The following is a 113,284-nucleotide window of genomic DNA, read 5'->3' on the forward strand; positions in this document are numbered from 1 at the left end:
CCTCTGAATGCATATTACATTGAACAAAGTGGATGGGGTACTGTAGAAAAAGACCACAAGCATACACTCAGTGGCCAGAATATTAGGTATGGGAGGTACTTAATAAAGTGGCCATGGTGTATGTTAACCTGTACTGTCCTGAGATTTGTTTTGTCACAGGCATTTACAGAAAAAGGGAAATACAATAGAACTACATGAAAAACTATACAGAAACAAAAACTGATTGACAACCAACGTGCAAAAGGAGGCAAACTGTATAGATAAAAATAATGCTGTGAGTGCGAGTTGAGAATGAGTCTGTAGGGCATAGAAGCAGATCAGAGAGGTGGTGAATGAAGTTATCAACGCTGGTTCAGGAGCCTCACTGGTTGTAGAGTAATAACTGATTGTGAACCTGGTGGTGTAGGACCTAAGGCTTCAGTATCTCCTGCCTGATGGTACTAAGCAAGAAGAGGGCATGGTCTGGATGGTGGAGGTCTTTGATGATGGGTGCTGCTTTCTTGTGGCGATGCTGCACGTTAATATAATCAATAGTGGGGAGGGTTTTGCCTGTGATGGACTGGGCCATATCAACAACTTTCTGTAGAGTTTTCATTCCTGGGCATTGGTGGTTCCATTCCAAGCCATGATGCAACCAGTTAGTACTGTCTCCACTGTACACCTATAGACGTTCGTTTTGGTGACATGCAGAATCTGTGCAAACTTCTATAATGGTTTTGCTGACGTTGATTGAGAGGCTGCTGTCGTGGCATCAGTCTTCCTCCTACATGCTGATTCATCACAACCTTTGATTTGGCCAACGACAGTGGTGTCATCAGCAAACTTAAATACGGCACTGGAGCTGTGCTTAGTTATACCTAGTCATATGTATAAGTAGCGCAGGGGGCAAAGTGCACAGCCTGTAGTCCACTTGTGCCAATGGTGAGTGTGGAGGAGAAGTTGTTGTCAACCTGTACTAACCAGGATCTGCTATTGAGGAAATCAAAAATTTAATTGCACAGGAAGGCACTGAAGACCAGGTCTTGGAGCTTAGTCGTGAGTTGTGAGGGGATGACAGTGTTGAATGCTGAACTGTAGTCAATGAAGAGCATCCTAATCTATGCATCTTCACTGTCCAGATGTTGCAGAGCTGTGGATGAGGCAATGAAATCACATCTGCTGTTGACCTCTTGTGATGGAAGGAAAATTGGAGAGGATCCAATTCACTCCTCGGGCAGGAGTCAATATGCTTCATGACCAACTCCTTGAAGCTCTTCATCACAGTGGATGTAAGTGCTACTGAATGATAGTCGTTGAGGCAGGTCACCACATTCTTCTTGGGCACCAGTAAGACTGATGCCTGCTTGGAGCAGGTGGGCACCTCAGAAGCTAGAGGTTAAAGATATCCACAAACGCTCCGGCCGGTTGATTAGGACAGGTCTTTAGTAGTCATACGGGTACATTGTCGAGGTCAGATGGTTTTGGAGGATTCACTCTCCTGAACGATGTTCTCACATTGGCCTCAGAAACTGAGATCACAAGGACTTAGAGGGATGTGGGGGTTCATGAAGGCACCTCCCTGCTTTGTCAGTTAAAGTGAGCATAAAAGCTCATCTGGGAGTAAAACCTCGTTGTCGTTTATGTTGCTTGTTTTTACTTTGTAGGAGGTGAGGATGCTTAGGACCTGTCACAGTTGTTGAGCATCTCTCTGTGATTTGAGTTCAGCCTAGAATTGCCGCTTTGCGTGTGAGATTGCCTTCTGGAGATTATACCTAGATCTCTTGTACTTTCCTTGATAATAATTAACAGTAAAACTAGGCTTTTATTACAGAATAAAACAATTATCCTTAAGTCTAATTTAATTAACAGCAAACCCAAGTTTTGCCCACAACAACAGGGGCATGCTATAATGATATAATCAAGCCTCTGTATCTCGGTGCCATTCATTATAGCTGCATCCTATATCCCTATTGTTGAGTCTTATCAGTGATTCTCTGTTACCACATCAGAACAGGCTACACCCTCTATTACTAGATTTTAACCCTCTCTACATCAGCTGCAGATTGGGGTGGAGAAATGGCAGATGAATTTTAACCCAGCTAAATGTTGCACTTTGGAAGATCAAATATAAAGAGGTAGTACTGTGTAAATGGCAAGACCCTTGAAACAGTGTCAATGTACAGGTGGATGTTGAGGTCCAAGCCCATAGCTCCTTGAAAGAGATAAAGAAGGCAAATGGCATGCCTAGTCAAAGCAGTGAGTTGTAGAGTTGGGAAGTTCTGTTGCAGCTTTATAAAACTCCAGTGAAGTTGCTTCTGGCAATTTCATCCCATTAGAGAAAGGCTTTGGAAAGGGTGCAGAATAGGTTTACCAGGATGCTGCCTGGATTATTAGGCGTGAGCTATAAGGAGCGATTAGACAAATAAGTTTTTTTCTTCCAGTGCAGCAGAAGCTGAGGGGAGATCTGACAGACGTTTGTAAGCTTATGAGAAGCATGGAAAAGGTGGACACCCAGCATCTATTTCTAATAGCATAGGATATGCACTTAAGAGGAGAGGAGCTAAGGTCAAAGAAGATGTGTTGGGCAAGTTTTTTGGGCAAAGGGAATGGTGTTTTGCTTGGAATGCGCTGCAGGGTTGGTGGTGGAGGCAAATGTGACAGGGGCAGTCGAGAGGTTCTTACGCGGGCACGTGAACATGCAGGGAATGGAGAGGTGTGGACATTGTACAGGCAGATACAATACTCCTCCGGTGTGATATCACAGAAACACAGGGCAGACCAAGACTTAAAAACTAACAAAAACCACATAATTATAACATATAGTTACAACAGTGAAACAATACCATAACTTGATGAAGAACAGTCCATGGCACAGTAAAAAAGTCCAAAGTCTCTCGAAAGTCCCACATCTCACGCAGATGGGAGAAGGAAGAAAACGCTCCCTGTCATGCCCGACCACAGTCCGACTCTGAGTCGTCCGAAAACTTCGAGCTCTGATCAGCCCTCCAACACTGAGTACCGAGCACTACCTCTGCCGAATGCTTCGACCCCAGCCTCGGTTGCCAGCAGCAGGCAAAGCTGGGGATTTTGGAGCCTTCCCTCCAGAGATTCTTGATCGCACAGTAACAGCGGCAGCGAACCGGGCATTTCAGAAATTTCTCCAGATGTTCCTCTGTGCTTTCTCACATCTGTCTCCATCAAATCAGAATTGTGCATGGCATCCTACTTACAAATACAATATCATTTCACCGGAGAGTCTATGGTCATATTCAAGAGCAAAATAGGTCTCCAATTCTTGATGACATCCCTTTTCCCCTTCTGCTGTAGACGAGGGTAGTTATGCCCTTCCTCATGGAATTTAAAACGCTGCCAGCTGGAAGCATCGCATTGAAAACTTCCAACAGGTCTGGGCCCATCCTGTCCCACAGAGCTGAGTACAATTCAGCAAATAAGCTGATGCATCCAGGAGTTTTATTTCAGTCAAAGGAGTGGATGGAACCTGTCAGTTCCTCCAGGGCCAGTGGCTGGTCCAAACTCTCCCAGTTTTGCTGTTGTCTAACACCTGCGACGACCGGATGTTCTGGGAGGCTGTGTTGTCTGTGTCCTTTCTGTCATCAGATAAACATTGAAGGACTTGAAGGTCCTCAAGTGTCTGTCTGTGTGGATACTACTGAGCCATCCTCTTCCTTAAGACTGTGGATCACAGAGCTCCCCTTGTGAACCTTTTGGAAGAAGAAACATGAGCATGCAACATCCTGTTCCATGGCATGGACCGTGAATCAGAAGATCCTGGAGGATTCCACAGTGGAGTACTGGGTCTGCCTGCTTTTCACCTCTCCTAATTCCTCTGATGTGGTGGGGGGGGGGCAGTGTTTCAAGTTCTTGGATCATTGAAAGCTCTTCTGAATCAGAATCAGGTTTAATATCACCGCATATGTTGTGAAATTTGTTCTCTTTTGTGGTGGCAGTACAATGTAATACATAGTAATAGATAAAATGTGAACTACAGTTATATATATATAATAGTTCAAATACTTCAATTAAATAAGTAGTGCAAAAATAGAAATAAAAAAGTTGTGAGGTAGTGTTCATGGGTTCAATGCCAACAGGTTGCGGAGGGGAAGAAGCTGTTCCTGAATTGTTGATTGTGTGACTTTGGGTTTCTATACCTCTTTGCTAATGGTAGCAATGACCACAAAGCATGATGGGGGTCCTTAATGATGGATGCTGTCTTTTTGAGGCATTGCTCCTTGAAGATGTTCTGGATACTACGGAGGCTAGTGCCCATGATGGAGCTGACTAAGTTTACAACTCTCTGAAGCTCACTTTGATGCTGTGCAGTAGCCCCTCTCCCCCCCCCCCATATCAGACTATGATGCAGCCAGTCAGAACGCTCACCGCGGCAGGAGTGACTTGTATAAGAGAGACGGGATGCACCTTTACTTGAGGGGAACTTGGCTGGGAGGCTCATTTGTGCTTTGCTCAGGAAGGTTTGAATTAGTTTGGTAAGGGGATGGGAATCACAGCACGAAGTCAGAAAGTTGGGGGACTGAGGGGATGGTGAACGTCATGACAAAAAATATCATACAGGAGCAATAGAATGAATAGATTGAAGTGTCTGTATTTTAATGTTAGGAGTATTATGGGTAAGGGCGATCAGTACATTGAACTATGATGTTGTGGTCATAAATTGTTTTAGAGAGGGACAGAAATGGATGCTTAATGTTCCAGGGTTCCAATATTTTAGGAGAGATAGAGAAGGATGTAAAGTGGGGAGTGGGGAGTTGTACTGTTAATCAGTGGCAATATAACTGCACTCAGTGAGGATATAATGGAGGGTTCATCCACTGAACCTTTAAGGGTAGAACTCAAAAATTAGAAATGTGCATTTCGTCTAATGGGATTATAGCATGTACCTGCCAATAGCCAGCGGGGATTGAGGAACAGATATGCAGGCAGTTAGGAAAAGGTGTTAAACAAAAGGTCGTAGTAACGGTGACTTCAATTTCCCTAATATGGACTGACACCTCCTGAGTGCAAGAATTTTAATGGGGCAGAATTTGTCAGGAGCATCCGGGAAGCATTTTTAAATCAATATATAGACAGTCAGAAAAGAGGAACGGCAGACTTGATCTGGTGTTGGGTAATGAGCTTGACCTTTCAGTGAGAGAACAGTCAGGGAATAGTGATTATAGCTGCTTATTTTTTAAGACGGCCATAGATAAGGATAAGTACAGACCTTGTGGTAGGGTATGAAACTGGAATAAGACAAATTACGAGAGTACTAAGCAAGAACTAGGGAGAGTTAACTGGGAGCAGCTGTGTTTGGGCAAGTCCACATCTGGCACTTGGAGGGTGGTAAAACACAAAACACACAGAATACAGAATGGGTACGTTCCAGTGAGAAAGAATAATGAGAATGGCAAGGTTCGGGAACCTTGGATGTTTGGAAAGAAAAAGAATTTCATGATGTATATTCTATACATTGCCCTGACATTAAATGTACCTATTGAAACCTATTGAGAGATGTGAATTTCATCAAGAAGAAAAAGAAAGCATATGTAAGGTTGAGGAAGCTTGAGGATTATAAAGTAGCTAGAAAAGAACTTAAGAAAGGAATTAGGAAAGCCAGTAAGGGCCATGAAAAGTGGTAAGTAGGAATCCCAGGCATTATATACATACATTAAGAGCAAGAGGATAAATAGGACAAGGGTAGGAGTAGTTAAAGATAAAGAGTGAACATGTGCTTGGAGGTGGAGGATGTAGATGAGGTCCTACATAAGTACTTCACTTCAGTTTTTCTCAAGAAGGACATGGAAGTTAGGAAAATCAGTGTGGAGCATACTAATATGCTAGGATATTTTAGATAAAAGAGGTAGTGTTGGGTCTCTTAAAAAATCTTTAAGGTAGATAAGTCCCCAGAGCTTAGTGGGACATTGGGAGAGGCAAGAAATGAAACTGATCTGGGAACATCTAAGTACAAACTCCAGACACCCAAATTTTACCTCTTTTGTTATTGTGTTGAGGGATAGTTTCCTGAATATACATGTGGCCATAATGTAAACATGTCCTGATCTGTGCTGTAATGATGTGCTAATTAAAGAGTATGTCCACTGAGCTCCCTCTGAAAGTTTCAATGATCACCAGTTAGCATGAAGGTCCTCCATTGTCTTCCCCAACAGTACAGAATCAGAATAACCCACACCAAATAATTGGTTTCAATAGCCTTAAACATCTGTTGAAGTTAAATTGTGAGCAGGTTTTATTTCCTAAAGACTGGTTCTCGTTTAATTAATATCCATTATCCATAACTTGTAATGCCAGAACAATCCAGAATCTTGGTGGGCATCATGGTAGCATAGTGGTTAGTCCGACGCTATTGCAGCTTGGGTTATAGTTCAGAGTTCAAATCTGATGTCCTCTGTAAGGAGTTTGTATGTCTTCCCCATGAAATGTGTAGATTTTCTCCAAGTGCTCTGGTTTCCTCCCACAGTTCAAAAATGTACTGGTTAGTAGGTTCATTGGTCCCATGTTTAGGCTAGAGTTGAATTGGGGTTGCTGAATCGGCGCAACTCAAAGAGCTGCAAGGACGTTTCCACGCTGTATCTCAATAAATACCTGCATAGTCAACAGACACTCAGTTAAATACTTTGTTTAGTTGGCAAATAGATTAACAATAGAGTCATAATCTGATAATATTTGTGGAACAGTTTTAGAGAGTAGCTTTAGCAAATAAATCAAGATAAGATGCTATCCTACAAGAGGGAGAGCTAGAACCATTTAAATGGCTTTAATGTCAAAGCCAGTCAATGTAGGGTCAAGGAATCAATATGTCATAGAACATAGAACAGTATAGCACAGTACAGGGCCTTCCGCTCACAGTGTCGTGCCAACCTTTTAACCTTCTCCAGAATCAATTTAACCCTACCCTCCCAAAGACCAAACTCACTCCCAAGGCTAACAAAAACAATACCAAAGGAAAGCAAGTGGGGTGGCTCTACATTTTTTTAAAGTAGGACATTTGCACAAGGCCAGATGTTGTTGCAGTAGTTAAGTTATTAGATTAAGATGGAGTTCTGGACCATGAATCCATAATAATTCTGCTTTGATGGAGACAGACGTGAAAGCACAGAGGAACATCTGGAGAAATTTCTGAAACGCCAGTTCGCTGCTGTTGTTACTGTGCAGTCCAGAATCTTCCAGAGGAAAGGTCTCAAAATCCCTGGCTTTGCCTGCTGTTGGCGACCAAGATGGAGGTCGAATCGCTTAGACAGAGATGGTGCTCAGTACTCAGTGTCGGAGAGCTGATCAGAGCTCAAAGTTTTTGGATGACTCAGAGTCGGACTCTGGTCGGGCATGGCAGGGAGAGTTTTTCTTCCTTCTCCCGTCTGCGTGAGATGTGGGACATTTGAGAGACTTTGAACTTTTTACTGTGCTCATGGACTATTCTTCATCAAGTTATGGTATTGTTGCACTGTTGTAACTATATGTTATAATTATGTGGTTTTGTTAGTTTTTTTTCAGTCTTGGTCTGTCCTGTGTTTTGTGATATCACACTGGAGGAAATATTGTATCATTTCTTAATGCATGCATTACTAAATGACAATAAAAGAGGACTGCGTGTCTTCATTATCTAATGATTCAAATCCTATCATTCAATTGAGGGCAATGAAAGGGAAAACAAATTTCAAACTTTTCTAAGTAAAAGTAGCCTTCTCCTCTAACAATAACTGTAAGATTACTGGATTATTGTAAGAGGCCACAGTTCACTATTGTCCTTCAGGCACGAAGGTAGGCCATTGTTCCTTGCTGTGACCGGAGGGTGACTCCAGTCCCATCACAATGGTTGAGTCTGGTTAAATCTTTTCAGGGCCAGTTTAAGGAGAGAGACTAAAGGCCAACATTCTGAGCGACAGTCAGTTGAACTAAGTGAAAGGAAAACCATTTGGATTTTTCTTTCATTTGGTGGTAGGAACAGGACTAGATATTTAGCTCCCCCCCCCACCACTTTTCTGTCGTTCAATGAGTTCATGACAGATCTGTAATCTAAGTCCATCCCCAACTCACACTTTCATAGCTAACAGTTTGTTTCTGATGGGGCAGGGGGATCTGGGTTGGGGCAGGGGGATCTGGGTTGGGGCAATATGGAAGCGGTATTGGTAACCACTTTATAGTCATATCACGCCAGGCTCAAGTGCAGTTATGACAGGGGTAGCATGGGAAAGGAAAGAGTTCGTTGCTGAATTTACCCCGTCAACAGGTTGATGCACATTTTCCATTGGAGACAGAGGAGAGGCAAGCAGTGGAAAAGAAGACAGGACTACAGTAAGGCATTAAAAAAAAATCTCCACTACTAACTCCTATTTTGCTTTGCCAGTGCGCCTCAGGTTGCAGAACAATCACTAGCCAACAGAGTACACTACACTATCAGAATATGCCACCTTTTGGACGAAGTGATAAACTAAAGTCTCCATCTGCTCGCTAAGGTCAGAGCGCCTTCTAAACGAAGAGCAGGCGAGCTGACTGAGAGCCCTGATTAATATCAGTCCTTCAGTCCACTTCCCTCAGAGCGCGCCTTGCGTTAACACCAATCGAATTCATTGCCTGCCCTAAGGCAAGGAATTCAACATTACAATTTTCGTTTTTCAAATTAAAATGCTTTAAAGCTCGCAAAAGAAGATCGAAGGATATGTGGAAATGGAGCCGGTTTACATCAATCCGGTGACAAGTTCCTCAGTGGTACCGGGGCAGAAAGTTGTTGCTTCCATCCTACAGTGATCCCGCTCGACAAGCGGGCCTTGTGGTCAGAAGATAGAAAGCCTCTGATTCATTGAGTTTACTCCCGTGCCTTGACCAAAAGATGTCACTGACGCCCCCATTAATCCCACTTCACTTGCCAACCAACCCCCTTACACATTGCTCCCTTCAAATTCTCAGCCACGTTCAACACTCTCTCCCCAACCCAGTGTTCTGCGCCCTTCTCTCGCTTCCCCTCGCTCCGTTTCATCCAACATCAGCAATACAGCCAGCGTGGGCGATAGACAGTTACCGCAGCCAATGGCAGAGGCCAGACTTTCGGCGGGTGCCAATGGTTGGTGGGAGCCGGCGAAGGGCGGTTCCACTCGTATCGATTTAAAAGACTGAAGCAGAGACTGGTGTGTGGAGGAAGTGTTTGGTTGTGAAGGGAAGGGGAGGCAGTCCGGGTTGGGAAGAAGCAAGCGGGCGGAGGAGAGGCGGGACTCCGGCGTGGGGAGGGTTCTGCCGCATTTACAGCTGTGACACAGAGGCCAGGCAGGGTTCAGAGCGCTTGTAGCGGCTCGCGGTGTGCTGATGGTCTTGATCTGCAGCCAAGACGCGGCTGAGACATGAGCGAGAGTCAGGAGTCAGGGTCTGGGGTTCAGGGACAAGAGAAAGAGGAGGCGGGGGACGGTGAATCGGCCCGTCAGCCTCTGACAGAGAGCAAGGAGCCGCTGAATGGCGAGGTGGGAGCGAACTCGGAGACCCAGCTGCGTCTGGCGGGGGGAGAGTCCACACATAACCATGATCCCGGCGGCGGGCCTCCTTCTACCCCCAAACCGGGGTCGGTGCCCGGACAGGTAGACCCTCCCGAGGGGGGCTGGGGCTGGGTGGTGATGCTGGCTTCAATGTGGTGTAACGGCTCGGTCTTCGGCATCCAGAACTCTTTCGGTCTACTGTATCTGTCCCTGCTGGAAAATTTCGGGGGCACAGAGGACAAACATCTGCAGTTTAAGACAGGTAAGAGACAAGAGCTGCTCTTGTATACTATACCCCAGTCCGCTCCCGTGCGGCGAACGTACATTTCAGACCTAGACTTAGGTTTAATATCACAGGCATATGCCGTGAAACTTCCTAGGGGGTTCGCTGTTCCTGTAATGTGAATCACACTGTCATACCTGTTGGCCTGTCCGATGTGCTGATGCCTTTTGCGGAGTTCTTGACTCGCTCATGATCGTCCTCGCTGTCAGGGTTTTCGTTGCTTGTGGAGTGGACGGGGAGTGTGTCCGCTTGAGGGGCGAGCGAATGTCATGGGAGTTCGCGTGCCGGGGGAGTGTGCCACCTCTCCTAAATTCCCTATGGTTGCCGTTACATTCAAAGTTAATGAGTTCAGTTCTTGCCCAAGACAATTCTGTTATTTCAGGACTGTTGCTTTCATACTTGAGAGTATCAACCAATGATTCACATTGCCAGCATTACATTATCGGTGAAAATATTGATATTAGTCCGTATATTTCAATATGCTAATGGTTTGGAACTTCACGGACACTAGTAGAACACATAACTAATCAGTAGGATTGTAGTTTGCATTGTGAGTATTGACTGATTTGGGAATTGTACTTCAGGCTGGTATAATTGCAGCATCTAAGAAATAAACCGCTGGGATGGGTTCCTTTGTCACCTGTATTGAACAGAATTGAAGAGGAAGACACTAATTCTTCTTTGAAACGAAACGTGCAAGAAAACAGATTGTGGCCATTGTGGTGTTGATGAATGATTCAAATGTGTGATCTAGCGTTGGCAGTCACACAGTGAACACCTTGGGGCTATTTAATAGATGTGACTATAGCCTTGCTAATAATCGAAACGTTATGATTCTGAGTACCTTTGGCCACCTCATTTGCACTCTCTAGTGCCTGTACTGAAGCGAGAATCTGGATCCAAAACAGAGTGGTGCAGGAATTCATGGGGTCAGGCGACATCAACGGCAGCAGAAGGGACGGTCGGTTGACTGATGCAGGGTCTTGACCCAAAATGGTCATCATCCCTTTGCCTTGAAAGTAGTTCTGTAGTTTGCCTGGAATCCTGAGGTGTAAATTGCATCATATCCCAAATGGGTGGCGCATGAGCGTGACAGTGGTGAACACTTGTGGAAGCAAAGCAGGCGCCTTGTAATTGAGTACAGTATCCACCATGATCCCACTGTTGCCATTTTGGAGTTTGGGTTTACAGATAATGCTGGTTTAATTTCATGTGTTCAGCAGCACCCTTTCTGTCGTAAAGTGTCACCATTTACTTGCCTGATAGTTACTGATCTTACAAGTCTTACTGATCTCACTGATCTCATCTTACTGATCTTACTGATCTCACTGTCTTACAAGTGTCTCGAGCTTTCTGTAGCAGTTTCAAGTTAGAGGTGGTGAAATCAGAATCAGGTTTATTATCATCAGCATGTGTCGTGAAATTAGTTAACTTAGCAGCAGCAGTTCAATGCAATACGTAATATAGAAGAGAAAACAAAATTAATGAATTACAGTACATGTATATTGAATAGATTAAAATTGTGCAAAATACAGAAATAATATATATTTAAAAAAAAGTGAGGTAGTGTTCAAGGGTTCAATTTAGGAATCAGATGGCAGAGGAGAGGAAGCTGTTCCTGAATCACTGAGTGTGTGACTTCAGGCTTCTGTACCTCCTACCTGATGGTAATAGTGAGAAAAGGGCATGCCCTGGGTACTGGGGGCCCTTAATAATGGATCTGCCTTTCTGAGACACCTGGCTTCTCGATGAAATGCTGGGTGCACTTAGAGACCAAAACGTAAATGGGAGTCTGGACATAGGCTGCTTGACGTAGGACAAGTTACTGAAAAAGAAAGGAATTCAGTTGGCCTTATTTACCCAGGTATTCTAATACACTCAGCTGACCCTTGGCAAGGAACAATCTGTGAGCTGTCGATGCTTTCCCCAGCTGCAACTGCCACCGTATGGGACTGCACAAAGAGTTAACATTTCTGATGAAAGAAGGGCTCTGACAAAGTGTCTACAGATGCTGTCTGACCTGCCGAGGGTTATCAGCATTTTCTTTTTTGTATCCAAGATTTTCAGCATTTGTATTTTGATTGTCCCAACAAGGGACTGCAGTGCCAGGAGCTGTCAAGCCCACTACTGCAGTGGACTTCCCCTTTGCCCAATCATGATTCCCCTCTCCCAGTCCCCTTCCCACTCTCAGTCTGAAATAGAGTCCCATATCAGAATCAGGTTTATCATCACTAACATAGGTCATGATTTTTTTTTGTAACAAAAGTACAGTTGTGATATAATATGTAAAATTACTGCAGTACTATGCAGAAGGCTCGGGCAACCTAACTGTATATATAGTTTAAGACTTGCACAGAACTGTAGGCTGGTCCATCATGCACAATGCCATTAAGTGACACAACTCTACCCATCTGGTATGTGGCCATAAGCAAGGCATCAGCAGAGTAACTATCATGTTGTCATAATTCCTTGGCTGTCTCCTGTGCCAACTGCCGAAAGTACTGCTTCAACATGGGTATTGGCTGGATGGCTGTAATAGCAAGGGCATTGGTGGGAGAAAATGAGACATGATTAAGTTCAGTGCTGATCCTTTACCTCAACACTTTCCTGCACTAGCCCCACTTCCTTTGATTCCCTTAATATTAGTGACTTTTTCATGAATATTCTCAGTAATTGAACATCCACTCCCACTTGGTTGAAGAATTTCAGTAGTTTACTGTCTTCTGAAATAGTTTCTCATTTGTCCTGAACAGTTGACCCTTTAGTGAAGTTGTGACCACTGGTTTTCTGTAGTCCCTATCAGTTCAAAGTAAAATTTATCATCAGAGTGCATCCATGTCACCACATACAACCCTGAGATTCTTTTTCTGTGGGTATACTTAGCAAATCTATAGAATGGTAACTGTAAACAGGATCTGTAAACTGTAAGCAAACTATACAAATGCAGATACAAATAAATAACAAGAATGAAATAACAATATGACATCTGTCATATAACAATGTAAGAGTCCTTAAGTGAGTGTAGCTATCCCCTTTTGTTCAAGAGCCTGATGGTTGAGGGGTAGTAACTGTTTTTGAACCTGGTGATGTGAGTCCTGAGGCTCTTGTACCTTCTACCTGATGGCAGCAGTGAGAAAAGAGCACGACCTGGGTGGTGAGGATCTCTGATGATGGATGCTGCTTTTCTATGACAATATTTCATGTAGATGTGCTCAATGGTTGGGAGGGTTTTACCCATGATGCAGCTGGCTGAATCCACTGCCTTTTGTAGGATTTTCCACTCAAAGACATTGGTGTTGTTGTACCAGGCCGTAATGCAACCAGTCAGCACACTTTCCACCACACAACTATAGAAGTTTGCTAAGGTTTTTGATGACATGCTGAACCTTCACAGCCTCCTGAGGAAGTAGAGGCATTGTTGTGCTTTCTTCGTGATAATATTTATTTAGTCAGGTCCCACTGGACATGAGGACAAAGGGTGAATTTATGAGAAATTGTACGGGTTCGTCCTGAGCGGAACTGCTGCCATTAAACAGCACACAACATTTGTGCTGATCATGTCAACTTTGACTAATTCCATCTACTTGCACATGGATGCCCTACCTGCACGTTCACATGACTCCTTAAACTTGGCCATTGTGTCTACCATCATTTCTATAGGTAACCCATAGCCATGATGGCAGACCTTTTGCATGGCCTGACTGGTCTGAGCTTCCAGTGCAGCATCTGGATATCTGGGTGGTGGGTGCAGTAGAAACTGCAATATTAAATGCATTAGTAATCCACTCAATCAACCTTGCAGCCTGAAACCCATGCTGTCTCCTGAACATTATGATCTCCGTGTTTGCTCGTACCAGCTCCAAGCTTTACAGTTGAATTGCCTGCCACCTATGCCTGCTGGTCCAGATTTTCCAGTACTGCCAGAGAAACAATGCACTGAAATTCTCACCTTTGTTTTCCAGTCCATCTAGAGCAGCTTCCTAACCCTTTCTATGCCAATACTATTAAATGAGGGGGTCCATGGACCCTCGCCCCCCCCCCCGAGATTGAGAACCCCTGATCTATGTTCCTATCCTTTCTATCTCTGATTTGCATTCCAAGTCCAGCTTCTAAGTCATTCCGGGATTTGATCATTTTGACATTGATTATTTTCATCTGAAGGAGACTTTAACTGGAGTTTCTGTTCTAAACTCTAAGCTTCATTTTTTCCCCTTTAAAACCTGCCTCATTGTCTAGGCTATTGTTCCAGTACCCGTTCACCTTCTGTAGGTGGATGTCAGTTTTTGGTTTAAATCTCACATTCTCGTGTAGAACAGCGTGTTGCCTAGAATGAGAGTTGAATAAGAAGGTGTTTTGACTGGTACAGGTACTGACGACAATCTTTGTCCATGAGCTGCAAATACACAGGCAATACCTGCCTATGCCCACACTGAGAGGTAGAATCATTGGCAATAGTTATGGTTCGTATGTCAATTGGCACTGTAGTTTGGTGGCAGGATGTTTTACTGCTCTGCCTGCTGGATGCTTAGGAATGATTCCTTGGAACTGTGTAGTGTTTTTGCAACTGGCCCTCAGAAGTGATTTGAGTTGTGAATCTGTCTCTCCCACAACAGAATTTTTTTTTTGATATGGGAACCTGTCACTTTGTCGATCACTGACATTTTTAGACGGGCAGCCCCTGTGTTACGAGGAGCAGGGTTTGCATTCCTGAAAACCGTCTGAAGAATAATATTCTGCAGTGCGAAGCTGCTTTAGCTATGAGATTCAAGAGATGAGAGTTAGGAACAAAACACTATTTACTGTTTTCCACATAGATCTTGTGAGAGAAAATTTTATTAAGTATACCAGATGTTTGGGTCTTGATTTGTGAATTCCATGAGGACAAATTTCTGTTACCCAAGTGGTCTTAACACAGGGATTGACTGTAATGCACTCTGAAACATTGCAAACATTTCAACAGTAGATAGTCAAGTGTAATTAATGTGGATCTGTATGTTTCGCTGCACTTTGCACTTCTTGTGAGGATTTTAAATGTGAAATTTCAGGTAAGCATTTCATAACGGAGAGAACAGAAGATTTAATCAAGATTGTCATTTATTTCCCCCCCTCAAACTGAAATTTCTAAAGTCTTAAATTATAATAAATTCTCCAGTGAACCGGAAGTTTTGGGAGAGCATGGAAACTGGAGCCCCGGTGAGTAATGGGTAAGCATCGGCCAGTGAGTCCCGATGGAGCAGAGGCACTGCTGAGTCGCAGGGACTGTGGTGGAACAGTATCGTAGTGGTAGTGGTTAGTGCATCTATTTACGGCTCCAGTGACCTGCGTTCAGTTCCTGCTGCCGTCTGTAAGGAGTTTGTATGTTCCCTCAGTGACTGCGTGGGAGGTGTACGGGTTAGTAGTTTAATTGGTCATATGGGTGTAATTGGGCTGGAAAAGTCTGTGTCTGTAGTATCCCTAAATAAAATAACGTACAATTACTTGGTGAGACAGATGCTGAACAGTAAACTAGCAGGTTGCTGGAATTTTACAGTAATATCTTTTAATGTCAATGCCAATCAGCCTCTGCCAAGCCTTCTGGGTTCTGACAACATGTGATTCCTTCTCCATTGGTGAATCCTCTACCAGAGTTATGAGTATCAAAGTTTGTTGCTGTTGGAGCCGTTCCAGCGACCTTCTCCTACTGACAGTGAATTCCCAGCCACCCTCCGCCCCTTGCCAGCCACCTTATGTTCCTGTGGTGCTGCGATTTGTCTCCCACCACATATGGTATGGCAGGAGACAATACACTGATGCAGAATATCTAATTTACACACACCAGTGTGGAAAGTTGTGTGTTCAGTCTCTGGATCAGACGTAATTTTCACCTGCCATGTGTAAACCTATAGGGACCTGCTTGTGATTATTTTGCCTTGAAATGTGGGCTTGAGATAATCAAATTAACTACACATCTTCCTTAAACAGGTCATGTGTAAATATTTTGGTTACGTCACCGCAATAGTTTAACTGTTGTCATCAAAGGTTGTATTTCAGTAATTCTGTTTACCATTAGTTTTGAGGGTCTGGATATCAAAGTTCCTGAAAGCCACTGACATTTAAATGCATGCATGAAGCTTCTATAATTTTGATGTCTCTTTCGGTATTGTGGCGATGGTTATTCTAACAATGACTTGAGGTGGGGGGGCGGGGTGGAATCTAATTTAATTAGATGGGTGTTACTATGTGTAAATTGGCTAGGATCTTTTGCCATTTATAGACTTTGCTGGCATAGATCTCAACCAAAAGGGAAGATGGCAACTTAACTTGGAATGGTATTGGGGGAGGGGGCGGATCTGAGGTTTGGGGGAATGGGTAAGGGTGGTCCAATGATTGCACAACTTAGATGTCTCCTTTATCGGCCAACATGAAGCTGGGCACAGATTTCATTCTGCCTTGCCACTCTCCAATATGATGGCATTAACACTGATTTCTCCAAATTCCAATAATCATTTCCCTCTTTCCCCTGTTTCCTCTTATTCCACTGTCTCCTGTCCTTTCCCTCCCTGCACTCTCGATCTGGTCATCACCTGAATGTATTCTCCCTTTGATTTGCCTCATCATCTTTTCTTTATTCCATAGGTTCCCAAACCTGAGGTCCATGGACCCCTTGGTTAATGGTTGGGGTCTATGATATAAATAATTGGGAACCCCTACTGTTTCCATGGTACACTGTGCTCTCCAATCAGAATCTATCATCTTCGGTCCTTTATTATTTCCACTCATCACCTCCTAGTTTCTTGCATCATTCCCACTCACCCCTCACTTGCTGGCTCCTTCCCCACCTTTAGACTAGCTGTCTCCCCTCTTTCAATCTTGATAATGGACCTCGACCCAAAATGATGACTTTTCTCCAGCATTTTGTGTTGATTCTCCTCAATGTCTTGTTTTTACTTCCTGTCACCATCTACATTCTCATTTTCCTGCCCCACGTCCTGACATATTGTGTGGATGCTGACTTCCTTTTGTTATTTATCTACGAATCTAGATGATTACAAAGCCTGTCATTTGATTGGACAGGGGATCCCAAAGTGAACGGAGCGTTTCCACCTGCTGTCCTGGTAAATATTTACTTACGGCTGCTCCTGTGACAACGTTCATTAAGGACACTGCTTTGCCTGAGTGGGAGACTGCTTTGCTGAGCAGCTATGCCAGGAAAAACTGCGATTTCCTCCAGTGGCCACCTATTTCAATTCCACATCCCATTCCCATTCCGACATGTCAGTCCATGGTCTCCTCTACTGCCGCGATGAGGCCACACTCAGGTTGGAGTAGAAACACCTTGTATTCCATCTGGGTAGGGTCCCACCTGATGGCACGAACGTTGATTTCTTGAATTTCTGGTAATTCCTCCATCACCATTCCCCATTCCCATTTCTCTTTCTCACCTTGTCTCCCTACTTCTCTCCGGTGGTCCTCCCCTTTCCCTTTTTCCCATGGTCTTTTACACCCTCCTATCAGAATCCCTCATCTCCAGCCCTTTATCTTCCCAGTTCTTTACTTCAGCCCTGCCCCTCTCCCAGTTTCGCCTAACATCTTGTACTTCTTCCTCTCCTCCCCTCCCCCTACCTCCCTCCTCCGACTTCTCTTCTTTTTTTTTCCCCAGTCCTAACGGAGGGTCTTGGTCCGAAACATTTTGGCTACTTATTCTTTTCCATAGATGCTGCTTGGCCTCCAGCATTTTTCTGTGTGTTACTTTGTCTGTAAGGTGCTTCCTCTTGAGCTGTGAGAGGTGTTATCTAAATGTGCATCTTGTAAGCTTGTTGCTTAGCTCCGTGAAGTTACTTCAGCAATGGAACACTGCAGACCACGTCCTGTGCAACCATGGACTTGTTTCTAGTTTTGGTTTTATATTTCTTTCTAACTGTCTTGTATAAGTTATTCTGTGTTTGGACCCACGAGCCTGTGACGCTGTTGCAAACAGAAGTTTTTTTTAGTTGTACCCATACTTGAGCACAGGTTAATGAAATTGACTATCTTTTGTGTTCTGCACCACCTTCCTCTGTCCTCTGCAACAGGCCCCTTTGTAAGTTTGCCTTGTAGACACCAAGACCCAGCCCACTGTCATTATTGTCCAGGTATATTGCAAGAACCATCCCTCGCCCAAAGTTGGGGACTGGATGGTGGTGTACTTCCACTATGACCGATGATGCTTCAGAATGCCGAGGCTCTGCACACAAGGGCAGTCAATAATAACAAACAAGGGGCTGTGAACGCAGAAGATAAAACACTCGGTTTTTCAGGGGTATTGTAGATGCAGACAGGGAGCCTGTTGCCTCTGAATCTAAAGCAATCTTTCCATTTTTTTTTAACAATGTACCTACCAGTGTATGTGATGGGATGCTTAATGCAAAATATTGATGGGTTCTCATGTTTTATTTGTTTAAACATTAGCTTTTTGTGTGTCTCATTACTTCATGACGGCACTTAATGTGGGACCATATAAGCAAGTGTTACTGTGTAGTGAACATTTTAAATTCTTTTCCAGTGGAAGATGAGAACTGAGTCAAAATACTAATGTCAACTTGAGCTTGGCTGGAATTTGTCAATTTTGCCGTGTGATTTTTGAGCTAACTGCTCAGATCTGTTGGTTAACTGTGTTGACTCAGTTGTGTTATGTTAAACCCATGCTGTGCTGTAGAAATCCATGCTTGAGTTGTTTGGAGAAGAGCAAAGAGTACAACTGGGTGGAAATGGTAATATGAGATAACTGCAATCACGAGGAATTCTGCAGATGCTGGAAGTTCAAGCAACACACATCAAAGTTGCTGGTGAACGCAGCAGGCCAGGCAGCATCTCTAGGAAGAGGTACAGTTGACGTTTCAGGCCGAGACTGTTCGTCAGATCTAGATCAATGAGGAAGATGTCTGCGAACTGAGCAGCGGCTGAATGAACTGGCTGTGGGAGTAAGTGTATTCATGAAAATGCCAGCTTGTTCTCACAGATGGCAAGCGTTAGATGAATAGAAGGCTTGTTATGCCAGCTGTGTGTGCACCACAATGAAGATAGATTTATTGGAAATAACAGGCCAGATAGACAAAGGGGAAGCAGTGGAAGTTACAAACGAGAAAATCTGCAGATGCTGGAAATCCGAGCAACGCGCACACAATGCTGGTCAGGCAGCATTCTTGTGTGTTTGTCAGTGGCACTTATTTACTTGAGATTGCTGAACTGGTTTCCAAGCTTTGTATCTTCTGCTGGGAGAGGGAGAAGAGAGAATAGCTGGGGTGGGAGTGGCCCATGATTACGTTGGTTGCTTTCACAAGGCAGAGGGAAGTGTTGACTGTCAGCGGAGGAGAGACTGTTTCATAATGGATTAAGCTGCGTCCACAACGCGCCACAGTTTCTCGTACTTCATCAAGAGCAACTAAACTCCAGTGAGTAGAGGCCCAAGCTGCTTTATCATTCCTTGTTCCTTCATTGCAGGAATTGGCCTTCTGAATCTTCTCTGAACTGACTCCAGTTCCATATATCCTTGGATAAGGAGATCAACTCGAGTTCCACACATGGTCTCACTAACACAAGCTGAGCATTTGCACTAAGCTCTCAACCCTCCACCAAGGTGTTGCCTGCACAACGTCAGCAGTCCTCCCTGTTCCAGCACTACAACAAGAAAATGACCTTGACACTTCACTCCTTTGGGTGATGTTATCAGCTTGCTGGTCTTATCATTGTGCTGAATTTGCTTGTTGCTTGAGCAATAGACTTTCAATTGCTTTATTTCTAATTCTGCCTATCTGAGGGTTACAGGAAGTGAATTTTAGCTGTCGCTGGAATGGTTCTGTCCCTTGTGGCACACTGTGAAATTAGCTGGATGAACATAATGGATTGAATTGTCCTTGTACTTTACAGGAATTCAGTGTTTCTTGTTAGTTGAATAGAATTGGAGCAATCATATCTGCTGTGTTTGAAGAGTTGTGTTGGTTTTTAGCAGGCTTTCACTGATGGTGATGAGGCTGAGGCTTGTGCAGTGTCGCAGTATTGAACTTCAAAGAAAATAAATTATCAAAGTACAAATGACATCCAGAGATTTGTTTTCTTGCGGGCATACTCCTTAAATCCAAGAAACATAATAGAATCAGCAAAAGTTCACACCCAACAAGACAGGCATGTAATCAATGTGCAAAAGACTACAAATTGTGCAAATACAAAAGAAGAAGAAGAAAATAATAAATAAGCATGAATGTTGAGATCATGAGAAGAAGCATCCTTTTGAAAGTGAGTCCAAAGGTTGAGGGAACAGTTGAGTGATTGGATGAGTGAAGTTATTCCCACTGGTTCAAGAGCCTGATGGTTGAGAGTTACAACTGTTCCTGACCCTGGTGCTGTGGGTTCTGGGACTCCTGTACCACCTTACTGAAGGCAGCAGCAAGAGAGCATGGTCTGGATGGTGGGGGTCCTTGATGACAGATGTTGCTTCCCCGCAACGTTTCATATAGATGTGCTCAACTCTCAATAATAATGAGATTAAGAATAATTCAAATGGATTTGCATTGCCTTTCCATAGTTTTTTTTTGATGGTGATTGGGGTTATGCTAGATTCTCTTTTGCTGTATATTTCACGTATTGGGTCAAATAAAGCTGTAAACATGTTCTGTGCAATCCTTTGACATTCCTAACTCTGTATTCATTGGTACGTGCAAAGGGATGAGCATTCTTCATTGTCGCACACATTGTTTTAACCATATAACCATATAACAATTACAGCATGGAAGCAGGCCATCTCAGCCCTTCTAGGCACTCAGGAATTTATATTTTGTATGATGCCCCTTCTGAGGTTATATTGTTTTGAAATTGTGATTCACTGCTTCATCTTTATCTCAATTCTGTTTTGTTAAATTAGTTATCAAATCAATGTTTAAAAATTGATCCATTTTGTGATCGAGTTGAATTGTGCATTGGTTGATGAATTGATTGCAATGAAGATTAAATTTAATTTAATAGATTAATGCAGTGAATGTTGTTTAAATTAATACTAATTACCATAGCAACCATCAAAGTATCCATCTGTACTAACCTCCTGTGCCTTCGCATTTCCTGCTCGTGATAAATCCAATGTCTGGAAATGAAAACAAAGCACTAGAAATGTTTAAGGAACACAAAAATGTTTAACTAGAAATGTTTAACAGGTCAGAGAAAAGTAGTGTTTCTTCAGTCAATGACCTTTTATCAAGTTTAGAAAAAGTCAGGTAAAAATCATGTTTTAAACAATGGAAAGGAAAAAGAATGCTTGGTTATATTATTAAATTTGCATGGTTAAGCAAAAAATTTTTACACTTTGTTAATATCTTATTAATTAGTGTGTTTTCCCTTTCATGGAAGACTTGCATTTCCATTTGCCACCATTCAGTGATTGAAGTTATAGGTTACCATTGTTACCTTAAATTATCATGTCAGTAACTGTGTAAATTAGAAACAAGAGAAAATCTGCAGATGTTGGACATCCAAGCAACATACACAATACTGGAGGAACTTGGTGGTGGGGGTGGGAGGAAGTATAGTCAACGTTTTGGGCCGAGGCCCTTCAGCAGGACTGGAGAAAAGAAGGTGAGTAGATTTAAAAGATGGGAGAGGGGAGAGAGCAACTTTCTCAGCTGATGCATGAACAACACCTTGTATTCTGTCTGAGTAACTGCCCCACATTTCTGGAAAATGCAACCATTAAATTCAATTTGTATTAATTAAAAGCAGTCACGAGATGCTATGATTGATGACTCTTAGTTCTCACATAAAACAGTTCTCAAAAGTGTTTTACATTCAATGAAGTAGTTATATAGCAGAGGGAAATGCATCTTCAGCTTCCTCTTCCCCAGCATGTCCATACCAACCAAGTACTCATCAGTACTAGTCCCATTTATCGAAAATTAATTTGCAGCCAACTCTGCCTTAACAATTCAAGTGCCAAGATACTTAATTTTGGTAGCACCTGCATCTGTGAACAGTACCTAAATTCTTCCCTGAATCTTCAAAATTTCCTAACCCATGCTCTCTGGTGATAGACGTGTCTACCATGGGGTTGGGGGAGGTGGGGAGAAGTGAAGTTTCTCACTATCAACCTTAATTATGTCCCTCAAATTTAGTACACCGTGCTCCAAAATTTTAAAGGACTACGCACTGACTTGTGAGGTGATTTACCACATGACCTGGAGGGTAGTGTGCACCCACAGCCTCCTGACCTGCACCAATGTCCATGGGAGCCGAGGCCGAAAAATTCTCACCGTTTGTGCCAGCATGTTGGATTATGTTCAGATGGAACCTGGATACTGACCAGGGTCAATCAGCTCCTGAACGTGTCAGCTTTACTTTCCACTGGAGCAGTCAGCCAATCCAGTAACTTGCCTAGTCAGGATAATTCACTTTGTAATGCTGTATGTCTCCTCCGAACCCTCATTGTCACTGCAGGCACTCTTATTTCCCCTGCTTCTCTGCAACTGCAGCCAGGTTGTGGTTGCAGAAAATACCGTTTTCTCACAGATTGGCAGTTCCCTTGCTTGAGCAGGTTTCTGATTTGCATTATGACACTTTACCTTTGTAGTTAATTCTGTCCTAACCTTCTGAGTAGCAGAGTCACTGAAAATCAGACTTCAGCAATTACTTTTTTGAGATCTATGTTTCTAAGCTGAGGTGTGGTTTCACATTGCCACGCAGCCTTTTATTTTGAAACTGCTTCGACGTTGGATTGGTCACACAGCTGTGAAGTCTCAAAGCACTCACGCCCAACAACCAGGCTACAAATATTATATTGAAAAATAAACCTGAAGCAGTTTTCTGCATTAAACATGCGGTCAAATCCTTAGGGCTATAGGGTATAGATTGGGACTTGTGTCAGGGTTTAACACAGGGCTTTCCAGCCTGGGATCCCTTGTTTAATGGTATTGGTCCATGGCAAAAAAAAGATCAGGAACCCCTGGTTTAGCATCTATTCAAATTCTGGCTATAAAAGAACAACTCCTGACATTCACTAGAGGAGAAATTTCACCTGAAGCTCACCAACTCTTCTGTCCTGATTTGGTGTCCCAACTTGGAGATATTGGCCTTTAGCCAAACAGATGTATCAGGAGACAGAACTTGGAAAGCAGGACTGTGGGACTCCTGTGGAGGGGGTGAGAGTTCAACATGGTAGTCTTGGCAGAGGAGATGTGGGGGAGTTGTAACTGTATTGGAGCTTTGAATAGAATTTATTGGCTGCAACTCGATGAGATTATTACAGACCAGCACAAGCCCTATGGTCCACAATATTCTGCTGACCTTTTAAGTCAATCTAACCTTTCCATCTACATACCCCCCCCCCTCCATTTCCTACCAAATGCGGTAAGTATATACATACAACAGTTCATCTCTGTGCGACACACATCATAGTACAATAGTCTCTGTTTTATTATTTTATACATTATTATTGCACATTATTGTGTGTATTATTATTCTGTATTTTATTAGTTAAATCTGCACACTGCTAAGTGTGTTTTTAAGTGTTGCTGCTGTAACAAAAGAATTTCCCACTTGGAATCAATAAAGTACTTATTATTTTCCTATCATTCAAGCACCTACCCAAGAGTTTCTTCAATGTCCCTAATGTGTCTGCCTCTACCACCACCCCAGCAGTGCATTCCATGTACCCATGACTCACTGTAAAATTATAACAGCAAATAAATGAGTATTTGGACACACTGACCATCATGCACCAATTTACAATAACTCCATTTTATTCTCCCCACCTCCAACTCCTCCCAGGTTCCACCAATCACCCACACTCAAAGGGTAAGTTACAGTGGCCCCTTAACCTACCAGCATCACACCTGGGGGATACAGGAGGAAATCGGAATACTTTGGTAGGGTACTCGTGCTGTCACAGGGAGAACTCCACACGAATAGCACTAGCAATTGTAATCGAACTCTGCTCGCTGGAGCTGAGCGGTAGAAGCTCCACTAGCTATGCCACAGAGCTGCCTCCCTTTTTATTGCCCAGTTTCACAAAAACACTTTTGCAGTTAAATGTCATTTGGACATACATTGGGACTATGAAAATGGTGTGCCAAGCCCATGTGTGCCTGAGGATTACATTCAAGGTCTTAGCTACTCGTTTAAAGTAGATTCCATTTTGCAATGGAAAACTGCTGTCAGGAACAAACAGGTAGTCTCATTGTCCAAGAGCAAGTTCCTCCTAAAAATGGTGTCAGCTGGAATCTTGACAATATTGGGGTAGTTATTTCCAACCTCCTTTTTTTTTTTTGCCACATTAGCCATGTGGTAGCCTTGCATGGTCTGAGCCAGAACCCAGAATCTATATACTGGCAAAAGAATTGCCACATCACTGAGATGGAACTGAATAAACTCTCAACTTGGGAAATTGTGCAGAAAAGCTGATCAATTAATGCTCACTGAAGATCCAATTCTGCAAAAGCCCATCTCATGAAACCCACTGCTACCTCAAGTTCAATGCTTTGCTGAGGGACTATCCCAATTATGGAACAAACAGTGAAACTTACATCCAGGGTGTTTCCTGCAGCACTTACTAGGGACCATTGAAGGCAAGAACCTTTATACTTGAATTTTTAAGCAGTAATATGTCCTGCATTTGCAGCTTTTAGACTTCGAAGTGAGCTTGCCTGTGCTGCAGCAATTTGCTAAGCCTGTTAAAATCCTCTCTCAATGATAAGAAAGCAGCTAAGAGAACAGTTTCTCAACTTTTGTATCTACCACATGCAGATCTGGCCTACAGAAGCAAAGGTCAGTCAATGTGCTCAATCCATCACGTCTGCAAACTTGCCATTTATATAGCAGTTGATACAAACGTTGGTGGTGTTGTAGATAGTGTAGAGGATTGTCAAAGATTGCAGAGAGACATTGATAGGTTGCAGAAGTGGGCTGAGAAGTGGCAGGTGGAGTTCAATCCGGAGAAGTGTGAGGTGGTACACTTTGGAAGGGCAAACTCCAAGGCAGAGTACAAAGTAAATGGCAGGATACTTGGTGGTGTGGAGGAGCAGGGGGATCTGGGTGTACATGCCCACAGATCCCTGAAAGTTGCCTCACAGGTAGATAGGGTAGTTAAGAAAGCTTATGGGGTGTTAGCTTTCATAAGTCGAGGGATAGAGTTTAAGAGTCGCGGGGTAATGATGCAGCTCTATAAAACTCTGGTTAGGCCACACTTGAAGTACTGTGTCCAGTTCTGGTCGCCTCACTATAGGAAGGATGGGGAAGCATTGGAAAGGGTACAGAGGAGATTTACCAGGATGCTGCCTGGTTTAGAGAGTATGCATTCTGATCAGAGATTAAGGGAGCTAGGGCTTTACTCTTTGGAGAGAAGGAGGATGAGAGGAGACATGATAGAGGTATACAAGATATTAAGAGGAATAGAGGTATACAAGATATTAAGAGGAATAGATAGAGTGGATAGCCAGTGCCTCTTCCCCAGGGCACCACTGCTCAATGCAAGGGGACATGGCTTTAAGGTAAAGTGTGGGAAGTTCAAGGGGGATATTAGAGGAAGGTTTTTTACTCAGTGGTTGGTGCGTGGAATACACTGCCTGAGTCAGTGGTGGAGGCAGATACACTAGTGAAATTTAAGAGACTACTAGACAGGTATATGGAGGAATTTAAGGTTATATGGGAGGCAGGGTTTAGGGGTCAGCACAACAATGTGGGCCAAAGGGCCTGTACTGTGCTGTACTATTCTATGTTCTATCAATAGTATTTTCCTCCATGAGCCTGTGATCATTGATTTCATATTTTTGCAGTCCCTACATAATTATTCAAAGGAACTTGCTGATTAATATAGCAAGACAAATTTATTAGTTGTATTGAACTTTTTATTAGTTTACTGCTTGTTTTTCATCTAGATGCAAATCTGCTTGCTCTGCATTTCAGTCTGGATTCCAGCCTTGTTGATGATAATGTGGAGAGCAATGTCAGAGTAATAAAGATAAAATAATGCTGTAGATGTTCAGTTGGTGAGGCAGCTTATTGTATTGAGTAAGAAACACAGTTAACTTATCAGGTTAAAGGCTATCGGAGCTGGAAAAGTGAAAGGAAATCTGTGCTGAGTAGTGCAAGTTCTGATGATGTGTCGTTGACCTAAGATATTAAATCTGTTTCTGATGCTTCACAGCTGCTCCCTGACCCCCTGAGTATTTCTAACCTTCTCCAGTATTGTAGAAAATTGTGCTTTAAAGATAACTAAATTGCACTTGGCTTCAAAATAAACCCGTCTGGCAAGATGTTAATCCTTTTATTCTAAGTAATTTGTAAGCTGCTAATGTAACAAACTACTCCACAGAGAGGTCTACAGTCCAGTCCATCGCAAGCAAAGCTTCCCCACCACTGAGCAGCACAAAGCAACGTTCATCATGAAGGAACCCAGGCGTCCAGACCATGCTGTCTTCTTGCTGCTACAATTAGGTAGAAGATACAGGGGTCTTGGGTCCCACACCACCAGGTTCCGAAACTGGTATTACCCTTCAAACATCAGGCTCCTGAACCAGGTTGGATAACTTCACACCCTAACTCTGAATGTTTCCACAACCTACAGAAACACCTTCTAGGACTCCACAGTTCTCAGTATAATTTATTTTTTATTTGCACAGTTTGGCGGCTTTTCCACGTTGGTTGTTTGTCAATCTTTTACGTCTAGCTTTTCATAAATTCTATTGTATTTGTTTATATTCCTGTATATGCCTGCAAGAAAATACATTTCAAGGTAGTATATAATGACACGTACGGTATGCCGTTCGATAACAAAATGACTTTGACAAGGCAGACCTTTAGCTTGGGTAACAACGAAAAGCTCAAATTAATATGTGCTGTCTAACCCGTCCACTATGGATTTGCTGATGTTGTAATTGTAACTTTTATTACAGTTGCTGTTTGAACCACCTACCCCCGTGAGATAATGCTGGCTTAGCAAAAAGTGAATTAATTACATGTGTCTAGTGCCCTTTTAAAGTGGCAAACTGCCATCAGGCTTACCTGGAGTATTATGAACCGACATGCATTGGTTCAATGGCTGTGTGTGTGTGTGTGTGTGTGTGTGTGTGTGTGTGTGTGTGTGTGTGTATATATGAACGACACTCTGGCTCTTACAGAAGTAGAAGCAGTGAACAGGTCATGTATTCAGTGCCAAGAAACTTGCTTAATGGCTAGAAGCCTTTCTATTATGTATTTGTGGATAAATCACACACCCTGCTGGTGCTTAATTGGAAGCTTCCCTCAAAGTGTAATCCATCACATATTTGATAACGCTTTTGCCTTAGAGTGCTGTGATTTCAGGTCACACTCTGACAACTTGAGTGCAGCATTCTGATGCAACACCAAGTTAGTGTGGCACTATTAGAAAATCATCACTTAGGCCATCCCTCTTAAAAGAATGGACTGGACTAGTTGCTATCTTGCACAATTTTGATTGGAGCAGACTGTCTCTGTGCCTTGTAGTCAACGGATGACACAATGCTAAATTGAGCTGAACTAAACTGAATGTCAACAAATGACACTGTGCTGAACTGAACTGAACTAAACTGAATATTCCTAGGCTGTTTCAAGGACTCTGCGGTTTGATGTTTAATATTCAATAGTTCCATTTAGTATCAGAGATGCATATACAATATACAAACTTAAATACTTGTTCAATAAACTCTTCCTAGGCTTCAAGCTGGGTACAGGTATCGTTTATAACTGACGTTTCGATGACAAACTCTGTCATCTTCAGGGATAACACCTGGGCATGTGCAGAGTTTATCATTGAAACATCAGTTAGAATTGATGCATGTACCCGCTTGAAGCCTGAGAAGAGTTTATTCATCATATTCACTGGGAAAGCACTAGATTCTTTTTCTTGAAATTCTTCACAGGAAAACAAGAGTGCGCTAAGTGACAGTAATGACCTTAGAACCCCAAAGGCCCCCTAATCAGCCCCCACACACACAAGCAGCACCAAATCAATGACCCTCTCCCTCCCCCACTTCAGCAAACAGCATCAGCACCCTTCACCCCCCCAAGCAATCAATGGCAAAGCCCCCAATAAAGACAATGATCTGCAGTACAACAAAAACTAATCGTTCATCCGACAATTCGACATACCACAGGCTTTCTCTCCCTAATAAAGGGAAAGAGAAGTCACTCCCCTGCCTCCTTCCGGCTCTCCCCCCCCGCCCCCAGTTCTCCGACTCGAAATTTGGCAACAAACTTTCCCCCACCAATGGGGGGAGAGAGTGCACATGTGATTCACTGAGTACAGAGCCCCTGATAGCCTAGCCAATATGGGTGAAAATGGAACAACGCTTCATTTGGTGGCTCTGGCAGAGAGGCAGCACATCCACAGGGTCGCAAAGCCTCGGAACTCTGAAGGTGCATTAGTCTTCCAGGCCGCGTCCTTGGGATGCCGAAAAGCAGCCTGTCGTGAGCTCCCAAGAGGGAGTCCCACCACCGCAGGGTCTGTCGGAGACCTTTACCTGGAGTTACTCATACTTCATGAGTGTAGCTTCAGGTCAGGATATCCGACAGACCTGCATCCACCTTGCAAAGGAAAAAGACGGACACTAAAGATAGAAATTAAGCTGTTTCCGCAGATGAGCTCAAAAGAGCCGCTGTTAAGCACCACTGTAGCTCTGCCTCGTATTCTGTGTGTTATTTGCTTCCTTTTTGCCATTTGTGTGATTTGTTACTTTTTTTCGAATAGGTTCCATGTTGTTTTTGTTTCGCGGCTGTCTGCAGGAAGACAAATCTCAGGGTTGAATACTGCATGCACTGATGATAAATGTATGTTGAATCTATAAAGGCTCCATAGGACTATTTTAAAGGTTATATTAATTAATATTTTATTATTTATCACTGTATTGTGCTGTGTGGGCACATGGCCAAGTGGTTAAAGCATTGGACTGGCGACCTGAAGGTCGTGAGTTCGAGCCCCAGCCAAGGCAACGTGTTGTGTCCTTGAGCAAGGCACTTAACCACACATTGCTCTGCGATGACACTGGTGTCAAGCTGTATGGGTCCTAATGCCCTTCCCTTGGACAACATTGGTGTCATGGAGAGGGGAGACTTGCAGCATGGACAACTGCTGGTCTTCCATACAACCTTGCCCAGGACTGCACCCTTGAGAGTGAAGACTTTCCAGGCGCAGATCCATGGTCTCGCAAGACTAACAGATGTCTTTACTGTACTGTCAGTAATTCATTTTTGGTTGTGGGATCTCGTAGTTTGAATACTTGCATTGAGTGAGATCTCCATCAATCATGGTCGACCATGGATGTTGTGTCCTAGGTAACTAGATATGCAAGCCAGGCTGTCCGATTATGGAGAGCAAGCTGTTGCCCATGTAGCAAGCCCCCCCTCTCCACGCATCTGATGAGCCAGAACGGCAGAGACCAGTTGGTAATAGCGGCATCCCAAGAGTTGCCAGTCAGTATTGAGCTCAACGTAGGACTGCCCTAGGGACTCCAGCTCCCGACTTCTCCCTCTGGGTTTACTCCTGAAGCCTTCCCAGTGAGTGGGTTTAGGTGCAAGGCAACAGAGTTTTGAGTTCAGTTTTCCTTCCGCCGACCACTGCAGATTGGTTTTGAAGCAACAGTAACCCACCTTTGCCCCTTCTGCTGTCTTTAGAAATGGTTTGATGGGCTAGTAGCTAAGCCACACATGACGGCCAGGAGCTGGACTTGGTTGTCAGAAGCTACTTGAGGCGCACGTCATTGGGAGCATTTAATAGGTAGTGGGAGCTTATCCCTATTACAGCCCCCAGTTATAACAACCTTAAGGAGCCAATTACTCTGTGACAATGGTTCGGGTGGGGGGCGGCAGGAAGGAAAGATTTATTCACAGTAAGTGGTTTAGGAAGGCAGGAGGGAAATGGTTTCTTTTGTGGTTGGTGTCGGGAAAAGATAGCTCTGTTATTTCCTCTTTTCAATGTTTCATTGCCCTGATCCCTTGAAGATGAAATTGTTTTCAATCCGATTCCACAGATATTCCAGCTATTAAAGTACCATCCTCTCTGTCAATGTTGACAAGTGTATTAACTGTCAGGGCATCACAGTAGGACGTGGTGTGCCTGGCTTTTTTTGCTCCTTCCCATCAACAGCTCAATGGTCCTGCCCGACAGTCCCATATTCTGCCTTGGCTGAAATCAGCTTCCGTGCGCACGATCTGGAACTGAGATCTTTGTGACTCAGTACAGCAGCTTATTCTCACCCACTCACTGGTGAGCTTAATCGTCATATTCTGGGAAGAAGAACCGCAAGCTCGTTCCTGCTCTGTGAAAGAAGCCACGTCTTGGGCTTCTCTGAGCTGTGCTTTGTTTCCTTTTCTGATTATTCCCAGCCGGCATGGAATGATTCCGAGAGTGCTCGTACTCCTGTTCCATCGATTCTGTGATACTAGATTTGTTCTTTGGTTTTGGGGAATTGGCAAGCTATTGCATTGTTGTCAATTAACATAATTTTTAAAAAAAAATATGCATTTTTGCATTGTTGATTGTGGGATCTTGAAGTGCACAAATTGACCAAGTATTCCACATTCACAATGGTGACTTATCTTAAGAATGGCATTGCCCTTGGATTGTCTTGCTGTTATAAAAAGCACCCTGAAGGTGAAGTATGCTACTTTTGAGATGCATGTGTATGATAATTTCAGCTGTTGCTGGAATCCTTGCTGTGTTTTGAATAAGTGGCAGATTGCATTCTTGGTTTGCCAAATTGTAGGTCAGATCACCCTGAACCAAGTCAAAATTAATTGTACAATTGATTTGCACTGTCAGTGTTCTATGTTGGGTGTTATTTTGTATGACCTCCAAGAGTGGAGGGACACCATTTCTGGAACACAATCTATGAACAGGGTCTGTAGTGTGATTAAAATTGATTTTCATTGTGCTGAGAAGTTCTTGAGATTTTGCAGGAAGCTTTAAATGGTCAGCCTTAGTCCTGTAAGTGGTCATCTGGACAGGAGTGCCTTGTGCACCGATCTTGTCCCATCTTGCCCTAGTACGCTCAAGTCTTCTTATTGGCCTGCTATCATGTATGCCTACAAGGGACCTGCAGCGGGCTTGTGGCAGGGACCTTCCACAAGAGCAATGCCCAGAAATTGATGTTTCCATGAGCAGCATATAATATTTTCCCTTCCATCACTGTTGTGGATAAAACATGGCAACCGATAGCTGTAGGATGATCTGTGATGTCATCTTTTGGAGCAAAGACAAGGGTGACATAGAGATGGAAACACCATGACTTCTGAATTTCCCTCTCCAAATCTGGCAGAACTGATGAATGAAGAGACATTCAATTAAGCTTAAAGCCACCAGGGTTTAGAAGAACCATTGGGGATCTCATTAAAGCATCCAAAATTCTAATGGGACCAAAAAGATTACATTGAGAATGGATGTTTAGGCTGAAACAGAGACATTTCCCAAAGACTGCACCTGTATAATTCTCTGCCACAGAATGCAATTGGAGCGGAATCATTAAATATATTCTAGAAAAACTTAGGTATTTTTCTGAGGGCTAGAAACAGTGAGGGATTTGAGGAGAAATTTGGAACACAGTACTGAATTGAGATGGTTACTATGATCACATTAAATGGCAGAGCAGATCTGAAGAGCTAAATGTTTTTTTTTCTATCACGGTCTGAACTAAAAATGTATTGCTAATCCATCATTGTCACCTGGTCTGAATCATAGAGCTTCACGTTCAGTCGCACTGTGGGAGTATCTTCTCCGAGCATTGTAATACTTTAAGAAGGGAGATGACCATCTAGAGGGCATTCAAAAATGATCAGAAACTGCCAGTGACTTCCACATTCCAAAAATGAATTAAAATAAAAAACTTACACCTCTTCTGATAGAGCAGAGCGAGCCATGGGATAGATCAGAACCTAGTCTGAATATCACATATGAGAAGGCTGCATCATTATCAGTGTTGTCTATATTCCATCAGTACCATGGGTTCAATTTCCCATGGAAATCTGAAAACAAATACACAGCGAAACAGTTTAAAATACACACTCACTGTAATTTATATCGAAAGTCATGATTGTAGCTGCTCGAAGGCAGCTGGTGTGTTATGCCACTAGGGCCTGTCAGCACCCAAAGGTGATATAATGACTTGGCGGAACAAGATTTAACCAAGGAATATTGTTTGCACCCGTGGCTGTTGAGTGTGGGAAAGAAATTTAAGATGGTGCATGGTTGTATTTGGAGAAGATAGATGTTGGGCTGAACTCTGCACCAGTTTCAAGCGTATGTTCTTGTGGCACATAGAACTAGAACAACTTTACATTTGGAGGGCACCCAGCTTGGCTTTTCCAATTCCCACATCACCCCTTCTATCCCACTCCCAATGAAATGTTTGCTATGTGATCCAAACTCTCCATTAGACTGAAATGATTACAGGACGAACTCTCAGAAAGCAAGCATGTGAATATTATTTGAACGCTCTGTTGCGTTGTCTTTCCTGTTTTGTTTATTGTTTTAAGCCGGCTAGGTGATTGAAGGGCTGTTCAAAAGGATATTGCATTGCGTGTAAGTGAAGAGATGCACGTCACTGCACAATGGCGCTACATAGTCACACATGACTTTTCAGACTCTGTACTGTAAAGATTTTTTTTTTGTTTATTTGCCTTTGGTGTTTCAAGGGACAGTAGGAATCCAGCAGGCTTTGGCAGTCTGCTAACTGCAAAGAGGAAGCAGTTTGTGCCCCCACCAGTTGCCCCTTTTTTTTGTGTACACCAACACAATGTGAAGCTTGTTCTTTGTCTCTTTCTGGAGGAATGCACAACACTTTGAGGTTAGCCACGGTGGAGCCTGGAGTGGAGTGCTTGTACTGGTATTATGTACTGGTAGGATGATCTGCTGTGCCCGTGGGAATAGACTGAGTATGCTCACAGCCTCAGTACAGGGGGTATTGGTCTGGAAGAGGCTACTATTGGCTTGCCTCTTGCTATTGGATTTAATGGGAACATGTACAGTATTTTACCTACTGACTGTGTATGTTCACATCCCTAAAGCCAGGAAACGCTGCTCAATAGACTGTCTGCTTGCAGGATGACATAACATTATGTGACACCTTTGGGACTGAGCCTTTTGCCCGAGCTGTTGGCTGGGATACTGGTTAGTGTGAACACTTGAGGAGATCCAAGCTTGAGGAGGATTCCCCATGGCCCCTCAGAAAACTAAAGGCTCTTGTGATTTCAATGAAGTTGTCCCTGTAGTTCTCTTGTATCTAGCCCGGTGGCGTTGATAGCCTATTTGGGTTCTTTACTTGGTTGGGTACTGGGGGCTTGGTGGGGCCAGTGCACTGTGGAATGAAGGGAAGGGCATTTGTGTCAAAGAGTGTCTCAGTTGCTCCTTTCGAGTGAGGTACTGACTGTTGAAGCATCAGAGTTTTGCAAGCCCTTCATGCTGCCCTTCCTAAACTAGTTCCATTTGACCCATATCCTAAACCTTGCCTCTGTGTGAACCTGTTCAAGTGCCTCTGACAGCTGTTTCCATGTACCCACATTCATCTCTGGGAAAAGTCTTCCCTCTCCTGTCCTCTTGCCTTCTATTTTTAGACTTCCTTACCCTGGGGAGAAGACTGTATCTATCCACCTTATCAATGCCATTGAGAGTTTTCATAAACCTCCAGTCTCTCCATATAATTCAAACCCTTCAGTCCCAGCAGCATACGAGAAACTTGTCTGTACTCTATGCTTAATATGTTCTCCTGCATTCTTCTCTCTGAGAGCCCTGGTGTGTGTGGTTCACAGGTGGTCTTGACATTGCTGAATATTACCACAAGTGGCTGCGTCACTTTTTCTGCCCAGCTCTGCCATCCTAGTGGATTGTGAATCTGCAAATCATAAACACAAGAAAGTCTGCAGTTGCTGGAAATCCAAAGCAGCACACACAAACTTTGGACTTGCAACACTGCTGAGTTCCTCCGGCATTTTGTGTGTGTTACTTTGGATTGTGGACCTGTTTCTCTTAAGACATGATAGTTATCCCTTCTATGAGTATTTTTTTTTTGCTTTTAATGTTTTCCTGGAGCTTGTCATTCTCAAACCAACTTTACAGTGAAACTTCTGTCAGTTTGGGCAATGTAGGGACTCTGGATATGTGGCTTGGTAGACTGAAGCTGACTTAAGTTGAGCATTCTTTGTAGGTCCCTTGTATGATTTGACATTGGTTTTTCTTCTGACCATGTTGAGGGAGATGACAGATTAGATAATGAAGTCCAATAGTCAACTGCACTTATGGTGCAAGTAAGAGATGTTTCAGCAACTTTTTCTCTGAAGATGACTATCTTGAAGGATCAAAATAATGGCAAAATTCCATAGTTTGCAATGAGGATCCTCTTCACTGTGGAATGCCAGAAATTCGAGACTGTCAGGAGACAAAAGTAAGTGTAGTTGCTATCACTAAGGAGAAGGTGTGGGGAGAGCTGAAAGCTGGACCAGATGGCCTACATCCTAGAGTTCCATAAGAGGTGGCTGAAGAGATTGTAAAGGTATTGGTAATGATTTTTCAATGATCGCTAGATTCTGGCATGATTCTGGAGGGCTTGAATATTGCCAATGTCACTCCACTCTTTAAAAAGGGAGAGAGGCAAAAGAAAGAAAATTATAGGCCATTTCAATGGTTGGGAAGATGTTGGAGTCCATTATTAAGGATGAGGTTTCTGGGTACTTGGAGTCACATCATAAAATGGGCCAAAGTCAGCATGGTGTCCTTAAGGAGAAACCTTGCCTGACATTCTGTTGGCATCCTTTGAGGAAGCAGGATAGGCAAAGGAGTCAGTGGATGTCTTATACTTGGGATTTTTGATAAGGTGCTGCACACAAGGCTGCTTAACAAGATTAGAACCCAGGAAAGATACTAGCATAGACAGATAGACTGGCTGACTGGCAGGAGGCAAAGAATGGGAATAAAGGGGACCTTTTCTGATGGGCTGCAGTGATTAGTGGTGTTCTGAATGCATCAATGTTAGGACCTCTTCACATTTTATGTCAATTATTTGGATGATGGAATTGATGGCTTTGTGGCCAAGTTTGCAGATGATACGAAGATGGGTGGACGAGCAGGCAGTGTTGAGGAAGCAGGGAGTCTACAGAAGGACTTGGACAGATTGGGAGAATGGGCAAAGAAGCAGCAGATGGACTATAGTGTAGGGAATTTTATGGTCATACACTTTGATAGAAGGGATAAAGGTGTAGACTATTTTCTAAATTCAGAAAATCAGAGGTGCAAGGGACTTGGGAGTCCTGGTGTGCAGGATTCCCTAAAGATTAACTTGCAGATTGAGTCGGTAGTAAGCAAGTCGAATACAATGGTAATGTTCATTTCAAGAGCAAGGATGTGATGCTGAGGCTTTATAAGACATTAGTCAGTCCAGACTATTGTGAGCAATTTTGGGTTCCTTATGTAAGAAATGCTGGCATTGGAAAGGTTCCAGAGGAGGTTCAGGAGAATAATTCCAGGAATCGTAGGATTAATGTTTGAGGAGCATTTCATGGCTCTGGGCCTGTACTCACTGGAGTTTAGAAGAATGAGAGGGGTTCTCATTGAAATCTATCGAATATTGAAAGGGCTATATAACTTCTTGAATGTGGAGAGGATGCTTCCTATAGTGGGTGAGTATAAGAGGGGGCAAAGCCTCAGATAGAGGGACATCCATTTAGAACAAAGATGAGAAGAAATTTCTTTAGCCAGAGGGTGGTAAACCTGTGAATTCATTGCCACAAATGGTTGTGGAAGGCAAGTCATTAAGTATTTTTAAAGTGGAAATTGATAGGTTCTTGGTTAGTCAGGGCATCAAAGATTACTAGAAGGTGGGAGAATGGGGGTTAAGGGATACTAAGTCAGCCATGATGGAGTGGCAGATCAGGCTTGATGGGCCAAATGGCCTAATTCTGCTCCTCTGACTTAATTTAAATTCTGCTTTGACTGATTATATCAAATACTCATTAAATTCCCAATCTGCAACTGTCAGAGGGGCTCAGAAGAGAAGAAGACAGAAAATTGTAATTTTTAAAATTTTCTGTGTTGGGCACGCGGCCAAGTGGTTAAGGCATTCATCTAGTGATCTGAAGGTCGCTAATTTGAGCCTCAGCTGTGGCAACATGTTTGTGTCCTTGAGCAAGGCACTTAACCACAAATTGCTCTAGTGTCTGTGCGAGGAGTGGCCCCTCACACAGCCTTCCAATCTGCACCTTGTAAGGCACGGAAATGCCCGACGCAGGCCTCTCATGGTCTGAGTCAACGTTCCCTCCTCCTCCTGTTATTTTCTGTAAATTCTGAATACAAGTTTAAGGGAAAATAAAACTTTTCTGGAGAATCTTGTCTGTCTTGATGGAGTTTGCGGACACATTAAAGTACAATATCTGCCCTATTACAGTTTCTATCTATCCTTCTCTAACCTGATTTTGTGCAATGTTTGCATTTTGTCTGTCAGGCGGTTGCCCAGTTTCTGTTCCCCTGAGGAAATGACACCAGGTCTTGTTTGCACACAGCTGCTGCTGTGGCCAATTGCTGAGTTTGGTGAACAGAAGCCTGATCATATAGGCAGTTCAGTGCTGCTGACTGTTTGAAAAGTATGGTCTTATTTTCCAAAATATATATCTCATCTGTTTTTTGAATTGATGTTTTCTGAAGTATTGCTCATGGTATGATATGCAGGAGACCTTCTCCTGTCAGTGGCCATATGCAAGACTTCGAGTTCAAATGCTAATAGTTACCTGTTTACTTTGGCTTCAAAGTAGCATATTTTCATTGGATTATATAATGTATGTTTGGTTTGCACAATTCCTTTCCATGCTTACAAGTGCAAGGCCAGTCTTTACTGCCCTCAAACTGAATGACTTAGCAGTAAAGAGGCAACCCCTTTGCTGTAACAACTGCAGAAACTAGAATGTGGAGCAGCATCTGTGGGAGGAAAGGAATTGTTGATGCCTTTGGTTTCAACCCAGCATGTCGACAATTTCTTCCACAGATGCTGCTTGACTGAGTTCATCCAGCATGTCATTTGTTGCTCCATTGCTCTGCGCCAAAGGCCAAGACAACTTTATAAAACTCCGTCCGCCAGAGAAAGCAGGATCTCCCAGTGGCCACACATTTTAATTCCACATCCTATTCCCATTCTGATATGTCTATCCATGGCCTCCTCTACTGTCAAGATGAAGCCACACTCAGGATGGAGGAACAACACCTTATATTCCGTCTGGGTAGCCTCCAACCTGATGGTATGAACATTGACTTCTCAAACTTCCGCTAATGCCCCACCTCCCCCTCGTACCCCATCCGTTATTTATTTATATTATTTTTTTTTTCCTCTCTTTTTCTCCCTCTGTCTCTCTGACTATACCCCTTGCCCATCCTCTGGGATTTCCCCCCTCCCCCTTTCCTTTTCCCTAGGCGTCCTATCCCATGATCCTCTCATATCCCTTTTGCCTATCACCTGTCCAGCTCTTGGCTCCATCCCTCCCCCTCCTGTCTTCTCCTATCATTTTGGATCACCCCCCCCCCTTTCAAATCTCTTACTAGCTCTTCTTTCAGTTAGTCCTGACGAAGGGTTTCGGACCGAAACGTTGACTGTACCTTTTCCTAGAGATGCTGCCTGGCCTGCTGCGTTCACCAGCAACTTTGATGTGTGTTGCTTGAATTTCCAGCATCTGCAGATTTCCTCGTGTTTATAAAACTCTGGTTAGGCCACATCTGGAGTATTTCGTATATCTTAGGCTGCCCCTCGATAGGAAAGATGTTGAGGCTGTACAGAGGGTAGCAGACATCCCACCTCTCCCGGAAGTTCCAGGAGTCTCCCGCAAATTAATAGCGGCTCCCTGATGCCCACAAATTATATACAATGTCCCGGAAATTGATTTTTTTGAGAGCGAGTGTGAGAGAGAGCGAGCTCAAAAGCAAGAAAGCGAGAGAGTGAGAGAGCGAGAGCAAGAACGAGAAAGCAAGTGCGCGAGAGAGCGTGAGAGAGCGACCACAAGAGAGAGGGAGAGGGAGATAGAGCGTGCGCCCGCCATGGCAGAGTGTTCCAAAGAAAGAAAATATAAAACGTATGTCACCCCAGACTACACTAAAGTGTACCCCTGCCTAATAGGGGTCAAAATAATGACAGTGTTGCTCGCTGCACTGTTTGCAACAGTGACTTTTCTATTGCCCATGGTGGGTTAAGACTGTAAAAGACATGTTGAGGTGAGCTTAACAGGTGTCATTTGTTCATTAGCATAGCTAACGTTATTTAAACTAGCTGGCTAGCTGCTAAGGATCTACTCCTTTGCAGACATCCCACCTCTCCCGGAAGTTCCGGGAGTCTCCCGCAAATTGATGGTGCTACCTCCCTGAAATGAGTTTTTGCAGGGTGGAATGTCTGGGGTAGAGAAGAGGCTTAGCAGGATGCTGTCTGGTTTAGAGGGCAAGTGCTATCATGAGAGGCTGAATAAACTTGGGTTGTTTCCTTTGGAGTGATGGAGGCTGAGGTTTAAAAGATTGTGAGAACTGTAGATAGACAGCATCTTTTTCCCAGGGTAGAAATGACTTGCATTGAAGGTGGGTGGGGGGGGGGTTGGTTCAAAGGGGATGTGAGGGGGTAGTTTTGTTTTACTTGGGGTTGTGGATACCTGGAATGCACTTTCTAGTACGGTGATGGAGGGTTTTAAGGCACATGAATGTGAGAAAGCTTGAGGTATATGGACATTGTGTAGGTAGGCGGGACTGGTTTCTAGAGGTTTTTGATTTGTTATTTAGCTGGTTCAGCACAATACTGTGTTCCTGTGCTGTACTGTTCGACAGGACATTATCCTCGTGGTCATATTTGCTGAGGCTGTCTTTTATAACAGCTTCAGTTGGTTAACTCAGTTTGCACGTTCCTTGTTCATTTCCCAAGGAGTCTCAGGGCTTCTCGTGTCACAGACGTCACATTCTGTGGTTTAGACATACCATACAAGGAACTACACCAGGCAGTTCCACCCAACGCTATGTTTGGTTGTCTGTCATTGAATAAGTTTTTTTAAAAGGGTATGATTTTCTTTTATTGGCAAACAGCCCATTCTGACTCATTGACCAAGTTAGTTCAAACCTTTTGGTTTATTTCCACTTTCTGTGACGATTTTCATGTTTGCTTTTGAAATGGGTGTAATGTTTGAAAAGCATTTGGCTCAAAGGATAAGGAGGATCTCACTGAAATCTTCTGAATACTGGGAGGCCTGGAGTTGGCATGAAGAGGATGTTTCCATGAGTAGGAGAGTTTGGGATTCAAGGGCAGGCACAGTGTCAGAATCAAAATTCAGATGGGGAGTAATTTCTTTAGACAGAAGGTGGTGAAACTATGGAACTTGTAGCCACAGAGGGTAGTGGAGGGTATATTTAAGGCAGAGATTGATAGATTCTTGATTGATAAAAAGGTTTTAGGGATATGGGGAGAAGGTGGGCAAAAGATGTTTGGGGGAGGGGAATCGCCATAATTGAATGGGGGGTCGGCCTCTGGGCTGAATGGTTTAATTGTACTCCTGTGTCTTATGGTGTAATAGAAAAAAAAGCAGGTTAAAGTTGCATGGAGTCATGCCAAGGTTTTGTGGGGGACTGCAGTGAAGTATTTATGGTTTCCACCTTCATTCAGACTTGCTTTCTTCCACAATTGTTTTTAGTTTTGTAACTGATTTCAAACATGTTACTTTCAAGTATCGCTTTCTAAATTAATATGGTAAATTAAGTAAAGTAAATTATTTGTTCCTCAAAGGCTATGATTTATTTGACATTCAAAGAGCCCAGCATAAACCCCCTTGACAGATGTACAAGTTGAAACAAGGTCTCATCAATGTTAAAACGTTACAGAAATATTTCTGGTGTTTGTCCATTAATTTTCAGATTAATTGAATTATTTTTTGAAATTTACTGGTTTAGAATTGAGCTCTACATCTGGGAGATATTCTTCAGTCAGTGACGTACTCTCCTCAAGTCTACTCCTCAATTGCCATCTATACATTGCAAATGATAAACATAAACACACGAGGTTCTGCAGATACCGGGAATCCTGAGTAACACACACAGTGCTGGAGGAACTCAGCAGCTCGGGTAGCATCTATGGAGATGAATAAACAGTCGATGTTTTGGGCTGTTTGTGTTGCAAATGATGAACTTGTAGCATTGTGCTGTTTCACATCCCTCTGCTGCCTTGCTCCTGCTCGTAAGCATCTTTTCCAGTTCTATAGACTGGTCCTCCAATTTCTGACCTTCCAGACCATCCTATTCCCCCTTCCTCAACCTCCCTCCTCCTCCCCCCCCCACCCCCATTTCACCCTTTCTTCTTGGGTAGTCCTTCAAGGTTGGAGATGACTTGAGAATGTACTTGTTTCTTCAATGCATCTGGTAATTTGCCATTAGTCTCTTGAGAATTCAGGCATACAAATGATTTGTAAAGTCTGCTGAAGTAATTGGGTCCTCATTAATGAGGACATTGTGCTGGGGGAGAGCACTGACATTGCTTTCACGTTTCTGGCCAGTGGAGATTCTACGGATGCAGAATTGCCAGCACCTCTCCAGTGCTTTAAGGCATCTGCTGTGGGGGATCGATGCCTTGGAAGCCTATGGGTGGGAAGGGAAACACCACTGCATGGTAGAACATGTGATTTGATTCGTATGTGGAAAAAACCCAATGTTCTAGAAGGGAAAATACTACAAAAAGTAGGATAGAGCACATTCCATGACAGGTGAAGCCCTCCCTACCACTGAGCACATCTACAAGTGGTGCTGTTGTGAGAAAGCAGCATCCATGACCCAGGACCCTATTCACTGTTGCCATCAGGAAAGTGGAACAGGAGCCTCAGGATTTACACCACCAGGTTCTGGAATAGTTGTTACTCCTTGAACCAGAGTAGATAACTTCACTCACTCCAACTCTGAACTGATTCCACACACAATGACTCCACACTACCAAGGACTCATGTTTTCTGTTTATTATTTATTTGTTGTTGTTATTTTTGGTTTGTTTACTTTTTGCATTTGCACAAATGGTTGAGCAGTTTTTGATCGTCTCTTTTGTGTTTCTTTTTGTATTTACTTGAATGCCCACAAAAAAATTAAACCTTTGGGTTGTATATGGTGACATCTGAATATGTAGTGTATCTATCTGTAAGTGTATGTGGATGCTTAATTGTACCATGTTTGAAATCAGTTGCAAAAGTAACAAAGCTAAAAGCAAGTTCTGGAAGTAGTAAATCTACATTGTACTTTGGCCATTGGTGACGAAAGGACTGGGACCTTTTCAGGAGGTCAATCCTCTTGATGGTTTGTAAACACGGGGAGGAGAAAAACCACAGAGGAATTTGAAAGCAATATAACAAGCAACACAATACTTAACCCAGTGCCACTATAGGCCATCAAGTACATAAAGATGCATTTTTGATATTGTAGTTTGTGATGTCCGCTGTGAGGATATACTTACTATAGGGGGTAAATGTAATTACATCTTTTTTTTTAGTGGTCTCTATGAAGAAGCTAATGTGCTTTTTTTTTGAATCAATACTTTTAATGATCTGAAATGAGAGGAGAATTGTCACTTGGCACATGAGATGGCCTTCTGGAGGTCATATCTGGACCTCTGGTACTTTCCTGGATCGCAGGTCTTGAATGCCACTGACCTGGACCTCAGCAGATTGTGAATCTCTTGTTTCATCCAGAACTTCTGGTTGGGGAAAGACAATGCTTTTGTGTGTTGACACACTTGTCCACAACTGTTTTTATAAAGTCTGTAACAACCGTTACATATTCATTCAGGTCGTCGGAGTCCCTGAATGTGTCTCAGTCTACTGACTCCTAGCAAACCCATAGCTGCTCCTCTGTCTTCCTTGACTTGACCACTTCTTTGATATCCTTGGCTCCAGTGCCCTTCTCTTTTGGTCTGCCTACATGCAGGTAGGAAGAGGCCAACCAAATGATCAGATTTCCCAAAATGCAGTTGAGGAATAGAACAGCAGGTATTCTTTTGATGGTGGCCAAGTGTTCTGGATCCTCTGCAGGGGATGTACTGATGGTAGTTGGGCAGAGTTTTCTTCAAGCTAGCCTGGTTTGAAGTCCCTGGCAAGGATGTGGGAGGTGCCAAGGTGGCCCATTTCTTGTTTAGTCCTGTCACACAATCCATGGCGTGCTCGCTTGATATCTGCTTTGGTGCGATATGTAAACTGCAGCCTGGATCACAGCAGAGAACTCTAAGTGTGGGTTGTTCCCAAGTTCAGAAATACAGCTGGTGCTGTCCTTTCGGTGGGGTTGTCACCTGTTCATTTTCACATTAAACGTAAGCTTGGATCTTTATCAATGACTATTTTTAATGACCATCTGTTTTAATAACCGTAACACCACATAAAATTGCTGAAATTAATCATCACCTGTAGATATTTGGGATGGGACAGGTGCATCTGCTGTAAAGGCATTAACATAGAAACATAGAAAATAGGTGCGGGAGTAGGCCATTCGGCCCTTCGAGCCTGCACCGCCATTTATTATGATCATGGCTGATCATCCAAATCAGAACACCGCCCCAGCCTTCCCTCCATACCCCCTGATCCCCGTAGCCACAAGGGCCATATCTAACTCCCTCTTAAATATAGCCAATGAACCGGCCTCAACTGTTTTCTGTGGCAGAGAATTCCACAGATTCACCACTCTCTGAGTGAAGAAGTTTTTCCTAATCTCGGTCCTAAAAGGCTTCCCCTCTATCCTCAAACTGTGACCCCTCGTTCTGGACTTCCCCAACATCGGGAACAATCTTCCTGCATCTAGCCTGTCCAATGCCTTTAGGATCTTATACGTTTCAATCAGATTCCCCCTCAATCTTCTAAATTCCAACGAGTACAAGCCCAGTTCATCCAGTCTTTCTTCATATGAAAGTCCTGCCATCCCAGGAATCAATCTGGTGAACCTTCTCTGTACTCCCTCTATGGCAAGGATGTCTTTCCTCAGATTAGGGGACCAAAACTGCACACAATACTCCAGGTGTGGTCTCACCAAGGCCTTGTACAACTGCAGTAGTACCTCCCTGCTCCTGTACTCAAATCCTCTCGCTATAAATGCTAGCATACCATTTGCCTTTTTCACCGCCTGCTGTACCTGCATGCCCACTTTCAATGACTGGTGTATAATGACACCCAGGTCTCGTTGCACCTCCCCTTTTCCTAATCGGCCACCATGCAGATAATAATCTGTTTTCCTATTTTTGCCACCAAAGTGGATAACTTCACATTTATCCACATTGAATTGCATCTGCCATGAATTTGCCCACTCAAATAACACAAAAGATGGACGCAAAGTTGTAATTATGATTTTCTTTGAACAACTATCATTTTCCGGGCTAGAGTCTTCGCCTTCAAAAATCTTACTGGCTTTTGCAAGCTTTTAAATAATTTAAATAGAGCCAGTAAAATTTGAATAAGAACCAGGAGTTGGTGTAGCCCGTCTGGGGTGACATGTGCAGCTCAGCTATGTTTGATCCTGACCCTGGGTTCTCTTTGTGGGGTATGCAGGTTCTTCTGTGACCAGCAACACACACAAAAAATGCTGGTGAATGCAGCTGGCCAGGCAGCATCTCTAGGAAGAGGTGCAGTCGACGTTTTGGGCCGAGACCCTTTGTCAGGACTAACTGAAAGAAGAGATAGTAAGAGATTTGAAAGTGGGACCCCTTTCACCTGTGAGTCGGCTATCACCCCAGCAGGCTGACTGGCCTGCTGTGTTCACCAGCATTTTTTGTGTGTGTTGCTTGAAATTCCAGCATCTGCCGATTTCCTTGTGTTTGCGCTTCTGTGACCATATGGGTTTCATCTGAAAAACTTGCTAGTTGGTTAATGACTGCTGTAAATTACTCCTCAGTGTAGGTAAGTGATGAAAGGTACAATGTGGAATAGATGGCCTTGTGAAAGAAAATATGTTGTAAAGAAAAGGCAGCTCTGGTGTGACACTAGATCCCTGAAGCAGGCCTTTGTCAGGGAAGGTACGGCTCACAAAACCGGTGTAGACTGATAATGTTTCATTCATAGCTTGAAAACATCATGAGGACGTGATAAAGGACTATTCACAACAGGTTTCTTATTTTGCAGTAAGTTTGACTGTTTCCATCTCTTGCTCCAGAAGTGGGAGTGGTTCTGGTATACTGGATTCAAACCTACACTTAGAGCATCGTCAGAACTCTTATCTTAGAGGCCCAAGAGCATATCACAGGTTGTCTCTAAAATGCTGTCCTTTCTGCAACAGAATACCTAACTTATCAAGAAGGGCAGAGTTTTAGGTTCTCCTTCCAAATTTGTGTACCTCAGTTAAAAGCCCCACAATTAGCTTAATTAATCACAAGAACAACAGTTTTTCTTGCACCATTCACGTCAATCACCTTGAGGAGAAACTGAAGAAAATTCAGTTGTGTTTCATCAGTGGTCAAAAGAATCTACAGCGGCAGGAAGTCAAGAATAAAACTATTGCGCTGGAAATATTCAGCTGGTGAGGCCACATCGGTGAGAAAAGGAAGAGTTTTAAGGTCTTGGGCGTTGTCTTTTTTTTCTTTTTTTTACGTTTCCAACTTACTGTTCTAATTGTATGTAGCAAAAGCACAAGGTAGCGGTCGCTGGATCTGTGTAAGTTCCAGTTCAGATGGCACTCCACCACCTGTTGCTCGACTACTGTTAGCCACCATACTCTCACTGGCTTACAATGAGGAATGTTGTTAAAATTTTTTTTTAAGCCATTTACTGTAGCTGAAAATGTTTTCCAGAGCTATTTTTGTACCCCTGGTTCCTTCTGCAAGAGCAGTGTTCACAAAGTGAAGTCTTGCTAGATGTATTTGCTGAGACTGCTGTCGGAGAGCTGGGTACGTTGTCAACCCCCTCACTCACCTTAGAGTCGGTGCCGAGAGGATCCACTCGGTTTTTCTCCCCCCCCCCCCCCCCCGTAATTCCTGATCGGAAGGTGTTTTGGCTACTGAGGAAAGGTTCAGTGGATTGTGTCAGTAGAAGAATGAAATGATTTCATTGAAACAGAAGATTTTGTGGGAGCTAGACAAGATGGATGCTGTAAAGTATCTTTTTGTTTTATGGGAAATAAGGTCACTTATTTAAGTGAGAAGGAACATCTCCTCTCCAAGGGTGTATAGTTTCATCCCAGAAAACTGTAGAGGTAGAATGAACCTTCAGTGAAAATACACATTTTTGGACCGTGGAGAAATCATGCAGGAAGGTACTATTGAAGCCAATGACAATGACAGAGGAAAGCAGGCTTGAAGGGCTAATGACATTGGTAATAAGGACTTCATGCCTTCTGGGACATTCCAGTGTGTCACAGCAAATGACACTCTTCAAAAGGTTAAGAAACCTAGCAACCAGTTTGGAGGGGGCAAAATCTCAATGTTTGCAATTAACGTTTAGGATTTGACTGTTTCCATCTCTTGCAATTAACGTTTAGGATTTGACTGTTTAGGATCACAGGCAGAACAGGAATATATTTCTGCAAAATTGCCTCATTCATGACCCAAAAAAAAAATTTCTTTTGTACCTCATCCGAACTACAGTTCGGAGAGCCACGGTAGTGTAGCAGTTAGCGTGGCGCTATTGCAGCTTGGGGTGTTGGAGTTCGGAGTTCAATCCCAGCATCCTCTGCAAGGAGTTTGTGCGTTCTCCCCGTGGAATGCGTGGGTTTCCTCTGGGCTCTCCATTTTCTATTCATAGTCCAAAGATGTACCAGCTCGTAGGTTAACTTTCCTTCCCTACCTGACTCTATCGGCCAATCACCTCCTCACCGGGACCCACTTATTACTTGTCATCAATAGCCCTAAAGCCGCCCTCACCTCTGTATACCAGCACACTCTCCTGTTCTCTCAGACCAAATGAAACGTGTTTTTCATACGAACTGTTCACTTCCCTCCCTAAATGCTGAGTTCCAGCAGTATCTTGTTTTATTCCAGATTCCAGCTCCTGCAGCCTTTAGTCTTTCAGCATTTTAAACAAATCCCTGATTGACCCTTTGCAGGGATATCAGAATATTCTGTCCCACAGAAGCAGCCCAGTGATCACTTATTAATGGGTACAGTCTGAACACTGAACCAGGCCAGGTTTCCAATTTGCTTGTATGTAGATGCACAAATCAGATTGCTCTTTTGTTTGAGCAAGGCTTATTTTTAGCATGATAGTCATGATAATTATTTATGTGATATATTACTTAACTAATTAGTCTTCGAATACTAACCAGTCCACCGATTCAAAGCAGTCACGGAGGACCTCATCCGTTTCCTCCGTCCAATGTGACGCTACTTTTGACACCGTGACCTCCTGCTTGCCGTTAATCAAATATCACTGTGATGATTGTACATTCTGGTATCAATTGTTTGGCGACAATAAAGTATAAAGTAAAGGTGATCAAATTGCCACACTAAATCACAGCATGTTATAAGATTTGGAAACTGGCCCTGTTACCCAACCTGTTCATTCCGACCAAGATGAATTCCTGAGCCAGTACCCTCTAAACCTCTTATTCATATACCTGTCCACATGTTTTAATTGAACTCTGGAAGTTCAGACTTGATAGCAACATTCTGCATGAATTTTTAAAATTTATTTCCTCTCACGTTAAACCTCTTATTCAGACTCCCTTGCCCTGGGGTAACAGACTGTGACCATTCACCTTATCTACACTCCATGATTTTATATACCTCCTTCAAAGTCATCTCTCACCCTCCTGACCCGATAATAGTGTACTGTCTCATTCTGGCGACCCATTTATAAATGGGATATGGAGGCTTTGGAAAGGGTACAGGCTAGGATAACCAGGGTGCTGTGGGGTGAGCTGAGATCTGATAGAACAGGCCATTCAGCCCACAGTGTTGTGCTAAGCCAACTAAAAAACAAATCAAAAACACCCAAACACAACTCCCTTCTATCTGCACAAGGTCCATATTCCTCCACCTTCCTCACATCCATTTGCCCATCTAAATGTGGCTCAAAAGCCTCTAATGTATTTGCCTCTACCACCATACCAGGCAGTGCATTCCAGGTGTCCACCCCTCTCTGAGTATTAAAAAAAACTTGCCCCTCACATCCCCTTTGAACCTACCCCCTCTCATCTTCAATCCTAGGATCAGTTACATCTGTCTATGCCTTGTACACTTCTATCAGATCTCCCCTCAGCCTTTGCTGATCCAAGAAAACAACCCAAGTTTGTCCAGCCTCTCGTGATAACACATGCCCTCCAAGCCAGGCAGCATCCTGGTCAACCTCTTCTGCACCCTCTCCAAAGCCTCAACATCTGCCCTCTAGTAGGGTGGCTAGAACTATGTGCAATACTGCAGATGTGGCCTAACCAGAGTTTTGTAAAGTTGCAACACAACCTCTGACTTTTGAGCTCAATGATCAACTAATAGAAGTAAGCATTCCATAAGCCTTCGTAAGCACCTTATCAACTCGCGTAGCCACTTTCAAAGAGCTGTGATCTTGGACCCCAAGATCTCTCTGCTCAGCAACACTTCTAAGGGCCTTGCCCTTAAAAGAACCAAGATGCAACACCTCACATTTTGATGGTCAACCTTGCAGGCATTGGTCAATCTTTATCCCTGGGTAAAGGAAAGGAAAGGTACATCGCATCCGGAGTTTCTCTGGTTAGCGGATGATTTCCCTCCATGCCTCTCTGACGCAGTCGGGGGGGTGATGGGGAGCTGTGTACGAGGCAAGTTACAGCAGTAGTTTGCCATTGCCTTCTGCCGGGTGAGTTTCCAAAGAGATCACCAGCTCGTAACCCAGCAGGGATGGAAAGCGTGCAAGGGAGCCGGCTGGATTCGAACTCTGGACCTTTCGTCCCGAAGTCCGGCACTGCTGCCACTACGCCACCTGGGTAGAAATATAAAACTCTAGAGGACCTGTATTTCAGATGGGGGATGGGTAGGGGGTGGCAGGAGGCAAATTTGATTCACAGTGATGGGTAGGTGGGTGCCTGAGCCTGACTCAGACTACTGAGTGGATGGTCATTGATGAAACGGGTCCAAAAAACCAAATGGCCAACTCCTGCTTCTACTTTCTTTAAGGTTAACTCTTAGTTAACTATGTCTGGCATTGCGGTAAAGTCCAAGTGGGTTGAAATTGAGGAACTGCTTTAGATATATTGGCAAGGATGTCAATAGTTGAACCAGCACACAGGTAATAACTCTGAGATTGTTGGAAACTTCCACTGATATATTAATAAGTAACAGCAACAGATTTTCAGTTAGTCCTATTAACTGTCTCTGTAATAAGCCATCCTTGCATCGAACATTTCTTTAAGTGCTTTTGTAACATGTGGTGAAGGATACTCTTGAAATGGGAGCTTTAAGCTGGATGGAAACTGAAAAGGATCACTTAAATTTGATGTCTTTTGGTCTGAATGTGGAGCAGTGATACTGGTAAACAGTGTCCCCGGGACTTTGACCAACATGATAACAAGAAGGAAGTCTGTTTATAGATTAAACCAGCCCATGGCTCCAGAATCAAGTTGACATGAGATGTGCATGCCCATCCCTTCCCACGCCCCCTTCTCCTCCGCCCCCCCGCCCCCGCAAGCACTGCAGAGCTGCAAATTATTTGCAGAACTGCCTGTCCTTCAATTGGAAACTGCACTACACCCTGCTTGCCCATGTCAGTCTTCTCATCAGCTATTAGGATGCCACAATCAGTCCTTGGGTTAACATGTCAAGATCACCCATTCTTTGTTTTAAATAGTGGCTTTGGAAAGGTTTTAGCTCTGGAATTCAGAAAAGGTAACAGACAAACCTGGACACTGGAAATAATTTGGAAGATGTGTATCTCAGGTGGTTGTTAGTTGAGTTATTCTCCGATCTTGGCAACTTACTTGCAAACGTTTCATCACCATGCAAGGAGACATCGTCAGTGCGTGTGTCCTCTGAATGTTTGGCCTTTTAGATTAGATTATGAGGACACGCAGTCCTCTTATGCTTATTGGTCTGTTGGTTGGGGCAAACTCAAGAGACCATTGAATCCTGGTCCAGATCACCTTGGCTGGTGTACAGCCCTTGGAGAGTAGGACTCTGCTCTGTAGCTGTTTCAGTGCTATGGATGTCCTTGTGTCTGTTGTCGGACGTCTCCACACATTTACCTCCCATTTAGGGTTGATATGAATGTGCACAGATGTATGAAACTGATACACAGTAATGTGAAGGAATTGTGCATTAATTTCTAAACCGCCACCCCCTGTGCTCTGCCTTAGTTTTATTTCAGGAGAATGTTTCAGCTTTAACAGACTCCACCCTTTTATGCCTTTCAGTCACCCTTTCTCTTCCCTTTTCAGCCCTGTGATTAGCTGAGTTGATGCATCTACTGGTCCCATGAATCTGTGTTGCCCCCAGTTTCAACCGAGAGTCCCAGTCATACAACTCAGAAACAGACCTTCTAGCCCCCTGAGTCTGTACCACCACCCATTACACTCACTGCAATTCGATCCCCTTTATTCTCTGCCCCAGCAACCAACCCAGATTCTAGTGCAAGGGGCAGTTTGCAATGGCTAGTTTATCTACATACCCTCAATGTCTGTGGGAGGTTGGGAGAAACCATGAGGAGCTGATGTGTGTGGTGAGGGGGTGTAGGTTGCAGGAAAACGAGTGAACGACCCTATGAGTCAGCACAGAATTGATGGGCCAAAGTAGCCTCCTTTGTATGGAAATAGCTATATCCAAACTGTTGCTTTGGACTGTCCTTGCTCACTTTCTCCTGAATGCGGTCACTGAGAGATGTCTGTGTTCAGGGTGGAACCATACTTTGCTCAGGAAGCCTCAAGAGGGTCCTGGCTGTCCGATTTGAAGATGCAAATTTCCTAGTATTGATTAAATCGTAGGTCCTGGGAGCCATTCCATTTTCCTCTTAAACCAGGGGTTCCTGAAGTTTTATACATTGACCCCTTCCATTAACTGGGGGGGGGGGGTCTGTGGCCTCCAGGTTGGGGAACCCCTGTCATCTAACTGTGGACAATAGACCCAGTGTATCTTAGTTGGTTAGGACTTGCCATCCCTTGTGTTCTGGGTAGATGTTTGAAATGGTTCAGTTGATGCTGACAGTGGGTGAAAGGAGGTTGATAAAAGGAGGGGACAAGGGTTGCAGCGAGAGGTTATGAGAGGGGAATTGTCAACTCCCTGAGGAACGGAGTGGAAGAGGAGGGGCTGGGATTGGGTGAGGGCTGAGGGAGGTTGGGAATGGAGGGGACAGGGGAGGAAGAAGGGATGTGGTGGAGGAGGGTGATGAGAGTTCAGGGTCAGTTTGAGGAGGGATGTGATGGTGGAGGAGGGTGATGGGAGTGAAGGGTCAGTTTGAGGAGGGGTAGATGTGAAGGGAGGGCTGACATGGGAAGTGATGGGAGCAGAGGGAACGGCGGAGACAAGGAATTGCTCCGTGCACTGGCTGTCTTGGAGGCCACGAAATGAATCTGAGGTGGAGAGTGGTCAAAATGGCTTTTGAAGGCAATAAGGTGGTGAAAGGAGAGGAGGAGTCAAGCAACAGGCGAAGGTGGAACTTTCACACCTTGAGTGTTGTCATTGAGCTAGATGAGGTGGAAACACCCCCCCCACCCCTCCACAGCCATACGTAGATAGCTAACACGGACAGACACTTGCAATTACTGAACAGCGTGGAAGTGTGGCTTTCCTTGAGTTGCCATAGTAACATCAGGAGACTGCAAAACATCAGGCCTGCTGCTGTGTGCCTCGTGCCTCTATTTAAAAATCAGTTTTTAAAAAAAATTGTCCGTGGGCAATAATTTCTTGTTTTCCCCGGCAGCAGCGTATGGGTTTTGTGTGAGTGTTTTATCTGCCAGATCAGCACTCGTGTGCTGTACACTTGGTTCCAGACTCTGATGGTTTAGGAATCTGCGCTGTACTCAGCCCTTGTAACTCAAGTTGCACAAAAGGCATTGTCTACTTGAGTGATGTACTGTCGACCTAATTGCCTTTATTGCTCCGTAGCCTTCTGTGCAAGCCAAAGAAGTTTTGACACTTCCCAAACTATATCATGTTTAAATTTAGAAAAAATTAAGAAGTGTCATTTTTGGTTCTTCGGTTAAATTTGAAGAGACTTGGAAGCCATTTATTCAACATTTCCATATGATGTAACTTGACCTTTTCCTAATCCTTCTTATTAACTTAAAATATATGAATAGAGGAGTGGAGTTGACGACATTATTGAATGTAATCGATTTAAGATATTGGTCCAGCCTTGTTTTGTTCCGTTTCCTTTCCTTTTGTGTTTAGTATTTAGTTTTATTTTTTGTTTTTCTTTGGATTATTCTTCTTTTTATTTCTTTTTTCTTTATGATTAACTATATTAAGAGTTTGGAAGTCTATTACACCTGTATTATTTGAAGTCTTTTTTGTACATGTTTATCAGCAATAAGATAATTCCAAATCTCTTTGTATCAATATTGTTATTCTGTTTATCATTTTGGAAATTAGTAAAAAGATTTAAAAAGAAAAAGGAAGTTTTAGCACGGAGGGAATTCATTAAGCCCATAAGTTTGCACTAGCTTCCCAATACATGTTGCTAATTACCCTTTGACCTCTCTGCTAAGCTTTACAATGCCTCAGGTTGGCATTACTAAGACATAAATGCAAGTCTTCTATCCTAATGCAGGTTTCACACTGGAATGATGCACTTCTCATGCTATTGTCTGTTCTCTCCCTTAATTTCCCCTAATAAAAAGTTCCATTATTTTTCCAACATAAGTCTACTTTCTCTAACTACATTTTATTCTGCGTTCTGTTTGCGCTAACTCAGCCTAACTATGATTTGCAATGATTATGGGTTGCATGATCTGCATGTAAAGCAAAAAATTATCTCTGTGACAATATCAATTGTCCTGGAGGATAGTTTTACAATGGAATGTAAAATATTATGCGGCTCAAACATGTAACTTTTCCAAACGTGCTCTGTTCATGGCTGGTTTTCCAGCCAGCAAATTTCCATTTGCAAAGTTGGTGCACTGTAGGAAAGAGTTATCTGTACAGTAGTTCAAATATCCAGGGCTTGTTGCGATGGGTTTCCTCTGAGCGCGCCGATTTCCTCCCACGATCCAAAGAGCTACCAGTTGGTAGATTATCCCATGATTAGGTGATTTTGTTTTCATTTTTAAGAAGTGCCATTAATGCCCACTGAATGTTCCACAGACAAATACGATGAACTGTTGACACTGTTGCAATGTGCTGGCATCCCCAGAGAGAGGTGCATGACAGTGCTCTTAGCCCTGGAATCTGAAGTAAGTTTGTGCCAGCCGTGTTTTTGAGAGCCACCCCGGCTTGTATCCCCGTCCTCTGCAGATGCAGCTGTATCCCCGTCCTCTGTGGATGCAGCTGTATCTCCTGTGTCGCGAATACTCGCAAGAACTTGCGCTGTGTGGGGCTGAGCGAGTGCTGTGGTCACTCAGTGCTGTGATGTAGCCAACAGGCAGCAAGTGAGAATAAAAGGGGTCTTTTCTGGTTGGGTCCCAGTAACCAGTGGTGTTTCTCAGGGGTCAGTACTTTTCGCATTGTTAGAAAATGGAATTTTCTAACACCACTGGCAGAGTTTGTGGATGATTCGAAGATGGGTAGTGCTGTGGATGCAGTGTGATGGACTTGGACAAATTGGAAGAATGGACAAAATGTGGCAGATGGAATACAGCGTAGGGAAATGTATGATAATGCATTTTGGTAAAAGGAACCATAGTGCAGACTATTATCTAAATGGGGTGAAAATTCAAACATCAAATGTCCTTGTGCAAGACTCCCAGCAGGTTAATTCACAGGTTGAGTCTGTGGTAAAGGAGGCAAATGCAATGTTGGCATTTATTTCAAGGGGAACAGAATATAAATAGCAAAAGATAATGCTGAAGCTTTTTAAGACTAGGCTGCACTTGGACTATTGTCAATAATTTTGGGCCCCTTATCTCAGAAAGGATGTACTGTCGCTGGAGAGAGTCCAGAGGAGGTTCTTGAGGATGATTCTGGGAATGAAGGGGTTAAAGTATGAGGTGCATTTGGCAGCTTTGGGCCTGTATTCACTGGAATTTAAAAGAATGCCAGGGGAATCTCATTGAAACCTACCGAAAGTTGAGAGGTCTAGATAAGGTGGATGTGGAGAGGATGTTTCCTCCAGTGGGGGTATCTGGAACTAGAGGAAACAGCCTCAGAACTGAGGTGCCACCTTTTCGAACAGAAGTAAGGAAGATTTTGTTTTTTAACCAAAGAGTGGTGATCCGTGGAATGCTCTGCCTCAGACTGCAGTTGAGACCAAGTCCATGGTTACATTTAAAGTGGAAGCTGATGAATCCCTGACTGGTCGGGGCATCAAGGGATATGATGAGAGGGCAGGTGTGTGAGGTTGAATGGGATCCGGGATCAGCCATGATGAAATGGCGGAGCAGATTCGATGGGCTGAATGGCCTATTTCTGCTCCTGTGTCTTATGGTCTTAGACCGCATCACAGCCTACAAAAGTGTGTGAGGGGCATTGCTAGGACTAGCAGGGAAAACTTGAGTCTGCACGAATGTCAGTGTCTCACATCATCCCTTGTTGGAAATGAGGGAACCTGCCAGATCTCTCTTTGGGTGCATACACCTTCCCCTGGAGATTTCTCCATGATGTTGGGTGTCGCCAATTTGGACACTTGAAGTATTTGCATTTATTTACTACTAAGGAACGTTTGTTTGGCTGGGACGGGTCACACTGGAAAGCATCACTCTTGTCGGGTGAACAAAGTCATTGGAGAGATGTGGTTGGTAGATATGAAAAGTAATCAATGCACCATGCTGTCAAATAAGCTGAGAACCTTTTGGAGTCCATGAGAAAGACCACGATGTCTGCTTAAACCAACGCTACACAACATTTAAAAACGCAAACACAAGGAAATCTGCAGATGCTGGAATTTCAAGCAACACGCATAAAAGTTGCTGGTGAACGCAACAGGCCAGGCAGCATCTATAGGAAGAGGTACAGTCAACGTTTCGGGTCGGCGCCCTTCGTCAGGAAACAATATCTTATGTGCTGAAGATCAAAGGACAATTCCATATTTACAATGCGTCCACAATGGTCCTTTCAAGTACACACAAACTTCGCACCTACACCGCAGACACCCAAATAACAAATTAAAATCAGCATCGTCGGGTCTTTCAATTAACTGTCGTATCTTCCAATTAACTTGGTTCACGGTTGTATTGAACCCATTGTTCAGAGGTGCATTTTCGAATTAACCCACAGTTGATGGTGGCTGAAGTCAGTTGCTGAAATTATTTGCCATACCTGCTAACCCCTCCCAAAAATTGCTCTAACAATCATGAAGCGTTGTGCAGCATAGCCAGGATTACTGTAAATGTGTTAGAGTAACTGGTGGCAAAGTGAAAGTTATGTCAGCACAATAAACTAATTTGGAGCTCAGTTGTCTTGCCAACAAATGGGTTCTATAATCTCTGGGTAGGATATATGAGCCTTGTTTCGGGTGTAGGCCACGTAATTTGTATCAAATCTCAATAGATGGGCAAAGTCTGTAATGGATTTGATAATGATTTCTGTTCACAGGTAAAAGCAGATAACCAAGTGGCTGACTACTTACTAAGCACTTAAACGTTCGGTAGTTTCAGCCATACTGCTCTGCCCTCAGAGGAGAATTGGGGCCCTCTAGAGAGGAGGGCAGAGCTCGGTCAAATCTAGACCCTCTGATATTAAGGCCTGTTTTCATGAATTGATATCTTTTTTTAAAAATGACCTTCAAATTTAAGAAAAATGATCATATGGCTTTCATTATGCTGCTCAGTCTACACATTTGAATGGACCTTGTACACAGTAAAGACAAACTCGATTTCTCAGTCTACCTGGTACTTTATTTATTTATTTACCTGCATTGCATTTCCATGGTAACTAGCGCTATATTCTGCACTCTGCTACTGCATTTCCCTTTGTGCTGCCACTTGGGCACTTGTGTTAGAAGCGATCGGTCTGGCTGGCACGCAAGCAAATGCTCTTCACTCGGTGTGCGACAACAATAAACCAATTATAAGTTGTCAGTTGCATCAAGTCAGTACATTTTTTGTATAAATTAACAATACCACTTGTAACCTCTTTCCTATTGCATAATTCCATCCCAGAGTAGTTGTGAACCCTGAACAATCTGGAATATATTGTAATATTCTCTTTAGTTCCTCTTCCATATTTTATTTTATTTAGGGTGGAGTGGGCTCTTGGAGCCACGCCCTGATTAACCCTAGCTAACCCAGACAGCCCTGATCAACCCTAGCCAATCACAGGACAGTTTACAGTGACCAGTTAACCTGCCCAGTACGTCTTTGGGCTGTGGGAGGAACCCATGGCGGGGATGAACCCAAGCGTTCCACGGGGTACAGACTCCTTACAGAACGGAGCCGGAATTAAACTCTGAACTCCAGAGTGCCCTGATCTGAAATAAAAGAAGAAGAAAGCCCTTAACTCCGAGTGGCGTCATCGGGACGTCGTCATGACCAGGCTTTCTTATTTTGACAAGGTTGAGTTGCTAGCTTGACGCTCAACCCAGCACGGATGGAAAGCGTGCAAGGGAGCCGGCTGGATTCGAACTCGGGAGCCTTCGCTCCGAAGTCCGGCGCTGATGCCACTACGCCACCAGCCGGCTCTGATCTGAACTAGCACCCTACTAACTGTGACATTTGTACACCTGTAAGTGTCCCCACCTGTCATGCTGCTTTAGTTCAACAAGGAGGGTTTTTTCCAAAAAAAAGTTAACAGTAACACATCTAACTGAGCTCTAGTGACCCAAGTTCAATCCTGGCCTCCAGTGGCATCTGCACGGAATTCGTATGTTCTCCCGGTGACTGTGTGGGTGTCCATGTGTCAGATGTTTGTAACCTGCAAAAGACTAGAATCTGGGAATTTAAACTGGTAGTGTTTTAGTAATATGATAGAAAAGTCTTACCGTGTATATGAAGTAGATTTGCCAGTTTCTGATTGTTGTGACACTGGACCAGTAATCCAGAACTCGGGGTTAAAAATCCAGGGTTAAATGTCCAAATAGTAGCACAAAAAATTTGGATAATTTAAATCCAGCAAATGAGATAATCTGGAGTAATGATGGACATTGAACCCACTTTTGTGCTGATTTAAGAATCTGTCCAGTTCTCATTTCTTGTATGAGCAATGACCGTTGTTGATTTCCATGAAATTCCACAAGTGGAATTATGAATCTGATCCTGTTAACAGACAGAAAAGCAGATAATGGTTCTCTTACACACGGGCACTTGTTTTGGACGGCCATGATTCAGTCCACAACACGTGGCTTTTAAGTTCTGTCTATCCTGTGTTCTGATGTATTTATGAGCAGATTGCAAACTGCTTCCTTGTGTTAATATGTTCTGTAGATGCAAATATTTGTTCCTTTCATCCTCCACCCCTCAAATGGAAGCAATATTCCACCTTTAAATCAGCAGCATTTATGCAAACACTGTCTCTCACCCTTGCACTTGGTAATAGCCTTTAATTGGCTTGAGTTTTACTTGAGGTAGATTAGCACTTTTAAAAAAAATGTGTGGACTCGGAGCCCAAGGTTTTGCAGAAAGCAAGGTTGTTTGGAAAGCTGTGAGAGGCTTTTTTTTACTTGCTTGTGTACCTTGGCACCGACTTCTGAATCTCAGAATCAGGTTTATCAACGGGATGTGACGTGAAATTTGTTAACTTAGCAGCAGCAGTTCAATGCAATACATAATATAGAAGAGAAAAAAATAATAAATAAAAAAATTTAAAAAATAATAAATTAACAAGAAATCAATCACACTACGTATATTGAATAGATTTTAAAAAATGCAAAAAACATAAATGCTGTATATTTTAAAAAGAAATGAGTGAGTGTTCACGGGTTCAATGTCCATTTAGGAATTGGATGACAGAGGGGAAGAAGCTGTTCCTGAATCACTGAGTGTGTCTCTTCAGGCTTCTGTACCTCCTACCTGATGGTAACAGTGAGAAAAGGGCATGTCCTGGGTGCTGGAGGTCCTTAATATGGATGCTGCCTTTCTGAGACACCGCTTCTCGAAGATGTCCTGGGCACTTTGTAGGCTAGTACCCAAGATGGAGCTGACTAAATTTACAAACCTTTGCAGCTTCTTTCAGTCCTGTGCAGTAGCCCCCCACACCAGACAGTGATGCATCCTGTCAGAATGCTCTCCATGGTACATCTGTGGAAGTTTTTGTGTGTATTTGTTGACATACCAAAACTCTTCAAACTCCTAATGAAGTATAGCTGCTGTCTTGCCTTCTTTATAACTACATCACTATGTTGGGACCAGGTTAGAGCCTCAGAGATCTTGACACCCAGGAACTTGAAACTGCTCAGTCTCTCTACTTCTGATCCCTCTATGAGGATTGGTATGTGTTCCTTCGACTTACCCTTCCTGAAGTTGACAACCAACTCTTTCATCTTACTGACATTGAGTGCCGGGTTGTTGCTGTGGCACCATTCCACTAGTTGGCATATCTCACTCCTGTACGCCCTCTTGTCACCACCTGAGATTCCACCAACAATGGTTGCATCATCAGCAAATTTATAGATGGTATTTGAGCTATGCCTAGCCACACAGTCATGTGTATATAGGGAGTAGAGCAGTGGGCTAAGCACACACCCCTGAGGTGCATCAGTGTTAATCTGCTGGTTGCTTAAAAACCTAAACAGTAGTGCATCAGCTGCTCCACTGGCCATCACCCAGACCAATGGCTGAGATTGAACCTGAACCAACCTTGCTCTGCATAAGACATGCAGATCCCGTGGATATCACAGAGATATCACCTTTGATGTCACCTTTGACATCACCCCTCTGCCAAGAGCAATGTCTCTACTTCAATTTCAGACAAGTTAAGATATTGCCAGTTTAAAGTCTCCCTGACATATCCAAGGCACTGTTCCTACCTTAGAAACATCAGCCATGTTGTTGCTGCCTGACCTGCAGAATGTTTAGTTTTTCTTCTCTTTATTTCACAATTCCAGCATTTTTCGTTGGTTTGGGTGGTGCTTCTCCAAGGCAGGATGTCAGGAGATATGTTAGACCATTGACTGGTGGAAGGAAGAACCCAGACCTGAAATCCATCAGCAGATTGGTTGGGGAGGGAGTTGCAGGAATTGTGTCCAGGGTTAGTGACGGAAGAGGGATGCATTTCTGAGTGAGGATAGTGTATGAGGAATCTGCAGGTGGTCGTCTTCTACTATGCACACTTTCCTTGTCCTTCAAAGTGACTGGGGGTGCAGGCTTACTTGGAGCCTGATAACTGAGCCTTGTATTGGATTTTCCCATTATATAGCTCATGAGAACTTATGAGATGAAAGACCCATGATCGCCCAAGTCATATGACATGGCACATGACGATGGTAATATCTGGCGCAGAAGGTCTGAGCTCTGGCAACACTACAGTTGTCAAACTTCGTTTGTAATCTACCTGTATTTCAGGTATTTTATTATGGCATTTCTTTTACAGTTGCATCATTTCCCCCCCCCCCCCTTTAAAAACTATAGCTTTCTAAAATCAGATTGAGCCTCGGTCAACCTCGGTATTAACAAAACCCAGCCAAAGGGGGCGGGGTGTGTGTTTGTGTGTGTGGTGAGTTCTGAACTCAATGTGACACATCAGTGGGTTTTGTCAGGTGCCATTTTGTTTCAGTGTGTCTGTGGGAGGCATTTATTTGGGCTTAATGTTTACTCTGTTTGCACACCCTTGTTTGCATGCTTCCCGGAGTGTTTCTGGATGCAAAACTGAACATTCTGTTCAGGGAGCCTGTTGCCAGATACCGATGGAAACTTGCAGCTGAGCCAAAAGCTGCAACTCGACTCTGGATCAACAAGCTTATCTTGCTCAGCTAGACTAGTGTTCTCCCCCTTCCTTTCCCGTCTTCAGCCCAAGCGTCAACTGGTTATTCTTTTCCATAGACGCCTACTGACATGCTGAGTTTTCTCTGCATTTTGTGTGTTGCTTTGGATTTCCAGCATCTGCAGAATATCTCGTGTTTATGGTCTTGACCCACTCTGTTGCCGATGCTTCTGATGTGGGCCACGCACATGGGGACCAAAATGGGAGGGTAGTGTACAGCACAGCCCAACCAGTTTTATCCATTCTGCCCAGCCCAGAATCCTTCTGAGTGACCTGTGGGGTCGGTGATGGTAATGGCCATTTCAGACTGCTCTCAGGGTGGCCTCCGCTGGTCAGGTACACCTTACTGATGGGGGGAGTGGGACCAGAATTGGGGACACTTCCACCCAGTGGAGGCCTACGATTTCGTTATGGAGCTAGGAGCATTGATTCTGGAAGCCAGCAAAGACAAATTCCACCTGATCACTTTCCTTCTGAGTTGAGTTAGTGTTGCCTTCACCGCAACTCCTTGCCTTTTGACAGAACTACATAACCCTGTTGCACAACCCATCTGTTCTTCAGTAGACCTGGCTATGTACTATACAGAAATTTTCAGAATCTTTTCTCAGGTCCCTTTTTCTCCTATTCAGAGCATACAGTCAATATTTTAACCTTCCCCTCTGCCATCAGATTTCTGAATGAGCAAAGAACCAACCTACAAAACACTGCCTCAATATTTTAGGCTCGCTTTTTGCACTATTCATTAAATTTTTAAAAATATTTATATTTCTTTTTGTAATTTGTAGTATTTTGTGTATTGCACTGTACTACTGCCTCAAAACAGCAGAAGAATTGAAGCTGATGAAGGAGAGGCAGTTCTATGCATTAACTGTTTTTTGTCTTCCTTTTGCACAGCATGGGTAGGCTCGGTGTCCGTGGGAATGATTTTCCTCTGCGCCCCCATTGTGAGTGTTTTTACCGACTTGTTTGGGTGCAGGAAGACTGCAGTTGCTGGAGCTACTGTGGCGTTCATTGGGCTAATTGGAAGCTCATTCGTTACGTGAGTTTTCAATTTCAATCTTACATTTACCAGTGTTTTGTTGTCTCTATTAAAGTAAACATTTCTTTCAAGTCTGTAAGTGGGCCATCAAGCCCCATAGAGTTTTTGCTATCATTCAGTAAGATGGTTGATATTATAGTCCTCAAGACCACTTTTCTGACCACCTCCCTACTTTTGACTTAAATATATACAGGGATTCTGCTCTTCAGTTGCCTAAGAAAACATTACTATGCTGGAAAACCTGTTTCTGTTGTAATGGCTGCTCTCTTGTTTGAGACTCTCTCCTGACTGAATCAGTTATCCTATCCAGCCCCCTAAGAATATGGTGTTCCAATAAGATTCCCTCTCGTGCTTCTGAACTCTTAACGAGCAGAAAGCTGATCTGTTTAATTTTCCCTAGGAAATCTTCTCCATATGCAGGATTGTTCCAGTGAACCTCTTCTGAAATGTCTTCAGTAAATTAATATCTTCCGTGTGTGTCTGCACGTTCTCTCACTGGTGATTTCACCCGGGATCAATAAACATAGAAACATAGAAAATAGGTGCAGGAGTAGGCCATTCGGCCCTTCGAGCCTGCACTGCCATTTATTATGATCATGGCTGATCATCCAACTCAGAACCCTGCCCCAGCCTTCCCTCCATACCCCCTGATCCCCGTAGCCACAAGGGCCATATCTAACTCCCTCTTAAATATAGCCAATGAACTGGCCTCGACTGTTTCCTGTGGCAGAGAATTCCACAGATTCACCACTCTCTGTGTGAAGAAGTTTTTCCTAATCTCAGTCCTAAAAGGCTTCCCCCTTATCCTCAAACTGTGACCCCTTGTTTTGGACTTCCACAACATCGGGAACAACCCCCATGCATCTAGCCTGTCCAATCCCTTTAGGATTTTATACGTTTCAATCAGATCCCCCCTCAATCTTCTAAATTCCAATGAGTACAAGCCTAGTTCATCCAGTCTTTCTTCATATGAAAGTCCTGCCATGTTGATATTATAGTCCTCAAGACCACTTTTCTGACCACCTCCCTACTTTTGACTTAAATATATACAGGGATTCTGCTCTTCAGTTGCCTAAGAAAACATTACTACCCTGGAAAACCTGTTTCTGTTGTAATGGCTGCTCTCTTGTTTGAGACTCTCTCCTGACTGAATCAGTTATCCTATCCAGCCCCCTAAGAATATGGTGTTCCAATAAGATTCCCTCTCGTGCTTCTGAACTTTTAACGAGCAGAAAGCTGATCTGTTTAATTTTCCCTAGGAATCTGGTGAACCTTCTTTGTACTCCCTCTATGGCAAGGATGTCTTTCCTCAGATTAGGGGACCAAAACTTCACACAATACTCCAGGTGTGGTCTCACCAAGGCCTTGTACAACTGCAGTAGTACCTCCCTGCTCCTGTACTGGAATCCTCTCGCTATAAATGCCAGCATACCATTCGCCTTTTTCACCGCCTGCTGTACCTGCATGCCCACTTTCAATGACTGGTGTATAATGACACCCAGGTCTCGTTGCACCTTCCCTTTTCCTAATCGGCCACCATTCAGATAATAATCTGTTTTCCTATTTTTGCCACCAAAGTGGATAACTTCACATTTATCCACATTAAATTGCATCTGCCATGAATTTGCCCACTCACCCAACCTATCCAAGTCACCCTGCATCCTCTTAGTATCCTCCTCACAGCTAACACTGCCGCCCAACTTCGTGTCATCCGCAAACTTGGAGATGCTGCATTTAATTCCCTCATCCAAGTCATTAATATATATTGTAAACAACTGGGGTCCCAACACTGAGCCTTGCAGTACCCCACTAGTCACTGCCTGCCATTCTGAAAAGGTCCCGTTTATTCCCACTCTTTGCTTCCTGTCTGCTAACCAACTCTCCACCCACACTAATACCTTACCCCCAATACCGTGTGCTTTAAGTTTGCACACTAATCTCCTGTGTGGGACCTTGTCAAAAGCCTTTTGGAAATCCAAATATACCACATCCACTGGTTCTCCCCTATCCACTCTACTAGTTACATCCTCAAAAAATTCTATGAGATTCGTCAGACATGATTTTCCTTTCACAAATCCATGCTGACTTTGTCCGATGATTTCACCGCTTTCCAAATGTGCTCTTATCGCATCTTTGATAACTGACTCCAGCAGTTTCCCCAGCACCGACGTTAGGCTAACCGGTCTATAATTCCCCGGTTTCTCTCTCCCTCCTTTTTTAAAAAGTGGAGTTACATTAGCCACCCTCCAATCCTCAGGAACTAGTCCAGAATCTAAAGCGTTTTGAAAAATTATCACCAATGCATCCACTATTTCTTGGGCTACTTCCTTAAGCACTCTGGGATGCAGACCATCTGGCCCTGGGGATTTATCTGCCTTTAATCCCTTCAATTTACCTAACACCACTTCCCTACTAACATGTATTTCGCTCGGTTCCTTCATCTCACTGGACCCTCTGTCCCCTACTATTTCTGGAAAATTATTTATGTCCTCCTTAGTGAAGACAGAACCAAAGTAATTATTCAATTGGTCTGCCATGTCCTTGCTCCCCATAATCAATTCACCTGTTTCTGTCTGTAGGGGACCTACATTTGTCTTTACCAGTCTTTTCCTTTTTACATATCTATAAAAGCTTTTACAGTCAGTTTTTATGTTCCCTGCCAGTTTTCTCTCATAATCTTTTTTCCCCTTCCTAATTAAGCCCTTTGTCCTCCTCTGCTGAACTCTGAATTTCTCCCAGTCCTCAGGTGAGCCACTTTTTCTGGCTAATTTGTATGCTTCTTTGGAATTGATACTATCTCTAATTTCTCGTCAGCCACGGGTGCACTACCTTCCTTGATTTATTCTTTTGCCAAACTGGGATGAACAATTGTTGTAGTTCATCCATGCAATCTTTAAATGCTTGCCATTGCATATCCACCGTCAATCCTTTAAGTGTCATTTGCCAGTCTATCTTAGCTAATTCACGTCTCATACCTTCAAAGTTACCCCTCTTTAAATTCAGAACCTTTGTTTCTGAATTAACTATGTCACTCTCCATCTTAATGAAGAATTCCACCATATTATGGTCACTCTTACCCAAGGGGCCTCTCACGACAAGATTGCTAATTAACCCTTCCTCATTGCTCAGTACCCAGTCTAGAATAGCCTGCTCTCTAGTTGGTTCCTGGACATGTTGGTTCAAAAAACCATCCCGCATACATTCCAAGAAATCCTCTTCCTCAGCACCTTTACCAATTTGGTTCACCCAATCTACATGTAGATTGAAGTCACCCATTATAACTGCTGTTCCTTTATTGCACACATTTCTAATTTCCTGTTTAATACTATCTCCGACCTCACTACTACTGTTAGGTGGCCTGTACACAACTCCCACCAGCGTTTTCTGCCCCTTAGTGTTTTGCAGCTCTACCCATAAAGTATGACTGTGACTATGATGTTGCAGTAAGACTTCCCTGCCTTTCTACTCCATTGCTCTTGACACGAGAGCCAACTATTACCTGCTGCAACTTAAATCTCGATGTGTGTGTGCAAGAGGTCCTAAATTACATTCTGCTGCAGCCCCCAGTTCAATAATACCCTGTATTTTAGACTATCCTGTTCTTGTACCATGAACGTATCTCTGTGATCTATATGTATCCTCCTCGAACTTCCCCCTTTTTGTGTTAACGACAAACTTGGCTACCATATGCTCACTTCCTCCAAGTCATTAATATATATCGTAAGCAGCGGCAGGCTCGGAACTGATCCCTGCGGTACCTCAGTGGTCTTGGGTTGCCATTCTAAAAATGATCGCTTACATCCTTACTTGTTCAATACTTCCGCCCTCTTCTATATTAAGGCACAGGAGGGCAAGTCATCTGGTTTTCTAGGCCCAAGGAGTGTGGGGGATCTGTAGGATCAAGGAACAACTTTATTTGCCATATACTGTATATATTTGCGTGTATTAAGAATTTGCTGTGGTGTGAGGATCAGGGCACAAATTCAATTATATAAAAAAGGATAAAGTTGAAGATTAAAGTATGGATATGGAATAAAATATACATTAATACCAGCACACATTTTTACAGTGATCATTATAAAAAGTGTTTTACCGTACAGTGATTGGAGTAATAGAGGGTGGGGTGAGGACTTGAATGGTTGATCAGGTTTACTGCCTGGGGTCTGAAACTTTTAAGGTGACATTTTAATAAGAGTGTGTGTGTATATTATATGTATGTGTGTGTGTATGTATGTGTGTGTGTATATATATATATATAAAAAATATATGTGTGTGTGTGTATATAATAATTGATAAAGACCAGCCACAGTCATATTGAATAGTTGAGTAGGGTGTGAAACCACAAATGTCCTTTTTCCTGTTTCTAGCTTCTGCGGTTTACTAATCCTATTGAATTTCTTTTCTCTCTGGTTTAACAATGAATGCTGCGATACATGACTTGAATGCAATTTACTGTTGTTGTTCATTCACTGCTCCCTATCTTTAATGCAGATCTCTGGAACCTCTGTATTTTACATATGGAATCGTTTTTGGCACAGGTTGTTCATTTGCCTACCAGCCGTCTCTTGTGATCCTGGGCTATTACTTCAAGCAGCGGCTGGGACTAGTGAGCGGGATTGTCACAGCAGGCAGCAGTGTCTTCACCATCATTCTGCCTTTGCTCTTGAAGCAGTTGCTGCCGAAGATTGGGCTCAGCCATACGCTGCGTGTCATCAGTGCCTTCATGTTTGTGCTGTTTCTGGCCGGATTCACCTACAAACCTCTCCTGCCAGATGAGGCCAAAGGTAAATCCTCAGCGAGAAAACTCAACCTCAAAAAATTGTTCAATATGAAGATATGGAAACTACTTGGGTACCGCATCTGGACTATTGGAATCCCAACTGCTCTCTTCGGTTACTTTGTGCCTTATGTTCATCTTGTAAGTATTTCCGTTTCCATTTTATTTGGACAGGTAAATGGTGGTTATTCTAGTGAAAGGAGTTTTTATTTCAGCAACTTGCAATTAGAGATGATGGTACCATGGAGGGAGATGGTAAAGACCATTTCTGTTTTGGTCTACATCATTTAAGCTATTTGATTGGAGACTTTATGGCTTAAACTTTGATGGGATTTTTGGCACAGCGTCAGATGAAATTATCCTCAATCTTGATGCTTTTTACCCATCCCTGGCCAGATACCTAATCACTCTGACCTAATAAACATCAGACTCCAATACGGCCTTTTTCCTTCCCAAACCTCGCACCTTACACAATGAATGCAGGGCCACGGGGAGTGTTGTGACACAGAGACCCAGGTAAAGTGGACAGGGTGGTGATGTGATGTGTGACTTGCCTTCCTTCATCAACCATGGCACTCTGCAGTAGCTGGGAATGTCACATCACAGTTGTTCAGGCCATGCTTGGAGTACTTGAGTGCAGTTTTGGTTGCTGTGTTATTAGGGAGGATGTAATTGTATCATTATTGTCGGGCATACCAAGACACCATGAAAAGCTTTTGTGTGCCTGCCACCCAGACAGGTCATTCCAAACTCTAGATCATCAAGGTGATAGAGAAGGAAAATATAGTGGGTAGGAAGTGTTATGGTTGTGAGGAAGTGCAGTACAGGCAGGACAAATGGTGCAAAGTCTCTGATGAAGTAAATTGCCAGATCGCGATTCATCTTTGTCATATGGAGGTCTGTTCAGTGGGAAGATGGAGAGGGCAAAGAAAAGATTCACAAGGATGTCACCTGGAATGGAGTTTTTGAGTTAAGCACAAGATTGATGGCTGCTTTTTACCAATCCCTGGCCAGACACCGAACAACTGTGACCAGACCAACACCAGGCTCTGATCTGGGCTTTTATCATTTGGTCAAGCCCCTCATGTCACAGTGGTCAGTGACAGGACTGGGCCCAGGGGCGGAGGTATGGCAGATTCTGTCACGGTGAGCGCTGGCAGAGACTCGACCCACGTGTGGAGGAACGGCAGACTCTCTGGCAGAGATGGGAACCAGAGCTTTGACATAGGCATGCCAACAGTGACCGAGTGACACTGCGGGACGAGTCATTCTCCACAAACACTGTTCCCAAGAAATCTACTCCAGTGCTAAATGAGAGTACAGGTGTCCCCCGCTTTTCAAACGTTTGCTTTACGAAACCTCACTGTTACGAAAGACCTACATTCGTACCCTGTTTTTGCTTTCAGAAGATGTTTTCACTGTTATGAAAAAAATTCAGCGCGCGATAAAAGGCAACGCGTGCCCCGAGCAGCCGCTCTCCCGGGATTCGGAACTGCATTCTCGCCAACATTGCTTAAACACGCGCCTGTGAGCAGCCGTTTGCAAGATGAGTTCTGAGGTGTCGGAAAAGCCTGAAAGAGCTCGTAAGGATATTACACTTAGCATAAAACTAGACATAATTAAGTGTTTCGATCGTGGTGAACGAAGTAAGGACTGAGTGAGTTTGGCTCGTGGAAGCTGACGAAGATGATGTTGAAGAGGTTTTGGCATCCCATGACCAAGAACTGATAGATGAAGAGCTGATGCAATTGGAAGAGGAAAGGATAACAATCGAAACCAAATGCAGTAGCGAAAGTGAAGCAAGTACATGAGATTTTCACTGCAATGATAAAGTACGAATTTAATTTTGAAAGGGTACGTAGGTTTAGGGGATATTTGCAAGATGGGTTTGAGTCCTTACAAAGAACTGTATGATAGAAAAATGCGCGAGGCTCAGCAGTCAAGCAAGCCTTCCACAGCAGACGACGAACCTCAACCTTCGACATTGAGGCCGGCAGTCATAGGAGAAGATGAACTGCCTGCCCTGATGGAAACAGACGACGAGATGACACTCCAGTGTCCCACCACCCCAACACCCAGGCCGTGGACAGATACTGTACCGATTCGCGGAGAATGCAGCAGTTGCCGGGAGGCACACAGCAAGTCTTTAAGAAAAAAGCCGAAATAAGCAAGCTAATTAATTAGGTGCCGCCCGACACGTAATTGTCGTCCCAGATCAGAGACGACGCAATTGGAAATCGGCACTGATCTGGGCTGACAATTACGTGTCGGGCTGTGTGCCTCCCGGCTACCGCTGGACCCCTGCATGCATTGTGGTTCGGTATCTGTCAGCGGCCTGGAGGGTGGGGGCCACTGCGCCAGCCAACCTGCGACGACTCAGCCTGACACACCATCATCAGTGTGCTCTGCGCTGTCTTCCCAATTCCAGTAAGTGAAACTACACTGTACGTACATTATTTCTACTTTATATCGGCTGTGTATTTTTACGTGTTATTTGGTATGATTTGGCAGCTTCATAGCTTAAAGGTTACTGGAGAGAGTGTTTCTGCCAACAGCACTTGCGTGAGATTTTCGCTACGGAGAACAGTGCAGTAATGATTGTGGAAAAGTATTTCTACTTTATATAGGTTGTGTATTTATCATATCATTCCTGCTTTTACTATATGTTACTGTTATTTTAGGTTTTATGTGTTATTTGGCATGATTTGGTAGGTTATTTTTGGGTCTGCGAATGCTCACAAAATTTTCCCATATAAATAAATGGTAATTGCTTCTTCGCTTTACGACATTTCGGCTTACGAACCATTTCATAGGAACGCTCTACCTTAGGATGGCGGGGGAAATCTGTACTCTAAATAATCGGAGAAACCAGGAAACCAGTCACAATTGACTTGACAAGATTTAACAAGAGAACACCAGGGCTTAACATCTGGTTAAAATAACGATTAGTAAATGCAGGTGCTCGTGAAACGAGGATCCCAACTGCAGAGGCCCACCCAGGGCTCATGGCACAATGAATGGCAGGGCCACTCTGTGGTTGAATAGAGACCTGGGGTGAGAAAGGACCTAGGTAAAGTGACAAGGTAAACAGGGCGGTGATGTGGTATGATACGCTGGGACTGTTTACTGTGGGTTGCTGGAGGCTGAAGGGGGATCTTTATGACACATTTATTGACCATTATAAAATCACGAGGGTATAGAGAGCCTTTCACTCAGGGAAAGGAAGTTGAAATCTGGAGGACATAGGATTACAGTGAGGGGAAAAATGTAAAGGAAACCTGAGGGGCAAGTTTTTCAGAGGGTGGTTGGTATGAAAGAACTGCCAATGGAAGTGTTAGAAGCAGGACATGCAGACAGAGACATTGATAGGAAAGGCTCAGAGACTTAAACAGGCAAATGGAAATACCTGAGATGGGTGTTTTAGCACAGAGATCCCATAAATTAGTAAATTGTTTCTATAAAACCTATGCCTTCTTAGACACACCCTTTATGGGAAATAGTCTTACTAGCTACCCTAGCTAAATTGTCTCAGCTTGCTCCTGCCCCACCGAACTCGTTTCTGCATACCTCGACACGGTTTTATCCCCCCTTGTTCAATCCCTTCCTACCTATGTTCGTGACACTTCTCCCGCTCTTAAACTTTTCAATGATTTTAAGTTCCCTGGCCCCCACCGCTTTATTTTCACCATGGATGTCCAGTCCCTATATACTTCCATCCCCCATCAGGAAGGTCTCAAAGCTCTCCGCTTCTTTTTGGATTCCAGACCTAACCAGTTCCCCTCTACCACCACTCTGCTCCGTCTAGCGGAATGAGTCCTTACTCTTAATAATTTCTCCTTCGGCTCCTCCCACTTCCTCCAAACTAAAGGTGTAGCTATGGGCACCTGTATGGGTCCTAGCCATGCCTGCCTTTTTGTTGACATTGTGGAACAATCTATGTTCCAAACCTATTCCGGTATCTGTCCCCCAATTTTCCTTCACTACATCGACGACTGCATTGGCGCTGCTTCCTGCACGCATGCTGAGCTCGTTGACTTTATTAACTTTGCCTCCAACTTTCACCCTGCCCTCAAGTTTACCTGGTCCATTTCCAACACCTCCCTCCCCTTTCTAGATCTTTCTGTCTCTATCTCTGGAGACAGCTTATCTACTGATGTCACTATAAGCCGACTGACTCTCACAGCTATCTGGACTATTCCTCTTCTCACCCTGTCTTGCAAAAATGCCATCCCATTCTCGCAATTCCTCCGTCTCCGCTGCACCTGCTCTCAGGATGAGGCTTTTCATTCCAGGACGAGGGAGATGTTGTCCTCCTTTAAAGAAAGGGGCTTCCTTTCCTCCACCATCAACTCTGCTCTCAAACGCATCTCCCCCATTTCACGTACATCTGCTCTCACTCCATCCTCCCGCCACCCCACTAGGAATAGGGTTCCCCTGGTCCTCACCTACCACCCCACCAGCCTCCGGGTCCAACATATTATTCTCCATAACTTCCGCCTCCTCCAACGGGATCCCACTACTAAGCACATCTTTCCCTCCCCGCCCCTCTCTGCTTTCCGCAGGGATCGCTCCCTACGCGACTTCCTTGTCCATTCGTCCCCCCCATCCCTCCCCACTGATCTCCCTTCTGGCACTTATCCGTGTAAGCGGAACAAGTGCTACACATGCCCTTACACTTCGTCCCTTACCACCATTCAGGGCCTCAGACAGTCCTTCCAGGTGAGGCGACACTTCACCTGTGAGTCGGCTGGGGTGATATACTGCGTCCAGTGCTCCTGATGTGGCCTTCTATATATCGGCAAGACCCGACGCAGACTGGGAGATCGTTTTGCTGAACACCCATGCTCTGTCTGCCAGAGAAAGCAGGATCTCCAAGTGGCCACACATTTTAATTCCACATCCCATTCCCATTCTGATATGTCTATCCACGGCCTCCTCTACTGTAAAGATGAAGCCACACTCAGGTTGGAGGAAGAACACCTTATATTCCGTCTGGGTAGCCTCCAACCTGATGGCATGAACACTGACTTCTCTAACTTCCGCTAATGACCCACCTCCACCTCGTATCCCATCTGTTATTTATTTATATACACACATTCTTTCTCTCTCTCCTTTTTCTCCCTCTGTCCCTCTGACTATACCCCTTGCCCATCCTCTGGGGTTTTCCCCCCTCCCCCTTTTCCTTCTCCCTGGGCCTCCTGTCCCATGATCCTCTCGTATCCCTTTTGCCAATCACCTGTCCAGCTCTTGGCTCCATCCCTCCCCCTCCTGTCTTCTCTGATCATTTTGGATCTCCCCCTCCCCTTCCCACTTTCAAATCCCTTACTAGCTCTTCCTTCAGTTAGTCCTGACGAAGGGTCTCGGCCTGAAACGTCGACTGCACCTCTTCCTACAGATGCTGCTTGGCCTGCTGCGTTCACCAGCAACTTTGATGTGTGTTGCTTGAATTTCCAGCATCTGCAGAATTCCTCGTGTTTAAGCTACCCCATCTGTTCCTTTTGATAATTTTGTGTACCACAAGTCAGGTCTTGCCTCAGCCTCGGTAAATAGGTTTAGTAGGTACCAGTCATACAGATCAATGCATTACAACAATGCATTGAGGTAGTACAAGCCAAAACAATAGCAGAATGCTGAGTGCATTTCCAGATGATAGTAAGGTGCAAGGCCATAAGAAGGTAGATTGAGGTCAGGAGTCCATTTTATTTTACTAGGAACCATTTCTATAGTCTTTTAACAGCAGATGAAAGCTATCTTTAATTATCTATCTTTAATAAGCTATCTTCCTTACTGAGCCAACAAAGTGTTGACAGAATCCATAGGATCTGGGAGCAGAAAGGAGAGATCCAAATTTCTTTGGCCTCCTGAGGAAGTAGTTGCTGCTGGAGAACTTTCTTGGACTATGTGCTTACATGGTTGGTTACCATATCATTACTTCAGATAGGGCCCACCTCAGTGGTATTGTCTGCAAGCTGGTAGATGCTGAATCTGGCCATGCAGTCATGAGTGTACAGGGAGTAGGGGAGGGGGCTGAGGACACAACTTTGGGGCACCAACTAACCCAGCTTGTCACCCTAATTACTAGTATTTCAATACAGACTTCATCTCCCCTACATCCTGTCCAGTATGATTTGGGGTTCAACCAAACATGAAAGTCGGGATATTTCGATTAATGGAACCTTGACTTGAGCGAATGCTGTGCAATCGCTGCCCATACAGAATTACCGGTCACCAAGAAGCGACAAATTATGCACCAACATAAAATTATAAAGAAAGTATGTTTGCCAATTTCAGCTTTCTCAAACAGTTATTAAGAGAAAGATCAGAAAGAAAAGGAAATAAAGGGGCCCATTACAGTTAGACCAGTCTAAATGTTCACCTGATTGTTAGAGCTCATCTCTGAGTGAAACCGTTACGCACAGTGCTAATCACCGATTACCAGTAGAATTTTCCATCTTGGACTCCTTCGTCTCGTGAAGCTCTCCTTGCAACAGCGTTTTCCCATCGGGACGAACGCTACGGGAGCCTTCCTGATTTTCTCTTCTCCGCATCTCCCACCAAAAGACCACGAACCTCACCACTGTCTGTCACAAATCTCTCTAGAACTTTCTCCCGAACCCACGATCCTGACGGGCTGACACACATTCCTAAGTTGAACAACATGGCTCCTTATCTGTAGTCAAAACCAGAACATTCTACCAGCAGGACATACTGCTTTTACAGAAAACTACCAAAATGAAATACCTCAGAGCATAGCAGTAGAAATCTCAACCTGGGCATTACACACACAATGTCTGGCTGGGGCCTAACTAATGTTAATGAAGTGACAGCATGATGTCCACCTCTTGTATTCTTTGCCACGGCCATTGAAAGCAAGCATCCGATAGGCCTTCACCACTTTCAGGATTGTAACCATGGTCACAGCAGGTCAGTCTGCACTTGTGGAGGGAATCCAAGCTGAGGTTGTGGGCCACTGAGCCTACATAAGGACAGCCCTGACTGACCTTGGGCATTAACAGATGCTGCTGACCTGCCAAGTATTGCAAGCACTTTGTTTTTATTTCAGGTTCCCAGCATCTATAGTACTTTCTTTTTGTGTATTTTGATAGTTGAGAGGTGTTCAAAATACCTTGGCAACTGCGACATTTAAATTCAAGTGAACAGAAGCAAGCTGGTCTTGGTAACAATCACCACAGAGCTACCAGACGATTATAGACACCCATCGGGCTCACAAACCTTTTTCAGGGAACACACATAAAAGTTGTTGGTGAACGCAGTAGGCCAGGCAGCATCTCCAGGAAGAGGTACAGTCAGGGAAGGTGGGAGATTGGTGTTCTTTGCCAGATCTGGTCTTTGATCTGGACACACCGATGTGGCTTACAACCTCCTGGAATTACCTAGCAGGCTGTTTAACTGTGTGGCGATCGCTAATGGTCTTCGAAGTGCCACTGGCGTCCACATCCCACCATCATCATTGTGTGCCGTGTCGTATGACATCAGTAATCGCGGCCTCAAGACCATGATTGCTCTTGGCAAACTTTTCTACAGAAGTGGTTGGCTATTGCCGCCTTCAGGGCAGTGTCTTTACAAGGCGGGTCATTATCGATGGTCTGCCTGGCGTCAGTGGTCACGTAACCAGGACTGGTGATATACACCAGCTGCTCATACGACCATCCACCACCTGCTGCCATGGCTTCACGTGACCCTGAACCGGGGGGTGGGTGGGGGGCTGTAAGCAGGTGCCACACATTGCCCAAGGGTGACCTGCAGGCTGGCGGTGGGAAGGAGCACCTTACAAGTCCTCTGGTAGAGATGTATCGCCACTCCACCGTGTAAGTTTGAAATAAAGCTCAAATGTTCACACCGAATCGTGTTTGTAGGAACAGAAATTAAGGGTAAATGCCAAAGGCAGTGATTGAGTGATGAGGAATAATAATGTTAAAGGTGAATGCTAGAAACACTCAGCGGGTTGGGCTGGATTTGTGAGCAGAGAAATAAAGGTAACGCTCAGCACTGACCCCAAAAGTTGGCTCTGCATCTCTCTCTGTGCTGTCTGTACTGAGTCTCAGCAGCATTTTCTGCTTCTGGTTCCGAGTGTCAGGACCCTAATGGTTTAGCTTTGATTGTAGTGGCTGTGCTGTAGGGCATTTGTGTCTGAACGAGAGGCGCCTGAGGAAATGAGTTTATTTTGTGGAGATTGGAGAGCCCTGGTTGATCGTTGGTATGGGAAGCAATCTTTAGGGATTGGGACAACCTGGTGGAAAGTACCTAGGCGATGCTTTTTACACATTTAATTCTATCTCCACTATTTCTGTCAGGGGCTCTGGACTGGTTTTGTGACAAGTGATGGTAAAACCTGCCTGACCTGGTTATACCTTTCACGTGGGGTTATCAGCATATTCTCATGCTGCTACTGCTGCTCGTAATCCAGGGTAACAAGGACTTGGCTGCCTTTCTGGCTGTGAGCTAAGCTGCTGGGAAGCACAAGCAGGCATCATAGTGACTCAGGGCAGAATCTGCAGATAAAAATCTGTGCAGTCTAAAACAAAACCAAGCTGTCTTCAGCTGCAGAGTGAGCAAGGAGCTGCTGTCCCTGAAATTTTGATTGCGTTAATGTTTGTTCATCTGATGTACTTGTGGCACAGATGGCATGGGCTACTGGAGTTCATCTGGCAAACTTGCTCTCTGGGTAGGTTTTTAAAACAAAAGCTAACTACCTCAGCTTTGGTATCTTTTGACTGTTGCATGTGTTTTGGCAGTTGCTTCCTGACCTCCCTCCCTCCCTCTCCCACCTACCCCTCTTTCTCAATTCGAAGACGTAGCAGATTTTACTCGTTTCTGCTGCTCCTCTGTGCTTTGGCACAAAATACTTGCAGTGCAAATCTCGGCTGTCCTTCCAGCAACAATGACCTTTAGTTATTTATGGGTGTTTGCTTCCTTGCATGTATTTGAAAGGCCAAGTTTGGCACCCCTGCTTGTCAGCCATGACGCTGAACTTGGATGAGGTCAGGAGAGGCGTGTCTTTCCTCTGTTTTGCAACACTGCTGTACATTGGCGCACGTGTGCACCGTACATGTGGTTTTGTTCTTTGTCAGCAGTGCCTCTTTTGGATCTGACGTTAAGCACCACAGCTGAGTAGGAAGGGTGGCTGTGGGATGTTTTGGGGAAGGTGGAACAGTTGGCTGTACGTTAGCCAGGGGTGCGGATGTGGGGTTGGCAAGGGTGGCAGGTATTGCCCTGATGAGTGATACATGCTAGGGCAGGTCTCTGAATGATTCACAGCAGAGAATTCTCAAGAACTCTGCAGCCCTTGAGTGAAGAAACCTGCATTCTTAAATGGCCTACGCTTATTCTGAGCCTGTGATTGGCTATTGGTTTATTAATGCTGTTTGTATATGCGTACCATCCAGATAGTTCATTCCATACGTCCAATTACACTGGTGGTACAAAAAGAGGCTTTAATGGAATGCGGAACGTAGTGTTAAATTTACAGAGAAAGTGCAGTGTGATGGACAAAGCAACAATGAGGCAGGTTGGGGGATTGAGCTCATCTTTAGTGTATGAGAGCCTTGTACGGCAGAACAGAAGGTGCCCTTGAGTCTGGTGGTATGCGCTCTCAAACTTTGCTTGATGGGACACTACGTCCTCCCCCTATCCACAGCAATGAGACCTCCAATCCTTCTAATCACCAGAGCATGGGCTCGACTAATGGTCGGGGTCCGTGGTATAAAAAAGGTTGGGAACCCCTGCTCTGGAGAATGCAGGTCTGGCCCGCGTGGTGTCTACCCTGTTTTACAGACCTGCCACCCCAGGATCTACAGTGGTGAATCTTCACTGCTCTTCCTCAGTGATGAGTAGATCTTAAGGAAAGCAAAACTACACAATACTCCACAAATACTCCCTCACCAAGATCCTGCATACCAACAGGCCTATTTACTCCATTTAAATCCTCTCATAAGAAGCAGCAAGATATTAACTGTTGTACCTGCATGTTAGTTTTCTGCATTGTGTCCAGGAACCCCACGTCCTTTCGGGACAGTAATCCTTCCCAATCTCTAACCATTAAAACAGGCTCAGTTTTTATCTCCTGAAGAGACTACTTGTTTTCCTGCCAAAATACATTTACCCTTCAAACAACTGGCCAAGCTTTTCCAGGCTTCCACAACCTGAACCCATTCATTGATTACCCAGCATTTTGGGAAGTCTTGAGGTTGAAATGCAGGTGACGTGCATGTGCGTGCACCCGATGGCTGGTGTTAAGCGTGTGGCTCAGGTCCTGCAGTCATATTGTGAAAAGGGGTTCAGTAAATCTGATCATAAGCATGTGAGCTGATGGATTGCAGAACATAGGCCGTTTAGCTTTTTAAGCTTTTTAGCAGTTTAATGGGATTAGATGTGATCTCTAACCTTAATCCATAAATCTCTCTTTTCCTGGTTTTATCAAATATCCTTAAAGGAAAGGAAGCACATTTGAAAGGATTAATGCAAATCTAAATGTCAGTCCAGTGTTCAGTGTCTGGTTTTCTGAAGCACTTTAGCATGTTTTACAAGGCACAATCCATCACACAGAATGTGGTTCACGCTCAGGAAAGACCAATAAATATAGGTAGGGGTGTGTGTGGGTGTGTGTGTGTTCTGATAACTGTTTCTTTCCCTGCAAGAAAGTTATTTTAAAAAAAATATTGCCACTGTTCTCTTTTCTCGGAGTCTGACATTTGAAATTGGGGTGCCCATGATTTTTATAATTTTCGTCCACCCACACTTGTAGGTATAAGGATGGTCATATTCTGGTTAGTCCAGATGCTTGTATCCTTCAGGAATACTCTTGTTTGTGTGTGTGTGTGTGTGTGTGTGTGTGTGTGTGTGTGTGTGTGTGTTTTGACCCAAGTTACCACAGTGAGTCTCTAGTGCTTGTATCTTCAGGACGTTATACCCAGCAATCGGGGGGCACTACGAACTCTCTACGTGGTGTCAATCACACACACTCCCCACCCCCCCTCCCCTCCATTCCATCTTGCTCGTCTGGCTTCCTTTTAACAGCTGCTTTCCTCCAACTCTGCTTTCACTTCCTTTCAAGCCTGCGTCACCCTACGCTTCCTGAGGTGTGGTGGAAGGAAGGGCTGAGTACAGAGTTCTGCCGAACCCCACGGCAGTGGATTGATGCAGCCTTTTGATGGGTGGGAAGTCCCTAAAGCTGCTAGGCGGTGTTTTGTTGTCTGTAATGTCCCCTCTTGTCCTGACAGAAGTTGACATTTGCCTTTTTAATAGATGTAAAAGGATGCAGTAACTTGTGGTTCTCAGTCTGACCACTGTAGATGGGGCTCGTCATCCAGAGTCATCAACTGCAAACTGGGGGGGGGGGGGGGGTGGCGGGTGCTGAAAATGCTGGAATTGCTCAGCATTTCCATCTGTCTGATAATCTTTCACATTTGTCTTAAATATTCAGGTTCTCCTTCCCTCCCCTTTTTCCTATTCTCTCCCTTCCCCACCTTATGAGGAAATAAGTTCCAAAAGACCTGAAGGCTTGAGAATAGACAATAGGTGCAGGAGTAGGCCATTCAGCCCTTCGAGCCAGCACTGCCATTCACTGTGATCATGGCTGATCATCCACAATCAGTATCCAGTTCCTGCCTTATCCCCATAACCTTTGATTCCGCTATCTTCAAGAGCTCTATCCATCTCTCTTTTGAAAGCATCCAGAGACTTGGCCTCCACAGCCTTGTGGGGCAGAGCATTCCATACATCCACCACTCTCTGGGTGAAAAAGTTTTTCCTCAACTCCGTTCTAAATGGCCTACCCCTTATTCTTAAACTGTGGCCATCAGCGGGAACATGCTTCCTGCCTCCAGCGTGTCCAATCCCTTAATAATCTTATGTTTCAATAAGATCCCCTCTCAGCCTTCTAAACAAGCCCAGTTGCTCCAATCTTTTGACATATGACAGTCCCACCATCCCGGGAATTAACCTTGTGAACCTACGCTGCACTCCCTCAATAGTAAGAATGTCCCTCCTCAAATTTGGAGACCAAAATTGCACACAGTACTCCAGGTGTGGTCTCACCAGGGCCCTGTACATCTGCAGAAGGACCTCTTTGCTCTTATGCTCAATTCCCCTTGTTATGAAGGCCAGCATGCCATTAGCTTTTTTCACTGCCTGCTGTACTTGCATGCTTGCTTTCAGTGACTGATGTACAAGAACACCTAGATCTCATTGTACTTCCCCTTTTCCTAACTTGACTCCATTTAAATAATAATCTGCCTTCCTGTTCTTACCACCAAAGTGGATAACCTCACATTTATCCACATTAAACTGCATCTGCCTACTCACCCAACCTGTCCAAGTCACCCTGCATTCTCATAACATCCTCCTCACATTTCACACTGCCACCCAACTTTGTGTCATCAGCAAATTTGCTAATGTTACTTTTAATTCCCTCATCTAAATCATTAATATCTATTGTAAACAGCTGTGGTCCCAGCACTGAACCCTGCGGTACCCGACGGGTCACAGAGTACCGTGGAACTACTGGGTTAAAATAAGTGACTACATATTTGTAGTCCCCAGTTCTAGTTCTGTACCCTGGTGTGAGATAGACTATGATTAGCCTCAGCTAGTGGTGACCCTCAGCAATCCCCTGTTCTAGATTCTCTCAAGGCGAAATCAATCTACTCCACATCCACCTTGTCAAGACAATTGGGATCTTAGATGTTTCAGTGAAGTCCCCTTTCAATCTTCCGATCTCCAACGGATACAAGCAGGACCATTTCAGGCAGTAGTCCAGTAAGCTTTTTTTTCAGGTTGGAGGAACAACACCTTATATTCTGTCTGGGTAGCCTCCAACCTGATGGCATGAACATCGACTTCTCTAACTTCTGCTAATGCCCCACCTCCCCCTCGTACTCCATCCATTATTTATTTTTACACACACATTCTTTCTCTCACTCTCCTTTTTTTTCCCCTCTGTCCCTCTGACTATACCCCTTGCCCATCCTCTGGGTCCCCCCCACCCTTTGTCTTTCTCCCCGGAAATCCTGTCCCATGATCCTCTCATATCCCCTTTGCCAATCACCTGTCCAGCTCTTGGCTCCATCCCTCCCCCTCCTGTCTTCTCCTATCATTTTGGATCTCCCCTCCCCCTCCCACTTTCAAATCTCTTACTAGCTCTTCTTTCAGTTAGTTCTGAGAAAGGGCCTCGGCCTGAAACTTCGACTGTACCTCTTCCTAGAGATGCTGCCTGGCCTGCTGCATTCACCAGCAACTTTGATGTGTGTTGCTTGAATTTCCAGCATCTGCAGAATTCCTGTTGTTAACTTTTTCTGAACTGTTTTCAACATGTTAACTTAAATACTGTATCCTAACTGGTCTCAAAAGTAGGGAGCTTGTATTTCAGTAAAGTGATATCTCATTCAATTAAAATACTATATAAACTCCCTACTTGTCAATAAACAGTAAAATTGTGTTTGCTTTCCTGCTCCTTGCCGTACCTGAGCTTTGTTTTTGTGTGAATCATAGAGCAATTGTACTCCCAGGTCCTTCTGCATGCATTAAGATGTCAAATTTCTGTACGGCAGCAACCTTGCAGGGCTTTGTATGTGGGAGGGCTCATCCAGTGGCAATTGGCACTGCTGATCATTGATGGAGAGCCGCCAAGAGTCATTGTGACCTGTCACCATTAGCTGAGGCTAATCGCGGTCTGCCTGACACCAGGGTACAGAATGCAGCTTCCAGCCACCGTCTGGGCCTGCTGCAGCCTATGGGACTTCTACTTCCAGCAATCACTCTGTGATCAGAGGACTGGGCAGAACTAGAAGCTTTGCAAGAGATGTCACACCTGAGAAATGCAAGTCAGGATCTCAGGCTTGCATCCCACCTTGGCTGCAAAGGTTCCTAGAGAGCAGAGATTGTTGTTGTGGATCCAAAGGCATATCTGCACCTTCTGGCATTTATTAAAATTGGTGCATGCCAGCTAGAGCAGTCTGTAAGTAATCTGTTATTTCACTTGGATAGGGTTAGTGTAAAAGGGGGGGACTTGATTTATAAACTCTCCTGCTGCTATTTTAGGTTTGTTGATTCGCGGAGAAAAGAAGGGGGTTGACTGTCCAGGTGCACGGTCTTGACCCGAAATAACAGCTTGCAGCATTGGCCTGCACAGCTGCCTGGCCGCTGAGCTCTTCTAGCGGAGTTGTTTCTGTCCAGGGCCTTTTGTTTTATTTAGTTCCTTGGTCTTGCTTTGGCTGCTCAACCGTTCCACTCCAGTGCAGAATTTCCTGAAACCACCCCCAGTTCACTGGAAGTGAGGGCCAGTTGCCGGCACGTGACCGCCCCACCCCAGTACGCAACATTCCCATGAGCCAGGTGCCTTGCAGTCTGTTTCGCGCCCTGCACCGAGCATTGGAGACTGGAAAGCCTCAGCCTGGGGCTCTTTCGCTGGGGGATAAATCCTGTTGAGCTAATTACCTCCACGTAATTGACCATGAAAACTGATGTGCTGTCTCATTTGGGTTGCGTGGATTAAAAGGATTATGCATGGATGGAGCTTTCTGAAGTGCTGTTTTGTTGACCCTCGGCCAAATCCATGAGGTTAGAGTTGGAGCAGTAAAGGCTCTGCTTCCTGGGCATTCTGCCGCACCATTTGCTAATTGTGAGATTGGAGACACTTGAGGATCCTAGAGCATGCGGACACTTTCTATTCTGAGTAGACACTGATTATTGAGCGCCTAATCCTGCACCACCCCTAACCACAGTCTCATTAAGCACCCCCTCCCCCAGATTCTGACTGTATCCTCACCTGCTCTCTAGGGTTTATTTTCAGTGGCCATTTCTCCTACTAAACCACCTCTGTTGGGGATGTGGAAGGAAAATGGAGCAGAGGGTGGATGCCTGTAAGGTCAGAGGGAGAGCTCCACACACACAGCCCTCCAGGCTGGGATTGTACCCACAATAAAAAGGAGCAAAATGAGGCCATTCAGCCCATGAAGTCTGCTCCACCATTCAATGAGACTCCACCCCCCAACCTGCCAATCGATCTGAACTCTATTGAATACAGGCCCAGCACCCTCATACAGTCCTCTCATGTTGAGCTTTTCATTCCTGGGAACAGTCTTGTGAACTTACTCTGGACTGTCTGCACAACCTGCACGTGCTTCCTCGTTTGCCCCCTCCCCCCCCCCGAAATTGCTCGTGTATCCCAAATGCTGTCTGACCAATGCCGTAAAACCTCAGCAGTACATCCTTGCTGTTATGTTCTGTTCCTCACGTCGCAGGTGTCGCAAGGCCGCAGCTTTTCGAGTTGCCACGGTGCTGCCCCTTTGGGCAGTGATCAGTGTGCACTTGTCCATCCTGACTGAGCTCCACACTGATCAAATTGACAAGGTGCAGTATATTCATTCAGAAACCTGAACCGCTGCTCTTGCCCATTCATTCCTCTTTCCCACAGTGTCATTGCTATTAATAATGCAGGAATGAGGCAGGTTAATTGGGTCAGAGTGACATTTTAAAAGAAGCAGCCTGACATTACTTTTGTGAATGTGTTTTTCATCAGTGGGTAAAATGGTGGGGCCTAGGGCTTTGGAATTGGCAGTTTCTGTGATTTAAAAGTAATGGATTGCAACCCCCCCCCCACCCCAGATTAATCAGTTTTCTACTAACAGTGCCTTGAAGTTTTTAGCCCCCACAGATATTTTCACATTTTACTGTCTCATTTTTCTAAATTTAAAATATTTAAAGGAGGTTTTATTTTAAAGCTAATCTACAAAACATTGTGCATCATGTCAAATCAAAAGAAAAAATCTGAAACCTCTCAACAATTAAAAAAAAACAAAATTGTGAGGCTGAAAAAGTATTCGTCCCCTTTGTAATTACTGCACTAATTTTCCTCTGGTGCGATATTGTATATTACTTTCCCAACTCGTCCAGTTTTTTGATGTAGAAAATTGGAGGATCACCTGAATACCCTCTCTTTGTAAGGTCCAACAGCAAGGGAGATTTTCAGCAGACCAAACCAAAATGAAGACAAAAGAGCATTCAAGACAAATCAGGGAAATAATAACAGGAGCACTAATCTGGGGAAGGGTACAAGACTATCTCAAAGGCACTGAACACATGTTGGAGCTCAGTCCAGTCCGTCGTGAATCAGTGGAAAAGATATGAAACCACAGCCACAGTGCCGAGGTCAGGCCGCCCCGTCACCGGAGAAAAATATTACCTGTAAACGAGGCCACTCTGACACCAACAGTCACTCCGAGTGAGCTACATCTCCACAAACCCGATAACTTGTGTAAGGAGGGGCAAGATCCAAGAAAGGCAAGTGTTGGACCTGGTTAATGAAGGTGTGGGCCAGATCAAAGTGGCAGGGTTGCATGACACTGAACCTCAAGTGACAAGATCAAGAAGCACAAGAGGGCTGATTCACCCACTGCCCGAATAGTCTCAGCCTAACCTCACAGTGACACTCTCTTCATTCTCCCGGTCCACGAAATGCCAATCAAAAAAGGCCCAGATACCCAAAAGGCAAGAGAGAACCAGTAAGTTAAACCCAAACTACTGAACTCAGGTGGAGTGATACTGAATCCTCAGTAAACACTGTCAATTTAACCAATGCAATCCTGGGCATACAGATGCCAGGTAATGATGTTTAAAAATATAATTACCCTCAGAAATACATGCCTGTCATTACCTTGGTCCATGGGATAAACACAAGCCGGGCCCGATCAACCCTGGCTGGGTCACCTCAGAGACAGTGTCTAATAACTAAACCACCCAATGACCTGAGGATGCATTACTGAAGATGAACAACTTCATGGCCCCATAATCTCTAAGACCTTGCACAAAAACAGTACTTATGGAAGAGTGGCAAGGAGAAGCCCTGTCTTTTTAAAAAAAAAAGGAACCTTGCCCATAAAGACTTTACCAATGTCACTTAGAAGATATTGTAGAGATGTGGAAGAAATTATTGTGTTCGGATGAGACTAAAGTGGAACATTCTGACCTCAACACTAAGCAGCACATGTGGCGTAAATCTGATACTGTGCATCGGCCAGGTAACACCATTCCCACTGTAAAGTACGGTGGAGGTAGCATCGTGCTATGGGGATGCTTTTCAGCAGCGGGGACTGGAATTCTGGTCAGTGTTGATGGGAAGGTTAATGCTGCTAAATATAGAGATCTTGGATAAAAACCCTGCTAGCCTCTGCCAGAAAGCTTAAACTGGGGAGGAAGCTTTGTCTTTCAGCAGGACAATGACCCAAGGCACATTGCCGGGGCAACCATGGAGTGGCTTCAAATGATGAAAATTGATATTCTTGAGTGACCCAGTCAGAGTCGTGACTTTAACCTGATCGGATATCTCTGGCATGACCTCAGGATTGCTGTCCACCGCCACTCCCCAACTCACCTGGCAATTTTGCAAGGGGGGATGCGAAAATCTTGCTCTATCATGTGCAAAGCTAATGGAGACATATCCAAAAAAAAACCACTAGCTGTATAGCTGCGAGAGTTGGTTTAGCTAGTACAGAGCAAAGAGGATAAATACTTTTGAGCTGCTGACATATCAGTTTTTGAATTTTCAGTTTTTAATGCTTTACAATTTTCCCTGAATTTTGGGCTCCACTGTGAAAAAGGAGCCTGTGATTCACAGGTACAAGCTCTCATTTAAATTGATGAAAATCTGTGGTCGTCGCACTCATTTATGTGAACAAAGGGGTTGGGGGCCGAATACTTTTACAAGGCACTCTAGGTGGAGAGGTGTTTCTCCACAAGTTATCGCAGTATCGTTCAGCAAGTTTGATATCAGTTGACACATTTCTGCAACGTTCTCGGTGAATGCTCAGTAATTTTGCAACATAGTGTTACTGTGGCAGGATTCAGCCTGCTGCCAGCATGATTTTTTTAAAATATATATATATAATGGGAGAGTTTGCAAGATAAAACTATGTCATAGTTGATAGAATATTCCTGAAACATTGGAATTGGAAAGTGAGACTCAGCACCATTATGCACTGTGGCATTGAACGGTGTGCTTTAATCTGGGGAGAAGCCGTTGTGCCCAAAAGTAATTTTGAAATGGCTGTTCAGTTAATTTCTGCACACTACCAGCCTGCTCTGGTCGGCTGTGTGAGTTGCCACACTTCTATAGTGTTTCCTTGGGTTTTGGAGCACAAGGAGGCACTTTATTTCGGTTGGGGCACATCTGCATGTCTCCTGCAACATGGGAGGCTGAAGAAGCGTAACCACCAATCTAATTGTTACCCTGGGGAGATGTGCCAACTGAGCGCTGAGCCATGCGTGGGAGTTGAGACCTTAGCATCATAGTGGCTTGTAGAGACTGCGTTTGGCTCCCAAAACTGGGTTGTCAGGGTTGCTGTTAAACACTTCTCCCACTTCCAATGTAGCTTCAAAGTGAAGCTGCCATCGTGTGTCTCATGGTAGCGAGAAGGTTGCTGCTGGCTGTAGCAATGCCCCATCTCTGTGAATTTAAAAGTCTAATGGCTTGTAGATAGAAGCTGTCCCATAGCCTGTTGGTCCTGGCTTTAACGCTGCAGTACTGTCTGCCAGACGGAAACAGCTGAAGCAGTTTAAGGTTGGGGTGACTGGTGTCCCCAATGATCTTCCAGGCCTTCTTTCTGCACCTGCTCCTGTAAATGTCCTCAGTGGAGGGAAGTTCACGTCCACAGATACACTGGGCTGTCCGTACCACTCTCTGCAGTGCCCAGCGATCAAGGTTTCTTTAAGTGTCAATTGATGGTTAAACCTGTGCCTCCTTTTTCCTGACCAGAACCTCAATATTTTTTATCAACTCAGTTTCCCATAATCCTGCCAGCCCTGCCCTTCACTTTAACATTAACATGCTACCCCTGAGCATACTTTTAGAAACTTGCCTGGAGTCTTTTTGCCAGTTAACAATCTGCCCTAATCAACCTTTGCAAGCCTCTGGTCTAAAACCATCAGAGTTACCCTTCCTCCAATTTAGTACTTTAACTGGTAGATCAGCCAATCGTCTTCCATCACTAGTTTAACTTGGTCACTTGATCCGAACATACTCCCCCACTGCTACTTGTCCGCCCTCCTTTCCTAAGAGATTGAGAGTAGCTTCTTCACTAGGGCCATCTACATATTCCTTCAGATCATCTTGCACGTGGATAGTGGATTGCCTCGTGTATTGGGAAACCTGTCGGAGATCTTGAGGTCAGTGGGGTAAAGTATTGAGGATTTTGGCTTTGTTACAGGCTGGACCCAATCGAATTGACTGATTTTAGTAGTAAGAGAGCAGCCAACACAGTTGCTGAGTGTTGCCAAGATGAGGGATATTCACCTGTACAATTACCTGCGTAGGCCCACAAAACTTTGCCCAGCGATTGCATCATTTCATGCGTAGCTACCCAGAAGAAGCAGCCCACGTCTGCAGCAGGAGGAGATGATCAGTACTGGGGGTGGGGTGGGAGGGTTGGGGAGGGAGATGATGGAAATAACAGATCACACATCACCTGTGGAAAGAAAAAGTTAGTTAATGTTTCTGTTTGCCATTTCTTCTGAATTGTGCCTTGTTTAGACAAACTAGAAAGATGGGTTATCTGAAATTATTGAATTCAATAGGACTCCAAGGGCTGTAACTTGTCCTATCAGAAGATGAGATGCTTTCCCTCAAACTAATGCCCACCTCCAGTGAATTCCAAATGTATTGGGGCAGGAGTGAAAGACAACTGGAAGTTCAGGTTCAGCATTAGATTTAATATTCCTTTTTTCAATCTGCTGAGTTTTTCCACCATACTCTTACTACAGAATTCCAACATCTACTGTTTTATGTATCTTCCAGTTCCAGCACTTTTTCTCTCCTTTTTCCTCCGTCTCCTTTCATCACCTTCAGCTTAGCTGTGAAGTCTTAACCATCCTTATGCACGTTATTGGGGGCGTAAAGTTGGAGAGGTGAGTGTCTCTGTGGTTTAAAGCAAGTTTGATTTCTGACATTTCCCATTTATGAGCAGGGGTCACAGGTCTGAAAGGTCAAAGCATCCCTCCCCCTCCCCCTCCCCCTCCCCCTCCCCCTCCCCCTCCCCCTCCCCCTCCCCCTCCCCCTCCCAAAATGTCCACTGTACTCTTTTCCAGAGATTCTGCTCGACCTGCTGAATTCCTCCAGCATTTTGTGTGTTTCTTGGATTTCCAGCATCTGCAGATTTTCTCTTGTTTCTGAAAGGTCAATACTTGTTTTCTCTGCATCCGGGACGTGTGAGCTGACAGCTATTTCCAGGATTTTCTATTTTTATTTTGGGTGTCCGGTATCTAGTTTTGTTTTCTTTCTGGCAACGTTTAGGCTGGTTTGATAAGTAGCAAGTTCTATTCATGATGTGGAGATGCCAGGCAATGGCTGTCTCCACTGGGGAAAGTGTAATTCTCTACCCTTGAATGTCCAACACATTGTTTTCACCTAAAATCATTACCATCAGGGACCTGAGTGGAATAACTATTATGGCTGCAGGAGCAGTCCAGAAACTGAGTAACCTCTAAACCAGAGGTTCCCAACCTTTTTTATGGCGTAGAGCAAGGGGTCCCAGGTTGGGAACCCCTATTCCCAGGAGTATACCACCTCCCAACGCCTGTCTGCAAGTATCAACACTCAAACCATGCCAAGTTCCAACAACACCCACAAAGTTGTTGGCGTGGTCGTGTAGACAATGCAACACTATTCCCCGACTGTGGTTTGATTCCAGCCGCTGTCCGTAAGTAGTTGGTACGTTCTCCCCGTGTTTCTAGCCTGATTTTCTTCCCGCATTTCAAGGACTTGCGACTCGGGTTAGTGAGTTGTGAGCATGCTATGTTGGCTTGTGTGGGTTGTCCTCGGTGCGGTCCTAAGTCTGCATCGGTCGTTGACCCAATTGGCACAATTCACTGTGTCTGTGTGTCGATGTACATGTGAGAAATAAAGCTGATCTTTTATCTTTAAGTCTCAACACAGTCCAGGACAAATCAACCCTTTCCCCATCCTAAACATTCTGTCTTTCCACCGTAGCCAAAGTTGCAATGATTAACAAGCTGCGCCCCACATATACCCTGAGGGAGTGGGCACCTTTTCAATCTTGTATTAGCTTTCACTAAGCTGCGCTATACCTCTGATCTGAGGTTTCCTGCACCAAGACCGAACTGTGTTGCTAAAATGTCCGTGCCCCCTCTGTTTCTGACAAGAGGATGAAAATTTGCAACCATGTTTACATTATACCAAACTGCAGGCTGGAGGAAGATGTGAGGATGACTACAAACATTGGTGACAAGGAATGTGGCCAAGGGATTGTACAGCACTGCAAAAGGTCCTTCACCCCAACTTGTCCACACTGGTCCAATTGCTTAACTGAGTTAGTCCCATTTGCCCATAACTAGTCCATTCAGCCCATTAAGCTTTTACCATTTGTTCATGGCTGATTTATTTCCCTCTCAACCCATTCTCCTGCCTTGTCCCTGCAACCTTTGATACACTTGCTAATCGAGAACCTATCAACCTCTGCTTTAACTATAGCCAAATGACGTGGCCTCCCCAGCAAACAACAGGAATTCTGCAGATGCTGGAAATTCAAGCAATACACATCAAAGTTGCTGGTGAACGCAGCAGGCCAGGCAGCATCTCTAGGAAGAGGTACAGTCGACGTTTCAGGCCGAGACCCTTCGTCAGGACTAACTGAAGGAAGAGTTAGTAAGAGATTTGAAAGTGGGAAGGGGAGGGGGAGATCCAAAGTGATAGGAGAAGACGGGAGGGGGAGGGATAGAGCCAAGAGCTGGACAGGTGATTGGCAAAAGTGATATGAGAGGATCATGGGACAGGAGGCCCAGGGAGAAAGACAAAGGGGGGGGAGGAACCCAGAGGATGGGCAAGGGGTATAGTCAGAGGGACAGAGGGAGAAAAAGGAGAGTGAGAGAAGGAATGTGTGTGTGTGTATATATATAACGGATGGGGTACGAGGTGGAGGTGGGACATTAGTGGAAGTTAGAGAAGTCGATGTTCACGCCATCGGGTTGGAGGCTACCCAGACAGAATATAAGGTGTTATTCCTCCAACCTGAGTGTGGCTTCATCTTTACAGTAGAGGAGGCCGTGGATAGACATGTCAGAATGGGAATGGGATGTGGAATTAAAATGTGTGGCCACTGGGAGATCCTGCTTTCTCTGGCGGACAGAGCGTAGGTGTTCAGCAAAGCGGTCTCCCAGACTGCGTTGGGTCTCGCCAATATATAGAAGGCCAGATCGGGAGCACCGGACGCAGTATGTTATGAAATGCATGTTATTCCTTGCTGAGTTTCAGTCTGGACAATTGAACAGCCAGGGGGCTTTCTAATGTTCTGTGTTGCTAAGATCTTTGGGAGTGGTGCTGCATGTTTGATGCCCTCCTCCCTCTCGAAGTAGCCAGACTGTTCTCACTGATCGCTTTCTACCCAGTCGTGCTGCATTCCATGGGGACTGTTGACTATCGCAGTCTTCTCTGGGAAGAGTTGATTTGTGCAAATAAAACCTGGGGAGTCAACAGCATCTGCCCACCGTTCTCTGCAGACCTAGTGTGGAGCATTGCTATAAAACACCGTACATTCTTGAATCATGAAGTCAGTCACAAGAGACTGCGGGTGTCGGGATATGGAGCAACAAACAGTCTGCTGGGGAAAGTCGGCGGGTCGAGCAGTGTCTCTTTGGGGTGGGGTCGGGGTGAAGCAGCAATCGGTGCAGGGTTTTGATGTGAAACATCGACCCTGCCTTTCCTCGCACATGTTGTTTTGCATTTGTCTGACCGAAGCAACTCGGTTACCCAGGACATAGGAGATGATCAGTTAAAGTGACACTGGTAAAGTCTTTTTTTTAATCTGGGGACTACTCATTCAGCAGAGCAAGATTTAGAAAGTACAGGCAGAAACGAGAGTGACAGCTGGTGTTAACCCGGCACCATCTGCCACCCTGTCTGATGCTACTGGGTGCTTAGAATGCAGGACCTGAATCCTCGCGTGCAAAGACGCCCAGTATGGTTCACTGCATGGCGTGTGCATGACCGTAGTCCTGAGGGCTTCTGTGGTGCCAGTCTTATCCGTCTTAACTAGCTGAGCCATCATCTACATCTACATATCACTCTTCAGTCTGCTGACTCATGTTTTGTTCTATCTTGTGATTTCGATAAACTGCCTAATGCTTGGAAATTACTGTGTTGGCTGCTCTTACTGTATTAAAGGTCACTCTCTAATGTATTTCTATCTGGTGTTTCCTGCTGTTAACTGATGTGTTTACGGTCTAGTGATCTAGATTCCTTTAATGAATATCTGACCAGACTAGACAGGCTAAATTTCCTAATGTCGTACTAAATAAAATGGAAGACTGAAAACATGGTGTATTTGACTTGGCTGTGCCCTCTCTCTCCAGTATTGTGGTGAATTAATTTCCAGGCTACTGCTGTGAGCGGTGGCATGAAAGTACTGTTTTCTTTCATCATTGCACAAACTCTGACAGTGGGACAAGCGGTGGGACGAGTAATGAGGGAATCAAGTCAGACAGTGTCCAGGAGTTCTCTGGGTGTGAGTAGCTTCACGTGAGTCACTGGGCCGCTGGGTCCCGTGGGCCTTGGTCGGCCAGGCTCTAGGTGTAGGTGTGTGCGCACAAGCTTTTTGAAGCCAATGCCATGAGGTTTAGGAGAATTACGCCATTCGGCCCATCAAGTCTGCTCTGCCATTTCATCATGGCTGATCTATTTCCCTCTCAGCCCCAATCTCCTACCTTCTCTGCATAACCTTTCATGCCCTGACTAATCTGGAACCTACCAAGCTCTGCCTTAAATAAATCCAGCGACCTGGCCTCCCTAGTCGCCTGTGGGAACAAATTCCACAGATTCACCACTCTGGTGAAAGCAATTACTCTTCATTTCCATTCTAAATGGATGCCCCTCTATTCTGAGACTGTGCCTTCTGGTCCTAGATGCCTGCACCATAGGAAACCCCCTCTCCACTTCCACTCCACTTTCAACATTTGATAGGTTTCAGTGGATAGGATTCTCTCCTCACTCTTCTGAACTCCAGTGAGTACAGGCCCAGAGCCATTAATTGGTCCTCGTACGTTAACCTTTTCATTCTCAGAATCATTCTCCTGAAGCTCATCAGTGCATCCTTTTTTAGATGAGGGGGCCCAAATCTGCTCCAAGTGAGGTTTTTACCAGGGCCTTATAAAGCCTCAGAATTACATCCTTGCTCTTATATTCTAGTCCTCTCACAATGAATGCTAACATTGCATTTGCCTTCCTCACCAATGGCTTCACCTGCAAATTGAATTGGATTGACTTTATTACTTACATCGTTCCTATACATGAGGAGTAAAAATCTTCGTTACATCTCCATTCAAATGTGCAATTATAGTAATTTATAATAAACAGTATGTACAACAGGATAGTCAATATAACATCGAAATACAGTTACGTCAGTATGAATTAAGTAGTCTGATGGCCTGGTGGAAGAAGCTGTCCCGGAGCCTGATGGTCCAGGCTTTTATGCCATGGTACCGTTTCCCGGATGGTAGCAGCTGGAACAGTTTGTGGTTGGGGTGACTTGGGTCCCCAATGATCCTTCGGACCCTTTTTACACACCTGTCTCTGTAAGTGTCCTGAATCATGAGAAGTTCACATCCACAGATGCGCTGGCTTGTCTGCACCACTCTCTGCAGAGTCCTGTGATTAAGGGAGATACAGTTCCCATACCAGGCAGTGATGCAGCTGATCAGGATGCTCTCAGTTGTGCCCCTATGGAAAATTCTTAGAATTTGGGGGCCCAACTTCTTTAACCGTCTGGGGTGAAAGGTGCTGTTGTTCACCACACGACCAGTATGTACAGACCACGAGAGGTCCTTGGTGATGTTTATGCTGAGGAACTTAAAGCTGTTCACCCTCTCAACCCCAGATCCATTGATGTCTATAGTGGTTAGCCTGTTAGCATTCCTCCTGTAGTCCACAACCAGCTCCTTTGTTTTTGCAACATTGAGGGAGAGGTTATTTTCTTGACACCACTGTGTCAGGGTGATGACTTCTTCTCTGTAGGCTGCCTCATTATTATTTGAGATTAGGCCAATCAGTGTAGTGTCATCAGCTGCCAGCGATTTGACAGGAAGTCCAGGATCCAGCTATAGAAGGCAGCTTCCCTAAAATGAACCTTTAGGGAATCCTGCATGATGACCTTTGCACCTCAGATCTTTGAATTTTTTGCGTTGAATGGTTTCAAGTTGCCGGATGCAGATGGGTGTAGAGTCAGCTATCAGTTGACTGAACAAGCTGGAAAAATTCAATTTTTACATTGCCAATGGTGGCTCCATTCTCATCAACCACTTGACCTTGGGGGTAAAATGGGAGTAACATCTTGAACTTTGTGCATCTCTGCATTTCGTTGAGTTTTTGAAAAATATTTTGGATTTACTCATGGGATGAGCTAGCATTTATTGTTAATCTAAATTGGCCCCAAAATGATGGGTTGCAAAGTAATTTCATTCAACCATGGGTTTTGGATAATATATAGTTCAGTGAGGGTAAGTATGTCAGATTCCTTCCCTGAGGAAAATCAACAATCTGACCGGCTTTTAATTTAATTTTTAAAAAAAGGCGTGTTTCAGTATGGAACTTAAATGGGTAACCATTAATGATGAGATCTGAACTCGTGTTTTCAGATCAACAGACTCATCCCAGTTTCCATTCCTGTGAAGTAGCCAGAAAGCTGTCTCCATCAACACTGAGAGGCAGAATGTCATCTGGGTAAGGCACATTAATATTTTGGCAACGAGTGACCTCACCCCTGACAGTCCACTGCTTCCCAGTGGGTGCAGGTCAGGGGTCCGAGAACATCGCCCACTTGCCAAGTTGATGGCCTGTATGCTTGGCAATCTGTCCTCCACCTTTCACCTACCCTCCCTCCCTCAACCAGCACACTGCAACTGCAGGCCTCTTCCATTTCCATGACTTCTGCCACCAAGTGGAATAAGGATTACGACAACGGAACACCACCCAGAGACCATCTGGCATTGGGAATCTTCATTGCTGCTAAAGTAGAGTCTATGTCCACCGTACCCATCTGTAACATGCGATCAAAGAAACAAGTTCTTAAACCTGAAATTTACCGTCAAAGTATTTTCTGTTCAATGGACTTGCATCACTTGCCCAGCCTTGTTTAGCTGAGGCCTTCAACCCAATTCAGATTATGAAGTCGGGTTTGCCACAAAGAATGAGAATATTACAGCTCTGCATGATGGGTGGCCAAAGGGCAGCACAGTGATGTAGCGCTTTACACAGCACCGGTGACCCAGACTCAGTGCCCGCTACTGCTGGTAAGGTGTTGGTATGTTCGGGACTGCTGGGCATCAAGGGCCTTTTCTGCTCTGTAGCCCAATAAATAAATCTAGGGTGTCGGGGCTAAAAGGTCGCATTAGCACATTATAACTTTTCTTTCTTTCTTTTTAACCAGATGAAGTATGTGGAAGAAACCTTTCCAGGGAGCAATGAAGAAGTTCTGCTAATGTGCATTGGGATCTCGTCAGGTGTTGGACGGTTGTTATTTGGTCGGTTGGCGGATTGCCTACGTGGTGCAAATAAAGTTTTCCTTCAGGTAGGGTGGTTTGTGCTTTGGGGGTGGTGGGGGTGGCAGGGAGGGACCTGGCCGACACCAACCCATTGATGAGTATCTGAGAGGGAGGGTAATTAGATTGATGACTAAAATTAGATGTAATACAGCTGATTTGCCGTCCAATATGTGAAGGCTTTGCAACTTTTACTGACTAGCTGGGTTCGGGGTAGAATGGCCAAGCCACGAGCAAGGTTTGGGTGTTGCTGATGGCAGCTGCTGACAGACATTGCCTATCAGCAGGGTCTGCTTGCTTCAGAAGGCTTTTGACAAGGTCCCACACAGGAGATTAGTGTGCAAACTTAAAGCACACGGTATTGGGGGTAAGGTATTGGTGTGGGTGGAGAGTTGGTTAGCGGACAGGAAGCAAAGAGTGGGATAAACGGGACCTTTTCAGAATGGCAGGCAGTGACTAGTGGGGTACCGCAAGGCTCAGTGCTGGGACCCCAGTTGTTTACAATATATATTAATGACTTGGATGAGGGAATTAAATGCAGCATCTCCAAGTTTGCGGATGACACGAAGCTGGGTGGCAGTGTTAGCTGTGAGGAGGATGCTAAGAGGATGCAGGGTGACTTGGATAGGTTGGGTGAGTGGGCAAATTCATGGCAGATGCAATTTAATGTGGATAAATGTGAAGTTATCCACTTTGGTGGCAAAAATAGGAAAACAGATTATTATCTGAATGGTGGCCGATTAGGAAAGGGGGAGGTGCAACATGACCTGGGTGTCATTATACACCAGTCATTGAAAGTGGGCATGCAGGTACAGCAGGCGGTGAAAAAGGCGAATGGTATGCTGGCATTTATAGCGAGAGGATTTGAGTACAGGAGCAGGGAGGTACTACTGCAGTTGTACAAGGCCTTGGTGAGACCGCACCTGGAGTATTGTGTGCAGTTTTGGTCCCCTAATCTGAGGAAAGACATCCTTGCCATAGAGGGAGTACAGAGAAGGTTCACCAGATTGATTCCTGGGATGGCAGGACTTTCATATGAAGAAAGAATGGATGAACTGGGCTTGTACTCGTTGGAATTTAGAAGATTGAGGGGGGATCTGATTGAAACGTATAAGATCCTAAAGGGATTGGACAGGCTAGATGCAGGAAGATTGTTCCCGATGTTGGGGAAGTCCAGAACGAGGGGTCACAGTTTGAGGATAGAGGGGAAACCTTTTAGGACTGAGATTAGGAAAAACTTCTTCACACAGAGAGTGGTGAATCTGTGGAATTCTCTGCCACAGGAAACAGTTGAGGCCAGTTCATTGGCTATATTTAAGAGGGAGTTAGATATGGCCCTTGTGGCTAAAGGGATCGGGGGTATGGAGGGAAGGCTGGTACAGGGTTCTGAGTTGGATGATCAGCCATGATCATAATAAATGGCGGTGCAGGCTCGAAGGGCCGAATGGCCTACTCCTGCACCTCTTTTCTATGTTTCTATGTTTATGGGAGACTCAGTGGCTGTCATGTGAGTTGGGTAACCTGTCAATGGGTGGAACGTTGCCACGGAGATCTACAGTCATGGTGTAGTACAGGTTGGATGTGGGCTTCTTGGCCCATCCAGTTCATGCTGACCATGGTATCCTTCCAATTTCCTGCACTTGACTTGTGTCCTCTAAGCCAAAGGTATCAAGGTTGGTAGGTTAATTGGTCATTGTAAATGGTCCTGTGATTAGGCTGGGATTAAATTGGGGGATTGTCCTAGCCAAGTGCTTCGTAAATGACACTATCCTATGGCAGCTCATTCCACGTACTCTTTACTCTCTCTGTGGGGGGAAAAGCTGCCCCCTTTTAAATCTTTTCCCTTCTCACACTAAGCCTGTGGTCTTTAATTTTGGAGTGAGGTAAAAATTTGTCAACATCTATCCCTCATACAACTGTGTTTGTTTTGTACCTGAAGTGCTCTGGAGAAGGAGCAAGGTGTGATTCCACTCGTGCACATGGGAGAGGAGCTGCGGGGCACTCCCTGAGAGTTGTTTGAAGTTTGAAACTGTCAGTGCAGAAGTTACAGAGAGGGCTGCTTGCTTTCCTCTGTGTTTGTTTATTTACTGAGATACGACGCGGAGTAGGCCCTTCTTGCCCTTTTGAGCCATGCTGCCCATAAATCCCCCTGGCCTAATCACAGGACCATTTTACAATGACCAACTAACCTACCAACTGGTATGCCTTTGGACTGTGGGAGGAAACCAGAGCACCCGGAGGAAACCCACGCGTTGACAGGGAGAACGTACAAACTCCTTAAAAGAAAAAAGTACAACAACACCAAAAGACTCATTAAACAATTATGAACAATTAAGTTGATTGTCAATTCAAACTATTATAATTAAGCTAAATCTGAACCTATCTCTCTGGTGGCATAATTGCTAAGGAAATGGTGTCTTGCCATTGTACTGTTGGTGCACACGGTGTACAGCGGGGAGAAGAGTGAACTTGGCAGTGATGATCAGGTGTACAGAAGTGGAGGCCTTTGTTTGTGCAATAAGAGTCCGCAACTCTCTGTGGTAAATGTCAGATAGAATGTTCATCTTACCACTTCCACGTTGAGCAGCAATTTATTTGCAGAAGTCCCAGGAAAATTTATTTGGCTTTGCAATTACTTGTACTAATGCTCGCTCACTGTATTGCAAGAGTGGTCTGTAAGTGAAAACGCTTGCACTGTGCTTAGTGTTGCAGAGCAGAGAAGAGAATGTTATGCATCGATCTTTCATTTGCAGGTGGGGTCATTCTTTGTGATTGGCCTGATGTCCATGATGATTCCTGTTTGCCGAGCTTTTGGTGGTCTCATCGCTGTTTGCCTTTTCATGGGTCTCTTTGATGGCTGTTTCATCTCAATCATGGCCCCCATTGCTTTTGAGCTTGTGGGTTCGGAGAACGTGTCCCAGGCAATAGGATTCCTCCTCGGGCTGATGTCTATACCAATAACATCTGGACCACCAATTGCAGGTAATCTCCAAAACCATCCTGAGATGACCTTTATTACATTATTTGATATTAAGACTCTCCAATATGTAAGTAGGTGAGGCATGTTTTGTGTACAGAGGCTTAGACCTGTGCTAACAAAAGAGGAAGCCACCTCATTAACAATCAAGAAATGTTCATTAGGGTTTGTTCAATAGCTCCATTTAATAGCAAAGAATGTATACAATATACAGCCTGAAATTCTTGTTCTTCACAGACATCCACAAAAGCAGAAGAGTGTCCCAAAGAATGGAAAAGGAAATTGCCTTTTAAATTCACGAAGAGCATAGGCCATCAACTTTTTGCTGTTGATGTTTCTGTAGCAGGCAATTTCTTTTTTAAGAGGTTGAGTGGCTAGTTCGACGCTCAACCCAGCATGGATGGAGGGCGTCCCTGGGGAGCCGGCTGGGTTCGAACTCAGGAGCCTTCGTCCGAAGTCCAGCGCTGATGCCTCTACGCCACCAGCAGGCTAACCACACCCCTCCCCCCCCAAAGAATGAGTGACAGTTAAAATGTTAGAATCCCAAAGCCCCACCCTCCCACACACAAGCAACAGCAAAGCATCAACCCTTCCCCAACCCACCCCCATATACTGCAGCAAAAAGCATTAGCATGCTCCACCCACCAAGCAAGCAATAGCAAAGACCCCAGTAAAGACCATGATCTGCAGTACAACAAAAACTAATCATTCACCCAACAATTTGACATACCACAGGTTCGTCCCCTCTCCCCCCTCCCCCCTCCCTCCCCCGAGCAAAAGGGGAGTCTTAACAAAACAACTCGCGGATTTATAAAAGTCTGTCATGACAACAGTGTTAATGTGCTATAGAGCCACCTTGTGGTGGTTGAGTGAAACAGCAAGGACATTGGGGCCCAAAGCTAAGTTACAAGGTTGGTTTTAAGGAGATTGAGAATGAATTTGAGAACTTAAAGGGTTATAAAGATGTGATTAAAATCAAGGGATGAGAACTGGGAGAGGTATGTTCTCCTCAGGTCATTGGAGGGCAGTACAACCAGGTTCAAACTCTGGTGCTCTCTGTGTGGGTTTCCTCTTTGTGTTCTTTCTGGTTTTATCCCAGATCCCAAAGACATAAGAGCATAGAAAATAGAACAGTACAGCACAGGAACAGGCTGTTTGGCCCACAGTGTTGTGCAGAATTAGCTTTGAACTTAAAAAAAAAACCCAAAAACCTAATCCCTCCAACCTGTATAACATCCATATCCCTCTATCTACCTCACATCCATGTGCCTATCCAATTGTCTCTTAAAAGCCTGTAATGTATTTGCCTCCTACCACCATGCCAGGCAGTGCAGTCAAGACATCCAGCACTCTCTGAGTTAAAAAAAAACACTGGCCTTTCACATCCCTTTTGAACATACCCCCGCCTCACCTCAATGCATGCCCTCTGGTATAAACATTTCTACCCTAGGGGGAAAAAAAAGATGCTCCCTGTCTACTTGATCTGTGCCTCTCATAATCTTATAAAGGGATAGTCTTCTCTAGCCACTCAATGAGACCATAAGACAGACTAGCAAAATTAGACCATTCGTCCCATCGAGTCTTCTCCATCACTGGATCATAGCTGATTTATTTTCTCGCTCAACCCAGTCAAGAACTTATCAACCTCTGCTTTAAATGTACTCAAATAACTTGACCAGCACAACCATCCGTGGCGATGAATTCCAGATTCACCACTCTCTGGCTAAAGAAGTTCCTCCTCCTCTCCATTCCACATGGACATCCCACTATTCTGAGTCTGTGCCCTCCATGATAGGAAACATCCACTCCATCTCGGGCTTTCCATCTTCAATAGGGTTCAATGAGATTCTCTCCTCATTCCTCTAAACTTCAGTGAGTAGAGGGCCAAATCCACCAAACGCTCCTCATATGTTAACTCTTTCAGTCCCAAAATCATTCTTCTGAGCAAGTTGTTTGATACGTTAATTGGTCACCATACATTATACTTCCCAGCCACCTTCAGAAAGGATAGAGGTTAAAATAATGATGGGCACAGATAAAGTGAATAGACAAAGTCTTTTACCCAGGGTGGGAGAGACTAAAACAACAGGACATCAATTCAAAGTGGAAGGGAAAATATTTTGAAGTCCTGAAGGGCAACTTTTTTCCACACAGAATGTGGTGGGTGTATGGAATGAGCTACCAGAGGAGGTCGTCAAGGCTGGTGTAATTATAACTTTTAAAAGGCATTTGGACATTAAAGGTTGGTTAAGAAGATAAGGGCCAAAGGCTGGTAAATGAGACTAGCTCAGTTAGGTGACTAAGTTGGCGTGGACAAGATGGACCAAAGGGTTTGTTTCAGTGTGTGGTTTGGGAATTTCAGACTAACTGAATTTTAGGCTATTTGTTTATTGATTGATTAATGCTGGATCAGTTTAAAGATGTACAACCATCTTCTCCTGCTACCTCTTTGCACATTTTGATTTCCAGAATGGCTGATTTGTAATAAAGAAAAGAAACTATTGCTTATATGCTGCCTTAAGATTTGGAACCTAACTGGGATTTTCATGAACCCACGCAGTGCCTCTCAGAACTGAAATTCAAATGTGCAGAACAGGCGGGGATCTCTCTGCCTATTATTTGTTATAAGAAGAAACTGGTGCAGTTTGCGGTTTCGTGTAAGGAAAATGGGATTTGGAGAATTTGTTAAACTGACACAAAGTAACAGTTAAAATATAAAGCATTATGTGGAGACTGGTTATAATCTGGAACTCTGCCTGTGTGGGTGACAGAAAGGAGGGTCTACCTCACCTTTCAAATGGGAACTGGAAAAGTATTTACTAACGGAGGAGCACTTTCAGGGTTGAGCTGAGTCAAGGGAAATTTAAGAAATGTAAATTCTGTTTCTCATAAATCTGCTGGAACTCTTTGAAAATGTGACAAATAGATAAGGGGGGATCAGTGGATGCAGAATATTTGGATTTCCAAAAGGGCATGTAGAATTTTGGGGAATGTATTGGCATAGATTGTGCAGAGAGTGCAGTGTGAGAACAAACAGGTCATTTAAGGCCTGGCAAGCTGTAACTAGTGGGACATTGCAGTTTCAGTGTTGGGGCTCTGGCTTTTCACAAAGTGATCAAATGTCATCTGCTGAACTTGTAGGACCGGAGGAGAAGAGGTCAAATTGGGTGGATGGAGTCACTCTGTTAAGAACTGTCATGGAATCAACGGGTCAAATGTCATCTAAGTCAATACTATACAAATCACTTAAAAAGAAATTTGGGGGCTGAGCATGCAGTATTGAGAAATTGCACTGATAGATGAATGAAGTAAGACTATCCAACTTGTCTTGTGATCACGTTGACTTACTTCTCTCCCTTCCCAGGTTTTCTGCGTGACATGTTGGGAAACTACGATCTTGCCTTTTACCTGGCTGGTGTGCCGCCATTCGTTGGAGGTGCAATTCTTTGTACCATCCCGTGGATCCAATACAGGAAGCGCAAGCAACAGGAACAGCAGGCGGAAATGGCGGGAGAAACTGCAACCAAGATGCTGGATCAGAATTCCACAAACATCCCCCTGCAGGGCAGTGGCGAATCACAGAAGGAATGTGCAACCACTATTTGACATCACGTTTCCTCCCGTCAGACTGACAGTGTTCACGATTTTACAGATTATTTTATTTGAACTTTTTCTTGTTGTCACAACAAACTATTAGGAATTCTCTATGGGGAAAACAAAGGCAAATCTATGCCAATGACAAATTTTTAAAATGTATAATTCTGTTTAGGGAAGGATTATTGGATAAGTTGTACATTTGGCTATTTTTGTTCTCTAATTTAACTTCTTGAACTTCATTGTTATTCTCCAATCAAAGCTAAGTTTATAACAGTATCACTGTTGATCTGGTTTACTTGATTATTCCTCCAAGTATTCTGAGGAGAGGCTGATTTCAAAGAACAATAATGTCCTCAGGAACATTTCAACCGGCCAGTGTGATCTACTAGTGAGACGCTGGAAGCCACATTTTTAATTTTTCAAAGTGAGTATATTGTAAACAGTTGTTCCTGCAAAAAAAAGCCTCCATAGATTTAGAATCTTAAATACTGTGGGGGAATTGTCCAGGATCTCAACGTAGCTACTTACTCCTAGTACTCTGGGGATAACTGGAAATTCCTGATGTGGCTTTACTTTCCAATATAAAACTATGATTTTGAAAGTGTTAGCACTGACCTGGTCTGGTGGGAGAGGGAAGAGTTGGTGGTGAACGATGAATATTGCTGACGTGTGGGACGGTGAGCAGGGCTCCATTTGGTGGTCAAGAAGCTCCCGTGACTGCTAGATGCTTTAAATAGTCGAAAACCTCCTATTACACCACCTGCTTGCCACCAGTGTTCACTGCCATCGGTCTTGTTTGAGCAGGGTTTGTTTTTGGCATGAGTGCAGCCCTTTAGGTGCTGGAGCTTTTCCCCTGACAGGGGCTTTCCGCGAGTCTGAATTTGGGTTTATCCTGATGTGCAGGGTCGATGCCAATAGAGGCAGTTAACATCCAGCCATGCCGTGTAGCCAGGTTACACATCGGCCACAGTCTCACTGAATCACTGAGGTCAGGCTGGACTGTTAAACTGTTCCCATCTTCTCCTGACCTACCAATGACGCTGCCTTGGCAGCTCTGCGCAGGGCGAACAAAACTGCTGTAAAAATGCAGCTGAGGCAATTCGATGTGGAACAAGACAGGGGAAAACGCTACATGAATTAAAACAAAGGGAGGCAAACTTTATTGCGACCACATTGTGGTCACACAATTGACTTGCTAATACGTTTACACAGAGCTATTCATTGTAACAGCAGCAGTCATGATTTAGAATATGCAATCAATTGATTCCTTAAGGACCTTTTCCCCCTCCTGTTTGTAGTTTTGTAGAAATTCAATATTTTATTCGAAGTAAGCGAAGTTTTTAGATTGGGTGCAGACTCCAAGGGGAAAATGGTTTATCGTCCTCTGGTGCTACCCAAGCCGCAGTTCACTACCCAGGCTCTCCCCACCTCTGTTGTTGATGCATTTTAGTATGTCAGATAGGTTTGGTACTGTTGTGAACTTCTTGTCTGACATGAACTGACCTATACACTTTTTGAACAGTTCCCATATACACAGTATCTGTAGACTACCTCATCAAATTTGAGCGATGCAGCTACTGCAATCTGAAGCATTTGATTGAAGTAATGAATGACTGAGTACACAAGACATTGGATTGGGTGGGGGAGGAGGAGTGCAAGGTTTTTTATAATGTCTGTTTATATACTTGCATTCGAGCTCAGTGTATATGCCCAGCTACTCAGCAGAACAGGAATTTGGTTCAGTTTTTTGCAATTGCATCATAAATAATGTCTTGCACACTGATTATTTCTTACTAGTCTATCAAAAGGTCTCAGATGAGTTTCCCTAATCACCTGCCGGGGCTGAGGGAGGAGCGGGGGTGAAAGGGAGAATCGAAAGCTACAAATCTTCAAAGAACTGCTAGGTAGAAAATACCTCTACACTGGTATGTAATGTGTCATCTGGCATGTATACAGATAGCCCACGATGTACAAATTTCTTTAATACACTAGTCATGTTTCATTGCCTCTCCCAATCAACTCATTCTGAGGTTTGTACAGTTCTTCAGTTTAAAGAAATATATATATATATATAACTTGTATATTACTGAAGTTATTTTTAAGTTAGTATCTAATATACTCCAAAGTACATTGGCATCTGTAGACTATACCATTAAATTCACAAATATTCGATGGGCATTTTGCCCACACAGAACCTTTCTAGAGGCTTGAGCCACAATATTCATGATGAGTTCACCTCATATGAAGTGTAAAGGCATGATATCCCAAAAATGGATCCCAACAACTAAGCTCATCTATTGAGTCTGTTGACTTAAGGGACAGAGTGCTCCTATTTTGTTTTTTGATGATCCTGGCTTACTCAAATCATCATCATGCAATGGCCTCCCAAACCTCTCCATTTGTCTGAGACTCTGTTGTCACTCCCTTTTCCAATCTTTGACCTCTCATTGACTGCTACCTGATCTATCACTGCCCCCTCTCAACTCCATTTATCCCAGCTTTTAGCCAGGGTCTTCAACACCTGTTATAAAGCCCTTCCCCAGCACTCTTAAAAACCAAAGCTTAAGGCTGCCTTGGGATTACTCTTTGAAATTTGCTCCATTAGCCTCTTAACTCTCTGCATTTAAGAGTCTACGACAGAAAAGACCCTTTGATTTTGCAGGCACGACATGTAAAACAGCACTCAAAGATGGTGTGAGCAATGCAAACCACATCCGCCACATTCTTTCTCAGGCCTGAGGCAGCTGCGTGTTTTTATGCAATCCAACCAATCCAATCTCAACAATGCCAGCACACCTCCTGCGCGTAAAGTCTAACTGCATTGCAGGATATCAGCACAAGTGACTGCAAGTGATTAAATATCGCAGGGTGATTCTTTTATTTTTGTAAAATAGTCATCATTTGGAAAATTAACCTTGTGGTGGGTTTTACATTGGTGAGAGGTTGCCACAAATTGAAACATTCCAAAGAAGAAGTTTTGTTTTAGATGCATTCAATGAAGAAGTAAATTATTACTTAGTTCCCAATGTATAGAGTGTACCAAATATCCTAGAGCATTTTAAAGTATATGTGTTGTAATTTCTTGAGAAATTCATTCAAAGCAATGGTAATTGATGAAGTTCCTGGATTCAGCCAGGTGATCTTTGGAGACCAGCTATAGTTATGAAAGGATCGTTCCCAATTAATATGGTTCCACATAGAAGCAACAAAGACAGCAGCTTGTGTTTGGAAAATAACAACAGGTCTTATCTTAGAAAGTGTAAATCTTTCTAACATTATTGACTGGTAAAATGATATCACTCACACTAAGCAGTTTGAACCTTGATTGAATGCTACCAAGAGTAGGGTAAAGTTCTTCTCCCTATTTTTGATGAAGTTGTAAACAGAAAAGAGTGCAGATGTTGCATCCCCCGTGCCACAACTACTTGTGCAAACATTAAGTTACGGGGCAGAATGAATGCAAGATCCCATGTCCGGCTGGCTGTAGCAGGAGGCCATGCATTTGCCATGTGCTTTTAAAGATCCACAGAAGGTCAAGTTTGAGGTGTGCAGATATCTGAGGATATTGCTCAGTGTGTTAGTGTCAAGTATAGTTATGTCTGTTTGAGATTTCAGGTAGCATGGAGTCTGATAGCACAGGTATTTATATAAATGCCAAAACCAATTACAGTATAGAGTCCAACATTTCAGGGTCTCCATTCTAGTTATTCTCATCCATTCAGCAGCTTAAAGACAGGAGTATAATGACAACTGTGTTGGAATACCTCAGATGTATTTTTTATTCTGACATTCTAAGGAGCTCATTGCTGATCATTGGCTTAATGCTCTTGACTCTGTCACATGATTGTCAAGCGTTGCAATATGACAAACTGCTGTTTGTAATGATCTCATGCCTTTTGTGGTGGAACTGGTTTCCACGCTGTTTGTTATATTTTACTTCCATCCATTTAGAAATTTTAATTTGTGTATTTTTTTTTAAAATCCTGAATTATGAGCAGATGCTGTCCAAATTACTTGTTAATCTTTTCTCAAATCTATGTAGCTGTTCTCAGTAACTTTGAATTGCTGTTTTGCTCAAAAAGATACGCACTTTGATCAAGCAAATTCTGTCTCTTTCTTGCTATTCTCATTGTCAGAAACTGTCATGTTGCAAACTCCTGTCATTGTGTTAACTTGTGGGGTGTTTCTTACCTACACTCACTGCTGAAGGTGCCAATCATTAATGTGCCCTAAATTTACAGGCAATGATCATCTGGGCTTGTGTTATTTGGTAAACTTCACATTCAGTCAAGAATTTTGGGCATGCGTTACAGGGAATTCCCTGCAACTGGAAAAACTGCATTTGTCGTTTAATCATTCATTAATTGTTGCTTCTTTGCTATTATGCAAAGTTTGAATCTGCTAATAATTGCAATAACTTCAATAAAAATAAGTTTACAAGAGAAGCAGGTTATCTGTATACTGGTAAAATCATTTACCAACACTGTTTTCAATATGTGTTGTAATGTGTAGTCCTCAGATCATCTTTGTAAATCATACCGTATGTCATTATTTCATCTGTGAATTCTTTTTAATTGATTTTTTTTTAAAAAATCCAAACTTGTGAAGAACAATCTGTTTAAGAGCAAATGGAATTCAAGGAATTTTTGTAGAAATATTTCTTGTTTCTAAAAGGAACACTTAAATTGGAAAAATGCAATAAAATATACAAACGTAAAATTGAATTTGAAAAATGTCATGTATGTGTAGTTACTTGCAACAAAACGTGGCTTGCATTGACTTTCACGGAGCTAGTGAGGAGAATGGTGAGGAGACTGTATTCAACCGACGCATCCTTTCATTTCAGTCTTGTCTCGCTGAATGATGAGCCTTGACAAAACCAGAACGGTTGCAGATGTTATTTTGATCTTTTGTGCAATATTTTCTGTAAATCATCACTCAAAAGATCCCTGTATCTTGCTGTGTTAATAAGATGTCCTGATGCAGACACTCAGTGGATGGAATTGCTGACGGTGCACAGCTCTCCCCAGCATTGTTGCTGTGATGTGTGTGAGTATCACTTCAGCAGTGATTGATCCAGTGCATAACCCGGAAGAGATGGCTTACATGTCCTCAAGGCAGGTGCAGTTGATTGGAATGGTTTGGTGTATCAATTATGCATTGACACATTTACTCATCTGGAGGTTACAACCAACAATTCAGAGATCCAGGTTCACAAATTCACTATGGCAGCTGTGGAACTTTAATAATTAATACTATGGAATTAAATTAAACATTAGTAATGACAGCTGTAAAACTACTATTATTGCTAACTAATGCCTGACAGGAGAGAAGTCTGCTGGTTTCTTCTTGATTCCAGGTGGTGGGTATCTCGAGCACAATGAGGGATTGAGGTGGGCAATAAATGCTGGCCTTGTTAGTGATGCAGATCCCAAAGAATGAAGAGGTAATGTATGTTTAGTGGCCATTTTATTAGGTACACCGGTACAACTCATTAATTCAAATGTCTCATCAGTCAATTATGTGACAGCAACTCTAAAGCATAAAAGCATGCAGACATGGTCAAGAGGTTCAGTTTTTTTTTCAGACAAAACCGTCAGAATGTGGAAGGAACGTGATTTTGGTGCATGACTGTGGAATGATTGTTGGTGCCAGACAGGGTGGTTTGAGTATCTCAGAAACAGCTGATCTGGGTTTTTCACAGACAACAGTTTCTGGAGTTTGTGTAGAGAATGGTGTGAGAAACAAAAATAAAACATCCAGTGAGCGGGAGTTCTGTGACTGAAAATACCTCGTCAATGAGAGACATCAGAGCAGAATGGTCAGAATGGTTCAAGCTGACAAGAAGAATTGGAAACACGAGGAAATCTGCAGATGCTGGAATTTCAAGCTACACACATAAAAGTTGCTGGTGAACGCAGCAGGCCAGGTAGCACCTATAGGAAGAGGTACAGTCGATGTTTCGGGCCGAGACCTCTTGTCAGGACTAACTCAACTGACACATTGGAAGAATTGGAATCTTTTTATTGCCAGTAGGCGAAACAGACCAGAATTGATTGTGGTTCATAAAGCATAGGACAATACCGTAACAGGGAATGCAAGAGCAACCAACAACTTACAAGACAATAGTGCAAACAGTCATGAGCGATCAACAATTAGCGGAATGGTTGCATGCAAAAATGTCAATAATCAAACTTAAATGTGAACACATGAATAGGCTCAATAATTATCAATAGACCAAGCAGAGCAGCAAAGACATTTAACATGTTGTGCAGGACAGTCAGGGGGATTACATCTGAGTGAGTTTTGTGGAGAAGCTGGATAGCTACAGGACAGAAGCTGCAGAGATGACGTGTAGCCCTGGTGGGGGTTGGACTTGGTGGCTGGGTTGGGTGGAGTCAGCAGTAATTTTTAGATCTTTTCACCACTCTGATGATGATGATGCATGGGTCTTTTAATGTCAGCAGCTGATAGCCAGTGGTCTTGTCCGCTGAGGGGACCACCTGGTCTTGGAGAGGGAGGAGGTGGACACAACTGTCTCAATGATGGCTCAGCAAAAATCCATCAGGATATGCCCTGAGATGCTAAGTTTCCTAAACTGGTATAGGAAGAACAGTCTCTGCTTTGCTTTCATAGTGATGAGCATAAAGTGCTTGTCCCACCTCAATGTATTGGTAATGGTGGTCCCCAGGAATTTGAATGAATCAACTACAGACACGGCCTGACCATTAATTTCCATGGGAGGGGGGTAGGTAGGCAACAATAGTTCAAATAACCATGCATTACAACAGAGGTGCGCAGAAGGACATCTCAAAACACAACTTGTTGAACCTTGAATTAGATAGGCTACAGCAGGAGAAGATCACTAACGTACAGAAATACATTCAGTGGTTCCTTTATAATAGGTACCTCCTCTACTTAATAAAGTAGCCACTAAGTCTATATGCTGAAATTCAAACTAAAAATAAAAAATGCTAGATGCTTGTACATTGAATATAAAATTTAAAGAGCAGAAAGATTACCTTAACTGGAAAGAGTACAAAGATGTCCTGATGAAGGGTCTTGGCCTGAGGTGTCAGCTCTTCACTCCTCTCCGTCAATGCTGCCTGACCTGCTGAGTTCCTTCCAGAATTTTGTGTCTATTACTCTGGATTTCCAACATCTACAGAATCTCTTGTGTTTCTGAGAACGTTGCCCTGCCTCAGGCCTGAGGTATAGGGAGGGGCTGGCCTAGCAAGGACTTTGTCCCTTAGACCTTGGGAAAACTGAGGGGTGAGCTTATTGGTATGTGAGATTACGCGGTTGGGGGGAGGGCGATTAGACAGCGTGAATGTGCACACGGGAAAAGGAATCAAAAACTTGGCGGTGGGTCTCAGGTAAGAAGAGAAAGATTTCAAAGGGATCCAAGGGGCAACTTCTTCACACAGTGGTCCTGGAGACCACAGACCCTACTGGCCACAAGCCTCCAGTCAAAGAAATTACCGTCAACATTCACTCTTTGCTTCCTGTCACTCAGCCAAATCTGAATCCATGTCACTGGTTTCTCCTGAATCTTTTGCGACCTAACCATCGAGATTAGCCGGCCATGCAGGAGCTTGTCAAAGACCTTACTGAAGTCCATGTAGACAACGTTCACTGCCTTACCTTTCATCTATCATCTTCATCTTCAAAAAACTCCAAAAAGTTCATTAGACAAGACCTCTCCACACAAAATCAAGCTGACGATGCCTAGTCAGGCCTTGACTATACAAGTGATGGAAGATCTTGTCCCTCAGAATTCCTTCCAGTAACTTCACCACACCTAAAGTCAGGCTCACTCGTCTGTGTTTCCTGGCCTGTCCTTGCTACTCTTTGTCAACAATTGGATAGCATTAGCCACCCTCCAGCTTGTGGATCTTCACCAGTGGCTAACAATGAGGGCAATATCTCTACAAGGCTTCAAGTGACTTCTTCCTTGGTCTCCTACAAGGTCCAGAGGTGCACTTGGTCAGGCTCTGGGGATTTGTCCACCTTAATGCACTTCAAGGCTACAGTTTCCTCTTGAAATACATGTGATTCATCCGTCACTTGTTACCGCCATTTCCTTGGCATCCATGATATTCTTCTTGGTAAACACCAAGGAGAAATTGACATTAAAAATCTCAGCCATCTCTTGCATAGGCAGCCCAGAAGGTCTTTCAGAGGACCTAATCACTCTTTCACTGTTAATATAATTGAAGAATCTCTTTAGATTATATTTGACTCTGCCTTCCAAATCTGTTTCATACCCTCTTTTTGCCCTTCTGATTTCCTTCTTAAGCTGTTCTTAAATTTTATATTCATTGAGGGATTCACTTGTACCCAGCTGCTTATAGGTGATGCAAGCTTCCATTTTTTTCACTGACCAGAGCCCCAATGTCTCTCGTCAGCCCAGGTTTCCTGAACTTGGTACATGTACCCTTCACAATAACGGGAACATGCTGCCCCAGACTCTCCATATGACCCTATTAAAAACCTCCCATCTGTAAACTGTTCCTCTGCCTTTAAAAACAGAACTGCCCAGTTGACCCAAGTGCTTCCCAACTACCTCTTCAGTTATTTGTCCTGCTGTGTCCCTTGAGAGGAGAAGCACTATTGCTCCTTGCTGAGTAGGGACCTCTATATATTGTGTGAGGAAACTATCTTGAACTGCTTGCTCTATCCAGCCTCTTTGCACTCTGGGTGGCCCATTGGTGTAGTGGTTAGCACAATGCTTTACAGTATCAACAACCCAGGTTCATTTCCTGCCACTGCTTGTAAGGAGTTTGTACATTCTCCCCGTGACTGCATGGGTTTCCTCCGGGTGCTCTGGTTTCCTCTCACAGTCCAAAGACCTACTGGTTGGTAGGTTAATTGGGCATTGTAAGTTGTTGTCCCGTGATTAGGCTAGGATTAAATCGAGGTATTGCTGAAGGACAAGGCTTCAGTAAATTAAAATCTGAAATAAAACAAAATGATAGAATTACTTAGCAAGTCAGTCAGCATCTGTGGAGAGAGAAAAACAGAGTTACTGTCACTGGTTCATTACCTTACCAGAAAGGCTGTTCCAACACAAACAGTAAAGGCTGGATATTTGAAATTGTTCTTTCTTCAACCAAGCTCAAGTAAATTACCTGATCTCATGTCCAGCCACCCTGTAGCCCTGGGAAATCAAAGCTGAAGTCAACAATTCTTGGAGGGAGCTGCATTTTTTACTTGGGGCAGGGTGTGTTTGGCCACAACATCTCAACCTTCCGAAGCTAAATGCTTGGCCTGCTCTGATGCCTTATTACATACCAGGTGGGAAGCTTCTGTCCCCAGTCAACCGTACACCTGACGACTGCCTGGTAGGAATGATTCCCGAAGCTCGAGAAAATCCACCATGTCAATGTATTCGGCTTCTCTGGACATTTAATGCTTTCAGGATGTGGTTGACCCAAATACCCAGCCAACTGAAGCTCGAAGTCTTGGTGTGACTTGAAGATTCTATTAGATTGCTTCAGAAGATGAGACACAGCTCCTATTTGGGGTCATAGTGCCATATCCATCTGTTCTGAGGTTGACCCCTCATTATTTCATATACCCGTCAGCTTCTACCCCACAGCCTCCCCTGCCTCAAGGAAAACAAACTCACCCTTCCAGTTTCTCCTCATAAGTTAAGCGCTCCATCTCAAGAAATATTCTCTCATTGTGTACAATAACACCACCATTTGTCATAAACACAGAGATTCTACAGATGCTGGAAATCTGGAGCAATGCACATAAAACGCTGGAGGATCTCAGTGTGTCAGGCAGCATCTATGGAGGGGAATAAATAGTCAACATTTCAGGCTGCAGGCCTTCACCAGGAAAGGGGAAAGGAGTCAGAAAAAGATGGAGTGGGGAGAAGAAGGAATACAAGCTGGCAGGTGATAGGAGAAACCTGGCACAACCACGGATTCAGCAACGCAGTAGACACAGCAATTACACTTGTGAATTTGCACATGTCAGCTAATTATTATTTAATCGTGATAGTATTTAACTCCATACTTGTCGTCGTAGTGCTTGTCGAGACTTGGACAGAGCACAGCAATGCTTCGCTGCTGTTTGCATGGGCCTTGCATGCAAAATTGGACAGTCGAGTCAACTGACTCTGAAGACTCGCGGTACTCGATTAATAATTAGTTGTTCTTTTCAGCCGCAGTGTAGGCTTCGTTTCCTGTTTGAGAGTTTTAGTAAATGGCCCTGTTGGGCCCAGTGTTTATTGATTTATTTCCCCTTTAACTCTGTTTGTATTAACGTTTTGTGAACTATCAACCCGTTTCAGTGTCTCTCACTCCGCACTTGGGCCATATCCGAACCTGGTGACAAAACCAGGTGGTGGGGGTGGGGGAATGAAGTGAGAAACTGGAAGATGATGGGTGGATGAGGTAAAGGGGTGAAGAAGGAGGAATCTGATAGGAGAGGAGGTGGACCATTGGAGAAAGGTACGGAGGAGGGGAACCAGAGGGAGGTGATGGGCAAGTGAGAAGAGAAGGTGTGAGGATGTAAGCAGAATTAGGAATGGAACAAGTGAGAATGGGGAAGGAGGAGAAATTGTGAAAAGTTAAAGAGATCGATGCTCATGCCATCAGGTTGGAAGCTATCCAAATGGAAGCTGAAGCAACACACATCAAAGTTGCTGGTGAACGCAGCAGGCCAGGCAGCATCTCTAGGAAGAGGTACAGTCGATGTTTCAGGCCGAGACCCTTCGTGGAGTGAGAGACAATGGGTGCTTTGGAACGTGACAGGGTCCTTTGCTTAGTGGCAGATGAAGGGAAAAGACGCTGGAGATAATCAGTCATGATTTTTTTTTCTATATTATCATGTATTGCATTGAACTACTGCCGCAAAGTTACCAAATTTCGCAACACATGCTGGTGATAATAAACCTGATTCTGATTCTTAATCTGGCCTCTAGCTCCTCCACATCCCTGAACCTGGTGACAAAACCAGGTGGCGGGGGTGGGGGAAGGGTCTCGGCCTGAAACGTCGACTGTACCTCTTCCTAGAGATGCTGCCTGGCCTTCTGCGTTCACCAGCAACTTTGATGTGTGTTGCTTGAAATTCCAGCATTGCAGATTTCCTCGTGATTGCGTTTTCAATCGTGATTACGTTGGAGAGGGTGCAGAGGAGGTTCATGAGAATGATCCCGGGAATGAAAGGGCTAATGTATGGGAAGTGTGTGACGGCTCTGGGCCTGCACTCAATTGACTTTAGAGGAATAAGAGGAGATCTCATTGAAACATATCAAATATTGCAAGGCCTAGATAAAATAGCTGTGAAAGGGATGTTTCCTGTCGTTGCGGATTCCAGGACCAGAGTGCACAGCCTCAGAGTAGAGTGACGTCCCTTTAGTACGGAGATGAGGAGGAATTTCTTTAGCCAGATGGTGGTGAATCTGCCACAGATGCATCACTGGGTATGTTTAAGGTGGAGGTTGAAAGGTTCTTGATTAGTAAGGGAAACGCTGTTTTTTTACGGAGGATGTCTCAGATGTTCTAGAAAAGAAAGCTTCATCCTGAGAAAAGCTGTGATTGACACAGAGGAACTGAGAAAAGGGAATAGCATTTTTACAAGTGACAGGGTCGGAAAAGGTATAGTCAAGATAGCTGTGAGAGTCATAGGTTTGTAAAAGATAATAGCAGACAGTCTGTCTCCAGATATGGAGGCAGAGAGATCAAGAAAAGGGAGAGAGATGTTGGAGATGGTCCAAGTAAACTTGGGAGCAAAGTTGATGAAATTGATGAGCTCAGTGTGGGCGTAGGAAGCAGCAAAGCAGCACCAATGCAGTCATCAATATAGCATAAAAACACCTTTCATGTGACCTGCACACTGACCAGTCCGATCTCCTACATTCAAATGGGAATCATCCATGAATATATAAAAAGTGTCCCACTGCCAATTCCTGTGGTATCCCATAAATCACAGATTCCATTCACAAAATGAACAAGGCTAATTTTGTGCTCTCAATTTCTGACTCTCAAGCTCTGCTCTTCTTTCTTCAGCCCTGTTTTTTTTGGGCATCCCTAACCAGTTAGAGAAGACAGACAATGCCCTGCATGAGATTTGTGCACAAGTAGTGAGTGACTGGATAAAGGATGCCGGTATCTGAGAACGGCTTGACATTTGCTTTCCCCTGGCTCTGTACCCCAGTGTCCCTGCCCCCAGCAGGAGCACCTCAGGAACTGTTCCTGGACCTTCATAATTTCAGTCAACTGTGGCAGAAGCACTAGGGTTAGGCTGGGATAGTGAGCACCCCGAGCCAGAAGCTGCCCTGTGCTTATGGACATACTGCTGTATGCATTATGCTCACCTGCTGAAAACAGTCTGAGCAGAGACAGATCAATGTGATCTTGCCAGGGTCAACACACCATTACGTAGAAGTGTGTTGCTCAATCTCCTCCTTCAGCCTGTGAAATGTACACTTGTTGACCGTACTCCGTATAAACTTGCAAACAAGGTTATATGGGTGCAATATCATTACCATAGAGCAAACACTGAAACTGAACACTGCCTCCACTTGCTTGCTGATTATGTATTTTGCTCCTTTGTCATTTCATTAGTATACATAAAACAAATTTCTCAAAGACTTGGAAAAGCAAGAATCACGCCTGCAAATAGTGATGTTTTTATGTTGCGTGGCAAGACATCTGTTGTTCCTATGCTGAATCTAGGTCAGTAATCACTGTGCAAGATCAGGTTTCTGAGAACACCAAAGTCCTATTTAACTAATGTGCGGCAGTGTTTCAGTACAAATTAAAATGGGTATCCAGTGGTGAAGATGTTGCACTTCGTCTCCCGGGGCACGCGAAAGGTTAAAAAAAGGACAGCCTCAAAATGGAGGGCTATTCATTTAGAATAAAGATAAGAAGAAATTTCCTGAGCCAGAGGGTGGTGAGTTTGTGGGAATTCATTGCCACGGACATCTGTGGAGGCCAGGTCACTGAATGCATTTGAGGGGGAGGTTGGTAGGCTCTTCAATTGTCAGGCCATGAAAGGTTACAGGAAGAAAGCAGGGGAATGGCGTTGAAAGGAAAATGGGTTAGCCACGATTAGCAGAACAGGCTCGATGGGCCGAATGGTCTCACCCTGCTTCTTACGTCTTTTGGTCTTACGGACTTTGAAATGTTGTTACATGAAAAACAGAAGCCATTTTGGGGCACAGCCAACTCTGACAAAGAGTCAGGTGACAATGAGCACATGATGTTGTTTAGCGATGTTAGCTGGGATGGAAATTATCCTGTACTGTCCTTTGCTCCTGTTTGCAGTGGTAACGTATCATGGTGGCCAGAGCTCTATATGGTGCTCCAGTGTAGCCTAGCAAACGTTTTAGAAAATTGTGTCATAACATTACCCTGCTCTTATATTCCACGCTCTGGCTTATGAAGGTAATTTCCCACATGCCTTCTTCCTATGCTGCCACTTTCAGGGATCCATAGACTTGCACATCAAGATTTTATTTTTATTGAGCGATACAGCGCCTTGCCCCGCCCCGATTTAACGCATTTGCTTTTGGACTGTGGGAGGAAACTGGAGCACCTGGAGGAAACCCATGTGGACATGGAAAGAAAGTACACACTTTCTTACAGAGGACGCTAGAGTTGAATTCCAAACTCCGATGCCCAGAGCTGTAATGTGGGTGCGCTAACCGCTACTGTGGCACCCTATCCCTCCGGTCCTCCCTGATTCCCTCGCATACGTCCTGCCCTTAGACGGTTATCTGTTAACATCTATCTGCCATTGCCATCCCCACCTTACCACTGTTCAATATTATCCTGCGGCCTCCTACTATTCTCATTTCTTGTGTGAACTGAAGTGGAAACACCAATGCCTTTGAATGGAAAATCCCACAAAAAAATAGTGTATACGGCCCAGTCCATCTTGGGTAAAACCCTCCCCACCATCAGGCACATCTACATGAAACGTTGTCGCAGGAAAACAGCACCCCCACCACCCAGGACATGCTCTCTTCTCACTGCTGCCATCAGGAAGAAGGTACAGGAACCTCAGGACTCACACCAGTAGATTCAGGAACAGTTACTACCCCTCAACCATCAGGCTCTTGAACCAAAGGGGATAACTTCACTCAACTTCTCTTGCCTCATCACTGAAATGTTCCCACAACCTATGGACTCACTTTCAAGGACTCTTCATCTCATGTTCCCAATCTTTATTGCTTATCTATTTGGTATTTATTATTTACTATTTCCTTCTTTTTGTATTTGCTCAGTTTGTTGTCTATTGCACTCTGGCTGAACACCCAAGTTGGTGGCGTCTTCCATTAATTCTATTATTTAATTTTGGTTTTATTGAGTGTTCCTGCAAGAAAATGAATCTCAGGGTTGTATATGGTGACATGTATATATTTTGATAATAAATTTACTTTGAAATTTGAGCTAATAATATCTCTTACATTCATATCTAAATTGTTAATGTACTGTATATAACAAACAGTAAGGGTCCCAGTACCAATCCTATTATACTCCCTTAGACAATAGGTTTCCAATCATAGAACAGTACAGCACTGCACAGGCCATTTAGCCCACAATGCTGTGCTAATCTTGATGTCGATTTATACTAAATGTCCTCATCCATATCCCTCCATTTCCTTTATACTCATCTGTCTATCTAAAAGCCTCTTAAACTCCACCAAACTGCCTGATTCCACAACTGCTGGTTACCCATTCCAGGCACCTACCATTCTCTGAGTAAAATACTTGCCCCTCTAGCTTTAAAACATGTCCTCTGGTGTTTGACATTTCGACCCTGACTGTCTACCCCAGCCCTTCTCAACCCTTTTACCCTGGAGGAACCCCTGAAATAATTTTCAGTTCCCTGCGTAAAGATTATTATATCTACGGCTCACGGTACGTTAGCGTGATCAGTAAGTTGTAGATATAATCCAAAAATAATTGTCAATGCTCATTTGAGTAGAGAGTGAACTTTTAGCCAACCTTTCTTGGGAAAACAGGTAGTTAAGCTTAACTTACCTTTCTTCAAATTAATCTTTCTTTCCCTTTAATAAATTTTAAAAACTCACAAGACAAGCATAATAAATTTCTGTTAAATAACTGGCTTAAGCCAAAATAGGATTCATTTTTTCTAAAGGTAGGCTTGCTAGATTTAATTTAAATAATGGTTGTAAATTGATTTTAATTAATGCTATTTACAAGATGAAAATTTATTGGCTATGTTAAATAGTAAAGTTACTAAAAACCATAAGCCAAAGGCATAATAAATAACTAAACGGGAAAACCACAAAAAATACAAAATCTTCACAAAACAATTCACTTCTAACCAACACAATTCACTTTTTGTAATGTTTACAACAACAGCAAAGTGGAGGCGAGCAGTTGTGTCACATTCCTTTGTTAGAATGAAAATTTCCCTCCAATTTTCTACGACACTGGTACATGCACAACATGCTGGAGGAACTCAGCAGGTCAGGCAGCATCCGTGGAAATGAACAGTCAACATTCCGGGCCAAGACCCTTCGTCACGGATGCTGCCCGACCTGCTGAGTTCCTCCAGCATGTTGTGCGTGTTGCTTTGACCCCAGCATCTGCAGAGAACTTTGTGTCTACTTCACTGGTAAAGTTTGTTCGCTCCCATACATCAGCTGGTGGTGCATAAGGGGAAATTGGGGTAGATAATTCGGGAAGGAGAGACTGACGTCACAGCCCAAGTTCAGCGAGTCCATTCAATGC

The 113,284-nt window shown here is 44.0% G+C and overlaps 1 protein-coding gene across 1 annotated transcript; it reads left to right on the forward strand.

Annotated features, from left to right (window-relative positions):
* The first annotated feature begins 9,168 nt into the window (after nucleotides 1-9,168).
* On the forward strand, nucleotides 9,169-102,269 carry slc16a10 (solute carrier family 16 member 10). Its single transcript, XM_072246582.1, has 6 exons — nucleotides 9,169-9,735; nucleotides 59,508-59,652; nucleotides 64,144-64,570; nucleotides 90,874-91,014; nucleotides 93,739-93,967; nucleotides 97,327-102,269. Exons 1-6 carry the CDS (start codon nucleotides 9,345-9,347, stop codon nucleotides 97,566-97,568), a joined length of 1,575 nt encoding a protein of 524 aa, XP_072102683.1. The 5' UTR covers nucleotides 9,169-9,344; the 3' UTR covers nucleotides 97,569-102,269.
* Nucleotides 102,270-113,284: the final 11,015 nt, after the last annotated feature.

This window comes from Mobula birostris, chromosome 2, assembly GCF_030028105.1.
Source record: "Mobula birostris isolate sMobBir1 chromosome 2, sMobBir1.hap1, whole genome shotgun sequence".
NCBI classification, from domain to species: domain Eukaryota; kingdom Metazoa; phylum Chordata; class Chondrichthyes; order Myliobatiformes; family Myliobatidae; genus Mobula; species Mobula birostris.

What these genes read in the sequence shown, in the direction of transcription:
- slc16a10 (XM_072246582.1), top strand. Translation starts at nt 9,345, where the DNA reads ATGAGCGAGAGTCAGGAGTCAGGGTCTGGGGTTCAGGGACAAGAGAAA. An exon ending in ATTGGAAGCTCATTCGTTAC is followed by an intron (nt 59,653 to 64,143) that starts GTGAGTTTTCAA and finishes TCTTTAATGCAG; the next exon opens with ATCTCTGGAACCTCTGTATT. An exon ending in CAAATAAAGTTTTCCTTCAG is followed by an intron (nt 91,015 to 93,738) that starts GTAGGGTGGTTT and finishes TTTCATTTGCAG; the next exon opens with GTGGGGTCATTCTTTGTGAT.